The sequence below is a fragment of the Setaria viridis genome, chromosome 8, assembly GCF_005286985.2.
Source record: "Setaria viridis chromosome 8, Setaria_viridis_v4.0, whole genome shotgun sequence".
NCBI lineage: Eukaryota > Viridiplantae > Streptophyta > Magnoliopsida > Poales > Poaceae > Setaria > Setaria viridis.
In genome coordinates this window covers 38904413-39045837 of record NC_048270.2, presented here as the reverse complement: position 1 = coordinate 39045837, position 141425 = coordinate 38904413, and the positions used below count along the sequence as shown (strand labels likewise).

The 141425-nt window shown below is 44.0% G+C and overlaps 11 protein-coding genes, 2 long non-coding RNA genes, 2 other non-coding genes and 1 pseudogene across 20 annotated transcripts; 6 read left to right on the top strand and 10 right to left on the bottom strand.

The window, feature by feature from the left end:
• Positions 1 to 22627: 22627 nt before the first annotated feature.
• LOC117833779 (nicotinamidase 1) lies at positions 22628 to 24913 on the bottom strand. The gene is made up of 5 exons (XM_034713381.2): positions 24639 to 24913; positions 23945 to 24128; positions 23628 to 23761; positions 23360 to 23545; positions 22628 to 22839 (listed from the first exon to the last, which is right to left on the bottom strand). The coding sequence occupies exons 1-5, from the start codon at positions 24801 to 24803 to the stop codon at positions 22753 to 22755; spliced, it is 756 nt and encodes a 251-aa protein (XP_034569272.1). The 5' UTR covers positions 24804 to 24913; the 3' UTR covers positions 22628 to 22752.
• A 4928-nt stretch (positions 24914 to 29841) lies between these two features.
• LOC140220318 (uncharacterized) lies at positions 29842 to 30478 on the bottom strand. Its single transcript, XM_072290338.1, has one exon. It carries the CDS (start codon positions 30476 to 30478, stop codon positions 30017 to 30019), a length of 462 nt encoding a protein of 153 aa, XP_072146439.1. The 3' UTR covers positions 29842 to 30016.
• A 3933-nt stretch (positions 30479 to 34411) lies between these two features.
• Positions 34412 to 35428, bottom strand: LOC117866791 (uncharacterized). Its single transcript, XM_034751071.2, has 2 exons — positions 35197 to 35428; positions 34412 to 35130 (listed from the first exon to the last, which is right to left on the bottom strand). The coding sequence occupies exons 1-2, from the start codon at positions 35313 to 35315 to the stop codon at positions 34647 to 34649; spliced, it is 603 nt and encodes a 200-aa protein (XP_034606962.1). The 5' UTR covers positions 35316 to 35428; the 3' UTR covers positions 34412 to 34646.
• A 207-nt stretch (positions 35429 to 35635) lies between these two features.
• On the top strand, positions 35636 to 37137 carry LOC117866790 (uncharacterized). Its single transcript, XM_034751070.2, has 2 exons — positions 35636 to 36134; positions 36391 to 37137. The coding sequence occupies exons 1-2, from the start codon at positions 35853 to 35855 to the stop codon at positions 36856 to 36858; spliced, it is 750 nt and encodes a 249-aa protein (XP_034606961.1). The 5' UTR covers positions 35636 to 35852; the 3' UTR covers positions 36859 to 37137.
• Positions 37138 to 49650: 12513 nt separating this feature from the next.
• Positions 49651 to 56699, bottom strand: LOC117866242 (uncharacterized). Of its 3 annotated transcripts, XM_034750400.2 has the most exons (8): positions 56539 to 56699; positions 55259 to 55981; positions 54569 to 55089; positions 54402 to 54476; positions 54227 to 54259; positions 53937 to 54133; positions 53376 to 53803; positions 49651 to 50307 (listed from the first exon to the last, which is right to left on the bottom strand). In XM_034750400.2, the coding sequence occupies exons 1-8, from the start codon at positions 56649 to 56651 to the stop codon at positions 49884 to 49886; spliced, it is 2514 nt and encodes an 837-aa protein (XP_034606291.1). In that variant the 5' UTR covers positions 56652 to 56699; the 3' UTR covers positions 49651 to 49883. The 3 variants fall into 3 exon arrangements, with proteins under 3 accessions (XP_034606291.1, XP_034606290.1, XP_034606292.1); XM_034750399.2 differs by lacking the exon at positions 54227 to 54259 and having other exon boundaries at positions 53937 to 54226; XM_034750401.2 differs by lacking the exon at positions 54227 to 54259 and having other exon boundaries at positions 53937 to 54226; positions 54569 to 54963.
• A 299-nt stretch (positions 56700 to 56998) lies between these two features.
• LOC117866243 (retrovirus-related Pol polyprotein from transposon RE2) lies at positions 56999 to 60446 on the top strand. Its single transcript, XM_034750403.2, has 2 exons — positions 56999 to 57277; positions 59722 to 60446. The coding sequence occupies exons 1-2, from the start codon at positions 57141 to 57143 to the stop codon at positions 60230 to 60232; spliced, it is 648 nt and encodes a 215-aa protein (XP_034606294.1). The 5' UTR covers positions 56999 to 57140; the 3' UTR covers positions 60233 to 60446.
• Positions 60447 to 66692: 6246 nt separating this feature from the next.
• Positions 66693 to 69846, top strand: LOC117866883 (uncharacterized). Its single transcript, XM_034751179.2, has 2 exons — positions 66693 to 67103; positions 68369 to 69846. Exons 1-2 carry the CDS (start codon positions 66874 to 66876, stop codon positions 68865 to 68867), a joined length of 729 nt encoding a protein of 242 aa, XP_034607070.1. The 5' UTR covers positions 66693 to 66873; the 3' UTR covers positions 68868 to 69846.
• Positions 69847 to 74425: 4579 nt separating this feature from the next.
• LOC117866890 (uncharacterized) lies at positions 74426 to 75453 on the bottom strand. The gene is made up of 2 exons (XR_004643031.2): positions 74894 to 75453; positions 74426 to 74807 (listed from the first exon to the last, which is right to left on the bottom strand). It is a non-coding gene; the product is annotated as an uncharacterized lncRNA (long non-coding RNA).
• A 134-nt stretch (positions 75454 to 75587) lies between these two features.
• Positions 75588 to 78906, top strand: LOC117866889 (uncharacterized). 2 transcript variants are annotated; one of them, XR_011899088.1, is made up of 3 exons: positions 75850 to 75974; positions 76063 to 76227; positions 78041 to 78906. It is a non-coding gene; the product is annotated as an uncharacterized lncRNA (long non-coding RNA). The 2 variants fall into 2 exon arrangements; XR_011899087.1 differs by having other exon boundaries at positions 75588 to 76227.
• Positions 78907 to 88689: 9783 nt separating this feature from the next.
• On the top strand, positions 88690 to 92909 carry LOC117833619 (uncharacterized). The gene is made up of 6 exons (XM_034713189.2): positions 88690 to 88913; positions 89453 to 89549; positions 90333 to 90382; positions 90563 to 90722; positions 91920 to 91966; positions 92232 to 92909. The coding sequence occupies exons 1-6, from the start codon at positions 88786 to 88788 to the stop codon at positions 92659 to 92661; spliced, it is 912 nt and encodes a 303-aa protein (XP_034569080.1). The 5' UTR covers positions 88690 to 88785; the 3' UTR covers positions 92662 to 92909.
• A 5327-nt stretch (positions 92910 to 98236) lies between these two features.
• LOC140220317 (uncharacterized) lies at positions 98237 to 106243 on the bottom strand. The gene is made up of 3 exons (XM_072290337.1): positions 104484 to 106243; positions 98496 to 98723; positions 98237 to 98406 (listed from the first exon to the last, which is right to left on the bottom strand). The coding sequence occupies exons 1-3, from the start codon at positions 106153 to 106155 to the stop codon at positions 98237 to 98239; spliced, it is 2070 nt and encodes a 689-aa protein (XP_072146438.1). The 5' UTR covers positions 106156 to 106243.
• Positions 106244 to 111983: 5740 nt separating this feature from the next.
• LOC117833615 (uncharacterized) lies at positions 111984 to 120069 on the bottom strand. Of its 3 annotated transcripts, none has more exons than XM_034713183.2 (14): positions 119684 to 120069; positions 119268 to 119580; positions 117536 to 117965; positions 116784 to 117405; positions 116254 to 116294; positions 116099 to 116167; positions 115388 to 115488; positions 114267 to 114345; positions 113688 to 113786; positions 113554 to 113622; positions 113374 to 113423; positions 113200 to 113281; positions 112660 to 112754; positions 111984 to 112542 (listed from the first exon to the last, which is right to left on the bottom strand). In XM_034713183.2, exons 2-14 carry the CDS (start codon positions 119558 to 119560, stop codon positions 112395 to 112397), a joined length of 2178 nt encoding a protein of 725 aa, XP_034569074.1. In that variant the 5' UTR covers positions 119561 to 119580; positions 119684 to 120069; the 3' UTR covers positions 111984 to 112394. The 3 variants fall into 3 exon arrangements, with proteins under 3 accessions (XP_034569074.1, XP_034569078.1, XP_034569077.1); XM_034713187.2 differs by having other exon boundaries at positions 119268 to 119577; XM_034713186.2 differs by having other exon boundaries at positions 119268 to 120069.
• A 6038-nt stretch (positions 120070 to 126107) lies between these two features.
• LOC117834090 (uncharacterized) lies at positions 126108 to 128304 on the top strand. Its single transcript, XM_034713706.2, has 2 exons — positions 126108 to 127353; positions 127591 to 128304. The coding sequence occupies exons 1-2, from the start codon at positions 126148 to 126150 to the stop codon at positions 128125 to 128127; spliced, it is 1743 nt and encodes a 580-aa protein (XP_034569597.1). The 5' UTR covers positions 126108 to 126147; the 3' UTR covers positions 128128 to 128304.
• An 844-nt stretch (positions 128305 to 129148) lies between these two features.
• TRNAP-AGG (transfer RNA proline (anticodon AGG)) lies at positions 129149 to 129220 on the bottom strand. The gene has a single exon. It is a non-coding gene; the product is annotated as a tRNA-Pro (tRNA).
• Positions 129221 to 129679: 459 nt separating this feature from the next.
• TRNAP-UGG (transfer RNA proline (anticodon UGG)) lies at positions 129680 to 129751 on the bottom strand. Its single transcript has one exon. It is a non-coding gene; the product is annotated as a tRNA-Pro (tRNA).
• Positions 129752 to 138019: 8268 nt separating this feature from the next.
• Positions 138020 to 141207, bottom strand: LOC117866158 (eudesmanediol synthase-like; annotated as a pseudogene).
• Between the last annotated feature and the right edge of the window lie 218 nt (positions 141208 to 141425).

Genomic DNA, 141425 nt, shown 5'->3' with positions numbered 1-141425 from the left:
CCATCTCGATTTTCTTTGCTTCCACTAAGCTTTTGAGTGTTCCTAATCGTTACTAAGGTGAGCTTGTCACGGACTAGTGTCATCTTGACGATTAAAAGCGAGGTGCGTTTGGGGTGGCAATTGGGATATAGTCTTTATTCTCGGAGAGAATTTTTAAAGGCTTCCATCCATCCCCTCTGATCGCTCGTCTCGGTCCTTCAGAAGCATATTGTTGAGCTTGCTTGTGATGACCATCTCTTTGCAGTAGGCAACGGCTTCGACGTCTGGACTTCTCAGTGCAGTAGGGCTAGAATTCCCATTTATACAGACATCTTTGGCATGGTTTGGTGCAGCCGCATCATGCCTAACAAATAGCAACTTATACCTTTTTTTTTGTTTGAGATGAGCAACTTACCAATTTGTTGCTCCGGAGAATTCCAGTTCACCTATTTTATGGCGGCAGGTCCTAATAAGCTGTGGACCAGAAACTCAGGGTACCCCTTCTTTATTTTATTATGGCCCAGATTTTACTATACAATGGGTTGGCCCTGGCGTACGACCGGCACAGCCCAACTACGGCCCAGGATCGGCAGCAATTTTGGTTGTGAGAAAACCCTCCTAGCAACAATGTCCGAAACTGAAATATTTATTTACACCGAAAGACATAAAGCAACACAACCCGAATCAACTGAATTCGATATAAAAGCAGCTGCGAGTTCTCGCAAAAGTTCCATAATCTGACGATGATCTGGTCTGCTACTGATTTTTCAAATCCATGCACTCCGTGGCGCAATATTCATTCGGAATTCGATTGTGCTTTTAATCTCGAAACTCTGGATTCCGCCATGGCGTACCAGTCAACATAAGGTCCATTTAACCTCCAAAGTAGAACCTTGATGTACCTTTCAGCAAATTTCGAATTTGATTCTGTTATACTAGTCCATCGATCCATACTTCCGCACGGGCTATATTTTTCAAAAGTTATTGTGTTTGGAAATTAAAATCCTAACTAATGATCAAAATTTTTTACCTACTACTTCCTCTTTTTTAAATACTTCAATATAATACTTATATAGATGTTTACTTATCTTTATCTAGTTGTAATTGATTTTTAACTAGTAATTACTCTATATACTCTTTCATTCACATTCACACTTTTTTTTATTTTGTATCACACCTCCATACATTGCGTTTAGCATAAAAATCAATATTTTTTATCATTTCCTCCTATACATGTATAAATGGTCTTCGTGGTGACACTCATTATGCATATATAACTTAGCTTAGTATTTATATATTAATAATGACATAAATAGGTAATTTAGAAATATATATTACTTTACTTTTGAACATTTGTATGTGATACACATGAAGATAATTAGATTAATGTGTTTACCTTAGGTTATTCTTAATAACGATATACGTGGGTAACTTAGATACAAATTTATAATGATATTTTAATTAGGCTTTTATAATGACATGCATGAGTAAATTGGATGAAGAATATGTGGTTACTTTAGATCATTTTTTATAATGATAGAGCTCGATAATTTAGATATAGGTTTAAGATTGATTTAGGAATATTTTCAAAATGATAGTGGTGGGTAATGTTTTAGAAAATATGATAGACCAATGACTATGATTATTAGATCAGATTATATGATTGATGTTTGGTGTTTTTGATTTTCGTGAGAATTTTTAGGATTTGTCTTTTTTTCTAGTGTGTCTTGTGAGAACTAATATGGAGTCTCCAATGGAAACCATATTGCTACAAAACTATTACGTTGACCTACCTCTCATTTGTTAATACATATATAGATATATACTTATAATCTTCATCCGATTATGATAAGTTTTAGTTAGTAATTAGTCTATAATGTTTTCATCCACATTTATAATCTTTAAATTTTCACTTTGCATCGCAGATACACGCTTAAATGTATTTAATGGACCCCAAGTTTGAGCCATATTTTTAACATAGAAATCTATGTTCTCATCACTTCCACTATATTATTTTTGTAAATGGTGATGCACATCATGTGTATATACCTTAATTATTATATCATATACCAATAGTGTAGGAAATAGACGATTTAGAATTATATAGTTAAAGGTGATTTGCATTTAAATGGTTACCTCATGCTATTTTTAATAATGGCATATATATACGTGATTAATATAGATGCAAATTTCAGGATAAATTTAAGTTATTTTTTAAGTATTAGTGGTGGCAATTTAGTTGTAAATTTAAGGGGTTATTTTAAATATTATTTATAATGGTATAAGTGGAATTTTGTTGAAGATTAGAGGGTTACTTTAGTTTATTTTATATTTTATATAATGGCAGAGGTGGGCAATTTAGATATAGATTTAGGGGTTCCTTTAAACTATTTTCATATTTCTGTTTTTGTAACAGTCTCGCAGACGTAACAAACATGTACTCTTCGCTTTGTCTCGACATAGGTTCCTTTAAAAAAATCGAGGCTTAACAATTGATAAGCGCTTCGCCAACGACCTCTTTACATATTCGTGTCCTGAAACGCCATGTAACTCTGTTTGCTGTTAATAATTTGATTTGAGCACGACACGAAAACCATAATTTCGGCAGCTACACCGATGTTTTGGTCTTCTCCAATCTCTCAAACTTTTGTATTCCAAACTATTACTCAGGCTATAATTCTATACAAAGCCTGCTGATCTGCCTCGACCTTATATTAGATTCCTAAAGCATGATGACTGTCATACTATCCAGCTTTCTCATCTTCCAAATTGTATTAGAAATAATGAACTTTATGTTTCGTATCATGCGCAACTCAATTCTGGCGGAAAAAAAAAAATCTACATCTAGCATTGTTATCACAAACTTTCCAAAGTATCATCCACAGTAGAATTCCTGTAGCATAATGTGAACCATGCATACGGACTGACTAAATAAATATTTTAGATCATTACCATCCAACTGGCGCCACTCATAAGGCACACAACAACAGCAAGGGAACAACGAGTTAGTGGCGCAGTTGGTTAGCGCGTAGGTGTCTTGAGTTATCCCTGAGGTCAAGAGTTCGATCCCCTCTCACCCCAATTAAGTTTGGCTAAGCCATGATGAAATGCCCTGTGACACATGGGTCGTCACGATGTTGCATCTTCCGAGATTGATGCCGGGCACCTCTGAGCTTTTTTGTCATACCTTTTTTTTTAAACAAGGTCGCCGCAGGAACACAGCGAGGGCAGGTGAATCGGAGCAGGCAGGGCCGCCGCGGGATATCTCCAGCTTCGACGAAAGCGAGCTGTACCATGGGATTCGCCTTGGGTGGGAATGGAGAAAGGGGGAGGAGTAGAAGATGGGGCAGCGGAGGAGCGTGAGGTCGAGCTCCGCGCCATGGGAGGGCATCGGTCATTCCAGGAACTCGCCGCCACTGTTGCCTAAGGGTGGCCCTTGGATCAGTCGTTGCCCGTGGATTGCGAGGTGACGAAGCTGTGGGCGTGCTAACAAGGCGAGATGGATGAGGATGGTGAGGTTGTTGATTTTGTTCCAAAATTGTGCACCATTCTTGACGACCAGCTACTGCTGGAAAGCTAGCATCTGCGTGTAGCGCGCGTGGCACGGTGAGCTTGAGCGGTGGGGCATCGACGGTGAGTAGCTAGCTGAAGCAGGCAAGCAGGTAGCTGACAGGGAGGGCTGCAAACATCCATCTGAACCAGGCAACTTGTTTGATGAAATTTGCTCGAATTCAAATTGTAGACCATGATGAACCCTTACCAAAAGTTGGAGCTGATACAAAGGGCTACAGATTGGGTTTTTTTTTTTCTCAAAGCATCAAAATTTAAGATGCTTTCAAGCTATGAACGTAAGCAAAAATACAAGTTCACAGTGTATCCGTGTATCTCTGTTCAGAGATCTGAAACAGTGAAATGTTCAAACTTGAGTGCCTAAAACGAATACTCAAAAATGCAGAATACTAAACTTGAACTACCCTGTGATGTTCACCAACTATTGGGCTTCATTTCCACTAATGGCCAGTTGTAAAGTTCATGTACAAAATCTCGTGAAAATTATCTCTGAACTTGCATTGGATGGATGCAACGTGAAATGGAAATTAAGGACAACGTGACATTGAATTAAGTATCATACTTACTATGATTCAGACACTTATGAAACTTAACGTGCCTCAAAACAAGATCAACACGTTTTTTTCCGTGCTCTGTGTATCATGTTGAAAACTTTTTTATTGTCCGTAGCAACGCACATGCATAGATCTAGTTCATGTAAAGACAACTGTACACCAGAACTACATGCTTAAGCCAAATGTGCCCTTGTAGCTTAGAATTATTATTCCGATAATTCCTCTTCTTGTTCAGGTAATTGACAGAATAACCAGATGAACCCTTAAGACTTTCTCCTTCTTGCACATATGGCAATCATTTTCTCAATGCCCCACTTTTCAGACTGTGAGTTGTAATTAACAACCAAGGTCTCAAACTCTTTAGGCAAGGAGGTAAAGATCGGATGGACTACAAACTCATCTTTGAGCTCCATGTCCATAGGCTTGAGCTTGGAAGCCATATTGCGTATTCTCAATATATGCTCCCTTATTCCACCACCAGTATACTTTACAGTGAAAAGCATCTTAATAAGATTGCTTGCATATGCCGTTGAAGAGTTAGTAAACTAACTCTCCACCTTTCTCAAGTACTCCCTAGCGGTGGCACACTCTCCCCTCATTGCCTCCAAGATGGAGCTCTTAATCACCATCATGCACTTTCTGTTCGACTAGTCCCACTTCGCACGATCAAGATCGTATTGCATTCTAATTGGTGCATGATCACGCACCCGAGCGTTGAAATGACCTTCGCTCTCATCCTTGGCCCTCATGGGGTCCACAGGAGCTATGGGACAACGATCAGTCAGTGCTAGATTAATATCCAACAGCGCAAGCGCTATCTCTATCTTCTCTCGCCAAGAGCCGTAATTCCCTCTATTGAGGGGCTCTATAGACAAGATGTAGCTCAAAGGATTGCCTGGATTTGATTTCAGAGAAAAATGAGTTAATTCAATGTTGGTCAAATTAAAACATAAAACTTCTCAATATTAATTCTACATCACCGTTGGGCAGAAGTAGAATCAATATGAGAAGACAAAACTTATCAGTACAACAATTTTATCAACAACGTTCGTTAGTACATAAAATTATCATACTCAGAAAAAATTACTTATTTTCTAATCAAATTTTCCCGTTTGTTCCAATTTAATTAGAGAAATAGACTAAAAACTTCAACTTAATGCATAAAATTGGCAAAATGAAGCCAAACATTCAATTTAACTTAATCTTAATACAACATAATCGTAAATTCTTTGGGCTTGACCCGCACGACGGCCTGGTTCGTCTCGGCCCGTGCCTGGCAAAATGGCCCAGCGTGCACCACGTAAAAATAGCGGCCCAGCTGCGAACGCGGCCTAGCTGGCGCACACGCCGCGGCCCAGCCTGCTTGCGCTAACGCGCGCTCGTGGCTTCCCAGACCGCAACCTAGGCCTGGGCAGCCAAAGCATCGTCCTGCCTGGGCTCAATCTCGGGCTGACTGATCTGCGCTGTCAGATGGAGATCGATGGCTCTCCGGTTGTTTCGCTGGATCAAAACCAGCAGCGCGGCTGGTTCCCCAAACCCTAATCCTCATTCTGTCTTCCTCCACTGCAACGAGTGTGTGAGCTGAGCAAGAGCGACGGCACCGGTGTGCGGAGTGATGAGCGGCAGAGCACGCCGGCGGGCAGCAGAGCTATAGGAGTGGCGGAGTGTGGCACCGGAAGCGCTGACGAGCGGCGAGGCACCCAGCCCGAGGCTTCCCCTCGGCAGGCTCGTCTGTTGTGACACCCGGCCCAATTTGGTTGGCCCAGTGTGGCTCATGAGTGCAGGTGCGCATGTTTAGTACCACCCTGCTAGTTGAGCAAGGGTGGAGCCAACTTATAAGCCTTTGTCAACCAGCCATATCACCTTTGGGTTAACCCTTTTACACGAAGTGAGGACGAAAGTGTAAGTAGGGTGCTATGTGTACGCGTACCCACCCCTCGGAAGGGCTGGGTAGTGCGGCTTTGGAGGTCGGGGTGTTACATCCGTGGTGGGTGGGTGCGCCGCCGTTGAGCGGACTAGCGTCAGTGCCTCGAGCACCACGCTGCCGGTAGCTACCTTTCTTCTTCTCTTCCTGGAGCGGATCTGGTTTAGGGTTAGAGTTTTCTTTCTTTACATCTTGTTCTTCCCCTTCTTAGGTTTTGATCTAAACTTCTGATTTGCTCGAAATCATCTCCTTCGAAATGCTTCTAATTTCTGATTCATGGCAAAAACAACTTCACCAACTAGATCTACACACTAGAACAACTCTGGTACCATTGATAGATTCACAGGAACACTAGGAGCAAATCTAGCGGGTTTACAACTCATTCTTTAGGATATAAATAAGTCCTTAGACCTAAACAGAGATACATCCAGGGGGGAGAGTAGAGATGTCAACCATCAGGCTTGGTGCTTGAGGTTGCCATGGCGATGAAGGTGACGGTGTTAATGATGACAGCGGTAGCAAGATGGTGTAGGAGAAGGCTGTGGAGCTTCCCACCGCTAACAGCGCCTAGACTAGATCGGGTTTCTGTAGGTGGGTGAGTAGGGCACGCAACAAACTTGGCGTCCGTTCCCTAGCCCCCACCTCTCCTTTTATATGCGCTGCACGATGGGGGCTCGCAACCATGAGTTGGTTGTGCGCCCCGATCATGACGCGAGATAAGGGCTCCGACTCGGTTGTTGGACTGAGTCAGGGTAGAGATCACACTAATTAACAAAGATAATTGGGTGTTTTGGTTGCAACTTGCTACAGCACAAGTTTGTGTTTGCATGCCAATAGCTACGCGTTTTATTCATCGGAATTATATTGTGCACGCATGCAGAATGGAAGCACCAGCGTGTTATGCTCAAAATATCTCAAAAGGAAGCTGTGCTGCACTTGCCGCACGTTTGAAACCTTGAGTAAATACAGGGGAAAATGAAAAGAAACATGTTCCATATGCTAAATCGGACATATGCATATGTTGTAATCCGCACTTCCGCAGTCATCAGTGCTTCTTTCTCAACCACGTCTCATGCTTGTTTGTTCCTTCATAAAACAAGGAAAATAGTTGCATAACAAATGGTTGAGCAAGCAAAGAGGGTTCCCTTCCCTGTTATGAACAGAAAAAAGATATCGTGACATAAAAATGCTCTCGCCAACTTTCCGCCGTTAGAATTATGTAGAGTGAAAATGTTGAGTCCCTCAAACCAAATACCATTATGTTACAAATGAACTCAGAGCGATCTTGAAGCGATCGTATCCACTTATCATAATAACGAATACATTTGAAGCAATGCAAAGAGACTAAAGAATCCTATAAATAGAACAGTAAGAGTTCTATTGGTCCTGTTACAGACCAGGTATCCACTTGGAACTCATGTAGGAAATTTGTACAGTAAATGCAACCTCGGCCAGTCAATGCATATGGCTTGTAATGGGACCTATATCCTGTTTCCCTCCAACTTCTCAAACTCAGTGATAAAGGCATGCTCATTAGCTTGCTAAAACGTCCATACGCCTTTGTTGCAACATCGATCTAGTGAGCTCTAGATTTCAGTTTGAGCTAGCAGGCCGGGCGCTATATACACAGAAGAAAAGGACGAGAGTGCCACATGCGTGGCCTTTGCATGAAACTTTAACTTGAGGCATGCAGTCAGAGTGTGTGTGTGTGTGCATCCTTCAGTTCACGCCTAACGAATTACAACGTGATGATTTGCTCTGAATGGTCACAAGTTCACGCCCATTATTGTTCATGCAGATATCACCTTTGTTGCTGTAACCATTTACAAGTCTTGGTGTGCCTGTGTGGCAGGCTCCAACACGTCACTCGTCACCGTTAGGTTTTTTGCAGACTTTCAGGTCGACGAGAACGTAACTCGTCTGCTGTTCCTACGCGCCATACACCTGGAAGGCAAAATACAGTAATGTTAGGTTATGATTCAATTTTGACTGCTGTCTAAGAATTCCCGTCTTCCACAGTAAATTGGAAGAATTGCCGTCTCATAATTCCTAAAAAGCAAGCTTGATTGAAAATAAATGAAGATGAGATGCAATCAATTCTACGAGTTTGCTCACTTAACACAAAGTCCATTCTACTGATAGAGTTTCTAGGATCTTAGGTGTGAATCTAGCAGTTGTTTAACTTAGTCTTAGGATAAACAACGTGTTTCATGGGTAACTGAGAGTAATCGAGAGAGAGAGAGACAGATAGAGTGAGAGAGTCAATCGGGCTTGGAGGAAGAGCTCGCCATGGCGGTGACGGCGGTGTTGATGGCGAGTGTAGGCTACGGCAGCGCGACGGAGCTTCCCGCCGCTTCAGCACTAGGATGATCGGTCTAGGGTTTGTCGGTAGGTTTGGTGGGCATGGCAAACCTTGGCGTGCGTGCCCCCGGCCCACACCTTCTCTTTTTATAGCGCTGCGTGACAGAGACCCGCCAACCATCACTACGGGACACAGGCAAATTGCCGAGTGCCAGGGGCACTCGGCGAAGGGCAGAATACCCTCGACGAACCGTTTGCTGAGTGTAACACTCGGCAAACGGCACACGGCAAATACCGAGTCGGCGAACACGGATTTGCCGAGTGTTTTGTGTCGCGCACTCGGCAAAGTCTTTGCCGAGTGGCCACAAAACACTCGGCATCCAATTTTTGAAAAAAATAAAAAAAATCTGTTCGCCGCCGCCGCCACCACCGCCACCACCGCCAGCACCGGCCACCACCGCCAGCACCACCACCGGCCGCCACCACCGCCAGTTCCGCCACCACCGGCCGCCACCACCGCCAGCTCCGCCAGCACCACCACCACCACCGGCCGCCAGCTCCGCCAGCACCACCACCACCGGCCGCCACCACCACCACCGCCGCCACCACCGCCAGCTCCACCTCCCATGCGGATCTGGAGAGGGCCCCTCCCATGCGGATCCGGCGAGGGAAGGGCCGGCGCCGCCGGATCCGCCGGAGAGGGTGGGGGAGGGGCCGGGGTGCGCCGCCACCAGGCCCCCTCCCCTCGATCCGCGGCCGCCGCCCGGATCTGGCCGCCTCCGGAGCCCCCTCCCCTTGAGCCGTCCGGATCTGACCGGCGGCGGAGGGAGGGAGGGAGAAGGCCGCCCCGGCCGCCAGATCCCACTGGTGGGGCGCGGGGCCGGGAGGGGGCGCGGCCCGCCGGAGAGGGAGGGGAAGGGGCGCCGCCCGCCGGAGGATAGGGATGGGAGGGGCGCTGCCGCCGGAGGAGAGGGAGGGGAGGAGGCCGCCCGCCGGAGGAGAGGGAGGGGAAGGGGCGCCACCGCCGGTCGGGAGAGTGAGGGGAAGGGGGCGGCGCGTGGGTGACTTGGGGACGGGTGGGTGGGAGCGGGGGGGGGGGGGGGGTGGGGGGCGCGGCGGCGGCAGGAGGTGTGCAGCGGCGGCGGCGGCGGCAGGAGGCGTGCGGCGGCAGGAGGCGTGCGGCGGCGGCGGCGGCAGGAGGCAAGAGGCGTGCGGGGAAGAGAGGAGAGTGGGGGGAGGGGGCCGAGGGAGGGGGGGCTATTTGTTTTGTGGTGGGCCGTCTGTTTGCCGAGTGTCCTACGTGGACACTCGGTAAAGAGTTTCTTTGCCGAGTGTCCAACGTAGGACACTCGGCAAAAAAATTTTGAAAAAAATTTAAAAAATATCCAACAGTTTCAAAAAAATACCAAATTTTCACACGAACCAATATAGGTTCTCTACTGACTATACAAAAAGTTTTGTAGTCAAACCGAACTCGATCGTCACTTCGACTCTAAATTTTTTCGAATCCTTCTCAAAGTTACTATTCTTCTTCTGAGATGCTTCGGTTTGTAATCATCGTACATGATGAAATGTGCAAAACCTTCTCAATTTTTTTCCGCAGCCTCCACGTATTATATCATCACATCATGGCAAATCTCATAATTTTCAGACTTTGATTGTTTTTTTACAATTTAAAAATACTACTGCCACACGTTCATGGTCGTGTTTCCTGAACAAGATGTTCGAAATTTTTTTTCATTTCATGGGTTAGGTCTCAAATTGGTCCAAATAACATGAATATCATTTTTCTACTCATTTTATTCCATAATTTGAATTACTTGCAGTTCAAATTTGACTTATACCAAAAATTCCCTTGAAATGCAATTAATTAAATAAATATAGCAAATAAATTCAAAAATATACCAAATTTTAACATGGAGTACCACATGTTGTATGTAGGGAGTAGAAAAAATTTCATGGTGAAAAGAGAAAAAAAATTATTTTTTTGCCGAGTGTCAAAAAAAACACTAGGCAAACCCCCCTATTTGCCGAGTGTTTTTTTTGACACTCGGCAAACCCCCGTCTTTGCCGAGTGTTTTTTTTGACACTTGGCAAAGAGGGGGCTTTGCCGAGTGTTTTTTATTTGACACTCGGCAAAGCCCTGATTTGCCGAGTGTTTTTGGCTTGGCACTCGGCAAAGAGCTTGTTTGCCGAGTGTCCGAAAAAAAACACTCGGCAAAAAGAAAACACTCGGTAAATTTAAGATTTCCCGTAGTGCATGTTCGGTTGGTCGCCCCCGATCAGGGCGCGATCGAAGATTCCGACTCGGACGTTGGACCGAGTCGGATGATATCAAAACTAACATCCACAGCCTGCAAATAGTCAGGCTGATATTTTGTTTCACTCCAATTCCTCAAGATTGGTAGCTAGCAAACAGTTTGCCATTAGCTACCTACATCGTCGTCTATAATCAATATAATGTCTCTCCTCACATGGATTTGGCAATGTAAGGATTTCTCCCTAAGCTACCAATGGGCTTTATAGACGCACATAGACAAGGAGTTCCCTGGCCTTTGCATTGACATTATTTAGTTTGATGAGGCACGCGGTCAAAGTGTTTGTGCATCGTTCACTTCACGCCTAATGACTTAGTACAGCTTAACGATTTGCTCTTGGACGATCACAAGTACCATGCCCATTGCTCATGCTTATTACATACATGGCCACCTGTTTCCATGTACTATTCTTTGTTTGTAGTCTGATGCTAACAAGGATAATACAACATGTGTTCCTCCTTACCTCGTACTCTCCCGGCCCAGTCCCAAATTACTTTCAGATACATAGTAATTTAGGATTCGTATGTATTCAGAAAAATTAAAACGAATACTAATTTGGTACGGACGGAGTACATGGCAGGTCCTCCACGTTTGCCAATGCCATTACTTAAAGAAAGATCCTTTCTTGGTCAATTCAGCTGCTTGCAAATATCTCTGTCTATTTCTACTTGGTCATGGAGTCCTGTATATACTGTTCCAGAGATCAAACAGAAGTCTTGGTGTCTGTCCTGTGATGTCATGAGCTTGCGGTGGTATTCCTCTGAAACGACGCTCGGGTCCTGTCAGTCGCTCCACAATCAGCGGCAGCTCTATTTCTGGCTCACAGGTGGAAAAGGTTTCGTTTGTCGGAGCCAAAGTGTGTGGTAGAACTTCGTTGATGATAGTAACATTTGACTGGGAGATAGATCCGTCTTGACGAAGCTGCTAAAATGTGATACTCTTGTCTGCTCTGCCACAGTGTGTGTGTGTGTGTGTGTGTGTGTGTGGGTGTGTGTGTGTGTGTGTGTGTGTGAGAGAGAGAGAGAGAGAGAGAGAGAGAGAGAGAGAGAGAGAGAGAGAGAGATGTGAAGGATTAATCAACCGTGGGGAAATTGTAACATCTCCTCTGTTCAGCTGAAAATGCTGCAGAAATTTCAGTTGTTGAAGTTCATACCCTGCTCCTGTTATGATACCAAATTGGTCATGAATTGGGTATTTCGGGTACGAAATGCTGCATGCGAAAAATGTGAGTGTTTTATTGGGACAGCGCATGCATCCTAGGCAAACGTGCGTTTAATATTCTTGCTTCTGGGAAACAGGCATATACTTAAATATCTCAACCGTCAACCCCAAAAAGGAGGCTGCCTCCCTAGGAGTGTTGGGCACAATCGTGGCTGCCATTTTTGTACTTTCATTTTGTTTTTCTTTTCTATCGTCTAATAAAACTTGCAGCAAATCTTTTGCCGTCCTTTCGGAAAAAAAAGGAAGCTGCCTTGCAATTGCCGCTAATAGATTTTTTGGGAAATAGGAAAAGAAGAAGACATATTTTATATGAAAGATTAAGATCCTGTTTGGATCCACCCAACTAAAGTTTAGCAACGTACATTCTATAAAATAATAGTAAGCTTTTACAAAACTCATCTTTCTAAATTCACCTTGCATACGAGAGATGCTTTAGACTTAGAATTATATCCATTAACCTCTTCCTTATCCACATCCTAAAATGCATATAATTACTTAGTAGATATTGTGACTTGCTGAGTACCAACTATAAATGTACTTATCCTTGCTTTCATCTTGCAGGTTTAGATCTCCGGGTGTTTTGACCATTTTGGTAGTGGATGGGCACCTGCATTTCTCTTTGCTGCGCTAAGGTAAAAACATTTTCTTATTTAAATATACGTCTTTTATTGCTTGAAATATTGAACTGTGTTGATAACTGTATTAGCCTACAGTCTAAGTTGATCAGCTGGATTTCTGGAGGGAGGTTCCCATGCCATCTTTGTTAAGTAACTTAAACAACCATTTGCTGAGAATGCATTTATTTTTAATTTAGAGATTTGTTATTCCGAAACCCCTTGATTTTGGGATGACACAAGAGTATATCAGCTATGTTCTGTGACACTCAAAGTGAAGTGTTCAAAGCAGGTGAACTGCACTGAAAAAACAAAATGAAAGTTAAAATGTTAACAATGCAATCTCTCCATAATAGAGTGCATATATATCGATAGCCAATCCATCAATGTTGTTTTAGTTCGTTGGGGGCACCAATACAGAGCCGAGAGAGGCCATACATGCAACACACAGACACAAGCCAAACCTGACCCATGCAACCAGAAAACGATAATGTTGACAAGCAAATGGCGAAAACACCACAGCCATCAACGCTGCGCGCTTATTCAAATCACACATCACACTTGGTCAAGACAATGCGCTGATCTTTTCAGACGAGGTAGCGAGCCCTCACAGGCCAAGAGGAACCTTGATGAAGTCAAGAGCAAACAGCCCGTCTTCCCCAGCGCGTGCTGCGCCGACGACCACGCCGTCCTCGGCGCTCCTGACGTAGCACTGCTGGCCGCGGCCGAAGAATGCGACGCAGTAGTCGAGCTCCGCGAGCTGGCTCACTGACACCACGTTGGCTACGAGCCCGGGGACGTACCACACGTCGGGGAGCACCACGGCGTCGGTGACCACGTTGCCAGTGCCGACGACACGCATGGGCGCGGCTCCGGCGTCGCCCGTCTTGACGAAGAGATCACCCTGAACCGGTGCGAATCCTGACAGGAGGTCACGGTTCCCTGTCGCGTGGTGGGGAACAGCGGAAGCGATGAGCCAGGCCGTGGTTGGGTCTGTGTTTTTGAGGGCGACGCTGATGGCATGCTCGCCGGCGACGTCGGCACCGCAGCATCCACTGAGAAACAGTACCAGCAAACATTATGGCAAGAGTGACACGGGGAAACAAATGCGAGAAATCAGCCATGCAAATATTGAGATAATTTATTCTCCTTAGTTGACAACTTAACAAGTGTTGTCATGATTAGCAACACCTTTATAAGCCTACACATCAATATTCATGAGATGTTCTAGAACTAGCGTAAAGGCAAAAGCATCAGGTTATTTTTTCAAAAGTCTGATGCTTTATCAGCTGAGAGTTAAGAATTCGGCATAATGTGGTTACCGGTAGATATATAATTCCGTTCTCATTTTCTTTTTCTATGTATTTCAATGAAACAATATCAGATTCAGGGCTTGCAGTTGAAAGTGTAGACCGTGGCACTTAAAGATGTGAATGGAAAAAGGACTCAAGATGATCATCAGAAGGGATGTATAAAGAGAAGAACCTGTGGTCCTCTTGTTCTCCATGGTGACCTGCCCTCTTCTGCTGCGTTGTGCTATTGGCCCAAACGCTGTTGCGACGCTGCTGCCTGCGCTCTCCGTCATCGTTCATAAAGTGTTGTTCGTTCAGATATTCTTCTGCAGTCAAACCACTGATGATCTTGCAGTCAGTCTCACAGATCACACTGTCTGAATCAGCTCTATTTTCCCACAGATTCATAGGACCAGTCTCTATGTTTCCCATCCAAGGACGGAGAAAATCGGAGGCGGCTAATAAACGAGACATTCCAGCAGCACGAATGACTCCAATGAGCGCGTGCTTCTCCTGCGTTTTGATGTTCAAGCAGTCGCGGTAAAGCGACAAATCCCCCAAGCGGTCAAGTGCAGGCTTCCATTGGAAAACGTCGTCGGGCCACAAAAGACACGATGTACAAAAGACATCGGGGACAAAGCATTTACAACGTTCTTCAGGAAGAAACATTCTGCAGCCATTGAAATTCCCGCTCAGTCAAAATTCTTCTCCGTTGGGTGCGTAACAGGGCAAAATATATACACTCATGAAGCGACATGTATATATACACGAATCATGAGTGTAGAGGCGATCGACATTGAAGTAAATCTCTGAAAATGAGAAAGGGAAGAAAGGCATCATACCGTTCGACATCGACAACCGGATCGAGGGGTCCAAGAGCACCACAGGGTGCTGGCACTAGTTCCATGGCCATGGCCTCTTTCTGCCGGGAGTGAGACCAAAGGGAGGGGAAGAAGACAAGGAAAGGGATCGGGGTGAGATGATCCTAGGCAAAGCAGATGCTCCTTGCCGTCCTCTGAGAAACCAGAGTCCAGGACAGCGACGCTGAACAAGAAAAACCAAGAAATTTACCGGACTACCCTTCCAGCTACATTACCACGTTCAGTCCTGAGGATTTGGTGATTTTACATCTCAAACCGTACGTTGAATGACAACAGTATTCTTCATTCTGAGACCCAAGATCATTACATGGCTTGCCTCACTGCACGACACGAGCCAATCCTCTGAGGCGGACTTGGCAAAGCGTTTGCCAGATGCCATGCTTGATGACAAAAGTGTTAATATAATCCCCACTTGTTATATATTTACACAAGACTGGTTGTATGTACCAAACTTTGTGCAGGAGCTGGAACAAGAATCCATTTTTCTCGAAAATACATTACTCAAAAATTGAAACCTGGACAATTTCAAACTACTCGCTCCAATTTTTAAGGAAGGATCTTCTTTAACTAAACTTTATTGGGAGTTCTCCTGTTAAATTGATGAAGAAAATGTTTGGGAGGATCTTTTTTCTTCTGTAGGAAAAGGATCCTTATTACGGATGTACTTGGCATGTAAACAGATTTCAAACATCATCATTTATCTTCTCTACAGAGAAAACAGAATATATTGGGAGTTCTCCTGTTAAATTGAAAGTAGATAGACAAAGAAAATACAGATCTCATTTTGGCGAAGACAGATCATAGTTGTATAATAAGATATAATATTATAGCTACAACTTTTTCCCTGTTTATTCAGTTTAATAACTAATTTTCTCCTTATATAGATGGCATTTGTATTGCAAGATAGAATCTGAATTCATCAATTCACATCGGCATAGGCATTACAATTTGTAGAAATGATACAATTTCTTTCAATCATGTAATTAACTAGAAAAAGGATAACTTATGTTTTAAAAGGTAACCGCGTGCGTACATTGCTTGCTTTCCAGCTAGTTCCTCTGAAAGGATGCCTTTTCTTTTCTAATTAATCGACAAAATTTGAATATGAAATGAAACAGCCTGACGGCATGCCTTGGTAAAAAGGGGCAATGGAATACGTGTGTATCATATAGACAGATGAAGGAGTAACATGCATGATGCATGGATCATCTCTCCAAATGGGAGAACCCAAATGTTGTGGTCCGTGCTAACAATGCAAGAAGCTCAGCTGCGGGAGCAAACCGAATCAATCATGCAAGAAGTTCAGTCTGAGCGAGGAAGTTACATTTATTGATACAACGGCCACTTATACTCAAAACACGCGCGGGGCCTCCAGGAACTCAAGCTCAAACAGCCCATCGACAAGCCTTCCCTTGCCGACGATGCCGCCGGTTCCGGCATCCCGGATGAAGCAGCTGGTGCGAGTGAACTCGACGTTGTAGCCCAGTTCGCCGAGCTTCGACACGGACACAATGTTTTTGGTCAGCCCGGGGGCGTACAGGACGTCGTGCAGCGTGATGTTCTCACATCGCACGGTGCCGCGCCCATGTACCCGCAGAGCCGAATTGTTAGCAACGAGAAGGACCATGCTACTGGTGGTGCTTGTACCCGCCGGCGGCGGCATGGGGTTCAGGTGAGTCAAGAGGGCACCGTTGCCTGTGGCATGGTCAGTCGCGCCGGAGTCCACAATGAATGCGTCGTTGGCGCCGTTTTGCGCCGACGGCGGGTTGCTGCTTCTTCCTCCTGCACTGCCTTGCATCATGTGCACTTCCACAACATATGTAGCCGTTATATCTGTTGGCCTGGTCGATCAGTACGACCAACAGTTACGATACATGCAAATTATTGCGCAAATTATAACCTTAACCGCAAGTGTGCGCAAATTGTTGCTGTAAATGAAATAAAAAAGGAGGCAGAGATGGAAGAGATGGGCATCTCTGATAATCAAATGGAAAGAAACTAACTACAAAATTACAAGTGCTATATGGATGCTTGTAACTTATAGGCGGCTTAGCAATATCTATGTACAGCTAGCAATGTTCTTACACTGTTCATGTACAACTAAGATTAGAGTATTGTACTCATAAATGAGCTTATGGTTTAAATATATGGCTGCAACGGAGTTGTATGCTACTGGATGTGCCTGAATCCAGAACTTACAAACAACCTACAGCCTCACAGCAGGTCAGCATTATTGACTTACTGATTTGTCTTTAACAGAACTGAAAGGTGCATGGGAATGATGAAGCACATCCGTCCCTTCTGATTGATGTGGTTAGTTCCCTTTCTTTACTACACATCATCAACTTCCCCTGTCACTACTATAGTACTATGCATATGGAATATAGCTTAGTGATGTTTCAGTAGACGAAATGTGCAAAGGTATAGTACTTAGCACGTTTCAGTAGACGAACTACTATACTGTGCACCTTTACACATCAGCTTCCCATGTCACTAAGCTATAGTCGTATCTGCTGGATCATGGACTAGTATAGGTCAAGTCACGAGCTAGACGGACTTGGTGGTATGGTAACTCAGTTTATTTCAAAATAGAAATAAAGTACGAAATAAAAAACTGGATTTCATGCATGCTTTGTTTATTTCATCTATGCATGTAAGGAGAGGTCAGATCGAATAGTTTGCGTACTTGTCCATGTCGCCCAGGCCCCTCGCAGCCCGGCGATTGCCGAACGCCGGAGCAGGCGTCGCCGCCGGCAGGTTGGTGGCCGAATTCGGAGGAGACGACTCAGAAGGGTAGGCCTCCATTATTCTTGGCGACGTGCGCTCGTGTTTGTTTTCCAGGGATGAGCGGCGAGAGAGGAATGAAGCCAAGGGACTCAGACGCGGACTCAGACGCCTGGTTAGCAGCTTGATTGGTCGATGACACGCTCTGTTCTCTTCTTGGACAGAACGCGCGCCGGTCGGCGTGGGGGACACCGACCGAGGCGCCGGCCGGCGTGGGAGACACCGAGACTGGGAGGAGACGTTGCCGCTAATGCCCCTGTTGCATGCATTGGTTGTTTCGCGCGACCAGCCCGCAGCGTTTACGTTTTCCTTCATTTTTTTCACGTTTCGCGACCTGTTTTTCTGCGAAAACTTCAGTCAGACATCCTGTGGTTCTCATGCCGTCATGAACGAATGCCACTGGCAAAGGTTGCTCGATCGACGCATGCAGCAGATCAAGAGATTGACCGGGGACGCATGGGAGATCGATTGCCTACATATCACAGCAACCTAATAGCTTACTTGGACTAGTATTGTAGCACATAGATGCAAGCTATTTTATTTTTATTTTTTATTAATCCAATCTGTATTGCCAATCGTGTGTTATTGGACTATGTTTTTTTTTTCATCTATACATGTTTATCATTTTTTACACTTGATTCAACAATCAATAAAATATAACTACACGCATTGGATAAAGTAATTCTACATTTTACGTGTGAATGCTAAAACAATATATGCGGAATGTTGAATGTGTACATCTATAAATGTCAAAAAAGTACCTTCAGAGTGTTGAATTTCTAAAATAATTAAAATATACCCATATATGATCCCATTTTTATTCTAAACAATACGGGGTTCAAATGGAGTAGACAACGGACTAACAAATTTAATCAAATAGTGCAATATATCATGCACATGCATGGCTGGTTAACCTGTTCCCCCACCTCTGTGTCAACAATCCATTTATCATCATAACAATAACCCCAAGTACTAGAAGTCCAAATCTTGTGGAAGATGGACAAGTTACATCACCTGGGAGTATCCTCTGCGTAAGGACTTGCTTTTTTTTTAGGCTTTTGCTATTTAAAAAGTGGTTTACTGTAGGCTGTCGGTAAGAAACTATTTTAATGGGTTAAATTATTTTTTTATAACTTAAATGTATAAGGCGAAGCAATGCAAGGAGCCAATGCAGGTGAGAAAAGCAGCCTGGTACATCACAAACGCAAACAGTGAAAACGATGGGAAGGATCACTACGGGACACAGGAAAATTGCCGAGTGCCAGGGGTACTCGGCGAAGGCGAAGGGCAAAATACACTCGGCAAACCGTTTGCCGAGTGTTAAACGGCACACGGCAAATTTCGAGTCGGCAAACCTGGATTTGCCGAGTGTTTTGTGTCGCGCACTCGGCAAAGTCGTTGCCGAGTGGCCAGAAAACACTCGGCATCCAATTTTTGAAAAAAAAATCCTATTACACCGTCGCCGCCACCACCGGCCACCAGCTCCGCCACCACCAGCCGCCACCACCGCCAGCTCCGCCAACACCCAGAAGTTGTCGACGACATTCCAAAAGCTGTCCGCGTCGACCATCATGACGCCATCAGCGACCGAACCTAGCTCGGAGTAGTAGGGATACCTGTAACCCGTCAGCTTGCACCCGTCGCCGGCGGTGGTGGAAGTGGACGAACTATCCTGCCTCGTCAACGCCGCCGACGCGCTCCAGCCGCCGAGACCCACGGCCGCAGCAGCAGCCACGGTCTTATGGGAGTAGCAAGCTTGCGGATCCGGCGAGGGAAGGGCCGGCGCCGCCGGATCCGCCGGAGAGGGGTGGGGGAGGGGCAGGGGCGCGCCGCCGCCAGGCCCCCTCCCCTCGATCCGCAGCCGCCGCCCGGATCTGGCCCCCTCCGGAGCCCCCTCCCCTCGAGCCGCCTGGATCTGACCGGCGGCGGAGGGAGGGAGGGAGGAGGCCGCCCCGGCCGCCAGATCTACCGGTGGGGATTGGGGTCGGGAGGGGGCGCCGCCCGCCGGAGAGCGAGGGGAAGGGGTGCCGCTCGGCCAGGAGAGGAAGGGCCGGAGGAGTTGCGCCGCCCGCCGGAGGAGAGGGAGGGGAGGCGGCGTCCGGCGGGAGGGAAGGGGCGGCGGGAGGGGAGGAGGCGGGGGGGCGGCGTGAGGGGGAGGCGCGGGGGGGGGGGGGGTGCGTGCAGTGAGGGCAGGCGCGGGGTGGGGGGTGGGGGGCAGAGCATGAACTTGGACCAAAATGTCCCTACGTGGGTAGTTATCTTAGTTGTAGCTATAGGGGTAGTATAGTCTTTCGTCGGATGAGGGGCTGGTTATTTCAGCACCTCTTTGCTTAGCAACTCATTATCTTTTGGCTTAGAGGCTAGTCATGTGCTTAAAGTGAGAGGAGAGAGGGAGATTAGAGAGTGATTACTCTTTTCTCTTGATTTCTTCATCTTTAGTGGGTGGATGAAGGGAGGAGGCTAGTCCTCATTTTGTATAGAAGATGTTCTTGTGATTTAGCTTTGTTTGTTGTCTCAAATCGTGCTAAATCTTTGATTCCCGAGCATTTTTCTTTTTCCGTATTTTTGGAGCTATTTTTGGGGAATTTTCGTTCATCATGTTTGAGCTCGAATCTCGGAGATTGGTTGACGGGAATTGTTGCTAGGATTTTAGGGAGCATCTTTGATATGATCCCCTCCAAATCCCTCACGAATCCGGCTTGATTTTTGAGTTTTCTCAAAACGTGTTCTTCGTGTAGGGTTTCGGTTTTCTCCAAGATTTGCGATGAATACTTGAGCTTTTTAAGATTTGTCTTATGGATCTATTTTCCCTTGGGGTATTGCATCCTTGTCTCAAGTTTCATCTCAATTCATGAATATTTGAGAGAGTATTTTTAGTTTGAAGTTTGAGTGGTGTTCTTGATGTTCTTGGAGTTCTTGTTTCTCTGTGTCTGTTCGTCCGTAGGAAGAAGCGCAGCAGCAATCGATCGCACAGGCACGCGGGGCGCACGTGCAAGCTGCAGCAGCAAGCGGGCCGTCAGCTGCTAGGCGGACCAGCCCAGCACGCTACTCCCAGCGGTCCAGTCCAGCACGAGCCAGAGCAAGTGCAGCTAGCACAGGAGCTTGCGGCCTAGCAGTTCACGCAGCCCAAGCACAGGCCGGCCCAAGATTCTAGGCAGGCCAACGCAACAGGAGAGCAGGTCCAGGTTCCTTAAACAAAGCAACGTGAGCTCGCTTTTTGTTCTAATTAGTTCCTGCATAGTTCCTGTTACTTGTTCTAACGACTTGTTTAATCACTCACTTGTAATCCTGTCTAGTGATTATTTAACTAGTTATTTGTCTCTCTAATCATGCTTATTTTACTTAATTAATTGCTAATCATTCCATGCCTAGTGTAGTAAGTGATCGGTAGAGTTTTTGCTTTGTCTCTTTTGTGCAAACTTGATGCAGACCATTTATGCTATGTTTCCGCTGTGATTTGAGCGTTCTCTTATCGTTCCTAGGGTGAGCTTATCATGAGTTGACTTGCGTCATCTTGACGATACAACGCTCAGTGTGATTTGGGGTTGCGTTTGGGAGATAGATCTTGTTCTCGTTGAGAATTTTTATAGGCTCCCATTCACCCCCCTCTTGTCGCCCTCTCGATCCTTCAGCATCACACGTATTGGAAGAACGTACCACCGTACTATACTCCCAGTGACAATGGTAACGCGGAAAACACACTCCAAAGTAGAAACGGCATCCATCATGTAGTCGTACCATTGGAATTACCGCAGGCATGCACACGTAAACCATACAATACACTATGTCTTTCAGTAGCAATGCAAATAGGAACATGATCTGAGGAAGATGGCCACGGTGCGGAGACCATCACGGGTATCATTAAGCCACCTTCAGGAAATCGAGCACGAACAGGTAGCCGTCGGCGAAACGCGCGCTGCCGACCAGAGCGTCGTCGCCCATGGTTATGCGACATCCGCCGGGGCCGAGGGTGATGGCGCATCCCAGCCTTGCGAGCTGGCCGGTAGAACAGGGGCTTCGTGCTGGACTCTCGATCTTACTACCATGCCACAGGAGACAAGAACCTCCTTGCATTGTATCAGGCGAGCCTTGCCCTCGGCCGGCACGGGACCATCACCGTCGGCGACGGCTCTGTGCTGTAAGTTTCTGGCCATGGCTCCATCAACCGCCACGATCTCACGCTGGCCTGTGTCGTCCTGTACGTGCCGGGGCTCGTAGTGAACGTCGTGTCGGTGCGCCAGCTCCAGCTCACAGAGCTGGACTACCAGGTCCAGTTCATCGGCGACGAGTTCTTCGTGCGGGAGATCTGCACCTACGCCATGGTCGGGCGAGGCCGGCTCGGCGGCGGCATGTACCAGGTAGACTCCCTGAAAGTTCCACTCGACCGAGGATGCTGCCTCAACTGTCTTATCCTTGGCCACCTCTATGATCAATCGTAGCTTTATTTTCACGCTGTCTGTGTTCCTTGTTTCTGTATATATATGTTGACAGGGTAATAGTGTACCATGAATTGTTTTAAATTTTTTGTTTTGTATTGAAACAATGTAAGACTTTGGTATATCATACATTGATTATATTGTTTTGTGTGTCAATTTCTTTTTTCTTATTTTTTCAAAACACAGTTCATGTGTGAGCATCAATTGGCACTAGCTACATTGTGCATTTGTGCTTCAGCTCTCCGGCCCCTTCAGACCTTCACCATCACAGTCACCAATGTGCACTTTTGGATCTCACGGTCATGGCTTCCATGGCTTTCAGACCATAGACCTTTGCTTTGGCAAGCCTGATCCTATCTTCACATTGGTGACTGTAGAATCTGTTTCCAGGCGAAGCAATGTACAAAGTAATTTTTCCTATCCATCTTGATATTTTAAGTAAAATTTGGGTTTGGATGTTAGGGATATAAAGAAAATCACACAGAAAAAGATTCTGAAGACTCTAACCAGATCAGCTAATTTGTTGGCACACAATGGACAGTGTTAAATTATTATTAAATACAGAACCAGGAAAAGGAGAACTGACACCCATTGAGTTAAAAATTATGAATATCCAAATGGCTTATGGTTGGCAGAATGCATAAACACAAGGGGAATCTTTTTAGTTTGCTAACAGGTAATTTGGATGAATTGCCCAGGCATGAAAAAGAGAGAAACACGAAGGAAATCTTAAGGGTGCCTGTACAACCAAAATACCAAATTCATTCTTCTTCACTATAGATTATGTGCTAAGACACATATTCAGTTATTACGCACAAAAACAGCAAGGAGAAAAAGGATAAAAATATGCAATATGGCAACAAGGACAAGTTCTTGCATCAAGCCGAAGGTTCAAGGACTACCCTGTCAACTACCTTTGCACCCCTTCCTTTGGCCATATAAAGTCCAATATGATGCATAAGGTCCTGCAATATATACAAGGGTAAGTTTACTGATTGTTAAGTTCTTAATCCTTCCTTTAGACAGAAAGTAGCATTTTTGTCTACTAGTGTGTCGACTGGTTTCAATATATATGGAATTAGATGTCACACAAACAAAAATGTTTCCTACACTTTCTACTGATCCACATTTTGCTGAAAGGGAAAATAACTGAACTACAACATTTAGAGATTCATAAAAAATAGCATTCTCTGCATTTGATGCCATGAAAACATTAATACAAAATTTAATGTTCGGAAAAATGAGTTCCCAGTTTCATCTTGAAATTTTATAGCTCTTCTTAGCACTTCAAGAAGTACACATCTATGATTTTTCTTTGTCAAAACATTTTTGGAACATTGCAGGTGCTCAAATTTTTTTGTAACCGATAGGGGCAAAATACCTGAAGATTTTAAAAGTGCATTTTTCGTTCATTTAACGCAAGTTTATATCCCGTTCAGTTTATGAGTATGGGATTTGAGATGTACAGCTATGGTGATTCAATACCTGTGGATGGGCCACAGCTCCTTTCACATCCATAGCAACCTCGACAGGAAGGTTGTATGTAGCACACCCCTCTGAATAAACCACAACGTCTTGTAATGGAGGTACTCGACCAATATTTCTAGCAGCAAGAGCTGAGCTTGCAAAATCCAAGACGCAGATGTCTGTGCATATTCCTAGCACCAAGATCTGCATCGGGCCCAGTTGCACGAGTCATACACAATAGGTAGATATATTTCTATAAAATCCTTGGGTGAAAGCGCAAGCTCACCGTTTTGATCTGATGTTTCCCAACCCAATCAGCAAAGATACTGGATCCATCCTTCTCTATGGAGCTGATGTAACCATCGATGCAATGCTTCCGCTTTATAACCACATTTGGCTCATTTTCCAACCACTCCAGAGCTGCACATCGAATTGAAATTTGTGAAACACTACTACTAGAAGTAAACAATGTTTCAGATTTCACCATTTCCTGTATTATTGTCATAGTAAATTGTTCACTGAAAATCTGAATCTAATAGAAAAATCAGATGACTGGGCACAAAAGCTGACCAAGCACTTCCTGATTGAGAGTTTAGCACCAACCTGGGACAAAGTTCTCCTCTCCGCTACCAATGATACAATGAGGTGGAAATGGCGGCTCCGGCTTATCTGGAAAATGGCAATCAAGGAATGCAAATATTGGCCAGCTTCTCTCACAGAAGAGCCTAGCGAGCCTAGCTGCCTCTCCCACCATCTTTTCTATCTGTTTGTTTGGTGCAGCAGGAGCCTGCAATTGAAAGGCACAAACTGTTCGGTCACTAGAATCTAAAACAGAACAACTCTGTCAGACTGATAAGCAACAGTAACTACATACTACCACACGGTATACGAAGAAAGTTGGGAGATTTTACTCGTAACTACTTCGAACATCACTGGGAATGAACCCGGACACTGCATGGCTAATCGGTTTGGATATGCAGATGCAGGATTGTTGCTGCAGGAACATATTAATGTTCTTGTTCAAATTAGTTTGTAATTACTAAACCTGAGAATTTGGATTCCGGATTAATTTGTAACAAAAGGAAAAGAAAGGAGAAGCAACATGACAGAAGATGAGAAGAAATACAAAACAAGGAGAAGCTAGAGAACAAGAGAAAATATAGCGGTAAAACCAAGGAGACAGACGGCATCCCTTTCAGTTCCGTCCCTTTCCCAGAAGCAGATCAGTCGACACACTTCCAGAGCTCACGCTACGTTGCCATGGACAGAGAGGTATTAGAAGGAGGAGGATGCTCACGAGGTTCCCGGCGCCGACGGTGCAGAAGCCGTTGCTGACGTCGACGAGGACGAGCCCAACGCCGCCACCATCGCGCGGCGGCAGGACGAGCTCGCCGTCGCTCTGGAACGGGATCTGCGACCGGAGCAGCTGGTCCACCTCAGCGGCGGAGGCCTCTGACCCCATCGGCGGCGCGCGACGTCGAGAAGTCCGGTGCGGCGGGGTTCCCGTTGACCTCTTCACGGCGAGGCCGGTTTGATGGATCGAGGAGAAAGGAAGCGCGCTACTAAAATATTTCGCGATCGCGCGACTAAGCATCATCCACAAGGTCTTTCTTTTTTAGAGAGGCCGCAACAGGCCTGTCGGCCCAATAGAGAGGTTGATGGCCCACTAACCATCGCAGAATGGCTCCAAAGGCTTGTGTTTGAACAGTCATTAGTGTTTAGAGATAATTCTTTATTTGACACCAGACAAATCACCCGTTCCTTTCTTGGCTCCTAAAATTTTTTCCTTCCTTATTTGACACTGACTTCAACTTTCGTTTTCAAATTGACACTCCATTCGATTTTCTATCCGACCACCGTTAAATTTCATGTGAAAGGACTATTTTATCCCTATCTCCTTCCTCCCACTGCTGCTTCTCACCTTCTCACCCCAAACAAATTTGTTTAAGCCATGATGAACCACCCTGTGACACATGGGTCGTCACGATGTTGCATCTTCCGAGATGATGCCGGGCACCTCTGAGCTTTTTTGTCATACCTTTTTTTTAACAAGGTCGCCGGGAAGGTGTTCAGGATTGGCCATCTCGGCAACCTCAACGAGCTGCAACTGCTGGGGTCCCTTAAAAAAAACAACAACTGCAAGGGAACATTGGTCAGGGTACCACAGGTGGCCATGTCCCATGGCCGAGGATGGGAATATGGCTGGGGCTACCGCATGATCATGTCTTTGCAAATATGAGATGTCGTACTGGTGATGTGATAACGTACTTGTCATCTCCTATATGAAATCTGCGAGTTCCTGCATAAGTTCGATAATCTAATGATGATCTGGTCTGCTGATTTGTCAAATCCATGAACTCTGCGGCGCAATATTTATTCTGAATCCGATGGTGCTTTCGAAACTATGGATTCTGTCATGATGATCTCAAAAGTAGCTAAACATTGATGTACCTTTCAGCAAATTTCAAATTTTATTCTGTTCTGATAAAGTTAAGAAATCCCGATGTCGTAAGAATCATATGTATAATCACTCTTACATTTTTCATCTAATGTTTAACCTAACAGGATTGGTACAACTTTTTTTGAGAAGAGGATTGGTACAACTTAAACCACATCTCTGTGTTAACAGTCTCACAGTCCTAACAAATGCCATGTACTCTTTAGCTTCTTGTCTTGACATAGCTGCATTATTATAAACGAGCCCCCAAAGTAGGGGAACTTAACACCCATTGAGGAGACAAATTATAATGAATATTCAAATGGATTACTGTGGCATAAATCATAAACACTTGGGGAATCTTTTTTGGTAATGAATCAGAAGCAGAGCTACCTCTACTATATTAATTAAGACAAATCACACAGACATGCATATGTAACTATCTTACTATTATTAATTGGAGGCTCCTTTTGAAGTCTCCAGATGAAGCCACCTAGGATTCCTAGGTGGACACTCTAGAAAAAGAAAGAAATCCTAAAAATTCCTACAAAAAAGCAAAACATCCGACCATTAATCGACAGATTCAAATCATCATAGCCATTGGATCTATTATGTTTTCTAAAAAATTACTCACCTATGCCATTATGAAAATAGCCTAAAGTAACTCCCTAAATCTATATATAAATTACCCACCTTTACCATTATATAAAGTAAACTAAAGTAACCCCTGATCTTCATCAAAAGAGAATAAAAAGATGGAAGAACACAAGGGAAATCTTAAGAGACATCGTACAACAAAAATATAATATGAATCCTTCTTAGTTCTTACACACTATAAGTTGCATATTCAGTTATTACTACATACAGAGATAACAAGGAGAAAAGGAAAAAATATGCAACAAGGATAAGTTCTTGAGTCAGTCAGAAGGTTCAAGCACTACCCTGTCAACTACCTTTGCACCCCTTCCTTTCGCCATGTAAAGTCCAATATGATGCATAAGGTCCTGCGACATTACGAAATGGCGGCTCGGGCTTATCTGGAAAATGGCAATCAAGGAATGCAAATATTGGCCAGCTTCTCTCACAGAACAGCCTAGCCAGCCTAGCTGCCTCTCGCACCATCTTTTCTATCTGTTTGTTTGGTGCAGCAGGAGCCTGCAATTGAAAGTCACAAACTGTTCGGTCACTAGAATCTAAAACAGAACAGATCTGTCAGACTGATAAGCAACAGTAACTATTAATGTTCTGTGATTGTTGCTAACTGATTTGGATAGGAGCAGCAGTGCAGTGTTCTAGAGGATAGATACAGATAACAAGATATATAGCATCCCAGTGAACAGATGAGCATGAACCAAAGCCAATAAGAACTAACTTAACCCAGCGAGAGCCATAGATAAGGTTATCCGACAAATCAAATAGTAGGGACTCTAATAAGTTCTCATCAGCGCAAGTTTTAACACGTGAATCAAGCACGTACACGTGCATACATAACAATAATAATAACGCCACAGCCCAAAAACAGCACAACCTTAGACGATGGAGGATCTGAGTTTGTTTATTTATTAGTCCAGCCGCAACCGGACAGCCGGACAGGCCACACACACGTCAGGGCTCAGGTTGGTGCTCATGCTTGCACACAGTACCTTTCCCTGTATGGTATTTGAATTTGTCTTCTTCCAATTTCTCACCTAATCTAATAATATACTAGCTGTCGGCACTGAGCAGCAAGCACAATAGCACATATTGCAAGACAAAGATGGAGCATATGAGCTTTCCAGCAGATCAATAATGAGATGATTATATAATAAGCTTCAGTACTCCAAGCAGTTTGAGTGTATGAACAACAAAGGAAAATCGAAATGTCATGCGTAAGTCATGGTATCAGTGCATCAATACCATGTGTTTCCTCACGTTCTTCGTATTGGATCCTCAATAATTTTTCTTTGAGAGATGAAAATAATTCGTTTACGAGGAATCAGTCAACTCTATAAAAGATTTGCTTTTCAATCTAGTTTGTGTGTGCGCATGCATGCGAGAAGACCCAACCCAACTACAGAGACACATGAAAATTCCATATTTTTTTCTACTTTAAATTAATAATCAAAAAGATATATTCCTCTTATGCTTTCAGGTATAGCAGACCAGGCTAGGCCAAAAATTAGGGTCATATTATACCTTACCCTGTAGGAAGACGAGGAACCTACTAAGGCCCAGATGTTCAAGAAATACAAATGCTACATGCCTAATGAATTTCGCCATTTTTTAAGGAATATGTGCATTTTACTCCGCAAAAATTTACTTGTTCAGAATTTTAGATTACTTCAAATCAGTTTATAACCTATTTTAACCTTTGATGAACTAAGCTGGATGACTTCACACCTTAATAATAACTTTCGGTTTTCACTAGACACGTTGCTTTTCAAATTTAAGATTTTCGAGATGATAATAACTTCAAACCTTTGGAATTATTTATTTGTGATATTGAATATATGTTATACACTAATGATGATGTCGTTGTATGTGTGAAACTTGATCCTGCAAATACATGGTGGTCACTTGGTTTAATTATTCTTAAAACCAGGTGTGGTTCAAACTATCCTTGGATTCTTCTTTCTTCGTTTCTCCCATCTACAAAACCATCCCAAAGATCAAGTCAAGTAACACTGTCAAAGAGCCATGTAGCAAACACTCTACAAACAACATACATTTTGGTGTTTGGGGCGTTTTCTTAACCCTGCAGACGGAAGAAAACTTCTTTGTAATGCAATGCTTCTGGGAGGTATTTCCCCAAGGGGTCAAGTTTTTGACATGCATTCCCTAATATTAATCAAAGTTCTGCAACAACCAATTGATTTGTCAAGAGGCTCATTATGGGTCCCAGTAATAGTTAAACAAACGACAGTTGGCAGGGAGCACCACTCATCCATGATCTCTCAGCACGGAGAAACACAGTTGAACCTTTGCATTTGTGCCTTTTCAAGGAAGATACTGGCAGAAACCCTATCTTACTTTTTGTAAGAAAGAATCTTCAACCATGTAAGAGCCAAGGATACACTCATACACAGCTCGGGGGCCGCACAAACACACAACATGAGCTTACATTTACAGGGCAACGGGGACTCTGAAAACATCCACCTCAAACTGCCTTCATCTCAACTGTGCATCGAAAAGATGACTATTGCAATACCAGTGTCATTCGATCGCGCAATGCATTCTTTATCTTAAGACAGATGGAACACACTATACAAATCTTAATAATATCTAGCATCGTGCTATTGAAGAGACCACTCTGCTCTTGATCTCTAAAGCTAGCCAAGACTCTTAAAACTGTCACTGGATTCAGCTCTCGGCAGCTTTAGTAAGTGCAATATGTTGGAAAACACTGATGCGAATCGCTGTTGCCATGAAACACAATATCAGTTTTAGTAGGGCTAATTTTGGTAAACCTCAGCTTTGGTTTCTGGAGATTCCCACACAGGTTGGTCGACTGTCGTTGCAATGTTTTGGTGTCCTCCAATCTCTCACGTTTGAATTTCCATTTGGAGATAGGAGGAGATACTTCTCTTCAGAAGCTATGATACATTGCCTCTGTGTCCCCACCTCTCAGAGCCTCCAAATTTATAAAAGGTGCCAACCAAATTTCCCTTGCACGCAGGGCCAAAATTAGTCTATCCTACTATGATTTTCATGCATCACAGCTTCCTCATCATTTCGTTTGCATGATTAATAAGTAGTAGGATTTCATTTCTTTCTCACCTTCCTTACATACCTCTGTCGTCGTTTCCCTCAAATCGGTCGAATCCTGGCGGCAAAGTGCAAACCCATCTTAGTGCATCAGCATTGCATTTCCTGCTATCTGCACTCAACTGTGTGTGAGCCGCTTGAGTGGATGCTGATCAGCTAAATTCTGTGACTGGCAGAAGGAAAATTCACAGCACTATCATGCTAAATAAAAGCAGAGCGTGCTCAATGCAGAACAACCCCACACGAAAAACGAAAGAAATCAACAATTATGTAGTCACACACGACCGACAAATTTACATATCTGTCGGTAAATAATTCATCAAAATAGTTTCGTGATCTGTCTGATGAGCAGCAAGCACCACTTAGCACAGAAACAAGCCCAAACAGAACCGTTCGAAGATGACGACGATACAATTTCGGGAGCGTCCGCTCCCTACGAAGCCGCAGCGAGTGTATTTTATTCCATATACATCCCAAGAACACGCAGAGCAATCTCAGATGCCAAGTTGAACTTTGAGGAAATCCACCTCAAACAGCCCTCCTTCCCCGGTGATGCGCGCCTCGCCGACGATGGCGCCATCGGCGGCGCTCCGTACGTACCATGCGGTGCGGCCGAAGCCGACGCTGTGGTCGAGCTCCGAAAGCTGGCTGACGGAGACGAGGTTGGTCGTGAGCCCGGGGACGTACCAAACGTCGGGGAGCACCACGTCGTCGGTGACCACGTCGCCGCACCCGAGGACCGGCATCGGAGCCCCGTCGGCCTCGTGCACGAAGATGTCGTCTTGATGAGGAGTGAGGCCGGTGATGAGGGTGGGGTTCCCAGTTGCGTGGTGCGGAGCAGCGGTTGCGATGACCCATGTAGCTGATGGCGCCTCTGCATCCTCTGTTCCGCCGGTGGCACGATCAGCAGCGACGGTGTCATCAGCAACGCTGGCCACAGTCGCAGCAATCGTCATGCTATTACCAGTTGTTGCAATGAAATATACTCAAATTCACGGAGAGTATTCACGTATAAAAACACGTTGTTAGGGTAATTTACATCTTTTTTTAAAAAAATTGTATTGTGTAGTACTACGATTTTAGGCTAATTAGTCGTGATGATTAACAAATATATTGGAACTAAGATACAAGGGGAAAATTAATGTGATCAAAGGCATTAAAAGGGATATAAAACCACCTGTGATGTTTCAGTTGAGATTCACACCAAGCTCGTGTACCGTGGGAACAGGAGCTGTCTCTGCTGAGGAATTAGTGGCTGCTGAAGTTCCATTAGAATGCGTATTGTTGCTCTGATCATCTCCTGGGGCATTCACAATTAGTTGTTTAATTCTTTGTGGATACGTCAAACAACACTGGTAATGATGGCTCGCTATTCCTGGAAACGCTTTCAGCATGGTTGAATTCAGAGGCTGCTTCAGGATTATTCGGCCTCATAAGCACTTGGGGAATCAGAGGAACGTGATTTCTCAAACATGTTGACCATGGTTTTCGGCGCCAGGGATTTTGGACAGCGAAATTGGTCCAATTTAATTCCATCTCAGCAAACAACAACATTTGGACAAGAGGGTGTTGTGCACTAGTAACAGAGAAGAATCATTTTAGTTGATGCAATCGAAAGTAGTAGTAGTAAACAAGCTCAATATATAAAAACCATAAGAAAATCGAGATACTCTTTGCAAGAGATCGATCCCTAGCTACTTCCAATGAGCGTAAAAATATTTTGCGAGGACACCGCATCAGAGCAGAAGAGTTATCTCATACATCCATGCAATGCTTGGTGATCGGGGAGAAAGAACATTGAACGGAAGAGCACCACTTACAATCAACACAAATACATGGACATTACACTCTTCCCCTATACTTACAGTGGTATTTTGGTTTCTTCCAATTTCTCACCTAATCTAATAATATACTGTCGGCACTGAGCAGCAAGCACAATAGCACATATTGCAAGACAAAGATGGAGCATATGAGCTTTCCAGCAGATCAATAATGAGATGTTTTATATAATAAGCTACAGTACGATCCAAGCAGTTAGTTTGAGTGTATGAGCAGCAAAGGACAATCGAAATGTCATGCGTAAGTGATGGTATCAGTGCATGAATAGCATGTTGTTTCCTCACGTTCTTCGTACTGGATCGTCAATAATTTTTCTTTGAGAGATGCAAATAATTCGTTTACGAGGAATAATCAGTCAACTCTATAAAAGATTTTCTTTTCAATCTAGTTTGTGTGGGCGCATGCATGCGAGAAGACCCAACCCAACTACACACATGAAATTTACTTGTTCAGAATTTTAGATTACTTCAAATCAGTTTATAACCTATTTTAACCTTTGATGTACTAAGGGTGCCTTTGATTGGACTTTCCAACCTACTTTTGCTTTTGCAAAAGTCAAAAGCTAATCAAACGGCCTAAAAGTCACAGGTGATTTAGGACAAAAAGCTACTTTTGCTCTAGTTCAAAATCAAAAGCACCTTCCTCCCTGCTTTTAACTGCTTTTGGGGCAAAAAAATTACCCACCTACCACCGATTATGTGGATACCCATTCCCATTCTATTTCTCTTCTGCCGCAGAGGCGCCTCCTCCCTAGGGCAGCCTGCCGCCGCTACCCCCCACCTATCCCATCCCCTACACCACCCTGTGTAACACCCCGTCCTCCAAAGCCGCACCGCCCAACCCTTCCGAGGGGCGGGCACGCGTACACATAGCACCCTGCTTACACTTTCGTCCTCGCTTCGTGTAAAAGGGTTAACCCGAAGGTGCTATGGCTGGTTGACGAAGGCTTATAAGTTGCCTCCACCCTTGCTAAACTAGCAATGTGGTACTAAACATGCGCACCTGCGCTAATGGGCCACACTGGGCCAACCAAATTGGGCCGGGTGTCACATTCCTACTCCTGATCCCCTGGATGCTATGGAAGCACAGAAATGAGGTTGTGTTCCAACGTGCTGCCCCATCAAGACAACGTTTCTGGATAGCGTGCAAGGAAGAAGCCCGCCTGTGGCGCGAACGCTTCCGAACGGCTGACCGCTGCGTGTCTGAAGCCTGGTGCTCAGTGTTCTGCCATGTAAAACACCTACTGTAAACCATAACACCCCCCCCCGTTTGTACAGCTGAAAATGACTTGTAAAGATGTTTGGCCTGACCAAGGCCTCAATGAATGAAAGTTTCAGGTGGGGTGCTCCCCCCGCCCCTCGACCGTCAAAAAAAATCTCCATTGCTTGAAAATCTTTATTGTGGAAAACTAATGTTCTGATGTTTCTAAAATACTAATCTTGTGCTTTTGTAAATGCTTGCCAGTGTTGTGAAAATGAGAGTTGATCCTTTTTCTTTTTTGAACATTCATGCTCTTAGATCCCTTTCTAGTGCTCTTGGAGGCTTGGATGGAATGGTCACTTTTGTTTAACAGTTCCTGAGAGTTGATCTAAAAAAGGTGTTTTTTTCACTATTGAAGATGAGAGGCCATTTGAGGTCTGATAACAAGTATGAGGTAGACTTCCTAAAAATCCAGCTGAACTAAGGTGCCTTGTTAGTTGTTACGCAATGTTTTCAGATGCATATAGAGGGGGGGTGATAGTGATGGTAGTGCTGAATGGGAAGTGGTTAACGTTCTATATATTTTTTTCCTTGTTGAATTGAGGTTAACATCTTCTATGGGTTTTAGGAGTTTTCTATGTACCTTTAGCTGTTACATTTGGATTATATGAGAAGTACTGGATGAGCCTGTTGGCTCTTAAGTATCTTTGCAACTTGTTCTGCCTTTTTTTATTGAAGTTGGTAGTGGCGTCTGTCTGCAACCTGTTAGTCTCTTTATTGTTGAACCTGTGGTACATAAATATCAGCACAATATCTTGCAGCCTGCTGGACGATCCAAAACTAAAACAGAGCCTACAACGATGTTCGCTGTCCGGTAGCATTCGATCTACCGTGTTCTCCGCTTAGTTTGAGTACTCTGCTTCTGACTTTCAAAAAACTTTCTTCTTGTTAGTTGTAACTTGTAACTCTACATATATCCCTTGCTTTAGCTGTGCCCTTTTAGTGCCCATTTGTTGGTTGGTACTGCCAATCTATTCAGTGAAGTAATCTGAAGACACACCTTACTCTCCAACTATAGTTGAAAATGCAAGTGGCACAATCTGAATGAAGCTGCTCTTCTATAAATAAGCCTAGTGGTTCTGAAACTCTGCCCCTATGGTGAAATGTACTCTAAAATATTTTGTAAGCCCTCAATCTCAAGCTTTCAAATGCAGTTATCTCCAGGGAAGAAGGCGATGCTAATTTGAGCACTTGGTTACCAACTCAAGTGATGCAACTTTCTGCCTGTCAGCGCTTAGTAGAAAATTAAGAAACCCCGTTCATTTTTTCTTGATCAGGCAGGTAGTAACCCTGTTATCTTGAAGCTAATGCTTTAGCTTGTAAATAGGTAGATCAGGCCATTTCATACTTTGATGTGAACTTTGAACTCGGATGACATTTAAAGGAAGCAGCTTTTGACTGAGACTGTTGAAAATGCAACACCTCTTAAACATTATCTGACTGAAGATTACCACCAATTTTTAAGTTCAAATGTTTCTATTTTTCAGTAAAAATAGCTACCACCTCATAAGTAAATGAGCTAGGGATAGACCAGATAATGTATGCTTTGCTCCAAATGCACTTAAATATACATACTTCTTTTCCTTTTCTAAGAAAAAACATATAAATCTCTTCAGGCAGGGTACAAACCAAAAACATCTTTAACAAACCTAATAATCACTAAAAGATCCATGTAAACGTCTTACAATAATATGATTTACAGATGACCAGACAAGAGAAGTTCAGAATCAGCACAAAAAAGCAGAGCATCCTACACGCTGGCTCCCCTGCATCTGCATTACTGGAGATCGTGTTGCAAAGCTTATGTAAAGAATGATCATTACCAAAGTTTCATCAAGCACACAAAGCTGACTATAAGATACTAGTATAATTGTAGATGTCAAGGACACCGAGCGACAAATTATAGGCAACATACAGCATATATAGGACAATGCTGCCGAAAATACTGAACATACATGTCATCTCAATTTTACTTGTAATAAATCTGGTGCTTGCGATAGCATGGAGGGATGGCAGTGTAGAGCGTCATGGAGCCGTGGTGTCCGTTGTGTCGGGCGGGATCTTGAGGAACTCGAGGTGGTACAGGCCATCTTGGCTGTGCAACCGGCCGTTCCCCACCATGTTACCGGTGCTCTGGTCCTTGACATGGCACCGGCCGCCACCGAACATGACGAGGTAGCCGCGTTCCGCTAGCTGCAGCACGGAGACCAGAGCTACTCCGGCGCGGAGATCAGGGACGTACAGGACGTCGGAGAGCTGGAAGCTGCCCCGGGAAATGGTGCCGGTCCCGGCGACAACTAGCTGCCTACCGTCGCGCGCCCGGTAAGAGGTGGCGGCGGCGGTGATCTTCCTGAACGACGACAGGAGAGAGAAATTGCCAACCGCGTGGACGGAGGCTCCCGAATCCAAGATAAACTTAGTTTCGTCCACTTTTGCATCTTGCTCTAATCCGGCACCACGGGTTTTCGCAACTTGCTGCTGAATCCCTTCACTTGGGCTGTTCTTACGTCTACCAAAACAATTTGGAGAATCTAGTAAGCAGCAATCAAGGAAATGGCGGCGTTGGCTTGCATACCTCTTATGATGCAGGAAGTTGTCAACGTTGCGCAGTAGTCCAGCAACGAACTCTATCAAGAGCCTCAACAAGGAGGAGGTGAAGCGGACGGAACCGGAACGAGCAGGTGGCGATGCCATGGCGAGCTCAAGAGCTTGGTTTGTGCCCCGTGCCTGCTGCCTGCAGGAAGAAGAGGGAAAGGTAACACCCCAAGGAATGGTTGGGTGGTCCCGTCCGTCCTTGTCACTAGGTCATCGACGACTCCGCCGGCCATCCATACAATAGCATTTGTGGCGTGCCGGCCCTTCCTTGTCCACTTTGTTCATTGGCGATTAGAGTTTACTATCGTAATTCGTAGCCGCCATGGACGACTATGTGCTAAAAGACGAGAAAGATGACGTGCGTCTACTAACTCCGGATGGTAACCCAAACGAGAAATATGGATGGAGGCAAATTCCTCAAACGCCATTTTTAACAACTCCAATCCCAAGTCTGCCACCGGTAAAACCGATATCTCCCCGTCCGTCCATTTTGCGACTATATGCTAGCTTTTGTTTCTCTCCCTGCCATCGTCGACAGGCTCGCCGGCCGGCCTGTAGCCGTGTAGGAAGGAGTAGGAGCTCATAGACAGACACTCACACAGCGAGCAGTGGTGCTCGCGTGGCGACAAGGCCGTCATGGCAGAAGAGGGAGAGAGTGAACCCCTGCTCCCCTCTCAGTCCCGCGCAGCGGCGGACACTGGCGGAGTCCTCGGCGGCAGCGGCAGCTTCACTTGGCTGACGGTTCTGGGGTTTGGCTTCCTCACCTTCAACTCGGCCGTGGCCATCTACCGGTCTAACGGCGACAAGGGTTCAATCGCCTTTGTGGTGGCCTCGTACCTGGACCTCGCCGCCCTTTTCGTCTGCCTGCGCCTGTTCGAGAGAGCGCTGCCAGGGTTCGTCACCAGAAAGAAACTCAAGGTGTGTGCAATACAAACAGCTGCCGTGTTCTCCTCGTAGTTGTCGTGCTCTTGTGCATCATATCTTTCGAGCAGCTTGTTAGTTTCCTTTGTGAGCCCTTCTGGCCCGTTTTCTAATTTGTTACAAATAGAATGGTTGTGTTCAAGACCGGATCCGATTGTCGATCTGATGCTTAAATGCTGTGTTCCTTGTGATACATATAATCTAGTACAAATCAAGATCCAAGTTATTAACCGTAGATTTTTTTGTCCCACAGGGTTTTGTGTTGGCTACCTTAAGATCGCCTTTGCCAGAAACGACGGCAGGTGGAGGGAGCTCTGCCCAGGATCCGCGCGACACTGCATGGTCCAGAGCACGTTTGATCGTGGACTCCGGCGCCACCGGCCACGCCGTCGGCAACATCTTGCTACTGGAGGGCTTCCAGCCCTACCATCCCCCCAAGGAGGGGCGGGTGGCCGATGGGAGCCGTGTGCGCATCTTGGGCATCGGGCGCATACAGAGGGGCAACTTCAGCATCCCCAATGTTTTTCTTGTCGAGGGGGTGCAGGATGTCCTGATCTCCACACCCCAGCTCGACGCTGACCATGGCCTGATTACCTGTATGGGCAACGGGATATGCAAAATCATGGAGGCCGACGGCACGGAGGTCGGGGGCGCCATCCGTGAGGTGGACCGTTCCTACGTACTCCGCTATCTGGAGGTCCCAGGTACAGCTCAGGTGTAAGAGGAGGAGATATCAAAGCCATCTGTGATTGAGCATGTATGGCTGTTGGCGCTGGCCAAGAAGGCCAATATGCTCTCCATGGTATGGTGCGTCTGCTAGGTAGTTTCAGGGCCGGTCCTAAGATTTGGGAGGTCCGGGGCGAAAGTAAAATTTGGAGCCTTTTAATATAAATATAATATAAATATATATAAAATATTACTAATACATAATTAAATGTATCTAAAAGCAATATTCATATCAAATTATTTATACGTATTACCTTAAAAGTTTCTTCTAACATTCCTCGATGCAAAGTCACTTATGATAGAGTTTATGTCAATCTCATCCAATAATTTCTTCTCGATGCATAATGTTGCCAAACCATTTAACCTCTCCTGAGTCATTGTTGACCTCAAATAGTTCCTCAATAACTTCAACTTTGAAAAGCTTCTTTCAGCCGATGCGACAGTCACAGGCACAGTAAATAAGAGTTGGTAAGCAATTGAGATATTAGGATAACAATCCACATCTCTGACATGCTCAAAAATCTCCATAGCAGACATTACGTCATCTGGCAAAGTGAATTTCATAATCTTCAATTCAGAAATAAGATCATATACCTCAACATCAGATGAACCATCAAAAGAAAATGTTTCTGCAAATTTAATGCAACATTCTTCAAGTTCATTATCATTTAATGACTTCAAAGTGCTTAAGCTCATCAAAAATCCAAATATATCTTTAAACATCATGAGTTCTTCAAATCTGTTCTTCAAAGAAGCGATTGCCATATCAACCAAAACAAAAAAATATTCAACTTCAAAAGCCTTCTCAGCTTCAAGAATTTCTTCTTGGCAATTACTTTCATCAAATTGTTTCTTCCTCGTAGCACGACGTTTTTCAGGAAATGATGCCTCCACACCCATGTCTGTTGCAATACCTTTGGCGATGATCAGACTAGAAGAAAACCCCTCATTTCTGTAATTCTCAAAGTATTGCATTATACCTTGTATTTGCTTCAAAGTAGAGTCAATGCACATGGCTGGTGATTGCAACTTCTTGCTCACTTTATTTACAGCAAATAAAATATCATGCCAGATAACCATACCAATTAGAAACTCAAAGCTGCCAAGTGCATCAAATAAATTTTTTGCATCACTTCTATCCTTAGGTTCAACGTCAGAATCATGATGTAACTCAGACAAAGCAGATCTTAACTCAGTAGCTTGATATCTTATTGCTGTAACACTTTTGATTCGACTCTCCCAACGAGTATTGGATAATGATTTTACAGTTAGACTAGGAACATGTTTAAGCAAAACATTCCATCTTTTCGTAGAACCAGCAAATAAAACATATATGCGTTGAACAATTTCAAAAAATGAAACAGCTTTCCCACTAGATTTTGCCATATCACAAAGAGTAAGATTTAGACTATGGCACACACATGGCATATACAATGCTCTTGGATTGATATCAAGTAACCGTGTTTTTACCCCTTTGTATTTTCCTTTCATATTAGAACCATTGTCATATCCTTGACCCCTTATATCACTAATATTTAGGCCAAAGGACTCCATAGATTCAAGCAATACATTAAAAAGCCCCATACCAGATGTGTCATCCACCTTCAAGAACCCCAAAAAGTACTCCTCAATTTTTATCTTGCCATCAGACAAATTAACACATCGAACTAATAAAGTCATTTGTTCTTGATGACTGACATCAGGGGTACAATCTAGGATAACAGAGAAATACTTGGCCTCTTTAACAACCTTTATGATATAACTTGTGATATCAGAAGCCAAAAGAGAGATCAACTCATTCTGAATTTTGTGACTAAGATAATGATAATGAATTTCTTTGTTCTGAATACGTCTAAGGTGGTCTTGCATTACCAAGTCAAATTCTGCAATCATCTCAACACAAGCTAAGAAATTACCATTACTATCATTATAAAGCTGCTCACTGCTTCCTCTGAAAGCCAAATTGTGTTTACCAAGAAATTTCACAATGGCTATTATTCTTAACAAAACTTGCCTCAACCGTTCTTTCTCCTTTGTGATTTGCTGCTACAATTCTTTGTCAATTGTTTCCTTTTTCCGCAGTCTAGCTCTTAATTAATTTCAACTATTCATGTTACTAATATGCTCAACACTATTTTCATGTTCTTTAAGCTTCTCACTGATATGCTTCCAATTTCTTAACCCATCACCTGCTAAGGAACTAGGACTCTTGCTAGTGCTAGACTTGAAGATCTTACAGCAGAAACAAAAAACTTTGTCAACATGCTTTGAATAAACTAACCATTTTCTATCATGTACCTCTCCATTGCTTAATTTTCTAGAATAATGAGCATATGAAAAATGTCTTGAGGCAGCATCTAGAGGAAATTTGATATTTTCTTCTCTTATAGGCCCTTTCTCGACTAATATGTCTCTTGCTTTATTATCAAGATTATCCTAATTTCTTGGATCATAAATATCTGAAGTGTAAATTGGTTCCTCATCAACATTAGCAGACTGTGCATGTGCACCTGATGCATTTACTGTGGTCTGAGAGTCACTTACATTGTTATCATCGACGTTGATGTTAACATTTTCTTCCTGATTCCCATTAGTTGGTTCATCCGCAACAACTATTGCCAACTCATCTGGGTTCGTCGAGGCGCCCGTATTACTCTTAGAGCCATGATAACTCTTGCAAAATTTATCCATAGCTCCTCTCTGTGATTCTATCAACTCATCCACACGTCTTTTCTTTTTCCTTTTCTCGCAGCCTGATTCATATTTTCTAGACGACATGATATCCCAATTCCCACGGTGCTGAAATTATTATAAATATACAATAGTTATAAATCAGTTGAAATTAAATAACTTGTGAATTAATAATTAATGATATGGAGAATTGTGGAATTGGTAATCGAGCAGCGTACCTGTGTGCTGACGCAGTCGAACAGGAACAACACGCGCACGACGGCACGAGTCACGACGAGGATCGCGCATGCATGCGCTGGGAGCGCGGGCGCAGGCGCGCAGCACGCGTGCGGTAGTGCGGCGTGCCGCGTGCGGCGGCGGCGCTGCGAGGCTCTAATTGCGTGCCGCGTGCGATCTGCTGCTGCGTGCGATCTGCTGCCCACAGGCTAATTACGTCGCCCGGCCGGCAGTCCCGTACGTGTACGTGATGTACACCTGGGCAGGCCTGCACCTGGGGTGGGGCCCCTGGGATTTGGGGGCCCAGGGCAGCCGCCCCCCCCCCCCCCCCGCCCCCCCAAGGGCCGGCCCTGGGTAGTTTTGTTCAGTTTTCTTTCAGTACACTAGGATCGTGCACGTGCGTTGCTACGGGCAACAAAATATTTATATTGCAATCCACAGAGTATTCAACGAAATAATGATTATGTGAAAACAAGCATTAATACTAAAAAATATTTAATTGTGCTCATATCAAATGCAGTACTCCGAAGACTGAATGGTAAACAAAAGAGACATGAAAGTCTAAAGCGCACATTGATCATGTACTCATTCACAGTATTGCATCTTCGAGTTAGCACTTAGCAGACCATTCCATCAGCACATAGCTTCACTCCACCTCCAAGAAATGTCACAAGCAAACTAAAACTTGGTTGAATCAGCTCCTTTCTGAGGCTCTGGCCATCTCTGGCCATCCCATTTTCGTGAAACTTGGTTCTCCATAATACCTTAGTCAAAACATTATAGACAGTAGGAAATAACATAAACAAAAACTAACAAGCTATCTAAGTTTTGAATAGAATGCAGGAGCAGGATTGTTGTGACAGTGTAGCAGAAAAATACAGAATGTTATATGTATACAAATCAAAGTTATTTGATTCAAAAAGAACTATGTATGAGAGGAAACACGCCAATGTCATAAGCTCCAAATAAAAACTAAATCCTAAGGTTACTGAAACAGTAAACACGTGGGGCACGAGCAGTGCTAGTGACAAGGTCGTTGATGAACACCTTTTGAGGCGGCAAAATTGGCAGCAGCTCTTGGCCAACAAGATACAAGTGGAGTAGGAGTAGGATTGTTGTTGCAGGTGCACCCAAAATTATTTTCTGCTTCAGTAACAAATATGCAGAGCAAATAAAGAAATTAAAGATTTCAGCGTAAGGAGACTTATACAGAATCCGATAGAACGGGATCTCTTATTGAGTTCTCAATCTAGTCAAGAAATTAAATTGGGGTCAGAAATACTAAGAGCACATAAGATCCAAATCTCACATATGGATAGCAGCTCCCTGAATTGCATGGTGGCCTCCAACTGCACATTGAGGTCATTGGAGAGCACAAACAGATGAGGCGAAAATCCCGCGGAACTGCACACACATTCAAGTTAAGAAAATACCAAATCTAGACTTTGCTACGTGACTATGATGTGGTGTCAAGCTTATAAGGTATTGAATAATATAATAAATGAAACAAGACTGTCTCCCATGTCAACTTTGATAAAGTTAATATGCAAAAAGACAGATTATATGGATATGCACCTATCTTACAATAAAAAATCCTAGGAACTTTTCACCTTGCTGAAAGAGCAAGAGAAGAGAACATATCCCACATTTCTTTGAATACTTAATATCCAATTAAATCCAGACTTTAATCAGTACAGTACTCTATATATTAAATAACACGATGCAGGGAAAATATTACACAATTTAAATAAGTTAGACCATTGATATAAGTAGATTAGTGAAAATCAATGAAATAGCAACGCTAATTTATGACCTTTGATATAAGTGGTCTTTCTAGGCAATGCTCCTCCATACTTTTTCCTTAATTGCTTCCTCCTGCACCTCAGACAAGTAACAGTGAGCAAGTTAGAACACAAATCACACAAGCACCCTTTGATATTAGTAGCTGCAGGAACAGCATTGTCAAATATCAATATCAGAACAAGTAAATTCCTCAAGAGACAACTACAACTGAAAAGAGCTACTTGTCGAAAAGGTGATAATATGCTTTATGATAGTGACTTACCTCACAGCATTCATGCTTCCCCCCACCAGCTGCATAATGCAACGGCGTGCTGCCAGCTGTTCCTCCACCAGTGCATTGTTAAAACCTCATTTGAGTTAAGAAAAATAGCCGTTGTTTGTTGCACGCCGTTTGAGCTAAGAACCAATTCTTGCCTATCAAATTTGTAGTAGTGCCATAGGGGAATGCGACGGCTGAGACATTAGCACCCAAGTCAATCAACAAGTGCATGCAATCTAAGTGACCATTCAATGCCACCATATGAAGTGCTGTTACACTGCCATCAGCAGGCTTGTTGATGTACCTCACAGGAGCACTAAAACAAGCAAGGTGTTAATGGCTAGTTCTTTCAAACGGTAAGCTGTGATTCATCGGAAATACATACAGTTCATTAAACTTATGCCCCAACGAAGAATTGGGACTGCTCCCATTATTCGTCTAGCAATCACCACCATCTACCACTGAAGAGGCAATCCTCCAAGGCGACAGTTGGGACAAAGTCTGCAAGCAAAAGCCCTTACACATCGAACAAATCCATCATGTGCAGCAAAACGCAATGCTGTTCGGCCACTCAAGTAATCTGCTCTGGTAACCTGAAGCAACCAAAAAAGAGCAATGATCAGCAACCACCTTGTGCTAAGGCAGAAAAGAAGCATTTGAACAACCACCCAGTGCCCATGCCGACATGCGTGGATCAAGGCATAGTATTTATCCATCCACCCAAACAAATGAAACTTCCAGCCCTTCCGAGGGGCGGGCACGCATACAACATGGCACCCTACTTACACTTTCATCCTCACTTCGTGTAAAAGGGTTAACCCGAAGGTGCTATGGCTGATTGACAAAGGCTTATAAGTTGGCTCCACCCTTACTCGACTAGCAAGGTGGTACTAAACATGCGCACCTGCGCTCATGGGCCACACTGGACCAACCAAATTGGGCCGGGTGTCACAAAATGCAATGCCTATGCCACGTGCAGGAGCACCAGAAACTCAGAAAGAACAACAAAATCTAATCAAATCTTCATTCGGCTTTGAAGCATAAGCGATATGTATATATAGCCTTCTGATGCAATCGCTGATCAGTACATAAGTAATCCCTAAAAAATGAGTCTCCAAATCACCATCTATTTGCACGGCACAAGAGTTGCCAAATTCATCACTTGTACGCGACAGATCTTACATTGGTTCAGTCTGCCATCACAAAGATAGTAGAAGAAAAAGGATCAAAATCTTAACCCAGAAAGCGCACAAAGATCTACCTGGCTGCAGTAGTTGCGCACGTTAACGTCATCACATTTCTCCAGCAACATTGTGATAATCTGCACGGGAAACCGCAATTCGTGATCCAAATTGAGTGAGAGGCATCCAAAAGACGGAAGAATTCGCATGAACGTGGAGGTGGCCCTTGGTGGCGGCGAAGTGGAGTGGGGTGTTGAGGCCGCTGAAGGTGTAGAGTGCGACTGAGCTCCAGCAGCATCCGTGCCTCGATGGCATCCCCATGGCACGCCGCCGACATGAGCTGCTCACCGAAGGCCGAGCACCCCCAGCGAGCTGCCCATCTCCAGAGCCGGCGAGGAGCGCCTTCCGCAACCACCCGGCGTGCCGACAGGGGGCGGAATCCGTCGGGGAGACGCACGCACCCATGACTGCTCCGTGGGGGGGGGAGGAGACCATCGGCGGCGTGGGAGGAGGGGCAGGTGGCGTTGAAGAAGGCCTTCCTTTGTGCCGCCATCATGCTGAAGCACGTGGGGAACCCGAAGAGGATCCCATCGGCCTCCGCGAGCTCCTGCGGCGTGATGATTGGCACATCTGTCTTTGGGGGCGCGCCCATCTTGCCGAGCACCTCCACTTGGACCAAGCCGCCACCGAGGCCCACTCCGCTGATTCATCCACAGATTGCCAAAATGGGGAGCTGCCGCATCGGGGAAGAGGAGGAGGGCCCAAGGTTAGGGTTTGGGTGGAGAAGGGGAGGCAGCAGGCGTGAGGGTGGTAGGGCGTGCGGCGCGTGATGTGGGAGGAGGGAGCAAACGGTGGTGCGAGGCGGCGCGTGATGCGGGAGGAGTGAGCGGACAGTGGTGCGAGGCGGCACGTGATGCGGGAGGGAGCGTGCAGTGGAGGAGGAAAATCCACGGCTTCTGCGTGGAAGACCTGGAAGCGACGATAGAGAAAGGCCATCGCGAGGAAGCCAGACGACGTAAAACGGCCAAAACTCAAAAATATCATTTTTCAAGATTACCTCCTTGACCACAACCCAATTTGAGTATGGAAAGCAAGCTGCAAGTGATGCATCAAATATCTTGGACAAGGTAAACGGCCAAAACCCAAAAATATCATTTTTCGAGATTACCTCCTTGACCACAACCCAATTTGAGTATGGAAAATATTTCGTTGAAGATTTAGAAGGATTATCAGTGCACTTTCATGAAAAACAAGACCTGGAGGCAATAATCAGCGCACGGAATAAATTGAAGGAAATAGAGCCCAGAGGGGGCTAGGCCGATTGGCCTGGACACCCCAGGCCAACTGGCCTGGGTGATTCTTCGCTTTGTCGCCTCTGAAATTTCGCGTGGAAGTCCCTCCAGAAGAAAAGAATAAATTTTACAGAAGACCAATGGATTTTGTGCCTACAACAGCAGTCCATCATTTTCCCTCTTGCATGCTCGAGGACAAGCATCGTCTAAGCATGGGGGAGAGTCATCTCATCGTCTCTGACTACTGCTGAGTAAGTATTGTGTTGCAAGAAGTTCTGAGAAGCAAAAAGAAAGAAAAAAAGGAAAGGAGAAAAAGGAAAGGAAAAGAAAGAAAAAAGGAAGGAAGGAAAGAAAGAAACATAAATAAAAGGAAAAAGGGAGAAAGAATAAAATGCTCCTCAGTTCTTTAAGCTTCATGAAAATTCCTAGTGCCATCAAGATTTATCCATACTCAATCTTCCAACAATGTGAAATCCAATTACGAGAACTTTATTTGTACCTCGCGATCACCCCTTTACCCTTACGTGTCCACCATCTAAATGTGTGCTCCCACTCCATAAGCATTATTTTCCATGGTCTTTTTGAAAAGTCTCAGTAAATCCATCAGAAATATTTCTTGTTTGGATAAATCTTGATTATAATATTTTTGCTAGTACTAACCTTCCCAAGCTCTAGATAAAGCCTTACACATATTTTATGAGTGATGGCAAGTTGAGAGTTCTAGCACAGGTTTGAGAGACTTGATGAGCTGAGAGTTCAATGGGCAGTTGCAATAAAGTTTAAATTGTTGATCTCGGTTTGGTTTCCTTTTGAAAAGTTTTATTGAAAATCTTCTAAGATTTGTTTAAAATTGAGAGCTTAAGAATTAATTCGTTGTGGGATGTTCTTTAATAATATCTACCCTCCATATTAGATAAGGCTAGTTACAACTTGAATATTAATTGAAAAATCTTATCAGAGCATTATGTTTTCTTGCGTATGATCAAGTGCGGGATTAAACACTAAAGGGCAATGCTGATTTCTATTGATGACTTACTCGAGGACGAGCAAGGTTTAAGCATGGGGCAATTGTTGACACTCGTTATTGACATAATTTTACCCCTATTTATCTTCAATAATGACATAAATTTGATACCTAAACTGTTGATCATACCCAATAAATTGGTCATTTTCACTTTGCCACATATTTTGGAGCACATTCTATTTTTGCATTAAATTGAGCTAAATTAGCATAAATTGGATAAAAGCATTGGACGAGCAATGAACTAGAGGAAGATGAAGACCAGGAGGCACAAAAAGGGCCCAAGTGGATCGGCCTGGTGTTCCTCAGGCCGATCGGTCTAGGGTCTTTTGACCCCCTCTCATGCTTGTTTTTGGTAGGTAAACCTCCAAGATTGCTTAGGGGATAAGTTTGCAAGGATATGGAAAGAGGAGCTCAGGATCAAAGAGGATCACGTGAAGGATCAAGCGGAGAATTGGAAAGACATCAAGGATCAACCTGAATCCAAAGCTATTGACATGCCAGACCCACATGCAAGTGAAAAGAAGACTCCAGAACACCCGAGGAGACTTGGGGATGAAGCAGGATGCGAGGGGCTAAATGAAAGGCCCAGGCCGGTCGGCCTGGGGGTTTGCTTTGTCCCCTCGCCTTCCAATTTTTTCCACAACCTCTCTGTACTATAAATACCCCCTTTTTCCATCGTGCTACGGGGATTGAGGTTGACATATTTGTGGAGAAGTTGAAGGAGCTCGAGGCACACCAATTTGAAGAACCGAGGGCCGTGCAGTTGTCTAGGGATTAGTGTAGCCAATCCCTAGCCGATGTGGGAATCTTGCGAGGAAGATCCACGTTAGAGTTCTTGAGCTAGGATCATCGAGATCAAGGTAGGAACCTGGTGGAGATCTGATGATGTACAATCATACATGGTGAAGTAATAGATGTATTCTTGTTCTTAGTGATCTAAGTGCCTCCTTCTATGGTTTTATGCTTTATCGAGTTTGCTTGCTTTTCAATATATGATCGATGATAGATTGCATAGGGTGTTCTTGTAGTCGTGGTGACTAGATTTGTATATTTGATCTACCGATGAGTATAACATGTTCTTATGACCGTGCCCTTAGACTACCTACGCTGATAGAGGTGATCGTGATAGGATGTGTCTTGTATAAGGTGGGGATTTTTGGGTGCCGGATCGGATGTGTAGATTTAAAGAGGCTTAAGATCATATTTGTGTTGCTTTGCTACCTTTTCTTGAAATTACAACATATGCATAGTCTAGGTTGCTCTAGATTGGTTACCTCTCCTTATCCATTTGTATATGCTAGATTAGATTTGAATCACCATCAACATAGAGTTCATACTAAAGATGCTAGTTAAAGTAGATCTTGTGTTATAAGTTCTTTGGAGTGATAAACCTTGGGGGAATACTCTGAGAGAAGAGCTACAACTGATCCATGCGCTTGCAGTTCACAATTAGTGTGCTAACAGCCATCAACATAGTGGTGGCGGGGTTCGACAGTGGAGGCGGGGCTAGCGAGGAGTGGCTGGCTTGGGCACCGCTGCAACACGGGGAGAGGGTGGCTAGGGGCCGCACGACGCTCTCGACTTCGACCTGGCCCGGCTCTAGGGGATAGAGCACGGCGACGGGTGGAGGTGGCATGGCACCGGTCCTATTCTGGTTAGAGGGAGTTTGGGATGGAGGAGTGGCGAGGAGGCAGGAAGGGGTGGGTGAGGCTATTTGTAGGTAGGTGGAGCAACGGCGAGGTCGGATAAGCTCAGGAGGATGAGCTCTCTCAAGTTTATCGGACCAAGAGGGGCGTTAATGGTGCTACGGCTATGGCGACGCATGTCGTGGGTGGATGAGGATGGGGAGGACCAGGGGAGGCATTCTATCGGGGGAGTTCTAGTGTGCTGGACGTAGTGGATAGCGGAGGTATAGGCGATGGTAGCGTGGAGTGGGGCGGGCGGGGGGGGGGGGGGATGGCTAGAGGGGTGAGCTCATGGGGCAGGGGGGACGAACAAGAGGAGGACGAGGATGGCGTGCAGGCTGTGAGAGCTGGGTCAACTTCTGGGCCTCGTGCACGTGCGTGCGTAAGTGGGAGGAGGCAAGGATAGGCCAAGCCGGTGGAGGTAGTGGGGTGGGAGTGAGGGACGACTTCGTCCCGGTTGGGGTTTAAGGGCTTTTCCACTTGTTCAAATTTGAGTAGGATTTGATGTATGTGCTTGAGATGAGTATAAGGATAGAATATTTTTGAAGTATAACTAGATGGTTAGCTCAAACATATGCATATGTACTTGTGGTCATTTATTTTTATGCATGATTTGAAATGCAAGGCTCTATGTTTAAATTTTCTTTGCAAATTTTAGTAAAATTTTTGGATGTCACAGGTGCTAACCCAAACTCACCCCTCCTGTGTGAATGTGGCAGCAAGTTCCACCTTGATGAGCTTCGGCACCCGCTGCTAGGAAAGGAAGGTCCTGAAACATGGTACCTGATATTAACCCTAACCCTTTTATGCGAATTGAGTGTAGCTCACCTGGTAAGCTAGGTTTCTTGTGGTGGAACCATCCCATCATGGTTCGAGTCCTCTACTCGGCACTGGTGATTGCATTTTTGTGGATTTTATTCCAAAATTTAACTGGTGCTATTCTTTTAGTGGTAGGCGACACGCCCGTCGACAGTGAGGCACAAATGGTGACTTTGTCAACCTCGATGATCTGCTAGCCAGTCTCTAAGATGTGCTCATAGGGTTTTTGTTGCGTGTGTGCATTCATAGGGTTGAGTGTGCGTACGTGTATTTGAGCGTCTGCATCTGTACTGTGTTTCGCAACTATTATTATTTTTATTGACAAAGTAGCATTATATTTTTAGGAGTTGTCGGTGAGCCAGCACTTTAAGTTCCTTTTTGTTATAGCTCCAGGTTTAAGATCCATTTTGGATCTGTAGCTTGTAGACGAAATCACATTGGTTTAAGTTTTCCCTTAGTATAAATTATAAACATAATGGTTCATCTAAAACTATCCACAGCTCCAAATTTGCAGTTTTTCGAACTACAAATACCTTAATTACATTACATGCTCTCAGCCATTGAGGCGGGCCTATACATAGACCTTGTTGGATTTGGTGGGTGCATTGCAATCCGACTAATAATCAAACCTGTGCAGCACTAATTATATAACTTTATTTATTTCTCCGTTGAGTTTTAAGCAACTGGCCCATTTAATATATCTCCAATTGTGTACCCTTTTGTTTGCGTTTGGCGGGTTGGGCTGCTCATGGCCAGCAGCGCTTGGCGTAGTGTTGTGGCTAGCTATGCCAAGGAAGCCAGGCACACAGTCCGTGGTGGTGGCCGCGATGATCGGGTTCGGCCCTCAAAGCGACGGGATATGATGTACGCGCGGTCGAGGGTAGCGGTCGTCTGGCACGCATATTGGCGTCTCCCTAGCTAACACGCTTCTTTGAAACGTAACGCTGAGCTCTCCGTGCATACGATTGCAGGTGTTTGCGGCCAGGTGCTTTTGGTCGAGTGTCCTTGTCGAGCTTTGCATGGAAAGCATGCATGAATGGACTGATGGAGTCCTGTGAAGTTGTTGGATCGTACGTGAGTTAATATTTGCATGTAGATGCATCAGTATAGGCATTACCCTATAGCTTGTTGTCTGGTTCTTGCAGCCAGATGAGCACGTAGCAGAACGGCGAGGTAGACGCCGACTAGCTATATCATCTAATTGAATAACTTAGTTATTCCAAGTTCTTGGCAATAATAACGCACGTAATCACTCTTGATTCTTCATACCACCTGAAGCCTGCAGGTGCATCAACATTATTAACTGGTGTACGTGCATGAATTGGGGAGCAGCGTAGCGCAGTTTGCAAAAGCTCAAAGGGCCGTAAATCAGGTGTACATGATCGACCTCAATCTATACCCAACCAGAAAAGTTTACAGAGCCAAGTTCAGTATATGCAAGACAAATAGCTTTATTCATACTTTTACTTGGCAAGTTTTACGTCGGTATCACGAATCAAAAGACGAGAACGAAGGACCTCACTTTGTAACTTGTATAAAAGAAGGATCTTTGAAGACATTGCAGATTCAAGCTTCTATTATGCATGTTTATTCCAAAGTTTTGCTCAGGGTAGCAGAATCAACAAAACCCTGCCGCAAAAATAGGATAATGGCGATAAAAAAAATCAGCCAAAAGTACATCTTATGGCATCAATATTACATGCCCCCCTACACATTCCATCATCTTGTTTTTACATCTGGCAGGAGATGATTTCACATTTACAAAGGCTAAAACCGAGTGCTCAATCAAACCTCAAGGAAGTTAAGGCACAGGAACAGAAGTAAATATCGCACTCCAGCAATACCATATATAATATTATAACCAGTTCCTAGAACATGGTTTGATGCATAGTTCCGTGGAGGCAAAGGAATCAGCTCAAGAACTTCTGTAGATGTCACATACAAATATAATGAAACCAAATATTGTGCATGCATGGGTTGCATTTATTTCATATGACTTGTTACATTGCACTAACTTTTCTCAAGTGTGCGTACTCATGCATAACTCACTTCATGGCATGCCAAGTGGGACTCTGAGGAAATCCACCTCATACAGCCCGTCGCCTCTGGCGTGCGCTCTACCGACGACCGTGCCCGCAGCGCTACTGATGACACAGGCGCCACGGCCGAACCCGACGCAGTAATCGAGCCCGGCAAGTTGCCCGACGGAGACAAGGTTGGTGCAAAGGCGGGGAACGTAATACACGTCAGGAAGGACCACGTCATCCGTTACCACGTCGCCGCGGCCGCAGACGGGCATGGGCGTCCCATCTGCCGCATGAACACAGAGGCCATCGTTCTCGACATCCACCAGGTTGCTGAATAGATCGCGTTTCCAAGTCGCGTGATGTGCTGCGCCGGTTGCGACGAACCATTCACCTGATCTCTTTTCCTCCTCAATGGTATCACGTTCGGCGACGCAGGAATTCGGGTCACTGGCAATAGACCATAACAGCAGCAAATGAGTTATCTGTTAGCATGATCCTCCCCGGCTACAACCATGGCTAACTTTATTTTTTGATTTTATACCAATACTCTAAGATATTGAAACTAGGGGCAAGTGTAACCCCTCGCTCTCCAAAACCAAATTATTACCTACCCCTTTCTCGTACACAAAGCACCACATTTTATACTTTCACCTTCGCTTCATATAAAAAAAGTTAATGCAAATATACGGTGGTTAGAGGATAAAGGCTTATAAGTTTGATCTCCACTTACTCAATTAGCAATGTGGTACTACATATGTGTGCATATTTGAATTGAACGAGGTGTCATAGTGACAATGGGTTCCTGCACGGACAACCCACATGTCACATCCTGAAATCCATTAAAAAAATAATTAAATAATGATTTTCTCATAATTTTTAATTTTTTCCAACAGTTATTTCCTTTACAGGAAATTTAGTATAGGAAAATAATTGTTTATTTTTTAAATTAAATAAAGTTGTTTTTTATGTGCATTCGTGCCGATGCATTTTGGTGTTTCATGAGTGCAAATGTTTTAAAAATGTGTCTAGATAACGATTAGGTTATTCCGAGAATATACCAAAAATTTCCAATTTTTTGGAGGCTCTAGAATCCTTTTCACAAGCTCTAAGTATTTTATATGGACTCCTCGCATCCCAAACTATCTCTAGGATTTTTGGGATTTTTGAAGTATTTTTTATGAATTAAATGAATTATCTGGATTTCTGATTTTTTCTTTCACGGGAATTATTTCTGAAAAAAAGAAAATCTAAATCTTTTGCTACCGGGCCGAGCCCATGGGGCTGACCCACTCCAACCAGCCTAGCTAGGGCCATTCGGGCCTAGCGGCCGCTGCATGTTCCAAGCCGAGCGCGGCACGCCTCAGCCCGCACGCCTATAAGTAGTGCCGCCCGAGCCCCTACAGTCTCCGCTGCTGCCGTCGCCTCCTTGCCTTGTACCCTCGCCGCCAACCGCGCATCAGCGCCAGCCGTGGCTGCTTCCGCGCAACCTACTGCACGCCACCTTCACCAGCCGCTGTCGCCGCCCACACAGCATACTAGCCGAGCCGCCGCCGCAGCCATCCTACACCGCTGCCCTGGCCTGTCCACTACCCTTCTTCGGGTACAATATATGCTATCCTCTCCCAACAAATATGATCGCCGATACAAAATAAATAGCTCAACAACCTCAAGATCTAAATGTTATATATGTGCATTACTATAAAATCACTGGCTCATTAACGCATGAAAACTCCTGCACAGTCTAGCAATTTTAAGTGACAATCACTAAAAATCATGGATAAATATGGGGGCATGTAGATAATGAAATTTCTTAATTATTTGCACTGTCTCTCCCTCTAATTTATTTTATATTCTAACACCACAGATAGTTTTTCTCCGTGTCTTTAGTTTAGTTATCAGTCACTTTATATACTTTTCCATCCTTACAGTTTTTTCCTTTGGCATTGCACCTTTATGTGTATTTGGCATGCGTTTAATTGAAGCCTTACCTTGATCTATGTGTTTAACGTGCAAATATCAGGGAAAGCGCCTTCAGTACCGGTTGCTAACCCCCTTAATATTAGTTGTGCAACCGGTACTACTATTTCGGTACTAAAGGTCAAATAACCGTTACTAAAGAGGTATTAAAATATAAAAAAATCCCACCGGCCCGAGCCACACTCCACCGGCCCGACCACCCGAGCCGCACCCCGCCGCCACCCCATCCGCACAGCCCCACATCCCGCCAACTACTAGCGAGCCCGGTTCTCACAACTGCTGCTCCATCCACCAGATCCCGCCGCCGCTGCCGGATCCCGCCGTGCCAAGCCTGCTAGCCACCGCCGCTCCGTCGCCACTGCCACCCCCAGATCTCGTCACCACCGCCACCCCCGGATCTCGTCGCTATCGTTGTCGGATCTTGTTGCCGCCGCTCCATCCGCCGAATCCGGCCGCTGCCGCCCTATCATGCTGAGCCCGCTAGCCGCCGCCGCTCCTCGCCTTAGGCACGAGGTGATGGGCGAGCGGAGGTGGGAGGAGAGGGGAGGCTGGGGAGGGAGGGAGGGAGGAAGAGCCAGTGCAGATGTGGTTTGCACGGGGGAGGGTCGAGAATAAGGCTACCCCTTTAGTACCGGGTGGAGGCTTCACCCGGTACCGGGTGAAGCCTTCACCTGGTACTAAAGGTCATAGGCACACTAGTACTAATGTGTGACCTTTAGTACCGGGTGAAACCTCCACCCTGTACTAAAGTGGGTCACGGGGGCTCCTCGGGGACTAGCCGTTAGGCCCAGTACCAGACCAAAATGCAACCGGTATACCGAACCTCGGGACCAATGCTGAGTGTTGCAGTAGTTTATATATGTTCAATACTTTCTACATATATGTATACTGGGTATGCATGTGAACACTCATGCATACGTAGTTAGCTTTTTCTATGTTCACAGCTGGTAGAAGTGGCTAATTCAGAAACATATATAGAACAATACTTTTGAATAGTTTACTTCACAGAGGTAGACAATTTTGATGCGTATTTAGATGTTGTTTTAAGTTATTTTTAGTAATGGTATATGTTGGTAATCTATATATGTGAAGATTATAGGATTACTTCAAATTATTTTATAACAATACTTATGGTAATTTATTTAGAGAGTTACTCTAAATAATTTATAATGACACGAGTGAGGGATTTAAAAAAATATAAAATAGACCCAACAGGTATTATTCTCAACTATAATTAGATTCAACCAAACTGATGTCCGGATGCTTCTTAATTATCCTATAAGAATTTCTAGACCTATCATTTCATTTTAAATGCTTGTCGTGAGGATTAACATGGAGGCTTAAAAGGAGTCTCCAACTAGTAAGGGCAAGATATAGAAAAACTGGTAGTTCATTAGCACAAGGTGTTTTGTTCATTAGCAGAAGATTACCAGTAAGTTCTACTTTGAAATGACTTTGCATTGTATACCTTTTGATTGGAGTCCAAACGCTGGGGAACGGATGGAAAAGGTTGAAATGTGTAATAAAAAAACACCTACCTTTGATTTTCGGCTTCATCGTCGGTAAGCATATTTGCCATTGGAGCGCGCGTTGTCGCTTCTGACGAATTCGTTGCTGCGGCCCTATAAGAGCGTGGTTTGTCACTTTGTTCATCTGTCAGGTTATGTTGATGCACAGATAGTGCTGCAGCCAACGTAAGGCCATTGAAATCAAGCACAAGGTCCACTGAATCCATGTTCGGAGCAGTAATATCATAAGCCAGCAAAGGTTTCATTTCAGTGATGATGCTGATGGCAGCCAGGATGAGGATATCATGCACAGCTCGTTGTGTTGATGAAACAGTACTGCTCGTAGCCTTGGTGGATTTGCCGGTTTCCAGACAGCTTAAAACTATTTGATTCAATCTCTTTATTTGTTTAGAAGATGACTCAAACTTCCACGTGGTCCACCACTCTTGACATATGACCTATCAAATTAAAGCATGAAGTATGGTATATATTGGGAAAATTATAGTATTACTGTATTAGTTGTCAAGATTGTCAAGTGATCCATAACGATATGATTTTGTCTAAAATGATAAGGACAGAGAATTTTCTTACAATCTCATAGAATTCTTCGGGAGACATTTCAGATATTTTGGAGCAGACCGCTTCTACCATCAGTAGCAACATGAGGTGTGCCAGACCCGTGCTTCTTCCTTCTTTCTTGGTTTCTTCCACAAATTTGATGCCACCATCACCATCATCCCCAAAACCACAGCTTCTCATCTTTCGTGCTTGTTGTCCTTGTTCTCCCTCTGCGATTTTTGGCACCATATTGGCAGGTTTAAAATCAATATGACAAAACCCCTCATGGAGGTATGTCAGACCCGTGTAAATCCCCTTATTACCTATATTGAAGCGTGTCTGCAAGTCAAGTTTATCTGTGTTGCAACAAAAAGATAATAATTATCTCAATATGTGGATTTCAAGTATGACTCCTAACTTTATAGATAGTTTTTTTGAAACAACTTCATAGCTAGTTATTCTACATGCTGGAAACCATAACTCCAGGAAGATACTTACAAAGATTTGCCTTCTGCATATACTCAAAGCAGAGTAAGGTATCCATCTTGTCAAGTGCAACCTCCACCTTTCCCCCTACCATAACGCAATAACAAAAAGGATAAGGCCTATTTGTTCCATTGTACTGCATAATTTTTTTTTTCGAATTGACAAAGATGGATCCATACTCTTTTTAACGGTTCCCGTGCGAATGAATTCAGGGCCCTTTACTGCAGGAACCGAAGCTGTGGGAGAAAGTGAAACGTTCAGATATTCCTGTGGAGCCGGGGCAGGCAGAGCCACCGCAACGGAGAACCTGTCACGGCAGTCAGCCACCTCCTGGAGTCGCTTCTTCATGTCCTTGATGGCGACGGCGATGGTGTGGCGCGCCTTGCTCTTTTTGAGCAAGTCGGCAATATTCTTGTGGAGACGTTTCAGCAGGCCATCCTTCTTCTCAACTGGGTCAGCCACCTCGATGAGGCAGGTGTCGAGAATGTCCTCCATGTCGTAGGATGCCTCCCAGACCTCGCTAGCCCAGAGCCGGACTTGTGGATCCAGCTGCTCTGGCGGCACCTCGCCCACCCTGCTGGCTACATCTCGATTGTGAGTAGTTGTGATTACTCTACTTCTAGTGTCATTGTTAACCAAAGCTGATTTGATTATGTTCCAAGTTGTTATGTCCCATACATCGTCAATAACGATGAAGTCCCTAGCAACATGACAATATAGATCAATACCCAAAGTTGATAAACCGTTGACCATGTACAAAAGAAAAGTAGAGTGACAAAGTATAGAATAAAATCTTAAGGAGGTACTAATTTGATGTGATATGCTTGTCATCTAGCTAAGAGCATTAGTGGCTACTAATGAATGCATACCTCTTGTTTTGGAGGAATTTTTGGAGTTCTCCAATGAGCAGGAATTGGTCCTTTAAGTTGAGGATGGGAGAGTATTCTTTTTTGTCGAGAAGGTACAATATGTTGCTGAAAACTTGCGGTGTCCGACCAATGGGAACAAAGGCTCCACAATCATATTGCGATTGAAGCTCATGGTAAACCGCCTTGGCAAGAGTCGTCTTGCCCAGTCCCCCAACTCCAACAACAGAAACTATCTTCATCTCTCTGCTGCTGCTGCCAGAGACGTCAGAATCTGCATCGCCGTGAGACGCCGGCAGAAGCATGGCTTTTCTTTTCTTTTCTTTTCTTTCGAGATCAGGCTGAAGCATGGCTATGAGCTCCGCTCTCGCATTGTCGATGCCGATGAGCTGCGCCGCTTCTTTGTGCATGTCCGCAAGGCGAGGATCCGGCTTCGTCGCCGGGGCAGGCAGAGCCACCGCAACGGAGAACCTGTCACGGCGGTCAGCCACCTCCTGGAGTCGCTTCTTCGTGTCCTCGCTGGCGACGGCGATGGTGTGAAGCGCCTTCCTCTTTTTATTGAGCAAGTCGGCAATATTCTTCTGGAGACGTTTCAGCAGGCCATCCTTCTTTTCAGCTGGGTCAGCCACCTCGATGAGGCAGGTGTCGAGGATGTCCTCCTCCCTTGTCTTCTTCTCCATGAACACCGCCTTCAATATATACTTCCAGGTTTCAGCATCTTCAAAGCTGTGGGAGAAAATGAAACATTCAGATGTTCTCCATATCAAAGGGAAAAGAAGCCACCGACAGGTCTTCACATCATTCACTTCACTTAGCACCGCGGATATCTTGAGTACATCTAACGTACGACATCAGAATCTCTATGAAATCAGAGCAGCGTGCTGGCTGCTGAGTCGCCAGTTAGCACACCTGTTGAGATGAGCTGATAATACAGCTATAACTACCGATCCCCTTTATTTCTCTGCTCTGACGGCTGCTTTGGCTCTCGAGTGATTATATTTTCAGCAAATATTTTGTTTTCAACAAATAAATCCGGTTCAACTGTAGTTAAATTTTACCATCGAGGCTTAAAACTGATGAATAATCTCTACTTTTCTTAGGACTAATGAATAATCTCTAGGACGCCTTATGTATCCCAAGACCGAAGCTAATCCCACAGTATATGCAGATGGCTGTGATGCGCGTTTGCCTTCTTTGCAAAACAGACATATTTCGCATGGATCTAACTCTGCAAATGGAAGAAATTAAGCTGCAAAAGGGAGAGCAAGGCAGAGATATCGTACCGTTTGAGAGAAGCTTCAACAGGGGGATCAATTAACCACGCGGCGGCGTCCATGGCACTGATCTGGCTTGGAAACTCTGGCTGATGATACGCGGGCTTAATAGCGACTTCCATGGCTTCCTTTGGGCGTGGTGCAAGGGGAAAGTGTTCGGAAGGCACAACCGTGGGGTTGTTGACTTGCCAGGTGAACAGGCCTAATTACCATATTACCCATGTACACTTTCAGACCCTTGGAGTTTGGCATTTTTTGCATCTCAGACCAACGAAACGCGAAAACTTTCTTCCTCCGATCGATCGAGGGGCTTTTCGTTAAGTAACAGAACCACTAGGGGTCATGTGCATGCAATGTGTGCAGCCTTCGCAGTTCACTAGGCGCTTTTTCGTTTGCACATGCAGGACGAGGGGAGCAAGATGTAATTAGAAGAGATAATGGAGTGCTTAACCCACCATTTGGTAGAGAAAAGGGTATAGGAGTAGTTGCGGTGGTATGGGGTCAAGCCGTCTTCCAAGACGAATTGAGCTTGCGCTCATCCTCCTCAGCTCCAAGCACTAGGGTAACCTCCGCACCGTCTCCGATCTGATTCCCACAGCCGCCGCGCGAGCATGGCTACTTCGGTTCATCGCCCGGCCGGTGTCATGGATGCTGCCGTCGTTGCACAGGGAGATGTGACACCGTCCCCTAAGGTTGCGTTCTTCATGGTGAATGCTCCACACGACGCCATGGGCGTGATCCAGACAGGGTATGAGCCGAATCCCTTCCCTTGCTCGATTAATTTTGACTAAGTCTCATATATATGGACAGCGGACACTCATGTGGTAAAGCGCACGTCGTTACCCTAAGCAGCTTGCTGCCTACTCCTTCCTAGTCAGTGACAAGGCAATCTGTAATGCGTCCGTTCACCTGGTACTACCATTTCCAATGTAAAATCCAGCATCCTTGCAGTTCAGCCAGTTATTAACAACCACTCTAATTGTGAATTTGAAGTTCCCCTTCGGGTGCTCCGAAATTAGACAAGTTCTGTAAGAGCCAGGGATGCATTGTTTCGGCAAATTCAGTTACTAGTATATCTAGATTTCCCTTTTTTAGAAATTAGTCAAGTTCTGTAGGAGCCAGGGATGCATTTTTGTTGTCATTGAGAACTTGGTGCTTCAAACTACCAATGCATCTCGGGAATTAAACTCTATATTTGCTTCGCACAAGCTTTAATAGATAGAACTAGGGTATTAGGATCAAAAGGGTTTACTCTCCTCTGCCAGGTTTGTTTGACTTAATGTCTACTACATACATGATTTGTTTGACAATTGTTTTCTGAAATATTACTACATGGTGAATTTGCTAGTCGGGAATCAAAACCCCAACCCGAGATATGAAATTCAAACTTCTTTAGGAATTTAGTTTCTATTGCCATCTTGTTGTGTACCCATCTTTTTCCAAGCAAAACATGCAAAACCGACAACCATCCCTGGTTTCACCCAGGTTTTACCTACTATTATTGGATTTGAAACATTGCGGAACACCCAATTTATATATCCAAGATTTAAGAAAGAGATCTGTTACAATGATTGTTAAGTACAAGTGGGTACTTCCAGGTACTTTTTTCTTTAAATTTTTTATGACCATTGATCTGAGGAATGTAATTAAAAACCAAATTAATTACTACAGCTCCCACTGTTTTTGGTACTTCTTGGTACTTTTCTTTAGGTATAGTACCTCTCGATATTTCCTATCTTTCTACCACATGATTTCTCTGGATGGATGGCTCTCATTTTTTTCCAATCATTGTAAAAATTCTCTTAAGGAAAATCAATAATTGACTTAATTAGAGTGGTCCTTCTGTCATAAAACTTGTTTTAATCAAAACCACATGAAATGATTACACATTTTACTAGGGTCCACACAAGCTCCGAGTCCTAATGCATTTAGATACATTGTGTAGCAAAAAAAAAAGAAGGAAAACTCGCAAAAGTTTTACTTGCACCCCTTTTGTTTCAATTAGTGCAAATTAACCTCTTCACTAAATAAATCAGTGCACTAATCACCCACATCTCGGCTTAACAATGGTTCAATGCCATTTGATAGTGGTTTAGGCTACACAATCTTTAGACTAATCACTACATAATATAGAAACCTCAAATGTTGAGGTGGGGACGATTACAACATCACTTTAGTTAATTAAGGGGTTGATTTGCACTAATCATTTGTAACTCAAAATGAATTCAACAAGCAAAAGAAAATGAATTCAAATGCATATTCCTTTGGGGTCTTACTGTATTTGGTATAATGTTACTTGGTACACCCCTATTTCTTCTAAATGGTCAAAGTTAGCATAAATGTTCCTTCTTCCAGATGAAAATGTACGTTTTTGTTTTGTTCTAAGAAAAATTTCTCTAAATTTGACCATCTCTATAGAGAAACAGATCGACACCTACAATAACAGCTAAATAATGCATTAATGAAACCTACTTCAAGATGGATTTAGTGAAAATAGTGACGCTATAGATGCTGTATTCCTCTATAAATTTGCTGAAGTTAGAAAGGTTTGACTTATAGAAAATAATAAAAATGTCCTACATTTGCGATGGAGGGAGCACTTGGTAAACATGGAATGCGTTAAAGTTTCAATTAAGCATATTTTGGTGCAACACATGAAAATCACAAGTATTTATGGAGAGGTATGGCACAAAGTCAAGTCTCATAGAATACATTGCTTTGCTCCAAAAGTCACATATGGACATTTTCTTGTAGGACTGTGTTCATAAAATGTTCCTTGCTTTTTTCCCCTCCGCACGGGGACTTTAGCACCTATCACATTAGATGTTTGGATATTAATTAAGAGTATTAAACATAGTCTAATTACAAAACTAATTGCACAAATGGAGTCTAATTCGTGAGACGAATCTATTAAGCCTAATTAGTCCATGATTTGACAATATGGTGTTACAGTAACGATTTGCTAATGATGGATTAACTTGCCTTAATATATTTGTCTCGCGAATTAGACTCCATCTGTGTAATTAGTTTTGTAATTAGCTCATGTTAGTCCTCCTAATTAGCATCCGAACATCCGATATGACCCTGCTAAAGTTTAGCACCTCATATCCAAATACCCCTTAGTGGTTGTTTTGCTTCCCGCTTGTTCCCCCACAATAATATAACCGATCGTGTGTTAATTACTTTGTGCAGAGGATATGATTTAGCCACTGAGGATGGTAACCGGCCGGTGCATATCGTCAGACTGTTCCAGATTTTCATGATCAGTGACGCCGCAGGTGCTACTACTGAGCCGAGGATAGCTGATCATCCCGTCTTCTCCACCAAGTTCATTCTCGACTCGGGAGCTACTACTCATGCCACCGGAAACAGGGACCTGTTTCCCTGGCTGTTCCCAGTACAAGAGGGTGGTGAGATTGTTGCCGCCAATGGGCACGGGCTAGCAGTTCGCGGCTTTGGGCCCGTGGTCATGGAGAACTTCAGGGTGAATGGTGTCCTCTACGTCCCCGGCCTCTCCTGCAACGTCATCTCCCTGTCGAAGCTCATCGAGCTTGACTACGGCGTGGCGTTCTCCCGCGCTGGGTGCCTGATCAAGGACCTCAGGACCGGCGAGATAGTTGGGAACGCCAGCCTCGTTCGGGGGTTATACCATTTCGATCGGTTAGAGATTCCACTGGACAGGGCCCCAGCAATGGCGCCATAGGAGCCTCTGACAGGCAGATATGAGCATAGTTAGTTCATAACTGGATGTTGATCGAGTGCTGTGATTTCTGCCTGTCGTTTATCTGTGTGTGCATGTGCTGTATCTGTGATGCTATTGGTTGCATCCTCGTCAATGGTAACCGAACCCGGGACATACTTATGGGCGTCGCAAGTGTGTCATATCTGAAATAAAAGTAACGGATGGTTAACAGAAATGGCATCAATTTCTCTTACCGCCAGCGCCAATGATGCTGTCAGAATTATTGTCAGGAGTTGCGAGGCTCCATCTCCTCTCCCATGATTTTCTTTTCTTTCCTTTTTTAATTCGCGATTTCCACTCCCGTTTATTTGAGATGCCGTCTGTATAAGCAATGTATTTATATATGTAACAAGTAAAAGGCAAATTTCATGTGAAACAAGTGCTGGTATGTGTATACCTCCCCATACAATAACATGGATGTCTCACTAGAATAGCCTCCTATGGTGTGATCAAGTAATTATCAAGTGCTGCTATGCATATAATCCAGCTATGGTGTGATCAAGTAATTTTTAGGTTATACATATATGTCACATATCTAAATATTTGCAAACTGAGAGTAGATCAGCTGGAACATGCCTAGCTAGCAAGGTTTAAGACCTTGAAACAGCACATGCTCTCATATTGTCCTCGTATTTTTTCTAGATTTATTCTAGGAATAAATGATCTAGATTTATTCTAGGAATAAATGATTCTATTTTTTTATTGTAAAATTTAATCTCTTTAATCCTATTCAGGGTTAAATTTGTTTGCACACTCAGGGATGCATTCTATTCGACTTTTCAGTTAAAAAAGCAGAAACACATGAAATAATGAGTAAATATACACTCTTAGAATTTAGCCGGAGCACCCAAACTTGATTTTTTGCTTACATGTAAAGTAACAAATTGGGGCGTGAACTTTCAATGACGGAGTGCACGCCTGTGGATCTTGGGAATCAATCTAGCTGCAGCTTTCAACTCCCAAGGTGGACCTAGTGTAGATTATTGGCAAAGACAGCTTAATTGCTTACATTATTGTTTGGTTAGCTTGGCGGGGCCTGGCCGTGTCTGATTCTAATTGGATCACAGATCCTAGTGGCCGGCATATGGTCAGTTTAGTTGGAGTCTTGCTTTTTGTTTGCACCTTTCCGGCAGTGTCTAGGATTTGGATGCATGTATCCACACGCATGAACCGTGACGAAATAGTAATCTAATGAAGAGGGACTGCTCTTCTTCGACTACAAGTTCCTTACATCTTTCTTTCTTTTGTTTGCCACATCGGATACCACTCCCGATTGCTGAGGGAATTATTTGTTATAACGGTCCATGTGATATACTAATTAATGTACTGGTTTCAACAGGGAAATAGCTATAATAAATACATAGCTGATGGTATAAGGAGTGGTTGCTTGCTTTTGAAGTGATGTTTTTGACTTATTTCTTTTCTCTCAGACCCAATAACCAAACTCTAGTCCACTGTATAAAAATGAGTCCTACTCTCCACTTCTTTATCTCACGGTGGATGCCTCTTTCACTCTCCTCACCTTCTCACCATTCTTCTCTTTCAAACTTCAGATGCTCTGCTCTAAGAACTTGGAGATTGTATAAGTTATCACTACTACAAAAAATGGTTTTCAGGGGCACTTAAAACAGCATTTGCAGGGGCGGGTGCGCTACCTGCTCCTGCTTTTCATAGCTACAAATAGCTTTTTGCAGGAGTGGGTAGCTGTTCGCCCCTGTAAAGCTGTTTCCATGGGCGGGTGATGCCATGACCTGCCCATGGAAACATATTTCTTCAGGAGCAGGTGACATCATGACCCGCCCCTGTAAATTATTTTCTAGGAGTGGGTGATGGCATGACCCGCCCCTGGAAATGTTGTTCCCGCCAAAAGTACCATTTTCATGCCAAATTTTTAACATGTGGTTCTCCCATGTATCAACCTATTTAAATTCAAGTCTCACAAGTATCAACCCATTTAGATCCAGCACTCACGTAACATTATATATGCAATGAAATATATACAACCAGTCTCACAAGTTCCTAGATCAATATTTAAGGCCTTAGAGAGAACAAGTTCAAATCCATATGAAAAGGGTAAGGGTACCTCCATGCTACATATTTCATATTCCACTTCCTTCCTTAGATATACAAAATAGTTTATGTCTCCAATCCTAAAGCCTAGAACTTTAGCAATATAAACTAGAGCATAAATTAGTGCACTCTCTATCTCTTCGCATGGACGGTCACATGCACTTCCATAAATCTTGAACAACGGAGAGGTAAACTCATATGTCATGTAGAAAGTGAGATAAGCATGGAGCTTGAAATCTCTGGTGCGTATTGGGTTTCCATCGGTGTAACTATAATTCAACACATCCAAGACTTGAGCCAGAATCGCATGAAAGCTCATTTCCGCAATGGTTTGACCAAAGATATCCTAATAGATGAGAATAACATGGTGAATATTAAAAATGTAACATAACTAAAGATAAAAGAATGATTAGATGTGTTCCATACCATGTCATGTTCGTTTAGCTGACAAAGCCTCTCAGTAGTCATAGTCACATTGCTTTCTTCCTCCCCGAGCGCCTTTATTCGAAAATATGAGAAGTTTGGCCCAAAGTATCCAAGATCCTTAAACTGTTGTAGGCAATCCTCCATGGCGGACTTTTCAAAAGTCAACCTAGTTGGTGCTTCTTGACCCCATGTGGCAATTGATACCATCGGGATGGCTTGTCCTGGTCGCATTGAGCTAGACTCCTCAAATAGGTACTTGAAAAGAGATCTTTACTCTTGTAAAATTTCTAGCACCAACAACCTCGTTTTGCACTAAAGGAGAAGTACCACCTAGAGCTTCGACAACATCTTTGAGCCATCTTATATTGTTGATAAGCTACATTGTATGTAAGTAAATTTAGAATTATTCATGTGTAGTAAAAAAAACCAATTACAAGAAGGAAAGGATATTACTATGTTGGGTTTTGCTCCATGGCTTTGATCACCGGTAGGCAAGTCAATGACGTGATTAGGGAAGAAAATTCCTAGAGGTTGAGCCAATGGTAGCTCCTCCTCCACCATGGTGGACCAAGCACGGCCACCACCACCACGGCCGCCACCACCACGACGAAAAGAACGACCACTTGCCATAGTTAGCCCAAATATCCAATCAAAATTGCAATAGAATTCAATAATAATTACACCTTAAAACATCATAATTCATGAAATTATAAAAAATTCACTTTAATGCATTGAAATCAAAATTATCAAAATTAAAAAGAAAAACTAACCATCGGCTGGTGATGAGGAGGCCCAGCGGTGGAGGTGCAGCAGGCGAAGCCCGTGGGGCAGGGGCTCATGGTGCTGGATCCGGTGGGGGCGCGGCGCTGGAGGGTAGGCGGCGCGGTGGTCACATCCCGGAGCCTATTACAAAACCACACTTACATTCTTGGGAAATGTAATTCATTCATGACGATGTGTTGGCATTTTGTTCTACAAAATTTTATCAAATACACAACAAAATTATTAGAGCATCGCATACAGTATTTTGGAGACATATATGGACATGGATACAGATAATTTCATTTAAATTTCAAAGCTAAGATGAGTGCATCAGAATAATGCCTTCTCCTGCAAGATGACAAAAATCGATTTGGAGAGTATATGCAATGATTATTTTAGTGCTTTACTACCTTCCCAATCGACCTCTGTCATCATGCAATAGGAACAGTAGGCCAATTCATCATCATCTACATATTTCTCACTCGCCGGCTAGCTAGCTAGCGCCTACACGTCACACGGCCGGAGATGGCTAGCTGTCTCGTGCGCGGCTGTGGGCAGCTAGCCTGCAGTTGCGGGCGAACCACGGTGGCCTAGCACTGTCCTCTGTGGCCGTAGGTGGCCAGCCACACCTGCGCCTGGATATGCCTGGCAGAGGAGGATAAGATACAGAGAATTTCCAAGGGCGGGTCACCCCGTGACCCGCCCCTAGCAAAGCATTTGCAGGGGCGGGCCATGGAGCAACCCGCCCCTGGAAATAGGGCCATTTCTAGGGGGTAATGCTGTAACCGGCCCCTGGAAAGTGTATTTTCAGGGGTCACCCGTCCCTGAAAATAGCCCCCATTTCCATGGATGGGTTGCCCCGTGGCTCACCCCTGCAAGTGCTTCTCCAGGGGCGAGCCAGATGCTACAGTAACCCCTCTCGTTTTGTAGGAGCAGGTGACCTTTTCACCCGCCTTTAAAAAAATTGGGGCGCTCCTACAAATTTTTTTTGTAGTAGTGTATGCATGGCATGGAGAAGAACCTATAGATGTGAAACTTGAAGAGATGAGCGAGGAAATCAAGAAGTAAGATGCTGGAGAAGGGATGTCACATATAGGGGTGTTGATGGTGGCATCAAGTACCTTCTCTCTTTCCATCGTGTGGTTTTCCATTTGGATTCAAGTCAGTGTGTTTGCAATCTAGAGCCAATCCTACTAAACGAGCTTATCAATCTACTCCAGCAAATTGAAGGCATAAAAGTTGCAAGAATGTTAGTGAAAACATAAGGAGATGAGACATAGTAGCTTAAACTCAACGCGATGATTTATCATGTGGTATCAATCACCAAATCACTACTCCGTTCCATATTGGAGGTCCACCAAGGATATGATCACGATTAACAAGCTTCCTCTAGTTGCTGCTGTAACACATTAACCCATTAGTGTTTCGGTTTCATCCTATTGTGGCCCATGAATATAAGTAGGTCTAGGTGAGCTTACAAGTTTTGTGTTTCAAACATGCACATCTAGGTTAATCCTTTTTACTCCAAGAAAGGATGAAAGTGAAAGAGAGAGGTACTATGTTTATGCAAGCTGACTACAAAATTTGATTTTAATGTGTGGTGTTGCTAATGCTCTGCACGTGGACAAAATTCTTTACATTTGTTTTAGGTTTAGAATCTCTAAGCATGTCCTTGGTTAGGGAACGAGGTAGGTTGCGATGGCCCCATTCCGCCTGTTTTCAAGGCTCGTCCTAGTTTTCTGTTTTGTTTGTGGGATTGGGAAGGATTGGATGGATGGAGTTTACTATTGCGCTATTAGCCACCATTAGACATGGGGTCCACATGTTGGCCACATTGCGTTCACGTCGTTTGATGGCCCATATGTTGTTCAAGCCATCTTCCCTAGTGATGATGATTTGCTGAACAAGCCCATGAGCAGATAATAAGGAAGAAAGGACTCATTGGAGCCGGAGGGAATCGTGCTGCAAGTAGCCTACTGCCCTGCTCTGCCAGCTGGAGTGTTGATCTCTTATCGTAATGGCTTAACTGAATCACGTAAGCCCAGTTTGCTCAGCAGCTTCGGCCCAAGTCAGCCATCACGCACATTCAGGGCCACGCCGCCTCCTCTGGTCAGCCGTTCTTGCTGCCACTCTTTCGCCACAAATATATACATACATACATACATACATACATACATACATACATACATACATACATACATACATATATATATAGTGTGTGTGTGTGTGTGTTTGAAGCTGAACCTTAACTGGTTTCAGAAGTCTCCAAGCAAGCAGATCTTAGTTAGCCCCTTCTGTGGGTTTAGAGCGTCATGATATGCTATTATCACATAATCACATATAGACTTCCACCTTGAGTACTTCACCAGCAGACTACTCTTTTAGACGGCTGTCAATGATACATCGTAATTGCTGTAGATTTTGCTTACCACATGTGATAAACCGGCACCTTATGTGGCATTATTCTATCTAGTGAGGCTACAACTTTTTTGTTTCGAGTACAAGTTGGAAACGAGCATGTGCACATTGCACGTGAATTAGGGTCTATGATGCGCAAACAAAAAGGACTAAGGGTTCTTAAAACTAAGGCTCAACTTTGCACATAAAAAAACAATTTTTAATTTAGATGTCCATTAAGGTTTTCTATGCTACCGCACAAACGTTTTGCACTACCCCAATTAGGTTTTAATCCTATGAACTACACAAGACAATTCTAGAATAGATAAATGAGCAAATTAAAGTGCAAGTTTTAGTACATAAAGTAATGGGATAGAGAATGTAAACTCGTATGTGGCCTTTTTTCAATTAAGCATCCCAAATTAAAGCTCTTCGGTTCTCCTAGTTCTGATTGGATCCGCTCAAAGGTTAAGCTAGCTCCATGCATATTGCAGTTCTTACAACTAAATATGCATATGATAGAAGGCATATGATAGTGGGCGATAGTACTTACCAAGATGCTTGGCCACATATCATCTTGGGCAACGGTAGAGAGGTACATCTGCATCCAATGCACGCGTGCCACCTTTGCCTTGCACAGGAAAAACAAATAAGAAATTCGAACTAGTTGTCTGAATTAAGTATGGTTCGCGTCCAACTAGTGTGGTTGTTGAGTCTATCAGCAGCCCAAATTCCCCCAAATCTCTCTCTCTCTCTCTCTCTCTCTCTCTCTCTCTCTCCCTCCCTCCCTCCCTCCCTCCCTCTCTGGTCTGCATCCTCTCCCTCTCGCTGCAGCCCACCTCGTCTGCCATCGACCGCTTGACGCACCTCGCACAAGCGCCTGTGCGTGTTTGCAGCCGCCATCAACAGGCGACCCCAGCCTCCACCACCATCACTCGGCTCACGCCATGCCGGGCGACACGGCCATCATCTCGGCCAAGACGAACCTGATGCTCCCCAAGGACCTGGCTATCCAGCGGCAGGGCAGTTGGCAGATCAGCACGCCGTGGGTGGACTGCTCGGAGGCGGTGACACAGTTCTCGATCCAGGAGGACAAAACTGCTCAAGGACACCATGGAGGGGGCGTTCTCATCTGCCCTTTAGTTCCAACACCTATTATTTTATTTGAAGAGACAAGGTAACTGCTGATTTACTCTATTTTAGATTTCTCAAAATTGTAAATAGGTTTTGCACCTCGATTGCATACTATGCGTTGTCAGGGAAAATCTACGGCACAGATCACATGTGCTCTCTTAGGTAGAGTAGCAATTATTCTTATCCAATTGAGACTTAAAAGTGTCATACATGAACTGAAAATTGTTGTCAAGACACAAATGGCGTCATACATTTAAGCTTGAAATTAAGTAAATTAATATGTTGATAGAAGGATTTGGTCCAAATGCTAGATATGGTGCCATCTTCCTGGATCATGATTCAAAGCATGTAGCGTAATTCTAGAGAATCGATGTACGTAGCGCAGTTCTGAAATCCCAAAGTCAGATCAGGTGGCGTCTGAATGGGCAATAATATCGTTACAAGTGCGGCAACCAACTATTTTCTAACTAAATACAGTTTTGCTATTTTTTCAAGTGCTTGGAATCAACCTAAACCTAAATAAGTTCATTTTACTATACCAGACAATTCCTAGTGGTGAACATATGGTCGAATTAGTCAGCATAACAAACAAGCAATAGCCAGCAGCTAGCCTCACTTAACATACTAATTGGGTCCATCTTTCTGTTTGCATCGTTGCAGTCAGTATTATTGGCAACTTGAAGTGTGAACCTGTACTCTTTTTTATGCATAAAATAAGATAAAGTTTGCTTGAAATGTCTTATGTCAATCGATTGTGATGACGCCCAGTTTCTGGGGACTCGGATCCCCCAGTGCTCATACATTTGCTAGGTTTGGTTAGATCTTCCTTGTAGTCTGCTCAATGTTTTAAATAGCCAGCTATAGCTGTTGTGAAGGAACAACGCTAGGATATGGTCCTTTTAGCGCTAAGTGACACAATCCGCTAATAGCCGGATTTAGCCTGCTAAATCGGCTAAATGAGAGTGCTTTAGCGCTGCTAAAACAGGCTATCGCTTAGTCGGGTCGAAATTAATATAGGTCACACAAATGCCCAAAATGACCTTATACAAGACCTTTTGTGCAATAAAGACGTGAAGGTCTTTTGTGTTTGTGACATGTATATATCTTTGTTTGATTTGATGTGCTGACTATCCAAAGTTCTGAACACATTTTGCAAACTGCTACATGTGTTAGCTACGGCTATAGCCCGCTATAGCCTTTCCTTAGCCTATGAAATACCAACTGCTAAAGGTCTTTGCCTGCTATTTAAAACCTTTGAGTCTGATGCATCCATCTAATCATTAACTGGCCAGTTTATCACTTGCGCAGGGAAAATCTTGATGTGCCAGCTGAAGAAGACGGTGCCCAGCAAGTCGCCTCGCCGGTGCGTGGCAGCATCCTTATGTTTGTTCATGGAAGAGGACCCAATGACTTTCAGTTCATCCTCGACAGCGGAGCAGCTGTGCATGCCACACCACGGTACTACTTGCTGAAAGACCTGGTGGCTGTAGCAGCCGGCCAGTCTGTTCGTGCAGCCAATGGAAAGGATGTTCAGGTCCGCGGCCGCGGACGTGTGTCCCTGGAAAACTTCATTACTCTTGACGACGTCGACTACATCCCTGGCCTCATCTCCAACATCGTCTCCGTTGCCAAGCTGACGGAGCTTGACTACATTGTGCAGTTCACAGGCGATGGGTGCTTCGTCACGGACACCAGGGCTGGTGGTTCTCTGGTCGGGCGTGGCCGCCTAGTCGGCGGGGTGTTCGTGCTCGAATACCTCTTGATCCCCCGTGGTAGGGCAGCTGCCGCGCCACAGGGGCCAGCATAAGAGCACTGATGATGATGAAGAGCGGACTACTGACTTCTCAGAATAAATAGGGCGGGGTTACATGATTGTCATATGAAACATCTGTTATCTCCTCAGAAAGATAGGTCCAAGAGAACTGCAGACTATTTTTTTTGAAGAAACAGGAGGGTGACCCCAACTGATTATATAAAATAGGTAAAACAAGTACAAAGCGAAATCAAAGCAAAAAAGAGCAAAAGACTAAAACAGAGAAAGGAGGGGGAGAAAAAAGGAGTTCAACCAGCAAGTTACAAAGCGTCTACCCAGTCTAACATCAGGGGCTGCAAATGGGTCCTAGCCCTATGAAGAGCTACCTGACGAAATTCTGAAACAAATTTCCTTGTGACGTCCCTGATCGTCGGAGCCACATTATTGAAAGTCCAATCATTTCTGGTTGTCCAAATACTCCAAGTCATGAGAATTATGATTTCCATAGAGAAAGGTAAAAGTAGCTGTCTTCGAATACTATTGAAGATGGAGGTGGCCGATCTGGTGGAGGGGTAAGAGATGCCAACCGAGCGCCAACAGGCCTTGGCAAAATTGCATCGCAGGAAGAGATGTGTTGTTGTCTCACGTTTTTTAGGATGCACATTTCACAAGTTGTGGATTCCAAAACCATGGACCTCCTGCTGAGGACATCTTTGGTATTAACTCTGTCTTTTATAAGTAGCCAAAAGAAAACTTTGTGCTTGTTTTGACATTTTGATCTCCATAGCCAACTGTGGATCGGCTGAGCTCCTCTTTCTCCGATGAGGGTTTTGTATGTCTTGGAAGCTGAGAAGATAGGATTACCCCAGCTGTAAACCCATATATCTTGAGGCTGTGGATTGTCTATCTGTTGTAAGATTTCTTGTAATTGTGCGAACTGGCCATGTGCCTCTGCTGACAAAGGGAGATGCACTGTATTAAGCAAATGGCCTTGTAAAACCTCCTTGAGTGTGATTCTTTCATCTTTTGCAAAGGAAGCTAGCTGTGGAAGATCACGGGATAGGAGATGATTGTTCCAAGTATCCTTCCAGAACAAAACTGTACTACCATCCGAAACTCTAGCAGAAGCTATCCCCTTGTATAAGTCAATGAGTTTCACTATGTCTCGCCACCAGAAGGAACCTTTCCTACGCCCTCCAGGGAGGTTACCATGTTGATAATAGCTTTCCCAGAGAAGATGTACCCAGGGAGTATCCACTTTGGAGAAAAATTTATGCAGGAATTTGAGCAGGAGGGCTTCATATAACTCTTTCTCTAGCTGGCAGACTATTATTCATCTCCAACATCTCTCGGCTGCAGACTATTATTCGGTTCACAATGTGCGAACCGTTGCCTGTGTGGCAAACCTGGCAGCTACTTGACTTACCAATAACTCTTTCTCGTGATCAGCACTACATGTCTAGAGGTACAAACCACGATACCACAACAAAAGAGGAAAAAAAGACCTATAGCAAACATTGTTGCAAGGGTAACCACTGCCGGCTCTTGATTTTTTTTGTTGAGTTACCGAAGCGCTCATCGACGTCTTTGTGCTTCGTGTATTGTTTTTCTTTTAAATACGTAGGAGACACTCCCAGTATAATGTTGACTGTACCAAAGGGACAGAAATAGTTAATCCAGTTGTTTCATCCATTATTGTTATTAAAACTTTTTAATGTAAATATTATATTATTGTTTTCTTTGCTATATGGATTAACTGCTTGCCATTACTACAGCTAGTTCGAAATCCAATAAATCGAATACCTCCTTGAAAGATTCCATGTTTTGCAAGCTTAACTAAAATTTTCATGACTTGCACAAAATAGCCCGTGCTGAAGCCAGCTAAAACAATCAGTTTAACCAAAATGACTTAGGAAGGAAATAGTGTAGGAATCATTTGCTAACATAATTAACCAGGATTATATATGATTGGAATTCTCCAGCACCATGTCCTCCTAGTCCCTTTGAGCAAAGCGCCATGAAAGAGTTTGGAAGGGGAAACCTGGCATAGCCCCGGCCCTGCTATCCAGTCACATGCGACTCCCAGATTTGTCGAGGAGGGAGGAGATGTCGGCTACTAGCTCGTTCCATAACAAAACCTCACGGAGACGCAAGTGGTCATATTATGCTCGCTGTTCTCTAGCTCCGAGAGATGTATGCCATGCCACATCATTTTATCATTCTGTTCCTCGCTAACTTGAACCGCGTGGGTCCCACGAAGGCGTGGCCCCATGACCAAAGTGACGGATATACTACAAAAACATATGGTACCAAAAGCATTGCCTGATCGAGTGTCATTAGTCCGTTGCAAATAAAAAACAACCATTTCTTCCCATCAACTTCTTCCTCGATCGTGTTGTTCGCGGCCCACGGATTCCACATGACACTCAGTTTTATTTGAATTGCTTCTTTAATTTCACTTGTTGCCTAGTGCCTCCCGCTCCCTGTCCACTGTCGAACTGGCCAGCCACGGTCCCGCATGCATGTAGTATTTGAGGCTTTTAGAGAGATCGATGCACCTGAAAAATTTTATCTTGTATGAAAGAAGACATTTCTTTTAGGGATTTGCATACAAGTTGTACTATAAACATAATCTTACAGTTTATGTAATCAGAATACTGTTTTAAACAATCGATTTTACTACAAGCATACATCAAGATTATTGTGACAATGTTTTTTAAGGTATTGTGACAATGTTTTTAGAGTTCTTCTAGCTAGAGACACATATAAGCCCCAGCCTGTTGTGCATTGCATCGGGACCAAAGAAATCGTTGAGCTCACAAGAAATGAAAGTTCAGATTAACACATTTGTGATATTTTATCCCGCTGAAAGTAATATGCATTTTGAGTTGCCGTGTGATTGTATTATTTTCCTTAAATTTGCAGCGTACAAAACATCACGACATCACATGATTGTTGTTTGAATTTGTGGACGAATCGGCGGTCACATCAGGCAAGTCTAGTCATAAAGCAAAAAAGGTAGTGGTCCTTGACTGATTCTCAGCCTCAGCTGTCAACTGTCTCGAGAGGCGAGACCTTGACTTTGCCTAGTGTTATGAACCACAGGAATCCCTTCATGACACCATGGATGAATTCTCACCATTGTTACTGCTCCTACAAGTTGTAGCTAGCTGCTTATTGTCATTGCCAAATCCGTCTGGAAAAGTAGGTCGTTTTCACACGATTTGGGTTGGTACGGCATACGTGGTCATGTGATTTACTGGTGATAACTAACTGCAATAGGTCATATTACTCCAAGGTAAGAAATTCAGTGTTGATGTTCTAGAACTGGAAGTTTTATCCGGGTTTGATTAGTTGATGCTTAGGGCACATCTCCAACAATTCACCTCATCAGTTAGCTACATACTCCGTATAATCATAGTAGTTTGATTAATTAGCTCATTTGCCTACGCGCGGATTTGGAGAAGAGAAGAAGAGATGAGAGACAAGAGCTACTAATTAGCAATTAAATATCTAGTCAGCTCCAAAGAGACAAACCAATTAATGTAATTTTTAACTCCTCATCACATGTTGACTAATATTAAATTTGTGGAGCATGTTATACTTCTAGCTAATAATTCACTAGGTAGGTTTTCTGTTGTACTATCTATATAGATACTACATCGAAAACTATTATAGGATACAGTTGCTACATTATTTGACATTCCCTGTAAGCAGTTATTATTCTCAAGTAAAAGAAATTAGTACTGCATTAAACTAAGCTCATCTAGTGGCATGCTACTGTGAATAAGATTCATCTGTTTGTGTTTTATGCGCAGCAATATAATATTGGTACTTACCTAGCTGAACTGTTGAAAGTTCAATCTGGTTAATTAACAACGTTGCCAACATTTGTCTGAGTATCATTAAAATTCGCATGTAACCAAGAAATATGTAATATACCAATTAATGGCGAATATGCATTTACGCAAACGCTACACATGTACAAATGGAGCTTGACTCACCAGGCTGATGCAGCGACACCGTGTCCATGCATGCCTTGCCGTGCCGTGCAGCACCTACTGATCGTGGACCTTTGGGTCACTGGCCACACTCATCTGGAGTGGCTAGTTCCATTCCATCACCCTTCTCAACATTAAAATATACATGCTAGATAGGGGCCGGGATGAGGATCCAGTGCCGTACTTTGAGAACTGTGATATGAAAACAGATGTTTCTCGCAAATCAGCAGAATGATAAAAATAATGAAATGGTGCCTGATGATGCAACCTGATCGGAGGTATTGATCGATCGAATGCAGCTGAGACCATATTGATTGAATAATCCCTATATACTTTGAACAAATTCATGGCCGGCTGGTACACCTTCTGTACGGTTCTTCCATGAGGTAACAGTTGCATAAAATGACCAGAAATACGATATCAAAAATGAAAATGAATTGCCCCAATTTTCTCCACTGGGACTTGATGTGGCAGCCTGGATCTCGCTCCCCGCCTCTGATTCGTGGTATATTCCCTCGTCTGGCCGCCATCTCTGAACCATTCCATGGTCCCCATCCATTTGTCTAACCAAAAGCATAGCTGAGCTTCGAAGTGTCATTGAGAGAGCAAAATCAGCTTGTTGGCTATACCGTGATAAAATACAATGGAATCTTCCAGTTAGCAGATGGGACAAAGACCAAATGCTTAGCGGAGAAGAAAAAAGGCCATCTACTTGGCACACTGCAAATACCTGCCAGATAACTATGGCACGTATCCAGTTCAGATAAATAAATCAATCGATGGCATGCATGTCCAATAGTTATCATGACTCATGACACATGAGCATTTGGCCCACCGTGCCGCGAGATCCTTCCAGGAAATTGGCTGAGAACTGCTAAATCTCATCCGATGGCTGGTGGTGAAGGACGCTACCCCGGCAACACTCGAACTTTTTCGTCAGCTTTTGCACAAGAAGATGAATGGCCAAAGAAAAAACAGTCGCACAATCTTCTGGTCCTGGGGTTTCTCTGTTTTCTCAGGGTTTATATAATAAGCTTTTTCATGTTACTGTACCGAATGTACACTGGGCATGGGAACCGCATTTAATTTGAAGATCTGGTTTCCATGATGTTTAGTATTTCCAAAACTCTTAGATACAACTTTGTTTAAACCAGTGATTTTTAACAAATTTTGATGTGGCCTTTTGGAAAGACATTTTTGGAACCTGACATCTGCTTTAAATCATTTCTGATGTTCCTCAGATAAGAATATATGATTGTTGTGGACCATCTATTACTATACATTGCACGACTTTTGGGGTAAATGACATGAACAAATTGAACCCTTTATTGACAGCACGGCAATATAGGATATCAGTTTGGTGTACTACTCGTGCCGTGCTGTGCAGGATGCCCAATGCAATGGAAAATGCATTGGGTGCATCATCAGATAACTGACGGCATGCATGCTTCTGGTTTATCTCCCTCGGGCACAGCTTGCTTTGAATGGAGCATCCACACCCTTGCTGGGGATGGACCTAAGAATTTGCATGATTCTTTAAGCCCTGTTTGTTTCCCTAGAATTGAAACTCATTCCATGAATCATATTCTAGCAATTAGATTCTATAGAAAATGAATTCCGTAGAATTTGATTCAATTGAATTTTCTTATTTGAATGTACCAAGAAAGTATATATGCATGCAATGTCAGTACAAATACAAGCATCCTGAAAGCAACTTTATCAGATATCCTCCGCGTGCCTTAGCGAGGAACAAGGCCGGCGAAACGGCGTAGTGGAAGAGGTAGAGGCCGCCGCCGTGCAAGAAGCAGTCGAGGCAGGACATGACGACTCCGTCGTCAGGTGGCCACATCACTGGCACTGGCAGGGAGGATCCCTGCCGCCGCCGACGAGGTGGAGGAGCTGAAGAGGAAGGAATCCAAGAAGGTGCCCGTGCCAATCTTGTGGCCGGCAGCTCTGGTGAAATGGATGACCATCTCGTCCCCAACTTAGATCCCTGGTGGTGGAGGATTGGCCGGAACACCATCAGATCCCTCAAGCAGTAGCAGCAGAGGCGATTGGAAAGGAGGCAGGCATGATTACCGTAGTGGGCGTAGAGGTAGGCGGCCCACCATGAGTAGATGTGATCCCCAGCGGCGAGGTCCTCCCGATCCACACGGTTGGACAGTAAGAGGAGGCCCTCCCCTCCGATGCGTGCAGGAGGGAGAAAAGAGGACACTTGCTTGGATGGAGAAGAGGGAGCGTGTCCGCCGCGGCTGCGTCAGCAGCGCACGGTGTCGCGCTCGCCGCTCTCCAGATGCGCTACCGGTAGCAGCGGCGCCGTCGGGGATAGGGCTAGCGTCTATGCCAATGTCGCCCTGCCGCTGCCGCGTCTAGCTCCCGGGCTCCCTTCCTCCCGCACTAGCAGCGGTGCCGCCGCTGTCGGCGCCCTATCCCCGACGGCGGAGGAGGGGGCCATGGCGCGAGAGGTGGCGGCGCTGGAGGAGGCAGCAGGAAGAGGAAGAGGGGATCCGCTCATGGAGTCGGGGTACGGCGGCACAGGGAGAGGCGAGTCGGAAGAAACGATTTCTATTTTTTTGGGTCGGAATGTTGGGCAGGCTAAAGATTCGGATGGTGGGAACCCGAGGAAAGATTGTTTCCAATTTCGAGTGGAGCCAAACATGCCAATCTTGAAAACTAATTCCAATTCCACCCAATTCCAACGAAACAAACGGACCCTAATAGATTGGTTTTTGATATTACAATAAAGAGCTTGATGCTGATCTAGCTCTATTTTGCTACTCTCACCAGCCTATCTCATCTTTTAGACAAGAAGTATTACCTAGCTCTTTGGACAAGCAAAAATGATGGCCACTGAGAAAACATTTAACTTAACCTTGCTAACATCATTTACATGGTTGTTGGGTTTTTAGACATGAAGATCTTTCAAGAGGAGGCCCGAGACCAAAGATGGGCGTTTTTTAGGCAGAAAGAAAATGAAAAGAAATGTTACCAGCGAACTGACAGGCGGGGTCACCAAATAGCGTGTAAACCCTTCCCAACACCAATTTTTTTAGCATTCGCCGCATTCTCTTCTTCCTCCTCTCCTCTCAACCACCACTACCTCAGACCAATCATCCCCTCCCATCCAGAGCTCGTGTCCTTCCAGTAGCTTCCACAACAGGCAAGTTAGAAGATAGATTGCAGCAGCAAGTCTGATGAGAGCTTCAACTTCCCTCCATTGACAGCTCTCTTGATCCGATCTTCACCAGGGGCCGTGCGATCCAGAAGATGGCAGCACCTAACACATGAAACACCCGTTGGTTGATGTTCATGGCGTCCTGCTGACCCAAAACGCGTCGCGGTTTCAAGAGGCCAGCAGCTCCAGGCACAGAGGAAGAGACCACTGGCCCTTGATCCACAGCACAGGCCACCAGGTAAACAAGAGCCACCAACAAATCTTCCCTCCTCACTGGTTTGTCTTAGCTTCGCTCCTCTTGTGCTTTCTTCCATGGAGAATTAATCCCCTTACTACTGCTATGATAGGCCCAGTGGAAATTCCACCTAGTTTGCTAGACTTTGCTTAAATTTAATTAGTGAGTGAATTTTGCATACGGATTTACTCCAGTGTATTCCAGACCATGGATCTACCTTCTGATCCTCCTACTCCTGTGCATCTCATAGGAAAGGATTCGATCTATTATATAATATTGTGATATGCAGTGGACATTTATTATTTCTCACTTTGTGAAAGAAAGGGATAATTATATTCAATATTTGATTGTCTTCGCGAGATTACAATATGATTGCGCTCTTTGTCAATGGCCAGTTGGTGGTCAAAAGTAAAAGTAGGTCACTATACATGTCAATTGACTAATATGAATTGATGCTAAACTGATCAAGTATCAGTATGTTTGCTGTTTCCTATACAGTTTCATATGGAGTTCATAGTGGATCGAAGGGCATAAAACTATTTCTATTGTTGCTCTTCTAGGTTGCTTGGCTCATGTTCTTGCAGGATCACTGATCATAAGGATTTGTTGGTTGGGCTGCAAAGCATGTCCTATGTCCTGGGTTGGTTTCAATATTACACCCAGAAAAATGGTTCCGTAGTTGAACATTGTTGATTTGGCCGCTGTTTTCTATTGTTGCGGAAACTAATTAAGCAAATTCTGTTACACTGCTGTCAAGTGCTTCTCAATTGAGCATTTAGGTTTCCATCTGTTTACCTATTTGCAATTTGTTTTCTTCTCCAAGCGATAGGCCTGACAAAACCGACCCAGTACAGCTGGATCATGCTGTAGTGAGTGATTTGTGCATGCAAATTTATATATGAGTGTATACTGGCCAGACCATGGATCTATACATCCTGATCCTCCTACTGGTGCATGCATCTCCTAGAAAAGAGCAATCTAAGCAACATCTACTTGTACTGAAATGCTTTGATGCTATCAAATGTAAAATATTTTACTTGTACAGAAATGCTTTGATGCTATGAGATGTAAACTATTTCTTATTTTGTGAAAGGAAGAATCAACTTTTGTTTAATATGTGACTGTTTCTTGTGAAATTAGAATATGACTACACTCTTTGTCGACACCCAGTGGTTAATGGTAAACTGATCATATAGTATCTTAGAATTTTCGTTAGACAGTTTCATAGTAAAGTGCTTTATAAAACTGTTATCCTTGTTGCCGTTTGGGCTACATGGCCGTAGGATATCTGATCCATGCTTGTTAGTTTGGGTTGGTTTCAAGATTATCCTCAAAATTGGTTCCCTAGTCAATTTGCAACATTGCTGATTTAACTGCTAGCTGTCTCTAACTTTCTATTTGCACTGCTGCTAACTAAGCTCTTGGGTTTCCATCTGTTTACCTAAATACTTCCGCTTACCTTGATCTGTATTATGTCAGAAATAACTTTCGATCCTTAACAAACATCTCAAACTAAATTGGACCCGAAACTAAAGAGGCTTTAGTCCCGAGTCTAAATTTCGTAGTCCGTGGTGATCCTTTAGTCCCTATTGGTGTTACAAACCTGGACTAAAGGCTTTAGTCCCCGGGTGAGAGAACCGGGACTAAAGACTAAAGACCGGGACCTTTAGTCCCGATTCGTTAGTCCTGGTTGGATTTTCGAGCCCTATGCGGCTCTCCAACGGTTTTTCTACCAGTGTGTGCATCTTGTGTTGAACAAGTACTACTACATGTTGTCAGAGTACTGATCAGTTAATGCTTGTTCTTGTGTGCACAGTGCAGAGCCCTTGCTGCCACAATGCAGATCAATGCTAGTACTAGTAATCTGATGGCGACAAGCACACCCTACTATCCAAAAGATGCTTTCAGCATCAACTCGGGAGCTTCTCATCATCTGACCGGGAACGTGCAGCTCTTTGACCAAGGAAGCCTCGTCAATTTCAACGACACCCTCAAGGTGGGCAACGCTTATGATATGAATATAGTGGCACGTGGATCCATAAGCCACCGCCGCAATCTCACTCTCCCAGACGTCCGGTATGTGCCCGGTCTCGGTGTGAACGTCGTGTCTGTTGCACTGCTTGATGCCATGGATTACGACGTCCTGTTTTCCATGCACGGGTGCTTGGTGAAGGAGAGGCTCGGTGGCGAGGTGGTCGGCAAAGCCACTCTTTTGGATGGATTGTACATGGTGGACTACCTGCGGATTCCTCTTGACCGCAGCTGCTTACCCGACTACGAAACAGTTGAGGCAGCACTCAGGTTGTGGTAGCATGCTTGCCCTGCTACCCCTGAGCTCTTCACCGCGACAACAACACGGGTTATTATGAGCAATATAACCCATATACCTTGCAATGCAGGCGCAACAATGAGTATGTTGCAGCAGAGAAACTTTTTTACCTTAATATACTACGCATTTGTGGGCCTTTTTGGAAGAGGGAGATCTATATCGCCTTGAAATTGCCATGTTTTGGTTCCAGTTTGTATTAAATACTCTTGGGGATTTGCAAATTAATGCCTCTTTTCCAACTAGGCCCTTGCTTCAATTGGTCTAGTAGTTTATGTATGGTATACTTGTACGAAAGGGCTGAAAACATGGACCCTTTATATATCAATAATAATGCCAGTTTATTGGTCAGAAAATATTCTGTGAGCACTCATTGTCAGCAGTCAGATCAGCGATGGAGAGCTAAGATTGATCGCGGTCTGGTTCCTAAACCTGTTTAGCTGACCAATAAACTCAGCTTGGTTCCTAAGGAAAACAGCTTCCTAAAATCATCCTGAGAATCAAAATTGATTTTTCCCCGTTCAGGCACCACGTTAATTAGCTTTGCTGTTTGCTTGAAGAGAGATGCCTGAGATAAAGAAACGGTCTTTCAAAAAGAATGGCTTTTCAGACAACAAAGGTTACCGCCAAAATACGTGGATTTTTACTGCGCAACTGAACTCGTCAGCCATGAGCGCTCCACTGAGCTAGGCCGCGGCGAGGTACGCTCATTATTAACACATTTTTAGTGCCATTTGAATAATATTTTCATGCATATTCTTATACTAACTTGCCACTTAACATCTAAAATAACCCCATATTCATATGTGTTTTGTATTTTGGATCATATTGCAAAATGACACGAAATACAACAAAATTGGATGATTTGCACAAAGCCTAACTAGAGGCACAAGCTTAAAGGAATCGAGCCTAGTTGAGGAAGCCCATGGATATCCTAATGGGCCATTTGTGCTTTCATAGCCTAACCCATGATCCTTAGGTATCCACATTCAATGAATGTCGGGCTAAGGAGACTTAAGCATGAAGAAATTGGAGTTTTGGAAAGTTATCCACGAGATCAAGTCAACCCTAGAGATATTATCATAGCCCAAAACAGCTTGATCTTTCGATGCAGATTCGGAGAAATAAATGATCTTTAATGAAGAAAGTTTAACTACCAAAGTTGTAGCCACCATCGAGGGCTTCAATTTTAATATACGGAAAGTATAATTTTGATTATGGAGCTAGAAGATATGGCCCCAAAAATATATACTGCGTAGAGAAGTCCAAAATCAGATAGATTATCTTGCGATGCTATTTTGGAGACCTTAGTTTCATTTTCAGGGAAAGCAATAAATACAAATGTTGGAGATATTTTCGTGCTACATAATTTAGGTACTGGATTTGTCCTATTTGGAGTCCGTACATGGGAGATATGACATTAGGAAGGAAAGGCTATGTAAAAGGAAATTCTGGGCAAGTCAGATTTTATGGAAATCAAGTTTGCTTAACTCCCAAGCAAGGAGCTCGTGCAAGGGAAAGTGGAGCACTCCCCAAGGCTCCCCAAGGGTATAAATACGACTCCCTAGGTTCCCTCAATGGAGAATCAATCCATCAAAACTTGACGAAACCTAGGGTATTCACTAGAGGGAGCTGACGGCCGCCACAAGTCTTCGAAGTTGTCTAGGAGATGGCTTAGGCCGACCCTAGCCGCCATGGCCTCCCTATGCGGTTGTGCCATGGTGGAGTTCAGGAGCTAGTTGTGATCATCAATGGTATGTACTTGGAGATGATCATCTAAATACATCTATTATATGAGCATTGTTCTTCATATCATCCGATCTGTTAGAGACTCGATGCCTCTTTTTATGCTCTTCTATCTATCATGAATATGCTTATTCCTTATTCTAATACATGTTTAGACTACATAGCATGCTTTATGTAATCATGGCAATTACATCTAGTATGTAGATCCTTCTTGATAGCTAGACATGTTCACCAGTGTTCGTGCCCTTAAACTGCCTACGCCAATAGGGGGGATCGTGACAGGGTCTACCTTCATGTAAGGTGGGGGTTTCCGGGAGGTTGACCGGAGGGAGTAGTTTAAAGATTGCTTTGGATGAGATGCATAATGTGCTTGCTTATTAGCTAGAACTACAACTAGAAGATGATAGGTTCTTTGTGCCCCTGGTGGTGTTATCTTATCTGTGGATGCGATTAACCTATGTTCTCATGATTTATCTTGACATAAAGGTTGCCCTTCATATGCAATCTATGCTTCATGTTAGAACTAGATCCATTGAGTTAGATAGAAAACCCTAGTTAGTTTGCTGCCGATCTACTGATTGATAAATATTGGATGGAATACTCTAAGAAAAAAACTACAATGATCCGTGCGCTTGCAGTTAACAAATTGGCGCGTTAATTGCCATCAACATGGGGTTGCGGAGACCACCAATACGAATTCTCTAGGAGGTGGAGAACATCACTAAAGGATCAATTTGAAGGGTAATGCAAGGATTTTGTGATGAATCTCATTGATTGGCGGAACTGCATGGAACAGCAAAAAATGGTTTCAGATGGAGCAAGCAGGGGTGCTTGGCCGGAAGAAACCTACTGTAAATGCTTCCTGCAGATCCGGTGCAGCCGCCGTAAGCGAGAGAGCTTCTGAAGGGGTGGCAAGCGCCAGGAGAGAAGATTGTGAGAGAGAAGTGGGAGGAGCCTGACTCAAAGGAAGAGCGGAAATACTGTAATCCTCCCAATCGATGGCCAAGGGTTATGAGCCCAACTATATTTTTTTTACATGCAAACAATACAATCTAGTTGTCCTGGCCCTTTTTGTTTTTACGTTTAAAAATGTGGGGGAGTTCCCCATAGCATTTCATTCCAAAAGGGATATGTACAAAGTTGGAAACACTTACAGAAAAAGGGGGTATAGGGGAAGGGGGAATCTAAATTACAAATGTGATTCTAGCCATTGTGAAACTGTTGTTCTGAGGTCCAAAGTCCAATTGTTGTCCTTGCACTGTCAAAATTTTTGCCATTTCTCAGATTCCGTAGATCACATATTGCAATTATGAAGATATCAAAAATATGTACAATGTTGTCCTGGCCCTTGTTGTTCGTTGGCTCTAAATGTATTTTCTTTCACTTGTACAACCAGTTCAATAAGTCTGCTCACAGTTGTACAATTTTTTCTTTTATTCTCTGAGTTTGCATCATTTATTCTAGGTAACAACGTTTTATTCTAGTGAATAATTTTTTGTTCTAGTTGAACCTGTAGCATTTTCCTTTTAAAACAATTCTCACTTTTTTGTCGAAATAATTTTATCTTAAACCTGAAACAATTTCCCGTGAAATAGAAACATATGTTTTCATATTTAAAAAATGATCCCCATTGTAAATAAATGTTCTTTCAAAAATATCATCTTAAATTACTCAAGGGTATTTTTTAAGGATTTCATCATGAGAACCACTGTGGTATAATCGGAATTTAATTTGTAGGTTACATTTAATGCATTTATTTTGCATTTCAATGTCATCATCCGTTTATTTCCACGTGCCTTGCTTGCAGTGGGAGAAATACTTTAGAGGAAAATCTCCTTGGTTGCAGCCAAACAGTTCTGTATATTGACCATTGTATCATGGGCCTCTCCAAAGCAGAATACCTCGCTCTTATGGAAATTTATTTTAAACCCCGATAGTTGCTCGAATAGCTTCATGGGCCTCCCCAATACCTTCATGTTATGAGCTTTCTCTAGGTCGTGGTCCATAAAAGGTATTGTGTCATCAACATATTGTAAAATAGATAAACCATCATCTCCATTGATTTGAGCATCTACTTTGTCCCTTTTTGTTAAGATGTCTAGTATAACCTAGTCCACAAAACTTAAGATTAAACAAGGATCAATGACACATAATTAAGTCCACATAACCTAAGATTAGGTGAGGATTCAACAACACATATAAACAAGTTCGAAACATAAGATTAATCAAGTGCACAAAAACAAGTCCAGATAATCTAAAATCAATCAATTCCACATAAGAGCCTACTTATTTAGCAGAATGATGAGTCTATGGGGACAAAGAGAAATTCGTTCATAACTATGCCAGCGCTTACGTCAGAGAAGAATGTGAGCAGTGCTGGAGTCACCGAAATGGCCCTAGCCGCACCTTCATCGCTGCTTCCCTAGCGATCCAGGCCATTCTAGAAAGGGGTGGTGTGCTAGGAGGTTGCTCTCCAAGATGGCGCGAGTCTGAGCCTTGTCCGCTGCTTTGCTCGCTTCCTGTGCAGCCGCATGGGCCTAGGCCTCAAAAGAAGACGGTGGCCACCATCATATGTTTTCCTACTGTATTCAAAATCCCAACGTGGTCAAAACCTTCAAATTTATGCCTGCACAATAAAGATCCGTCAAAGACAATTGAGTATATGTGTTGTCCACTAAGTATGAGTACTGGTTGTCTAGATGGTCTAGATGGGGGGGGGGGGGGGGGGGGGGGGGGGGGGGGGGGGGGGGCTCAAGGGCCTGGCCCCTGCGTGTGTGCACGGTGCCTGTGATTCGAACCCACGACCTGAAGTCTCGCACGATCCTTCCTTATCATCTCACCTACACAGTACATTTGACTGAGTAGGGGGATGCTATCCTTTTGTAGTTACCCCATGGGGGGCCCTTTAGACCCAGTTTGTAACACCAATCGGGACTAAAGGTGGCCCTTTAGTCTCGGGACTAAATGGGTATCCACATACTACAAAATTTAGACCTGGGATTAAGCCTCTTTAGTCTTAGCGGGTCCAATTTATTCCGAGATTTTTGTTAAGGATCGAAAGTCAGTTTTCTACTTGTGCCATAAAATTACCTGCTAATCACATACTTAAGCAACCAACGATGCACTTATAAAGGCCTAAGCTGAGAATAAGCCCAGCCCAAGTGGCAAAGTCCAACCAAAACAAAGCTTTTGTCCATCGTTAATTGAAGAAAAGTAAGCCGTCCAAGCTCTCTCTGGCCACCACCGTCCACTTTGGCATTGCTCCTCTAATCTCGTAGGAACAAAATGGGAGATGGCTTTCTACTAAATTACATTATGTTTTATATTAAAAATAAACTGACAGCAAAGACAAGTTCTGACGAAAACCATCAAATCTTATAATTTAAGTTGTCCCTCTTAAGCTAAATTCACGTTAATAGAGATGTAATTCTTTTGTGTTTGCAAACATATAATATCTTATTTTATTCTCCTACTTTTGGAGCTAATTAGTAAACAATTAACCTTTTTTTGTTTGGCAAAATACATGTTGATTACTTTGTTATATGTCCTCTAGCCGAGTCGTATATATTTCTATAGCCGAGTCGTATATGTTTCTATATGCCATTGTGTATAATTGTTGTGGGCCTTACCAAACTTGCGCCCCCCCTCCCTACCCCTAATCATCGTAGACCCACATTCTTAGGCGTAAGGTACGTTTAAGATGGGAGAGGTTACTAGCCGTTTGTGATGAACCCTTTCAGAGTGCAATTTAGGACTAGAATATAATATTCTTAATAAATCCAAAGAAATGGTATAGGATAAGAGGTAAAACAAGTGTTAGAGTTTCAGGTTAACATGTGGTGGAACAAAATATTGATGCAAATTGTATCAGATGGGGTTGAAATTGTGAACCCAATTTTTGGATTCATCATTTCAGCACAAACAGGCGGCAACAAGAGTTGGCGTAGCTAGCTAATGCAAAAATGGAGAACTATGAATATGCTAGGAGCTGATAGAGTGATCCATAACCGAAGTCAGTCACAACCGGGTAAAAATCAGATATTATCCATATGGATCGATGGACTAGCTTATTATACACACAATGCTTAGTATACGCACAGTAGTGTAATTTCATATATTTTTCCATCTTTATTTAATTTACCAGTCAAAGAAAACTGCGAACGTGTCTCTGCTCCTCAATAGGTGGCTAATTCCGGTTTCTCGAGAACCTTTTCTGTCAGCATGGAGTCGTCCACATCTCATCTTCCCTCAAATTCCGATAAGCTTCTCATGGAAGGCCATCTGGAAACTTGAAAACGACAGGGGCAAATGGCACTAGCAGGGTTTGAGTCCCGAGAATAGAAAAGGTGAGCCCGCTTGGGGTGTGTGCAGCATAGCACTAGTAGGATGGTACTTCGAGAGCCGTCCGTTTTTATAATTATCTGTTCCGAACCCTAACAACTTCTTCCGGCCGCTCCCAAATTCTCAGAAGATGGCGGCGCCTTTCCCCGTCTCGCCAGCGACTTCAGCGTACTGTGCACTCTCACCCCATTTAACTATTTGTGCTCCTCTGAATTTAGTTCATGCGTGCCTTAAAGAAAATTAGTTCGTGTGTATGCTTAGACCAGGGATCTATCCTCAGTGTCTTACTCAGTGTCTGTACATCTGAGCATATAAAGCTTCAGTATATGCTCTTGTTTATGAGCTACAACAAGCTTTGAGCATTGTTCTTCCAAAGTATCTTGGTTGCTTCAACACAGTACTCACTTGCTATTGCTTGTTGATGTTGTTTGTCTTCAGAGAACCTAATCCTTGCAACGCATCCGAAGGGGGCGGCGACAGCAGCTTAGAAAACGCAGGAAGATCTACTTGGTTCATCGCGACTGCTGCTTGCCATCACATGACAAACAACCGGAGCCTCATCCCTGATCTGAGCCCAGTAAGCAATAAAGTTGTTCATTCTGGGAATGGCTTGCCGATGCAGGTGTGTGGCAGAGGATCTGTGGAGACAGCAAAGGTCGTTCTCCCTGATGTGTGGTATGTACCGGAGCTTACTGAAAACTTGGTTTCAGTGGGCCAACTCACCGAACTGAATCTTAGCATTGTGTTTGGGGGCGGCGAGTGTAGCATCAGTAAAATCAGTGATGGGTCTGTTGTCGGCAAAGCTCGTATGGGATCTGATGGCATGTATGCAGTAGACTTCCTGAAAGTTCAGCTGAATTAGCACCTCAGTGTATGTTGTAGCAGAAGTATGTGTCTCTTTGGATGCATACTCAGGAGACAACATCTTTGCTTGCAAGCATTTTGGGCCCTGCTTGTTCCATGGTTATTTCCCGTGAGAAGGTAAGTGGCAGTGACGAGTGAAAAATGGGCTGGGACAGGGGAGCTTCTCCTATATGTGCAATCCAAATTAACAGCTTTCACTGGAATCAGGCTAGTATTTGAGTGCTACCTATGTATTTTAAGTTGTTATGTTTTGAGTATCTGAGAACTACTGGATGGGAATTTGATCTCTTAAGCATTTACTTTGATCACATCTCATTTCCGATCCCTCTGATGGTTCTGATATAGCTACTGAGGACGCAAGTGGAACGCATCTAGTTTCAGCTGTATGCCTGTATGTACTACTACTGAATTTGTGTGTGATGTTCCTGTGCAAACGTAATGCTCGGCTATGATTGAACAGGAGCAACATAGTTTCTCAGTCACATGGGAAATAGATATAAACCTTTTTTATGATTGCTTTGCTAGCTCTGCTTCCAACTCTGTAATGCAACATTCAGACCATGAGTGGTAGCCTTTGGCAGTAAATGTCATGTGAGCACCCACAAAAATGTTAGGGTGTACAAGTGTCTTCTTTTGGACCTTGTATAATGTGCATGAAAAATTAACGGTGATTAGGGATCTGCTTCTTTCTTAAACTCCTTTGAAGCTTTTTTGCCCCGATAAACCTTTCAAAGCCACAAAAGGATCAAAATGGATGGCCTAGCATGCTAAGAAAATAAGAGTCCTGGTGACGGAGATTTGAGGCTGCTGTCAAAACAATTTGAATAATCCTTTAAGTATGGCATGGTGAATGACTATGCAAGTCATGTTTGTGATTTATGCACCCACAGCACCAAAGATCAACGGAAAAGTCTCCGTTCGACAGTTTCTAGTGTATTTGTTTAACTACCTACAAAACTGTGGGTACTGAATTTGTGGGGGTTGTATTAGTAGCAATTTGCCAAAATTGTTCGGAAAGATAGAAAATATATTAATAAAATGTTGACAGCTCTACTAAAAACAATACTGGGTATTAATAACGTAGGCCACATATAAAAAACTGTTGAGAAAGATGGAAACTCTTGTAGAATGCTAACAACTTCATCTGAATCTTTGTGCCACAGAACAAGAAGTTTGCTGGCTTCCAATGAATTATTAGTTGATATCAAATCGAAACTGCAAGATTCTTCAATTACCAATAGAACATAATAAAGGCGTTCCCAACATTGGTGGCACATAAAAGACAGCAATGAAAACCCATCCTTACCGTTGAAATTGTATAAGGATATTTTTAACAAATAAAATTTATTTATAAAAAATACATCAACAACTATATTTGGCAAGGTTTATGAAAAAAGCACTCTGTCTATTCCAAATTGCAGTTCATCTTAATTTTGTCCGAAGTAAAAGTTATTTAACTTTGACCATGTTTATAGAAAAATATATGTCCAACACCAAACTAGTTCATTAGATAAACCATAAATATATCTTAATAATGTGTTTATTTTATATTGTAGTAATTAATATATTTTTCTATAAACTTCAATAGGATTAAATAAATTTGACTTGGGACAAAACAAAAACAACTTACAATTTGGAATAGAAGGAATACAATTTTCTGCACAAAGTGTAGTTAATATATTTTTCTATAAACTTCAATAGAATTAAATAAATTTGACTTGGGACAAAACTAAAACAACTTACAATTTGAAATAGAAGGAATACAATTTTCTGCACAAAGTGTAAAGATAGGGAAATCCTTCATCTTAAAGGTACGGTGAGAGGCAACACCTTGGTAGTTAAAATCAAAGATTTTTTTTCAAGTGCTGTGCAAATTCAAACGCTCATGTATACACGTGTGCACGCATACTCACCCGTATGAACGCATACACATTCTACCTTATGAGCATCTTCTAGGGATTGGCCCGGGCCATCCCTGGGGGCGTGCAAGCTGTGTGCACTTGTACACAGGCCCCCCAAATATTCAGGGCCTCTTAATCATAGTACTTAGCATGTAATCATTATTTGCTTTGGACAGAAATCAATATTGCATAGAGAGAAACGTTACATGTAAAGAGAAATGTGCTTGGCATCTAGGTACTTGTAATAGACTATCAACAAGGCTTAAGATGTTACCTTAATGTATTATTATAACAGCCAACCTTAAGAAACTAGCTTAAAGTAAAGGTTTTTTTAATAAGCTTGATGTAAAAGTGAAAGAGAACAAATTTTTTAACACGACATTCTCAAATGGAATGCTCAAACTGTTTTCTCCTAATTTCAATTTTTAACTGCTAGTTGTTATGCACTTACAATGTTCATCACAACTTCAAAGCACATTTTCACTCTTTTTCTTTGTCTTGGCTATGCTAAAATACACCTTAATCATAGAAATGATCGTACCAGTCATAGAGTTATACGGAATGGTGGATAATGGAGTCACTATAGCATCCACCATAATTTTGTGCACAAGTCCAAGGTTGATTGTCACTATTTGTCAAGAGTAAACTTAAACTTTTGTGGTCTAATTATGCATGTTATTCTGCTACCATTCAACCAAACGTATGGATTCTTCTTGAAAGAATATATAAGCATCATTGACTTGATAAATGTTTCATTAGGGTTTAAATTTGTCCATGGAATAGGGCCTCTCATATGCTCGGGATGGACCTGATTGGCCTAGCATATCATAAGATTAACTTTTACATGTGCGAACAGGCTTCAGCACAAGAAACCTAAACAACTTAGCTCCACTGTCAAAGTTGACTCTATGCATGCCAAAAAAATAGTAATATTTTTATCCTTGCTGTTGGAATGCAATATGTTTTCAAACGTGCCACTACAGATTTCAAAATTGTAAATACACTGTTAGAAAAAATTGGACCAATTTGCCCTTGTCTTCTTCCTTGTTCCCCTTATGCACGGTGAAATGGGGGGCCGTTTGGTCAAAAGTGAAGACATATTGTTGGGTCTTCAAAAATCATAGTGCCATATCTAAAAATCATTGTGTGTAATTAACAATCTAGGATCCATAGAAGTGTAATCTCACGACAGTTTGCATACATGCTTTTGTAAAAGTTGTTAAGCTTTGCTTATTTTATGCATGGACAATGAACTCAGCAACCTTAAGCTAATAATCAAGGCGATAAATAAACACGCTTATAGGCTTCTGCTGGGATTCCGCCGCTTCCGCTGCTTATCTCCCCAATAACAACAACACTTTCCCCACCCACCCGTCGGCGAGCATGGCGGCGGCGCTCGCGCTGGACTTCTCGCAACGCAAGATACCGGTGTATGTCAACGCCTACGAGAAGGAGTCGGTGCGCAATCTCGCCCAGCACACACTCCATTCGCGGATTCCTTCTGATGCAGGGTAAGGTGCTCGCATCAATCATCTGGATTTTGCTGATATGGTTTCCTTCCTTTGAGATGCTGCGTAGTATGCATCAGATGCTCCTCCTCCTCCTTCTCCTCCTCCTCCTCCTCCTCCATCTTTTATGAGATGCAGAGTATCCATGTGATGCTTGGCGCAACAAACTGGGACGATTGGTGTGTTGATTTGATAGATCAGTCCAAATATGGATCAGCCGTTTGTTTCCCAAACTGCTTGCTGTACTTTAGAGCAACGGAACCCAAAAAGAGAACAGAATCTTCACTGGCATGGCACTACAAAAAAGTGAAACAGAATCTTGGGAGCGATTGAATGTTTTGGGGATCATATTTCTTCAAGAATTTATATTGCCTAGTCGAATTTGGAATATTTAAATATCACCAAATAAACGTACGTTGTTTTGTGGTTACTGACAACATATTTTCTCACAGACCACCCTCTTAAGGGAAATTGCTTCGGTTTTGGACAGGCGTACAAATTCAACGGCCTTTTTGTTAACACTGTGTTCTTCCAAATGACAGGCCTGCAATTGTGGTCGTTGGCAAGTCAAGTTCAAGGATCATTGGCACATCCCTCTCCATTGAGAGCAGTGACTTCACTGAGCAGCTCGAGAAACTGGTACATATTCCTCTATAGCACTCATATGTTTCACACGATTATGAGCAAGGTTTACATCTAAACATTTTTTCCAAATTCTTTTCTGGAAATAGTTTCTTCTAGCGTTTAAGGTTATTATCATCCAAACTTCCAAAGTAAGGTAAAGTTAGAACATTTGGATACTCTTCGTGTTGTGTGCTTCATTGGTATCAGTGGTGGCTGAGGTTGCTGTTGTCATTGTTGGGTACTGAGGATTGGTAATAAGCCACCACAGACCATGAAGAAGGTGTTAGGTGCCAAATGAGACCATGGATGGAGGGTATCCAACCCCAATCCAACAGGATGAGAACTTATTGTGCCATGAAAATGTTTACAACATCAGCTCCAGGAAGGGGATGGGTGCAATTTATAAGTCTTGGGTTACCTAGTTTAACAGCCCAAAGAGTGCGGTCAGAATGCTCATTCAACGGAACGACCTAAAACTGTACACTCATATGGCAGTATGAAGATTCGTGTGAGTTGTTTTGGGTTGCTCTCAACAAATACAAAATAAATGTGTCATCCATTTGATTTGTACGAGAAATGTACCACTCTCTTTGTTCGATCTCTTCTTAGGCACAAGATAACTACCAACACTGTTTTGTCCCATGTGAACATTATGCTGTACATTTATTGCTTATCAAATGATCTTTTTTAGTAGCTTATCACATGATTTGTAGCATAATTGTCACAAATTCTTGTATTGTATTGGTGTGCACCTGGAAAGATGGTTGTGCTGATTTTTTCCTACCTTATTTTTAATAGCCAACTGTGCTAGTTGATGCTGATCCAATCATCGAAATGATAGAGGAAAGGTAAATTACTTAACCCTGGGATATGTAACTTTTGCAAAATTCAAATCTCATGGTTCCAGGTCGATCTTCGCCTTCTGGTTATCGGCTCTTTCTTGTTTTGATTTTGAAGTGGCAACGTGAATTTTACACTACTATTATTCGGACATTTGTATTGATCTGCTGCATTGACTGATCCCACAGGGTGAAGGCAGCACAGAAGACACTGATGGTCCATACCCTGCCTTTGGTGATAGTTTGTCCCCCTTTCGAGACTGGCAACAAGTTTTTGGTCCCTATGGTTGATGTTTGGACCGGTCCAGAAGAGTTGGAACTGGCATGGGGTCAAGTTAACAACTTTGAGGTATTCATATATATTACAAATCACTTTTGTGATTGAAATGGTTTGTTCAGTTCTTTTTTTTCCCCTTCAATTATTCCTTCTCTGAAATAAGGCAGATATCCCATGTTTGGCAATCTGGGTTATCAGGGTTAAGGTTAGAGGGAGCTTTAGAGTTGAATAGAGACAAATGGCAACAAGAAATAAGCTTATATTGGTACCCTCTTCATCTATTGTCAGTTACAAATGAAGGAAGATAGAATCACGAAACCTAACTGTTGGATAGTATTTACCTGAGTCTTGGATGGCACAAAGTAAAGGTAACCTGGAGCACGAACCATTCTACTATAGATATGGAAGGAATACAATCCCTAGCCTATTATTTTCTATCTCTAACAGTATTAACATACAAGTCAATAATATGCTCTAATACCAACTTGTCATGGCATTCTTATTCCAAATGAAAGATCTCACTTTGTTAGCAAAGCATTGTTGTGATGGAAATACATTGGTTATGGGAAGCATAGTGAGCACGTGTGAGTGTGCATTCTCAGTTGCTCAATATGTCTCTCACTGATTCCCAATGACCTAATTCTTGTTGTCATTGGTGTAAAACTAACATGTCTAGTAAGACAATGATTGAACTAGAATGGAGTCTCATTTCATGGTTAGGAATACACGAGGCACAGTGAGTTGCAAAACGAAAAAACAAGATAGGTGCATAAATCCCTATTAGATCTTTTTTTGACAAAAGAGTCTAAAACATTAGACATGTACAAGAAAGGTATTGTTAAGTTTGATTGTGAGGCGCTACCACTACTTAAAAACTGAGCATTTGTCCTGAGGTTCAGTACCGGTTGCATTTTGTCCCGATACTAATGTGAGCATTAGTACCGGGTCTAACGGATAGTCCTCGAGAACCCCGTGACCCCCTTTAGTACCAGGTGGAGCTCTAAAGGTCCCCCTTTAGTACCCTTTTAGTACCCTTTAGGTCCCCCTTAGTACCGGGTGGAGGCTCCACCCGATACTAAAGGCGCTAAGGCCCCCCTTAAGTACCGAACTACAAGTACTGGTTTTGTGCAAAACCGGTACTAAGGGGATTAACCCTATGACCATGATGTGCTCATTTTTCATGTCGTACTGCATTCTTAAAAAGTATTACAGTATTGGTGCTCACAAGAAAAAGCTTCTCTGCTAACCTGCCTTCATTATTTTTGACAGTTCATTGTGATGGACATCAGGAAAACTACTTCTCCAAAGTCGTCAAAGTAAGGATTTAACAAGACATGCATTTGCTTGCCCAGTTGATTCCAACTGATTTCTGTTTGTGTCCCAAATAAATCAAATGTAGTAGTAGAAAATTAACAACTCCAGTTCCCCGACTGCATTTCTTTTTTTTAATGTGCATATATATATTGCATTATACAACTACTCAAAAACATCAAATATATATGTCTAGATGAGGTAGACATGTAGTATCTAGGCATTACTTGACAGTCACCCAAACTTATTACTGCATGTGTCATCCTACAGGGTGGAGGTGCCATTAGTGACCTTGCTTGGCCATTATCCGCTGACAGGCAGTGACAGCAGGGGTGATATCAATGTTGACTCCACTGCACGGGGTCACATTATCAGCAATGAGGAACTCCTTGAAGATTTTCAGGAGTATCCCACTCCCAGGATGGCTAGGCTTGGCGATGGCACCAATGTGCCAATTGTTGGGTTTGGCAAGATGAGGACAGAGGCTTTCAACATCCCTCACGTTGAGTTCGCCCCAGATCTGAAGCTGAATTTTGTTTCTGTGAACCAGCTGGATCGCGACCACCGCCTTTCTTGCTGCTTTCGCAACAAGGATTTCGAGATCAGAAAGGATGACGGAACTGTTGTCGGTGCTGGCGTCCGGGAGGACAATGGAGTTTACGTGCTCCAGAATCTTCATGTGCCTGAGCCAGAAATGTAGAAGCATCGATCCCAGCACGTTTCAAGAATGGAACAAGCTTCGCAACTGGGAGTTATGCCTTATGTGGAGGCATGGCTATTATTAGGGCAAATCTAGGTTTGCTATTTTGTCTTGAACTGAGTTATTGATGGATGATCCACTGATGAGTTTGTGTGGTGATGGCGCGCGCCGCACACTGGAAAGATGGAGTTCGTTAGTTGTCCCTGGGTGACCGGATATTGGAAATAAAAGGTTGGTCCCTTGTTGAATTTGTTTTCTCATTTTGCATGGTTATTTTGTGTTTCCACGTGGTATGGTTATTTCAAGGTTGGCTCCTGGAGGAGGACGATGTGCAGAGATCGATTTCTAGAGCAGCTTATGAGTTCGGGAAAGAGCCAAACTCCATCGAGAAGCTAACACACCTTCCCGGAGCCCCGCCGCCGGCGAGAGCGCCACCCACATGGCAGAGCCCTTCTTCAGCTCGGTCCATGAAATTTGCTGTCCACTCTTGGGGTCACGCGTGGTTAACCTTTAGTGCCCTATTAAATAAAAACTAAACGCTGGAATACTGGATATTGACCCCGCCTGTCAGTTACACCCCGCAGACCAAAGACCAGTCATCCGTGGGCGTAAACTAGTGCATGTCAGGCGTTTGACCTGTGTCCATGGGTTCTGACCCCATGGATCAATATCTATTTCCAAAAATGTCATTTAGTAATAACTTCGAAATTATATATTTGGATGTTTTGTGGTGATGCTGCGTGTTTTTCTTTCGAAAGTGATGCTCTATACACTCTGCAATATTGTCGTCAGTGACATTTTGACATAAAAAAAACAAACAGATCAACACTCGAGAGGCATACCTAAGCAGACAATGCAAAAGAACATTTCAAGGGTAGTAACCAGACGGAAGAAAATAGCATCACAAAGTTGGAAGCGGAGTGCTAAAGTTAAGCACTAAGGATGACGCCAGGCTAAGCCTGGGTGCAACTACACCCTTTTAGAAAGTGCACTTCCAAAATGCGTGGGGAATATGCAACAGCACAGTACATCAGAACTATAGCCATTCATCAAACAAACATTTCCTGCCTTAAACAGAGCAAATCAAAATGGTCCCACGATACACCCATAGTCGGACCACTAGGATGCAGACAGACATCACACACAAATTCAGTAGAAGTGCATATATAGCAAAGCCAGAATCATCAAAGGGCCACAAGATACCGACAACTTGCACAAAGTGAACACTTTATTAGACATATCACATGATTCACATCCAGACCTTGTCATATACTTGAAATGCACCAGCTATGGAAAAAGAATTTCCAATCATGTACCAATTTCCCAAGAAGCATATCCATTTGAAGCAAGTCAGTATGTGATACTGCCCCTATGCATCAACTCTGCTAAACAAGGCACCTAGTTCTGCTGAATTCTCAAGAAGTCTACCTCATACTTGTTGTCAGGCCTCAGATGTGCACTACCAACAAGTGATCCATCACTCATCTTCGTGACATTGCACCCAGTGCCAGCAATCGCAATGATCAGATTGGGGTCAGCGGTGAGCTGGTCCACCGAGACCAGGTTCATACTAAGCCCAAGCCCGGGCACAAACCACACGTCAGGGAGCACAACAGCTTCTTTGTTCACAGACCCAATGCCACCAACCTGCATTCCCTTGCCAATCCCTGCATCAACAAACGTGTTGCTCACATGTATTAGGTCGGTGAGAAGGCTCGGGTTGCCAGTCATGTGACGGGGAGCAGTCGAATCGATGAACCAAGCGGCCAATTCCATGTCTTCGGCACTAGCGTCCCAGACGACGAGATGAGAATCCAGCTCACTGGGCACAGCAGCAAGACGAAATTGCAAGTCAGGACCGCATGTATGAGTTACTGAAGCATCCAACAGGGTTACAGCTACATCAATTCACCAAAGTTATGAGTGACAGCGATGTACTAGGCTATCAAGAGGGTTAAATATACATTCTAGATTAATTCACATCAATCGCCACTTGTGAAACCCCGCAAGAATTTTTTTTAAAAAAAAAGACAACTCAGCAGATGGTATCCCACAAAAATTCGATGGTGTTCGTGAAATTTCATCCTCCCATGGAAAGTTGGAAAGACATGTGGAGCATCATCAGTTTTTTCCTACACATTTGCCTGTGAAATCATCAATCTTTCGCGTCCAGATCTACAGATACTCGTCCCCAACACAAAAACATGACAGAAAACTGAAGCGCAACAGACCACACGAACTACCTATTCCTATTAGCATCTACCACCACAGATCGATTCGAGAAACCATCATGTAAAAAAAAATCCATCCTAAATTCCAACCCAAAGCATAAACCCCGAACCCCGGTAAGATTTGGGGGGTGGGAGGAGGGCGCGGCGGAGGGAGCGAGTACCTGGCTGCCGGCGGGGAGGCGGTGGATGCCATCGGATCGGATGATGGGGATGGGCGACGAGGCGGCGGCGGAGGAGGAAGAAAACAGCAAGCTAGCTGCAAGCGTCTAAACCTGTGGTGTGGTGGGGGCGGGATGCGTGCGGCCGTGCGTGTCCGTTTCATATGAAAAAAAGGTGCCTGAGAAAGGACACGATTGTGATTGTTGTTTCAGTTCCACGTACCGACCAATCTGGAGCTCTGGGCATCATGTCGTCTCACCTGTTCATATATATTTCAGTTTCAGTATATTCTAAAGTTTGAAGCTGATAATTTTTCTCGCTGCAAGCAATTTTTTTGTCCAGTTTGATTCCTATTGGTTCATGAGTCGGGTGTTCTGTAACTTGAAATTCTAAAAATCAATATTTGTTTTGAATGTTTTGTTACTTTTCAAATACTTGTGGAAATTCTGTTAGTTCGTTTCGAGTTCATTTCCAGATTTGCAATGCTACCAGTCATGAAGAGAGAACAAAATCTAAGATCACCTTGTGTTTCGGTCAGTCTCTACTACTAGTTTTATCACTATGATTGTCAAATACGCAAATGCGACATATACAACTTATAAACAATTCCTTTTTGTGCATATCTAATTGGGCGTTGATACAAAAACAGTGCCGCAAACCACTGCCAGTCTCAATTCATAAGTGCCCTAAAATTACTGCACTTCGAATAAGCTTCAGGCTTGAGATCCGGGAAACCATGCGCCACTCTTCTGCTGCAACTCAACTTAGCAGCCGACGAGGAAGATGCGTTGAGCCTTTAAGCTGCCCTTCCCACAACAGCCATTTCCATTTTGAGTCGTTGGAGTTCCCCAATCTTGAACCACCTCTGAGCAGAGCATCCCTAGATGCGTTGCACTGTATCTGAGGCTGCAGGCTCAACCGTTTTTAATGGATTTCTTACGTGGAATACTAATGGATAGGACCTCGTTGCTAAGTGCTACAATATCTAGCGCACTGGAACTCGTGGTTATGGACCCGAATCCTTTAGTATGGAACATTGTCCTTTCCAAGTAAAAACCTTTCATAATGAAAATATGCTTTCATTCTTGTGGAATGAGAAGTCCTCGTACCTTAATGAAAGGAAAATAGGAATTTTTCGTTAGGTATTTGACAAATAGGATCTATTCTAGTATAATAGAAAGGGCAATTATAGTAATTTAGAATTTCTATTCTACTAGAAGTGGCGAGTAAAAAGAAAGTTCTATACATAAGAAAATTAAACTTTCTTACACAAAGCTATTCACAACATATCGCACATTTTCCATTTATACTATTTTCTTATTCTTAGAAAAAATTTTATGTTCTTTTTTTTTGAAAGATCTCGATTGAAACATCTCGCGCCATTTTTAAGCATGAAAGATTCGTAGATTTTTTCCTTTTACTTTTTTTCTTTTACTATAGTCTATTCGCGTATTATTTTTCTCCCCCTCCATGGATTCTTTCAATGAAAAATTGTCTTCGAATTTTTTGATTTTGACTTGATTGAAATTAAGTGGATGCAGTGAAAAAAAGCAGTTGAATTAGACTACTATTTCAATCTACTAATTGATTCTATGTAGATTCAAGATAATATAATAGAGAGTGGATCCATAGTCCTGTACGTCCAGGAGCTCTAGGAATGAAGGGGCGTTCCTGTGGGAGTGTGGGTCGCTACTCAAAGAAAGGGCACTTACAGAGATGCAGTATCCCTTGCCAATGACCAGAATGAAACATAAACTCAACAATTAGTACATAGTTGTTTCGTACGAAAAATAGTATGCTTACCTATCCCAGCAACTCTCGATCCTGGATGCCCATGAGGATATGTATCGCTTTAAATGTACCTCTGACCCAATGAAACCCACAGCTCAACTATTGCAAGGGTGGGGGTGGATGTCCCTGGTAAGCCGTAAGGTGAAGTTTTCAGTATCCACAGATTTTCCTAAGAGAAAGAGTGAGAGAAAAGGATACTGTTAACTCAATGCCATTTTTCCTAGAATCTGGAGAAACTGCGAGCTGTAGAGAGTACAACAATTAAAGAACCTTTTTCTTAGAAATCATAACCAAATAATTATACTCTGAAAAAGCAAAACTATGCACCGATAAGAGCACTTGAGGGTTGATTGTGCAGGCAGACCAATAGGTCAGTGCAGATATACAAGAAAAGGTCATTTATCATTGTTTGTGCCTAGTTGGTTGTTCTTCCAAACAAAACTGGCTGACCAATTCTGCCCAGTAATGCGAAAAATGCATGAAACAATATGATAGAAAGTCCATGTACGAATGCTTAAGAGAATAACAAACAAACGCATAGCTAAATGTACCTTATCCCAGGGTATCTTCCGAGTAACAACTTCCAGCAAAGTAACCCCCATAGCTGTACACGCAAGACCAGAATATATTTATAAAGAACAAAAGGGCAAGTAACTGTAAATCCTAAGAATAGGAGGCGCATCTATGTTCAATAATGTCTTTATTGAACTTACTTTTCATCTCTGAAGGTTCATTACACAACACCTGGTATCAACTGTGTCTGTAAACAAAAGCTAATTATCAAATTTTTAGCAAATAAGCAGAAAAAGGTTATAGACCAAAGTTTATGACAATTTCAGTATTTTAGGAGTGAAACTTGTTCAAACTTACAGTTCATTTTCCTGTTCTTAGAAACATTCGTGGCTTAGATGTGAAAAAACAAAGTTTGCGACCTGATTGAACATAGCAAATTAACTAGGTAAATACAGTGATTGGAGAAACTGAATTTCAGAGTTACCTTTACCGTTCAGTTCTTGCCAGCCAATAAAATTGATGATTTTAAATCACGGTGAACAATAGGAGGGTTATAATAGTGAGATAATTCATGCCCCTTGCCTGCAAAAATAGAAACAAAGTGTTCTAAAACCAACATGACGAGACAAGCTTGTACACATCCAAAGTATTACTCATCTGTACAAACTACCAAGGCGTTTTTTTCCCCTTTTTGTATCCAGTGGTTCGTGGGCCCAGTAGAAGTATGGATGAAAAATAGGATGAATTTGGACGGACCAACAATATTTCAGAGCAAAATCACTTTAATTGAGTTACTGACTTATGAAAATTGAATAGCACAACATGTGAAGTATAACACAATATACACTGTTACATGTTTTCAAAGTAACTGATATATGTGGCTAGTTGATTTTCCTGGATGGCGTCTGGGATCCGCTGGGGGTGCCGTTGGAAGTGCCGGCGGGTGGGGCGCCGCTGGATGGCGTCTGGGATCCGCCGGGGGCGCCGTTGCCGCCGCGCTTGCTGCGGCGGCTCTTGGACCTTGGGGGCTTGCTGGAGGTGCCCCCGGAGCCTGGGCCGCCAAAGGAAGATGAAGACGGGATGGACAGGCGCTGCTCGCTAGGCGCGCTCGGCTTCGCCCCGGTGAGAAGGGCGGTGGACGGCACAGCGCCATGGTGAGCTCCTCTACGAGCAGTTCGGAGCGGGCGACCAGGATGGTGGGGAAAGGCCGCCCGTGCCGGATGTGCTTCCCGATGTCGAGGAAGCGGTCGTGGAGGCCGCAGATGATGTTGAGGACGAGGGTGCGGTCGGAGACTGGCTCGCCCAAGTCGCCGAGCGCGTCCACCATGCTTTTGAAGCGACGGCAGTAGTCGGCGATGGAGAGGTCGCCTTGGATGAAGTTGCGGAAAGCGCGGGCTTGTCACGTTCCATCACGATCTCGGCAAGGTCGGGGGTGTCACACCCGATTTTAAGGACAAAATCGAGTGCATTAAATACATGTGCGCCAGGATCAAGTTACGCACATGTACGACAATAGTGAATAGCAAAGACAGTGCTAAATCGAATAAAGAGAGTATTAACCATTATTTCATGACCGAAAGTCTCACATAAACCACAAAGTCTAATTATTACGCAGCGGAACTCCAAAGATGACGACGACTCCACAGGCAGCTGACTGAAGAAACGTACGCCTAGAACTCCTCGAAGTCGTGGAAGTACTCCTCTTCCCAATTGACTTGGTCTGAACAGCGGTTTTGCAAGGGTGAGTACACTTATGGTTGGTACTCAACAAGTCGCGGGGAATAGTGTAGTGTAAGGCTAATTCAAGGTATGGCTAAGGCATAATTAGCATTCACTTTTAATTAAGTTGGTCAAGTCTTATTAGCAATTAACTAAGTATAAGTTTATACCACCCGAAATTAGACATGAACATAAAGTAAGCAACAAATGCATGAAATGATAACAAATTAAGTCCATCTTCCGATAATATTATCATGTGAGGGTCCAGGCCGCTCTTAACCGTGAGCACGGCTGATCGATCAGTTTAACACTCTGCAGAGGTGGCACATCTTTACCCACAAGTCGCGTAAAAGCTCAAAAGAACTTTGGACCCAACCATGCGATGCTAGCTAGGCACCATACCACACTTCCGAGGTGTGATTGCATAGGGACGCTACGAGGCCTTTACAAAGATTCGCTAGCATTGTGGTAACCCGCTAAGGTTTCAGGTCGAAGCGAAACATAGCAGTCCCCTAGAGGGCATAGTGTCTTAGCCAAGCCCACTTCCCAAGAGAGCGAGTGCTATATCCCATCAACGCCTCCCCTCTTGCCCTTCCGGTAAGGTAACCCCAAGCTAGAGTTTCTAATTAATCAGCCAAGACCAGAGCCATTTAGTCTTGTGGTAGCACTGTTTTCCTGGGTGGTTCTCCATGTTCCGATTAACAAATAATGATCTTGTCTTAATGAAAGGTATAACAGAAGTAAATCAAGATTAAGCATTGCGTGTAGTTAAACCACCATGTACCAAGTAAGCACTAAGCATGAGCTACCCAACATAAAGTAAACCGGTTGGTCAAGGCAAAGGTAAATCAATCTAGGCGAACCTTAATTGGGACCCATCAACTTAATATTAATATGTGCATAGCGTAATGTTGAGTACGAGAAAGTAAAGGTGTATAGGACAACAAGATAGTGATCAAGGACACGACTTGCCTTCTTGGCCTTGCTCCTGCTGTTCGTACTCCTCGAAGGCTTGATCGGCAACTCCCTCGAACTGCGGGGCGTCTACACGCGTCACACGAGCACATACAAGCAAACATGGGCAAAAAGTAAGAAAACAGTACACCAAACATAGTCAAACAGAGAAAACAAGCTTGAAAGGATGATCTACGCTTTAAAACGAACACGTGGATATAAAGAATGCGAAAAACGGAGTTAAGATGCAAAAGATATGATTAAAACAAGATCCAGGGACTTTTCTGTGAGAAAAACAAAACTTTCAGGGCCTATTCGCGAAAACCGAGGGCTTATACATAATTATGCGTATAAACCGAGGGTCTGACGCGTAAAAACAACAAACCCGGACGGCGGGTTGATTTCTGGAAAGTTCAAGGGCTAAACCGAAAGATGCGAGGGCAGATCTGGAATTATTTTCAACGCGATCTGGACCGCGGGTTGATTTGCGAAAAAGACAGGGGCTCAAGTGCAAAAGCGGCGCGGCGCGGCTCGGTTGACCGGTACGCGATCTTGATTGACTCGCGTCCGACCGTCGGATCGAGATCGGACGGCCACGGTCGTCCACGACTCGCGACGGCGGCGGGGAAACAGAGCGGCGGCGGCGGGGAGCGGCGGCGTGCGACGGCGAGCGGCGGCGGGTCGCCGGAGTTGGCCGAAACGGCGCTCCGGGGCACCATTTGAAGCGCGGGTTGCACCAGAAGAGAGAGGAGGGTGCGGCGATCCCGTTTTGGGGGTTCTCGTCGACCGGAGCTCACCGACGGCGGCGATCGACGGCGGGGAAGAGGCGGCGGCGCTGGAGCTCGTGGCGGCTAGGGTTCGGGTGAGCTGCGGCGCTGGCGTTTGGGCGGAGGAGACCGGGAGGGGGCGGCGGCTTTTATAGGCGCTAGGGGATAGAGCGGCGCGGGTTTAAACTCCCCCGAAGGAGTCGGAGCGGAGGCGGACGGCTGCGGATCCGGCGGCGGCCGTTGCGGAGTCGGAGCGGAGTCCGGCCGGAGGAAGGAGAAGGCGGGTGGCGGGCCGGCGCGACTTCGTGGGCCGGCGCGCGTTCGCGGGCTGCGCGGCGTCGGGTGAGCGGCAGGCCGGGGCGGCTACGCGGGCCGGCACGCGCGCGTGGGCCGCGGCAGAGGAAGCGGCGACGCGGCCGAGCGAGAGAAGGTGGAGCGGGGTCCTGGACCGTGGAAGGAGCGACGGGCCGAGCGGCTGGTGGAGCAGGCCGGCAGGGGAGAAAAAGGAGGAGGCCGGCGAGCTGCGTCGCGGGCCGGTGAGGAGATGCGGCCGGGCCGAAAGGAAAGAAAAGAAGGGAGGAGAGGGAAGTTTCGGCCCAGGGAAAGAAGAAGAAGAAGAAAAAGAAAGAGAAAGAGAAAATGGTTTGGAATTTGAATTTAAATTTGAAATTTCAAAATTTAAATCAAACTCAAGCAATCAAAATTAATGCACCAGCATGAATGCACAAATAATTCCTATGATGAATTAATTGAATTAAGGAAAATGAAATCAAATGCCTAGAAATTAAATAACACCCTAATTTGAGCATATTTTAATTAATTTGAATTATTCAAAATTTTGGGTGTTACAAATCCTACCCCCCTTAAGAAGAATCTCGTCCTCGAGATTCGGAAGATCCTGCAAAGAGATGGGGAAATTCCTTCTGTAACTCGTCCTCTCTTTCCCAAGTTGCCTCGTCCTCTGTATGGTGACTCCACTGAACCTTGCACATTCTGATCGTCCGGTTCCTTGTAACCCTTTCCAAAGTATCCAAAATCTTAATGGGGTATTCCGTGTAAGTAAGATCATCCTGAACATTCAATTCCTCCATTGGCAACTGTTCCTCGGGAACTCTGAGGCACTTCTTAAGCTGTGAGATATGGAACACATCGTGTACATCCGACAACTGGTTAGGCAACTCCAATCGATAGGCTACTTGTCCCACTCGCTCAAGAATCTTGAACGGACCGATGAATCGAGGTGATAGCTTCCCTTTGACCTTGAATCTGCGCATACCCCTGATGGGCGATACCTTGAGATACACATAATCACCTACATCAAAGGTCAATTCTCTTCTCCTGGTGTCAGCATAACTCTTCTGTCGAGACTGAGCAGTCCTCAAGTTTTCTCGGATGATCTGGACCTGTTTTTTTGCCTCTTGTATAATTTCTGGCCCGAATAGCTGACTCTCTCCTGTTTCACTCCAATAAAGGGGTGTTCGGCACTTTCTACCATACAAAGCCTCAAATGGTGACATTTTGAGACTGGCTTGATAACTGTTATTATAGGAGAACTCTGCATAAGGTAAACTCTTGTCCCAACTACCTCCATGCTTCAGTGCACATGCTCTTAACATATCCTCCAATATTTGATTTGTCCTCTCGGTCTGCCCATCTGTCTGAGGGTGGCAGGCGGAACTGAAATTCAACTTTGTGCCTAGAGATTCATGCAATTTCTGCCAGAAGCGTGACGTGAACTGAGTACCTCGGTCAAACACAATCTTCTTAGGCACACCATGTAAACACACAATCCTTGCCATATACAACTCTGCTAGCTTGGATCCGGTGTAAGTAGTCCTTACCGGTATGAAGTGAGCTACTTTGGTCAATCGATCCACGATGACCCATATAGAGTCATACCCATCTCGGGTGCGAGGCAAACCCACAATGAAATCCATCCCAATTTCTTCCCACTTCCATTCCGGCACCTTCAATGGCTGAAGTAACCCAGCTGGCCTCTGATGTTCAGCCTTGACTTTTTGACATATGTCGCAAATGGCTACATGTGCAGCTACATCTTTCTTCATTCCGGGCCACCAGTACTTCTACTTAAGATCTTGATACATCTTAGTACTGCCGGGGTGGATAGAATAAGCAGAATCGTGAGCTTCTTTCAAGATCGTCTCTCGGAGATTTCCCACATCGGGTACCCAAATCCTTCCTTTGACCCATAAGGTTCCCTGAGAGTCTTCCGTGAAGTCAGTGGCTCTTCCTTCCTTTACCATCTCCTTAGTTTCCCTGACCTTGGCATCCTCAAGCTGTCCTTCCCGTATCTCTTGCTCTAGAGTCGACTCCACTTCCATCGTTGCTCCCTCAGTATGTGCAATAACACTCAAATTGAGCCTCTCAAATTCTTTCATCAACTCGTCAGGTAGCTGGAATGCTAAGGCTAAGTTAACATGACCCTTCCGACTCAAAGCGTCTGCAACCAGATTAGCCTTACCCGGATGATAGTGAATCTCCAGATCATAGTCATTGATCAGCTCTAACCATCGTCGCTGTCTCAGATTAAGGTCCTTCTGAGTGAAGATATACTTGAGACTCTTGTGATCAGTATAGATCTGACACTTAGTCCCCAGAATGTAGTGTCTCCAAATCTTCAAGGCATGAACCACTGCGGCTAACTCCAAATCATGAGTCGGGTAATTCTGCTCATGTTTCCTCAATTGCCTGGAAGCATAGGCGATCACATGACCTTCCTGCATCAGAACACAGCCTAAACCCTGTCGAGATGCATCACAATATATGTCGAACCCCTTATGTAGATCTGGCATTACCAATACTGGAGCTGTGGTCAACCTCTTCTTCAGTTCCTCAAAACTTGCCTGACATGCCTCTGTCCATTTGAATTCCCTTCCTTTTTCTAGTAGCGTAGTGAGGGGCTTTACTATCTTGGAGAATCCTTCAATGAATCTACGGTAATAGCCTGCAAGTCCGAGAAAACTCCTGATCTCAGTTACTGTCTGCGGCGGATTCCACTTCAAGACATCCCTAACCTTGCCTGGATCCACTGAAATTCCACCATCGGAGATGATATGACCAAGGAAAGAGACTTCCTTTATCCAGAACTCACACTTGCTGAATTTAGCATACAACTGATGTTCCCTCAATTTCTGAAGCACTAACCTCAAGTGTTCCTCATGTTCTTCCTCACTCTTGGAGTAAATCATGATGTCATCAATGAACACCACAACGAACTTATCCAGGTACTCCATAAACACCTTATTCATCAGATACATGAAGTAAGCTGGAGCATTGGTCAACCCGAACGACATTACCGTGTACTCGAAGAGACCATATCTGGAAGTAAAAGCGGTCTTGGGTATGTCAGACGGCCTGATCTTCATCTGATGATATCCCGATCGCAAATCAATCTTGGAGAATACCTTGGCTCCTCTCATCTGATCGAACAAATCCTCAATGCGAGGCAATGGGTACTTGTTCTTGACGGTCACCTCGTTTAGTGCTCGATAATCCACACACATCCTCTGAGTACCGTCCTTCTTCGGCACAAAGATAACCGGTGCTCCCCATGGTGATGAACTAGGCCGAATAAACTGTTTTGCTGATAATTCCTCTAGTTGTTGTTTCAATTCTTTTAATTGTTCAACCGACATTCTATAAGGACGTTTGGAGATAGGTGCAGTACCAGGTAAAAGATCAATAGCAAATTCAATGTCGCGGTCAGGTGGCATACCTGGTAAATCGTCGGGGAACACATCCGGGTAGTCACACACCACTTTGATATCTTCCAAGGATTTTCCAGCCAACTGATTAACTGCACAATCTGCTGCTGAAGGTATAGTAGCCACAAATTCAATCCTTTCCCCTGCTGGGCTTGTGAGAAGAACCGACCTTTTTGCACACTGTATCACTGCATCGAACTTGCTCAACCATCCCATTCCGAGTATCACATCAATTCCACTTGATTCCAATACTATAAGGTTAGCCGGGAAATCTCTGCCGATTATCTTGAGGTTCACTTGGTTACATCGATATGATGCTTTCATGTTTCCCCCTGGTGAACTGACTAGCATGTGGCGTGGCATGGTACTTATGGGTATGTTATGCTTAGCTACGTACTGTGCAGTAATGAAAGAATGGGATGCTCCAGAATCAAATAATACTGAGGCGGGTGCTGAGTTGACAAGAAACATACCGAGCACAACGTCTGGGGCCTCCTGAGCGGTATCCACATCCACGTGGTTTATCTTGCCACGCACAAAGTTCTGCTGTCCTTGCGCGCGCTGCGGGGTCTGGTTCACGTTCCTCGACTGCTGCGCCTGCGGGTTCTGCCGAGGGGTGTTGTTATTCTGCACAGGGGTAGAAGGCACACTCCTCTTGGGACAAGCGTTGGCATAGTGGCCAACTTCACCACACTTGTAGCAAGTGTTACCCCCAGGAGCATTAGGCCTCACTGGAGCGCCTGCAGGAGTCATCTGGCGGCTCTGCGGAAAGCTAGGGCGCGGAGTCTGCATAGTCTGCATCCCTGGACGCTGGAACTGCGGGCTGGGGCGCTGGAATGACTGCTGAGCGGGGCGCTGGAATGACTGCTGCCCATAATTCCCACTCGGACCCCCTGCGCGGAACGGCGTCCCTTGCTGTGGAGCAAAGCGAGGGCGAGTGTTGCTTCCTGAAGACGACTGGGAATTAAATTTCCTCTTCATCTCCCCGAGCTCGTTCCTCTTGTGTTCCAGGCCAATTGCCTTGTCTAGCATCTTCTGGAAACTGGGGAAGGTGTGCGACATAAGCTGGTATTGGAGCGGTCCAATCAACCCATCCAAGAACAGCTCCTGCTTCTGCTCATCATCAGCAACGTCCTCGGGAGCATATCGGGACAACTGGACAAACTTGTCCCTGTACTCTGCCACTGTCATGTTCCCCTGCTTAAGAGCAAGGAACTCCTTCTTTTTAAGCTTCATTAACCCCGAAGGAATATGATGACTTCTGAAGCTAGTCCGGAATTCATCCCAGGTAATGCCATTAGCATTGGCATGTGCGGCGGTGTAAGCATCCCACCAATCGGCAGCTGGCCCTTCCAGGCGTCCTGAAGCATACAGGACCTTCTCCCTGTCATTACACTGGGCGATATTCAGCATCTTCTCCACTGTTTTCAGCCAATCATCAGCATCTAACGGATCCGGAGAATGTGAAAACGTCGGGGGCTTGTGGCTCATGAACTCCCTGTGCCTGTCCCTTGGTGGCGGCTGCGGCTGGTTGTTGTTGTTGTTGTTATTATTATTCAGCTGAGCTTGTAAAGCTGCCACGGTGTTGGTCAGCCCGGCGAGAAGCTGAGTCTGAGCTACTAGAAACTGCTCCATCCCTGCAGGTGCTTGCTGGTTCTGTTGCGGAGCGGTGTTGAGATTGCTGCTGTTGTCCCTGAGGCGAGGCACTGCGGGACGGTCAACTCCTGATCCGGACCTGGTGTTTACCATCTGAGCGTTAGAGACAATCGATTTAGATAGATGTGTGAAAGAATAACTAAGAAAGATAAAGCGACCAGATGTAAAAGTAAAACAGATTCCGTTAGCTCCATTTAATTAGGTGTGGCCGTCAGAAGAAGTGTCCATAAATTCTGAAAAATTACCAAGTCGTAACTTATTAAATTTGTAAACCAACCCTACTGGAATCATCTCAATCGGACTTCTGGATCTCGAGTTACCAAATTAACAAGCTGACAGTGTCTGTCGACAGTTTCAGATTCTGAGTGCTTTACTATTTTGCATACATCTCCCAGACAGATAATCCAAAAATTCTGATAATTTTACAGAAATTACTCCACGAAGTTATGAAACTAACCCCACTGGTTTCATGTCATTTGGACTTCCGTAGCTCGAGTTATAAATAAAACAGTACTGGCGTGTCAGATAATGTCGAGAACAGAATTGTATGTCGCTTAGCTTGCATGATAGATAGATTTAGACAGATGGTAGATCATGATTAAGGAAGATTAAATACTGATTTAGAACAGAAATAAAACCCAACTAAGCACTTTATTTATTAAGACCAGTATCGTGTGGCAATTGCCCCACATACCGCACTCATTACAAAATCCAACTCAAACATGTAGCACAAAACCAAACAGCTAAGCACACTTTAACTAACACACTCGAACGACGTCTAACGATTACAAGAATTTAAACTAAGACACTCCTAATTTCCTAGAGGTCTTCTACTGCGGCGCCGGGCGAGTCGTAGCGGGGACGCTTAGGCGACGGCGACGAAGCGGGATGAACAGCAAACTCCTGCGGCGGCGGTGCTCCCGTCGCGGCAGCCATATTTGCATCCCTCTCCCACCGGAGTTCCTGAACCTCCTGCTGAAGCTCCTGGATGTGGTTGTTTGCTTCATTCAGTGCGGTGAGAGCTGCCGACGTGTATTTGCGGAGGAAGTCTGTAGCCATGTCAACCCCGTCATTAGTAGCGATGAAGGTTCTTGCTTCCCCACTAGCTCGGTAAGGAAGGAACCGATGGTAAGTGTGCTGCAGTCGCGGCCGTTCCTTGTGGGAGACGACCTCAAGTGCCCTCCTGGCGGCCTCGGCAATGCCGGATTCCATGGTCCTCCTTACGGTCACATCATGGTGAATAGCCTTCACCTCCCATCCTCCTTCGTGCTCCTCACGAAGGACAACCTTCACCTCCCAAAAAGTGGGATAGCGAGGGTGGGTGAACCGAGAGCACTTGTAGAGTGGCCTCATGCCGTACCCCAAGCGGTGACAAGTCCACCTGAGTATGTCGGCCATGTGCACTCCTTGGCCATAATCTTCCTTCACCCATTTGATCCATGTCTCAGGCTCGGGATCTGCTTCAGGCTCATCATCCGTCAAGTCGACGACCGGTACGGGCGTCGGGGCTGGTGCAGGAGCGGGCGCCGGTGCTGGCGACGGTGCTGGTGACGGCGTGGTCTCCTGCTCCATGGTCATGGCGTCCTCGTCAGAGTCATCCCCCGGATGCTGGAAGATCTCTTCCTCTTCTTCCTCGTCCCAAGGATCCACGGGGGCGTGCGACGGCGCGATGCCATGACGCGGCGGACGGGTGCTCTTGCGTGCGGTCAACCGGGTGCGAGCCATCTAACAGAAAGAAAGAAGAAATTTTTTTTTTTTAGAATAAAATTTTGAACAAAGCTAGATAATAAAATAGCAATAAGGATGAGACAAACCAAGTTTAACAATAATTAAGTAGATTTAAATTAAGAAAGGTGCGAATGGCTACTAGATTATTATAATCCTTAAATACGACCATTTTCTAACTAGGCTAACGTCCTACAGTCAACACGGCTCTGATACCACTTTTGTCACACCCGATTTTAAGGACAAAATCGAGTGCATTAAATACATGTGCGCCAGGATCAAGTTACGCACATGTACGACAATAGTGAATAGCAAAGACAGTGCTAAATCGAATAAAGAGAGTATTAACCATTATTACATGACCGAAAGTCTCACATAAACCACAAAGTCTAATTATTACGCAGCGGAACTCCAAAGATGACGACGACTCCACAGGCAGCTGACTGAAGAAACGTACGCCTAGAACTCCTCGAAGTCGTGGAAGTACTCCTCTTCCCAATTGACTTGGTCTGAACAGCGGTTTTGCAAGGGTGAGTACACTTATGGTTGGTACTCAACAAGTCGCGGGGAATAGTGTAGTGTAAGGCTAATTCAAGGTATGGCTAAGGCATAATTAGCATTCGCTTTTAATTAAGTTGGTCAAGTCTTATTAGCAATTAACTAAGTATAAGTTTATACCACCCGAAATTAGACATGAACATAAAGTAAGCAACAAATGCATGAAATGATAACAAATTAAGTCCATCTTCCGATAATATTATCATGTGAGGGTCCAGGCCGCTCTTAACCGTGAGCACGGCTGATCGATCAGTTTAACACTCTGCAGAGGTGGCACATCTTTACCCACAAGTCGCGTAAAAGCTCAAAAGAACTTTGGACCCAACCATGCGATGCTAGCTAGGCACCATACCACACTTCCGAGGTGTGATTGCATAGGGACGCTACGAGGCCTTTACAAAGATTCGCTAGCATTGTGGTAACCCGCTAAGGTTTCAGGTCGAAGCGAAACATAGCAGTCCCCTAGAGGGCATAGTGTCTTAGCCAAGCCCACTTCCCAAGAGAGTGAGTGCTATATCCCATCAACGCCTCCCCTCTTGCCCTTCCGGTAAGGTAACCCCAAGCTAGAGTTTCTAATTAATCAGCCAAGACCAGAGCCATTTAGTCTTGTGGTAGCACTGTTTTCCTGGGTGGTTCTCCATGTTCCGATTAACAAATAATGATCTTGTCTTAATGAAAGGTATAACAGAAGTAAATCAAGATTAAGCATTGCGTGTAGTTAAACCACCATGTACCAAGTAAGCACTAAGCATGAGCTACCCAACATAAAGTAAACCGGTTGGTCAAGGCAAAGGTAAATCAATCTAGGCGAACCTTAATTGGGACCCATCAACTTAATATTAATATGTGCATAGCGTAATGTTGAGTACGAGAAAGTAAAGGTGTATAGGACAACAAGATAGTGATCAAGGACACGACTTGCCTTCTTGGCCTTGCTCCTGCTGTTCGTACTCCTCGAAGGCTTGATCGGCAACTCCCTCGAACTGCGGGGCGTCTACACGCGTCACACGAGCACATACAAGCAAACATGGGCAAAAAGTAAGAAAACAGTACACCAAACATAGTCAAACAGAGAAAACAAGCTTGAAAGGATGATCTACGCTTTAAAACGAACACGTGGATATAAAGAATGCGAAAAACGGAGTTAAGATGCAAAAGATATGATTAAAACAAGATCCAGGGACTTTTCTGTGAGAAAAACAAAACTTTCAGGGCCTATTCGCGAAAACCGAGGGCTTATACATAATTATGCGTATAAACCGAGGGTCTGACGCGTAAAAACAACAAACCCGGACGGCGGGTTGATTTCTGGAAAGTTCAAGGGCTAAACCGAAAGATGCGAGGGCAGATCTGGAATTATTTTCAACGCGATCTGGACCGCGGGTTGATTTGCGAAAAAGACAGGGGCTCAAGTGCAAAAGCGGCGCGGCGCGGCTCGGTTGACCGGTACGCGATCTTGATTGACTCGCGTCCGACCGTCGGATCGAGATCGGACGGCCACGGTCGTCCACGACTCGCGACGGCGGCGGGGAAACAGAGCGGCGGCGGCGGGGAGCGGCGGCGTGCGACGGCGAGCGGCGGCGGGTCGCCGGAGTTGGCCGAAACGGCGCTCCGGGGCACCATTTGAAGCGCGGGTTGCACCAGAAGAGAGAGGAGGGTGCGGCGATCCCGTTTTGGGGGTTCTCGTCGACCGGAGCTCACCGACGGCGGCGATCGACGGCGGGGAAGAGGCGGCGGCGCTGGAGCTCGTGGCGGCTAGGGTTCGGGTGAGCTGCGGCGCTGGCGTTTGGGCGGAGGAGACCGGGAGGGGGCGGCGGCTTTTATAGGCGCTAGGGGATAGAGCGGCGCGGGTTTAAACTCCCCCGAAGGAGTCGGAGCGGAGGCGGACGGCTGCGGATCCGGCGGCGGCCGTTGCGGAGTCGGAGCGGAGTCCGGCCGGAGGAAGGAGAAGGCGGGTGGCGGGCCGGCGCGACTTCGTGGGCCGGCGCGCGTTCGCGGGCTGCGCGGCGTCGGGTGAGCGGCAGGCCGGGGCGGCTACGCGGGCCGGCACGCGCGCGTGGGCCGCGGCAGAGGAAGCGGCGACGCGGCCGAGCGAGAGAAGGTGGAGTGGGGTCCTGGACCGTGGAAGGAGCGACGGGCCGAGCGGCTGGTGGAGCAGGCCGGCAGGGGAGAAAAAGGAGGAGGCCGGCGAGCTGCGTCGCGGGCCGGTGAGGAGATGCGGCCGGGCCGAAAGGAAAGAAAAGAAGGGAGGAGAGGGAAGTTTCGGCCCAGGGAAAGAAGAAGAAGAAGAAAAAGAAAGAGAAAGAGAAAATGGTTTGGAATTTGAATTTAAATTTGAAATTTCAAAATTTAAATCAAACTCAAGCAATCAAAATTAATGCACCAGCATGAATGCACAAATAATTCCTATGATGAATTAATTGAATTAAGGAAAATGAAATCAAATGCCTAGAAATTAAATAACACCCTAATTTGAGCATATTTTAATTAATTTGAATTATTCAAAATTTTGGGTGTTACAGGGGGAGACCGTGCCGTAAATCCAGGACTTGACGACGCAGTCCATGCGCATCCAGTCCGGGAGAATGATGGCCAGGGCGTCGCAAAGAACATGGTCTGAAGGGAGTATTCGCCGACGGTGAGAAGAAACTAATCACGCCAGCGCGCGTGTAGTTAGCCTGTTGGATCGCGTCATGCTCCGCCGGCCTGTTGGTGATCCCGCGTGGGCACCTGACAGTGAACTCGGCCGCCAGCCTGACGGTGATGTGGTGATCCGGCCCGCAGTGCTCCGTATGCACCTGATTCGTATTGGATCGCTGGAGGAGGATTCGAGAGGAGGGAGTGGGCTCACACCTGGGCCGCCGCCGCTGATGGATGGAGAGGGGACGACCGCCGCAGACGCTGAATAAGGAGCAGCACGGTTGGGGACGGGACTCGGGGGTCGAAGGCGAACTGGCGAAGTCGTCCTCACCGATCTAGCGGAGGACCGGTGACGGAGCTCGTTGACCCAGACGTCGTCGTCCCGCCTTTAGGCTCCAGCCTCCTCGTCGGCTCCTTGCCACTGGCTCCTCTTTTTTTTTAATTAGAGTCTAAGAACTTTTGTAAGTGGATATAATAAGCCGGATTTTACCCTTTATCTAAAAAATATTGTCCGTGATTTATTTAAGTTTCAGGTATATTCTAAAGTCTAAACTGATAATTTTGTATACTTAGTAATACTTTTTATTCAGTTCCAATTTTATTAGTTCAGGAGTTAGGACCATTCTCTATTCACCTAATCACCTGATGTCACATCCGTACCTTTGGTGAAATTTGCATAGGGTCCAGTTGGAATTCATTTACGGATTTGTGTGAAGAAGCCAAGCATCCGTATTCAGTATTCACGTTTAAACAGTTGCATTATCTCTTCTCCATCCTACTCGCAACACATCCATGCTTTCAAAATAAAAAAAATCTCAGAACAGTTCCCTGGCTTTGTTCTATTTTCTAGTTGTTTGGGCTATTTGACAGGACAAACTCGTTGATTTAGGTTAGTTTGCTATTTTTATTATTATATTTATAGGTTATGCACACAACAATGTTATCAAAACCGACTATCCAACTTATGAATAACTCCCTATTTTTTTGCCTTGACGAATTGGGCGTAATACAAAAAACAGTGCCACAAACCACTGCCATTCTCATTTCAGCCGCAGTGTGGCCTTGGCCCAAGATTTCTACATTTTGAAACTTCAGGCCTTGAGACCGGGGAAGGGATGCACCACTTTCCTGGTGCAACCTCCAACTCTGAGCTTAGCCCCTCTTCCAGGAGCGGCCGAGGAAGATGCACGAAGCTTGCCTTCCAGATTGGCGTGCTACGCTGTTAATGAATGAACCACCATGTTTGCTCTGTGGTTGTCGACAATGTCCACTGCCATGTGCCATTCGATTTGGAGCTAGCAATCTTCAGCTCTCATCTTTGCACCACCTTTCAGCAGAGCATCCGCAGACGCGCGTTGCATCTGAGCCTGCAGGCTGTACTGCTTCTGCAGATCCCTAAGCCTGTCTAGGAGCTCTAGGAATGAAGGGCGCTTCCGTGGGTCGCTGCTCAAAGAAAGGACACTTGTGAGAGGGACTGCATCTTTCACTATTTATCAGAATAAAATTACAATTTTCTCGAAGAAGAGACTTAATTTAGTTGCACACTAATCATATGCATACCTATCCCAACAACTCTCGATCATTGATGCCCACTGAGGATCTGTATCGCTTGGAATGTCCAACCTCTGATCCATGAAACCGACAGCTCCAATAACCTGCAGCATGGGGGGTCAAATTTGCTTGTATGAGCAAGCACAAGGCTGTGTAAACTCAAGACAAAACTATTAAAAAGATTTCCTTAGAAATCATAGTTGAATAATCGTACACAAAACCATGCGCTGATAAGAGCAAGTGGGTGTTGATCTTGCAGTCGGACATAAAGGATAGTGCTGATAAGAAGCAAACAACATTAAATTTTTTATTTGTAACTATTTATACCCAGTAAAATTTGTAACTGCTGGCTGTTCTCCCCCAATAAAATTGACTGCCTGATTCTACCCAGTTAAGAGAAAATGCACCAAACAATATGATAGAAAGTAGGTGTATGCATGATTAAAAGACGAATAGAAAAAAACATAGCAAAAATGCACCTGCATTGTATTGAGATTATCCCATGCATGATAAAAAGACGAATAGAAAAACGCATAGAAAAAAATGCACCTGCATCGTATTGAGATTATCCCAGGGTATCTTCTGTGTAACAAGTTCCCACAGAACAACGCCGTAACTGTATACATCAGACCTAATTTAACAAGAACAAAAAGGTCAGAAACAATCAATCCTAGAATGGATAGGAGGAACATCCATCTGCAATAATGTCTTTATTGAACATACTTTTCATCTGAAGGTTCATTACGTAACACCTCCGGAGCCATCCATTGTGGCTGTATACAAAAGGTAATTATCAGATTTTTAGTGGATAGGCAGAAAAGGTTGTGCATCTATGTTTATGATAATCTCACTCTTCTGGAGAGTATCTACCATATTCATCAAGTAAATTTCGTTCGTGCTTACCGTTCCTTTCCCAGTTTTTGTTCGCAAAAATGTTTCGAGCTTCAGACGAGAAAGACCAAAGTCTGCAACCTGATTGAACAACATAAATGAGAACAGAAAACACAGTGATTGGAGAAATTGAATTCCAGTGTTACCTTTACAGTCCAGTTCTTGTCAACCAACAAATTTGACGATTTTAAGTCGCGGTGAACAATAGGAGGGCTACAGTGGTGAAGATAATTCATGCCCCTTGCCTGCAAAAAATAGAAACAAGGTTTTTTAAAACCAACATGGCAACATAATCTTGTATCCAGCCAAGAATATTACTCATTTTTTGTATCCAGCGGATCAGAGACCCTGTAAGCATGGATCAAAAATAGGTTGAACTTGGACCAACAATATTTCACATAAAAATCACTTTAATTGAGTGACTAGCTTTTGAAAATTGCTTAGCACAGTGTTAAACACAACACTATATACCATGTTACATGCTTTCATACACTGAAGCTAACTGATGTAGCAAGTTTAAGTACAAGTTAGATACTCTGCTACATGCTTTTCAACAATTAATGATATTGTAATGCTTCTCTGTTTATTAGTTATGCTTCTGGATATGCACAACCAAGGAATGTTTATCTATTTCTCCGTTAATTCAACGTGTTAATGCCAAAAATTGCAGTGTTTTATCGACCTGCAATTTCCCAGAAATTTCTGGAAAGATAAAAGGCACTCACAATATCTATAGCCATGTGAACTCGACGTCTTGGGTCCAGCTTTCCGGTGTTCTTTTGAAGTAAGCGGAACAGACTCCCTCTGCGACACAGAGACAGTAAAGCTTAGGGCTCTTTTGTGCTTGTAAACAACTGTAAAAGCTTGTTAAAACTCATTTTCATAATACCGTAAAAGCTAGTTCAGTTAGTGCAAAAATAACATTGGACACTTAGCAGCTATCATGAAAGTGGTGTACGAATAATAATGACAGCTTAAGAGTAGTGATCTAACACTGAAAAAGATTGTTCTGGTAAACTTTTACTGAATTACCAGAATCAATCTTCTGAAAAGAACGAATCAAAGTAACTGACTGAAACCCATATATTCTTCCTAATGTGCAAAGAACAATGAAAATACTAGTGTATTGGGCCCATATTTTATTTCTTTTTTTGTTTGTGCATAAATAAATCGTTTAAATTAAGGATTTCCCTAATGATCAGGTCCTCTAAATCCACGGGCAGTAGAATAATGGCAATGTAAGCCAAGGGTCTTACAGTAGATCAAGGTTTATGGCCCATTGGTCTATGATTGAAGTTAGGATAGTTGATTGCTGCAGACTAATCCTCTTTATATGGAACCATGTTAAGTTGAAGTGAGGGACATTGGAAGCGTCAGATTGACAAACCATTTCTGTCATCATTGGTAGATACTCTATGGTTTGGTATCTCCATTTATTTTCTAGGTGACATGTGTGAAACTTTACACCAGAAATTATTAAACAGAATATGTCCTTAGAATCCCAGCCCAGTTCAGAAAACCAGGTGATTACCATTAAAATTTCACAACTTGACGTTGGCCACTAAAATCTCCTCAGTGCAGACATTGCTGTAGCCCACATTGGGTACCGGGCGTGGTTGTGAGCCAACAAGGGTTTGATTCTCACCTTCTATATATTAATGCTAGGGTGGACGTCTCTCCCCCTAGTTGAATTTTTTTTTTTTTGAAGAAAGCTGTATATCTAAATCGAACAAGACAAGTTACTCCTATTAGACCAACAGAAGAGTAACACAGAAGAATATGCACATGGTTCTTGAGTTTTAACTTGGTGTTCTGACACTTCTAGTTGGAAGAGATTACAACGCACCGTGGAAGAAATTCCGTAACTATACAAAGTCGTTCTGGAGATGCAACTGCACCCATGAAGAGTATAATATTTGGATGGCGTAGTTTCTTCATCAGTGATACCTGTGCATACGAAGGATATGGATTTAGACAGTTAACAAACATAATGCATATGGCTATAGCCTAGATCCTATAGAAACACAATCAACGAAAGATAGAGTGATGAATTGTCAACATTGTGTCATATCACGTCTTTTATTTCTAAACGTTTTATCAAGGAAAGACATACTAGCACATGCATGCCAAGTATATCCCACTCAGTTATCTGGTGACTGTAGAACAGGGCACCATCAGGTTATGTCATGAACTAACACATTATTATTTTAGGATGCTTCCAGCACTCACACTTTACCCCTTAAATTTGTGAGTGCATAAAAAATGGGAATTACTGTAAAATCCTGATTGGTTTCTGTGACATAGTGATAAACCTAACTAGTGTCAGTATTCTTTGTTGTGAGACCTGGTCTATAGTGACCAAGTAATCTAAGAATGCTGTGCTTGCTGCACGACTCAATACACTGAAATATAAGCACCGCACTCGGATTAGCGAAATGCCAAGAAAGCGATATTACAACATCCTGCACAAATGTCTACCTCGATAATACAATAGAGTTCCTTCAATCCAAAAAAAAAAGCATGCAACTTCATATGCCTACGTGACATAGATGTCTACCTCTTGTCTGAAGGTATCTATCATTTCTTCTGAATACTCTTGCTTGGAGAATACTTTAACCGCCACATCCTACAAAGGCATAAAATAGGTATTCTAGAATCAACTGCTAAGAATAAAATTTCTCCATGCATATTCATGCGACAGAAGTTACATACCGAGGCATACCACTGAGCATGATACACTGTTCCGCAAGAACCTGCCAATCATGTAAATGGCAAGAGAGAAATATATCTATTAGAAAATAGGATGAGCAGGTAAAAAAAAGATTTACTGCTGTTCATATTGTCTGATTATACACATGATCATACGGAGGCAAAATACCATCACTGCACGATATGCAAGACATTGAAAAGTTGAAATGTAACATTATCATCATATCAGGTACAAATTCATGTTATCAGTTCTGTTGTGAATCATGGAATTAATTTAAGTGCTTTGAAGGACATAGGAAGCACAGCTATATGGATTCTGCCAAAGAGACACATGAAGTAAGATTATTAAGAAATTGTAAAATTCGTATCCAGGGATTCTGGTATCCCATTTAGGCCATTAACAAATTTAGCATGTTGCTCGAGTAAGGCCTTATGCATGTATAAATCTTTCGAAGCATGAGTGAACAAGAGAGGTGTGTGTTTCTACATTTGCAGACAAATAGAAGCATTTGCAGAGAGAGAGAAGTGAATACCATGACCTACTTGTTCTCCAAGTACAAGGTCTTCCCACAGAATCTCATAATCTAGGCAATCTGCTTCATGGTCTACTCTCTCAATAGCACTGCTATTAGTACTTATACTGCTGTCCATACTACTCAAGCTGTCGTTATTGAAACACCACCAGGAACCTGTTACTTCATATTTGCTTTCCTGGGCACACTCAGAATCTTGGTAATCTGGAATTACAATTGACTCTGGACCGGCCTGATGCATCTGCTCATTCTCTTGCTTATCATGAAACTGTGATGGGTTCATGTAACTCTTGCCAGTACCATTATGTTCATGCCCTTTCCAAGGCCATGATATCCCCTTCTTGGCCAATAATTCCTCTGCCTTTGAAGTAATCTTGTAAAGCCTTTCATTTCCTTCTCCTGGCTCATCACTACTCGTTTTGCTCGACTTACCAGGGGAATTCTCTCCTTTAACAAAACCATCATGCACTACATCCCCTCTTGGGGTGTCTGTTCCACTAGACGTCAGTTCTTCCTTATAATCATCTTCAGAGTATTGACTCTCAGAGCCGCCGCTTTGCTGTTCATTGCAGTTCTGACCTGTCTTGATCCGAGAACGAACTCTACTTGTAACCTTGGTAGCCTGTGTTGTTATTCTAAAAATCAAGAAAACAGTACACTAGGACATAAATAAAGAAGAAATGCCAGAAAAGAAACTTTCTACTGCAACTGAACAGTTGTCTTTTCTTTGACTATTCAGAGGTACAACATACCAAAGTTGTTATCTTGGAGGCGATAGAAGATTGGAGAGGTTGCTGAGAGTCAACAGAACTTTTGTTTAACAAACTGCATTTAGGCCGATTGTTGACTTGAAAACGGAGCTTTGCTGGATGTGAATACGATTTCATTGAAGTTGAAGGACCCATTATGTCCTCCAATGTCTGTGTATCAACTGAGAGACAAATGAGGCCCACCAAGCTACCATCATCATCATACAAAGGAGTGTTATTGGCCACAATGAAAAACCGTTCTCCTGACTTCTTTTTAACAGGAAACTTCCCTCTCCAACATTTCCCCATAAATATATTTTGGATGATATTGTTTGCTGCATTGACATCATCAGGATGAACCAATAATTCAACAGCATCATGACCAACCGCTTCTGATGCAGAATAGCCAAACATCTGCTCGGCATAACGGTTCCTAGAATACAAATAAGATTCGAGCCTTTTGTAAATTAGGTAGTAGCTATAGGATTAAACAGCGAGGAGTTATACTTGAAATTTCATATAACATTAATAATTTAACATGCTTCCTGAGCCAACTAAGCAACAATCTGGATGAAGGGATCTACTGTAATTACATGTATCGAGCTATACCATGTGTTTAGATCTCGATGTACTAAGACAAGAAAGACCAACATTTTCTCTACATATTCTGTTAATCCCATACCATACATTCAAGCTGTTTTCCACAATTCTGTGCAATTTTGCATGCAATCTTGTAAGTATTTTTGAAACATAAATAGAATAAATATTGCATCATTTATGTATAACATACAACAAAATTAGATATTTTGATAACATCCATAGCTAAGTCATAAAAGCCACCTCATAAATCTTCACCATTATCACCCAGTTTGACCAGATAAGCAGCATAGAACTTTCCCTTATGATGTTCCAATTAATCAGAAACTTATAGCCACCAAAAAAACGTGATGCTTTCATGTTGAACTACTTCTACCATATAAAACAATTTATGCAATTAACCAACAGCAAGCTGCAAGTGATGCATCAAATATCTTGGACAAGGTAAACGGCCAAATGTATATGAACAAACCAAGGCAATTAGCCACAAAGACTTAAAGTGGTACGCCAAATGTATATTTTTGACAAGGTCCTGACTCCAATTTTGTCACATAGATATTAGGGAAAAAAGCCTACCTAACCTGAGTTACTCTACTTCCATCATGATGAAGTTAACAGAGTTCCAATACCCCCATTAGTTTGATTCCAAAAGTCACAGGTCATATAATGAAACATTGCGGCATGATCACTGACACTAGCTAAGTGACATAACTTCCATTCCAATATCAAATCATTGCTTAATGCTGCAACAGATTTCCTCCCACTACCACTGCAATTTCCTGTACATCAGATGGCTAATGTATGCAAAGCCAGTTGATACAGCCCAAGGAGAAAATACTAGAAAACCTGGCTGCTTACTCAAATCCATGCCCACACCGCTCACTGTTGTCAAAAACATATTGGTACCTCCACTATTTGTTCACTACATTAGTAGGAGTGGTTTAGCATCAAAACATATTTGAACTTTTGATCACTACATTGGTACCTCCACTATTTGTTCACACCGCTCACTTTTGTCAAAAATTGTCGAACTATTCCCATATTTTACACTTAAACCTCTGCATACCGCTTGTCTGACATTTCGTCAAACACTCCATGTGCAGAAACAATCAAACCCAGGAAATGCAAGAGACCTCACCAGTACAGGAGCTTCCCGCCGGGGGCAATGATATACACGGACTGGCCCAGCGCGTGCAGGGCCCTGATGTGCTGCCTGTCGGTGAGCCCGACGCGGCCCACGCGCTGCAGCCGCGACGACGAGGAAGGGAGCACGGCGAGGGCGCGCCGCGCCGGCGACGGCTGCAGCGGGCGGCGCGACGAGTTGGGATGCTCGCCCTGCCGCTCCGGCACGAGCTTGGAAATCTCCCGCTTGAGCTCGGCCTGGCCCTCCTCCAGCTCCCGCATCTTCCTCAGGAGCTCCTCCGCTGCCATCGCCGGCGGCGCTGTCGCTGCTGTATCAAATGGCAAGCATCAGCGCCCTCCCCAGAGCTCGCAAGGTGGCAAAAATGGCGCCTTTGGAGGCTCCCGTGATAAAAGGAGTCCCCAAAAAGGCACCTTTTATCGATTTCTTGAAGATTCCTCCGATCCAAGAGCGCAAAGCGGCGCCTTTTGTTCGTTTCCAGGCAATCTGGCGAGCAAATTTGGCTCAACTCTGCTTCCTAGTCTTTCTGAGCTGGCATTCAGAGCTACGCCGGCTCCTAAGAAACAGAGCAAAAATTCAGAAATGTGAGGAAGAACCAGAGGCTTCCCCCAGCAGGAGTTCTTTGATCCCCTGCTGGCCCCAAGTCTGGGCTTCTTCCAAGTTCCAACTGCAGCCTTCTTTCTTGCTTAAAGATGCAGCAATGAGGGAGGGAGTGAGGGAATCTGTCAATCCCAATCTCTCTTGGCATTTGCTTTGGTTTTGGCTATCGCCTTGCCTTTATTCCCCCAGCCACAAGCCCACAACTTGTTTATATATTTTTTTTCCTTTTATAGCAAATTGGATTCTGATGCCGGGGATGATCTCTACAGCGACGGGTTCTGTCTCTGTCGACCCAACTGTGGCGAGGATGCAAAAAAGTCTCCTCCATCATCTCGGGAAATGCAGCTTTGTTTCTTTATGACAATCCTGATTGTGTGGCCCTGCCATGCTCTCGACTCTCAATGCTCCCTCGGTCTCAAAATAAAATAGCTCTCACTAATCAATATTAGTGAGAAATTATATATATTCTTATAAAAATGTAATTATTGCAAGAGAATGTAGGAAAAATAACTAAAGTTAGATGGTCTTGTTGCTAGATGTGCGCTTATTTGAGGATAAATTTTGAACTCGATAAATGCATTTACTATGGGAGTAGGCAGTGCAGTAGTACGTAGGCATGTGTGTCTTGGGAACTACTGCTGTGCTGGTGTTGTGTTGTTGCCTCGACATCTAGCGCTTGTTTGCTTCCTAGCTAGCAAGAGCATTTTTGTGTAACCTGAAAAAGGAACCGGCATTTTCGTCTTGTGCACAAGCGCAACTGGTAATTTGTCCTTACCGAAACTTTTGGGCTGAGGGGACCGCGTTGAGATTTTAGAAGAAAAAAATATCCACCGTGGATAATAATGCATAGAGAATTTTACTGTGTATTTTGCCGAATGCCTCAAATAGTATTGCAGTGACAAATATTTGGAACAGAGTGAGTGCCTTTTTTCTTCCCTCACATGGAGTGAATATTTGAAGCAAGAAGATACTCTTTTCTCTGAATGGAGAGCGAGCTAGCTTTGCTAGCTAGTCAACGTAAGTTTCAAGATCGTCGTAGCTGAAAACGACGTGACCATTTTCTGTGAAATTAAATAAGACTAGGATTATTCGATCGTGCAAGCCTGAACGCGTTACGTGTACGTTTGTGGCATACGGCAACAGTGCAAGTGGAGTGGGACTGACAGGACGAGACGGCATGGCGTTGGCATGGAAGCGTATGCGTGTCGGGCTTGCAGCGACGCAACAGGATTATTGCATGCATTGCCTCCTCTTCGGGAACCCAACCGGCCCAAAATTCCCAACCAAAACTGCTCGTCTGGCCTCCTCTTAGGCCTTGTTTAGTTGCCTAAAGTTTGGAAGTGCAAAATTACTGTTATAGCACTGTAGCACACTGTAGCGTTTTGTTTGTATTTGTGAATTATTATCCAAATATTGACTAATTAGGCTCAAAAGATTCGTCTCGCAAAGTACAACAAAACTGTGCAATTAATTTTTAATTTCGTCTACATTTAGTACTCCATGCATGTACCACAAGTTTGATGTGATGGAGAATCTTCTTTTTGCATAGTGTCAAAGTTGGAAATTTTGAGGGAGATCTTAAGCTCCCATGCATTGCGTCCGGCTTTTCTGGACGGTTTCTCCGTCTCATTCCCCGTTTCCGTCTCCGTGACCCCGTTCCAAATCACCCCCATCGTTTTTTCGGAGTCAAATTAGACTGCTTGTCCTCCTCCAGTTGCATTTTTGTTGGGATTCCGTTTTACAGTTTTTTGTTGTTTTTTTTTCACAATACATGCGTCGGGGTGATCATGTTCTCCGTTTCGCATCCAAGTCTTGTCAAACAAGTATAACTAAAATCCCCCATCTTGTCCTCCCCCACATGCATTCATACTTGAGATTATTCCTTTATCTTTTCTTCTGATAATTAAAAAGGATAACAGCTCAAAAGAAAAACGATAACCGAAACGGGAAGCAACATGCGAGAGAGGAGAAACCAACTTGCTTATATGAGAGGGACCCGTGCCTATCTTCCAGCCCACTTGCTGGCACCATATTTGACTGCCTGGCCCTGCTTATTTGCTTGCCAGCTCTTTATTTCTTTATGGCAGAAAATGAAAAGGAAACCTTTAATTTAATTCAAAAAAAGGCAGCATTGTTCCAATCCATCCTCTGAATCGTCGATGATATATACGTACGTATCTGAACATCGGATTTCTAGTATGCATCCGATTCCTTTGCTGTTTTGCTTTAAACGTATATACAGCTTACAACCACTACTTTTAATTTGAGTTCTATGAACAAACGTAGGAGAATTTCATGAACAAATTATTATTATAAATAGTTTTTTGATCTTATACATACTACTAAGTACTAAATTCAACTGCTGGAATCAACTGCAGTTTCGCTAGCTTTACGTCTGAATACACTATGCACTCGGCAGCAGCCACCTTTTTGTTTTCAATTGCATACGTCCGAATCCCAAGTCATTTTCTTTGAACAGTTATTAGATGTTCCGTGTCCTTTCTCCTGTGCACAAGTCTTCGAACCACCCAAACAGTTATTAGTTGACACTGTAATGTCTTGTGAATAAAAATTTTCTTTAGTCAACAGAAGAAGCAACAACCAAACCCGCGGCTGGCCTGGTTTACGCTTTCCCAGTGGAAAAGCGCAACGAATCCACACGTGCACTGCAGAAAAAAGGCGGAAAAAAAAGAGAAAAAAATTATTTTACTCACATCACCTATCCACTTTGTCCACTTGACCCTCTAAGCAAAATTTAGGCTCACCCTACTCCCCCGAACTAATTCATTTGTACCAAACTACCCCTAATTAGATTTCTCTTTTTTTTTCTTCACGTACAAGTTGAGGTTTAATTTCAAATTGAGTTAAATGTGTCATTAGTACATAAACTTGGTGAGTGGGTGCATTTAGGTACATCATTTTTCAAATTGATTATTTGGGAACAACAACTTGACAAGTCGGTGCGGATGGGTCACCGGTATGACACATAGGAAAAAACGTGCCATGTAGATAGCTTATGCGTACAATTGGCGTTTACGTGTAAATAAAACGTAGGCAATACTATTGCAAATTAGCTCTTTGTTTATTTGCTCTTTTTATAATTGAGCTTACTAGATGTTCGCACATAGGTTGCTTGTACTGCAGAAGAAGTTTGGCACACCACGTGATGGGATCAAGACGGAGAAAACCTGGAAACCTAGCTCCAAATTATGGTGAATTTCATCGATTCCCTCCATCCACCGCTATCTGTTTTGCGCCTTTTTGCGAATTTCTCTTAGTATTGATAATTAAGAAAGGTTTGGTTTAGGGCTAGTGTACGAGTTCAGGGTCTAATACCCCATGCCACAGATGAGCGTAGGAATCATACCTCTTCTCTTTCAACTTCATCAGCCGTGACATAACGCTAGATTTGATGAAAGTTTGCTATTTTTTTTCTATGAAAGTTGAAGTCTAATACTAGATTGAATATTTGTATTTTATTGGATTGTAGGCGATACGTCACTTTTCAGTGTAGAAGTAAATCATGAGGGATTTTTCTGTGGCCTTGCAAGGAACATGATTTATATTGATGGTAAGGTCGACTGGTTTGATGGTTGTGATGCTGAGGAATGGTCGCTAGAGGTAGTGGTAGTCATGGTGGCCAGTGGTGCAGCTGGAGCTTCGATGCTGAAATCCCGTCGTAGGGGAGCTTGGCTGCGGCGAAGGAGGACCGGCGCGGCTATAGGGGAAGGTGGAGAAGGTTTGTGCAGCAGCAATTTGATTTTGCTTGAGGGAAGCAGCATGAATCTTGGCTAGAGGTGCAGTGGCTTTGCTTGTTTCAGTCCGAGGAAGAAGAAATGAGGATCGGGGAGGGAGATGAGAAGGAGACCGGCCAGCTTGAGGAGGAGATGGCATGGTAGAATTAGCATGGAGTGAAGGACTTTTTTAAAAAACATTGTCTAACATGTAAGCTGCCTGCGTGGCATTTTTTTTCTACGTATCACCCCGATAACCCATCTACACCCACCTATCAAGTTATTGTTCCTAAATGAACAATTTGAGAGATGATGTACCTAAGTGCACCCACTCGCCAAGTTTAGGTACTAACGACGCATTTAAATCTTTCAAATTTTGGCCATTGACTTATAACATGATGTTATACGTTAGACAAAATACATTAGCAATTTCTCATGATTACTTTTTTATAGTTTTGTATATCTAAGATCAATTTCGTATTAAATATTACTAACATATGAAAATAACTATGAAAAATTCTTAGTATAATTTTTTAACATAAGGCATCATGTTTTGTATCTGCTCACAAAATTTGAACTCAAAATTCAACTTATTCATGGAGAAACAAAAAAGAGAAATCTAATTAGAGAGTAGATTGGACCAAATGAAATAGTTCAGTGGAGTAAAGTGAGTCTAATTTTTATTAGGAGGTTAAGTGAACAAAGTGGATAGGTGAGGGGAGTAAAATATTTTTTTTAAAAAAAATATACATCGGTATATGTAAGTTCACATCCATGACCATCGTAAATTTAGCCGTTGGGTAGTAGACGACCGAGGACTATGAAACATGGGCCACGAAACACCCAAGTTGTTGCAAGCTGGCGTGTTTGGGTGCTCCTCTACGACTGCTGAGTGAGTGAGCAGGGAGGTGAACACATCGCCAGCTTGAGAGCCACATGTCCTTGGCCAGTTCTCAGTTGACTGGTCTCCTGCAGGGGCTCCAAAGTCTTGGGCAGCTAGCTTGGTAGCCAACCATATTTTTCTAATCTACGCAGCATCAGTGTGACTGCTGGTGGTAGTGGTTTAGAACCAACTGTTTGTGGCCTAGCGTGCCTGATGCTCTGGATGATGATGATGATCAGAGAGAGAGAGAGCAAAGTTGACATGAATCATGCATGATTATTTAAAATAAAGATTAAAAAGGTTTGCATGATCGTGTCGCATCAGGGATTCACGGACGCAGAGCCGAACAAAAAGAGGACGATGGGATATGGAAAGCAACCGGCCGGACGAATTATTGGACGGAAAAGGGTTGGAAGAAAAAAAAGAAGAAAGGAAAAAAGGTGAACAGGTACCTGTAGCTGCCTAGTCGATCTGATCTTGAGAGCATGTCGGCAGCTACTTTTTCTTGCTTGGTCGAGATGTGCACATGTCAGCGTCGACTCACTGACCCATTACCCATATGGGTCGATGGAGAGAGCTTGCCAGGCAGGTGTTCGTTATGATACGGAGTAGCAATACCGTCCAAATCAACAGTCAGCCAACTGCACAGTTCTCCTTTTGTTTTGTTTTGTTTTGTTTTGTTTTTGTTTTTTCAGGGAAAATCCTCCCCTTGTGTTTGAGTGGAACAAGAGTCACCTCTTCCTCCTTAAATAAAAAAAAATTAAACACAGGAACAGGAGGTACATGGGCCGCCTTTGAAGAAAAGAAGAGGTAGATGGGCCAAGTGTTTACATGGAGGTACGTGGTTACAAGGCCGCCGGGTGGGCGGGGTTGTTGGATGCAATCTGCGCTTGGGCCGCCCGTGGTCCACTGCGCTTCCTTGGGCCTGGGTCCACCATGTCCCCGACTCGGCGGGGCGATAGACCTCGATGGGCCGGCCCGCCGATTCGACGCTCGGGCTTGTTATGTTGACGAGTGGAATCCGACGACCGTGCGCAATAGTCCGAGTCCGAATCCGACAACGGTACAAAACAACCGCAACGACTACTCAGCTAAAGCGTACCTGCAACAAATGCTGTGAATAGCTGAATGGACAAGTTGTTGCGCTTTGCATTACCTGCAGATCCAACCAGACCAAGAACCCAGCAGGGGCGAAGCTAACGCTGAATTGACTATGGTGCACTATTTAAGAGACCGGTAAATTTTACTAGGATTATATGATAATTTTGAGTCTAATTAGTGGTAAATAAAAATTTTACCTGGTGCATGTGCATGCACCAGGGAGGGACAACGTGGCTTCGCCCCTCCTGTCCAGCTCCTCCATGCATCATTTTCTTGGCTTGGGGCCACATGTCAGTTGACAGCTCGTTTGCTACCTAGCTAAAAACGGAAAATTAAAACAGGAGCCTATTTTCGTATATATGTCCTGTCGTTATCTCTTCTATTCTCACGGTAAACGCATGATTTTACAGACGTGTGTTAGTTACAGGTTAGCGGCTGCCTACCCTTCTCTCGTTTCTTTCGCGCCAAATGCGGCCAATCGTTCCCTTTCCCTCGCAGATTCAAATATCCCTCCTCGCCTCCAACCTCCCTTCCAAACTTTTTGACCACCGTCTCCACCATGTCTCCTAGGGCCACCATGAGGCTGCACCTCCTAAGCCTCGGCCTGCTCCTGGCCATCGTGGCCACCGTGCCCCTAGTCTCGGCGATATGCATCTCGCTGCATGAGAAGCCTGAAAGCAAGAGCGAAGCTGCGGCTGCCGCCGCCACCGGAAGCTCTGTCAAGACATTGTCCCTCGATGAATATGGATTGCCTAAGAAGGTTGCCGAGAAGCCCAAGGTGAAGAATCCCTACGAGGAAGCCACTTCAGCTAAAGCCTCCACCGCCTATGAGAAACCAGTTGAAGAAGATGAGAAACCCGACAAATATGAGGAATCTTCAGCTCCAAAGAAGGTAAAGAAGGAAAAATCCGATGATTTTGATGCTTTTGGGAATCTTAAGAAGAAAAAGGAGAACTCCGATGATTCTGCTAAGAAGGAGAAATCTGATGATTCTGATGTATCCGAGTTTCTCAAGAAAAAGAAGAAGAAGGAGAAGTACGACGATGCCGACGAATCCTCATCTTTTAAGAAGGAAAAGAAGGAGAAGTCTGACAGTTCCCATGAGCATGTATCCCCTAATAAGAAGGAAAAGAAGGAGAAGTCTGACGGTTCCGATGAGTATGTATCACCTAATAAGAAGGAAAAGAAGAAGAAGTCTGACGATTCCGATGAGTATGTATCCCCTGGTAAGAAGGAAAAGAAGGAGAAGTCCGAGGACTCGGATAAAGATGTGTCTTCCAATAAGAAGGAAAAGAAGGAGGAAGCTAAGAAAAAGGAGAAATCCAATGATTATTTTGACGAGGACAAGGAGGAGAAATCTGACGAGGATCCCACGCCCGTCGATGTCTCCACCACCGGCGAATATGTTCCACCCAAGGAGAAGTCCGACGAGGATGCCACACCGGTCGACGTCTCCGCCGCCGGCCAATACGTACCTTCTGCACCGGCCAAGAAGGAGACGTCCAAGAGCTCCACAACCACCCTCGACGCGTACGCCGACGCCAGCCAGCAGCCCATGGGCGGCGCTCCCGACGAGCCTCTGCCGGCGGCCAAGCAGAGCTCCGCCGGCACCCCCGACGCGTACGCATCTCCGACGGCGCAGGGCGCCAGCCAGCAGCAGCCGATGGGTGGCGCTCCCGACGAGCCTCTGCCGGCGGCCAAGAGCTCGGACCCGTACGCCGCTAGCAGCCAGCCGATGGGCGGCGCTCCCGACGAGCCTCTGCCGGCGGCCAAGAGCTCCGACCCGTACGCCGCCAGCAGCCAGCAGCCGATGGGCGGCGCTCCCGACGAACCTCTGCCGGCGGCCAAGAGCTCCGACCCGTACGCCGCCAGCAGCCAGCAGCCGATGGGTGGCGCTCCCGACGAGCCTCTGCCAGCGGCCAAGAGCTCCGACCAGTACGCCGCCAGCGGCCAGCAGCCGATGGGCGGCGCTCCCGACGAGCCTCTGCCGGCGGCGAAGAAGCCGAAGCTGTCGATGGAGACCTTCGGGGGCATGATCCGGAAGCCGATCGCGAAGATGCTGAACCCGGTGGTGAAGCGCGTGTGCGCCAACACGCAGTACCCGGAGGACTGCGAGGCCTCGATCGCGGGGCTCCCCGGCAGCGTGCCTGCGGCGCAGACGGCGGCGGCGGACGCCATCGGCGTGCTGCGGCTGGCGATGGAGGCGGTGCGGGAGAAGGTGGTCGAGGCGATGAACGCGGCGACGGACCGGATGAACGCGCCGGGGACGGACGCGACGGTGAAGGAGGCGCTGGACGACTGCACGTCGTCGTACAGCGACATCAAGTCGAACCTGGAGACGGTGGACGACGCGCTGAAGCGCGGCGACCTCGCCACGGCGCGCACCAACCTCGACTCGGTGGAGACGGACGTGACCACCTGCGACGACGGCTTCAACGAGCGCGGGACGCCGTCGGTGATGACGGACCACGACCAGGAGCTCCAGAAGCTCGCCAGCGACCTCATCGCCATCGGAGCCAACTCCATCCACCACGCCTGAATGCGATCTCCGATCCTACTGCAAATGAAGAGTGAAATGATGCGAACCTGCAGCTCGTCTTAACATCCAGCTGCACTGATTGTATGATGTATGATAAGTACATGATGTGTGAATCTATCGGAAACAAAACAAAACAAAAAAAAGAAAGAGTATATGATTCTGAATTGTGAGTGATGTTTGTAGCCTTCATCTCTATTTAATGTTTATCCAATCTAAAAGTCTGCATAACTTGATTGTTTCAGTAATTGTGACGTGGGAGAGTGTCTTAACATTCAGCTCAATGTACAAAATAGCGGGTTATGGGATTTAGCGTAGAACTATGCTCAACCGCTATAGCTCGCTATTTCGTTCATTGATTCAGCTGCATAATTGTGATATTTCGTTTATTGATTCAGCTGCATAATTGTAATTTTTCAGTAATTTAAAAAAAGAATTATAAAAAATAAGGGGCATTCCGAGAATTGGACTCGGGATCTCTCACACCCGAAGCGAGAATCATACAATTAGACCAAATGCCCTTTGTTTTTTAATTTTATTTTCTTCAGAAATTAGTTCTTTTAAATATAGGTATTTTTTCCCAACCTCATGAACATGCACCATCGGAAACTTGCACTTTGCCGAGTGTTTTTATGTTTGCGAATGCATTACCTCGGGCACTCCGCAAATAACCTTTTTGCCGAGTGCTATAAAAAAACACTCGGCAAAATAATTACACTCAGCAAAATAACTTGATTGTTTCAGTAATCGTGATGTGGGAAAGTGTCTTAACCTTCAGCTCAATGTACAAAATAACGGGCTATGGGATTTAGCGTAAAGCTGTGTTCAACTGCTATAGTTAGCCTGCTAATTAGTACAATGTTGTTGTAGCGGCAGCTAGCATCAACCGCTATAACTCGCTATTTCGTTCGTTGATTCAGCTGCATGCATAATTGTAATTTTTTGAGGAATTAAAAAAAAAGAGAATATAATAAAATAAGGGGAATGTTTTTTGAGGAATTAAAAAAGAGAATATAATAAATAAGGGGCATTCCAAGAATTGAACTCGGGACCTCTCGCACCCTAAGCGAGAATCATACCACTAGACCAAATGCCCTTTGTTGTTTAATTTTATTTTTTTTTAGAAATTACTTCTTTTAAATATAGGTATTTTTGTAACCGCACCAGTTATCATGCAGGTCCTGATCACTACCAATATTCTGGTATGTATAGTTCAAGTTGTCTCATCTCTGTGCATGGATAGCATTGTTGATGTGTGGCTGCCTCACTCCCAATTTTTGGGAACAGTTCAAGTTGTTTCATCTCTAGTGCATGCATAGCATTGGTGATGTGATTTTTAAAATTAATTTTGTGATTTCATTGGTAAATGGCACTGCTCATGCCAAATGCATAGATTAGAAATATGAACTTCTGCAAAAGTGTAATTTTTAAATTCAAGAAGTAGTGTGGTCTTTATTTGGCTTCAAAAATCCGTGCTTCTCTCTTTGTCGTCGAAAGCATTTGATTTCAGTTATAAGCATTAAGTGCATGGAAAAATAAAAAAAAGCCAAAATTCGGGGCATTCCAAGAATTGAACTTGGGACCTCTCACACCCAAGGCGAAAATCATACCACTAGACCAAATGCCTTTTTTTTATTTTAAGGAAAAACTAAATTATTGAAATTCTTCGAAAAAAAATTCAAATAACCATCCTTTAAACACACCATTCTTATGAACATGGCAGTCTTACTTTTCATGACAAGTCATGCTTTATGGATCAGCAACGAGAAATTTTCATCTATAAATCGGCACCTTTCTAAATTAAATTTGAGCAACTAGTAGTATTTTTTATCACAGATCACTATAGTAGTAATTGAGAGGTTGAAGAAAACCAGAGAGTAGATAAATTTGCACACGTAGACTTTCAATGCGCCTCCTTTTAATCCTGGTTTAATATAGGCTCGAGAGAAAAGGGAGTGCGCGAGCTTTTCTTCCGATTGGTATTTGCAACCGGAACTAAAGGAGTCTGTTTCTCCCAGGTCAAAAATCAGCCACCCGTGGGGGATCCTTTAGTCCCGGGTGAAAAAATCAGCTACCTGTGAGGGACCTTTTAGTCCCGGGTGGTAAGACCAATCGGGACTAAAAGTCACCATTTTAATCCTGGTTGGTGTTACCACTCAGGACTAAAGCTCATGACACCAACTGGGATAAAAGGGTCCCCACGTGTAGGTAAAAAAGATTAAAGCCCCCGAACACTTTTTATCATGGTTTGTAATACCAACCGGGATAAAAGGAAGTTTTTAATCCCGGGTGGTGTTTCAAATCGGGATAAAAGAGTTCCCCACGGGTGGCTAAAAAAGAACTAAATTTCTCGAAACTTTTTATCTTGATTTGTAATACCAACTGGGATAACAGGGGTCTTTTATCCCGGTTGGTATTACAAACTGGGATAAAAGGGTCTTCCGAGATTTAGTACAAAAGGATTGCATCCCCTATATATTCAGATATGGTGTGTTAGTGGGATGGTAAGAAAGCTACGCGTGAGGCTTGAGGTCGTGGGTTTGAATCCTACGGAACGTGTATATTTCGCATGACTTGCGACGTGCATATTATTTTTTTCATTTTTTTTGCAAAACCATTTAACTTTCCAAACAATTTTAGGTGAGGCTACTATTTTCTTAATCAAGAAGGCAAACACCTTATGTTCCAAGATAATATTCCATCAGATTCCTTACAGGAGTTTGTATGTTTGGACCAACATGATAGGGAAGGAGAGGCATGACAAGAATCTTGAAAGAGATTTTCATTTCCCGCACGGGGAGCCCCTCTAGTACTGGTTGTACACTAAAATCGGCACTAGAGGCCCACCTTCTAGTACTAGAGGATCTCTAGTGCCGGATTTTAATTGGAACCGGCACTAGAGGGTCACTGACATAAGACACGCTCAGTGCTCCAGACCAGCAAACACTTCGCCATTTCCGCTTCGTCTTCCTCACGCGCACGAATCTCCCAGCCCCGACTGGCTGCCAAGAACCTCCATCGCCACCCCCATCCGCCGCATCTGTCACCTCCGTCACCAACCTCGACACCGCCGCCTCCCCTCCCCTCCCCCCGGCCGGCCGTGCCTCCAATGGTGCCATCCCAGCCAGGTTCGACGCCGTCCCGCCCCGGACTACCCCGCCCGCCGCCACAGCCCCAACGTATGTGGGGCATCGCCGCCCCGACGCTGCCGCGCCACCGCCAGCGCGCCCTCGCCTCCCCATCCATGCCCCGGCCCCGACATTGCCGTGCCAAATGCCGGTCCTCCGCGCTGGCCCCAACGCCTCCCTCCACACCGGCCCAAACGCCACAGCCTGCCCCTCGCCGCCAACGACGCCCCTCCATGCCGGCCTTGCTAACCGACCGCACCCCCGACGCCGGCCGCCCAGCCCGACTCCTGCAGACTCATGACAGCCATGGGACGCGCTAACATAAGCCCGCGACCGTCATGATGTCATTATTATTAATATTTTGATTTATGCATTAGTAGAGAATAGTTAGAAAATTATAGAAAAATGTTGGAGTAGATAAAAATTATAGAAAATTGAAATACTTAGTAATCATGCCTTTTATTTTTTAGGATTAATTTTTCCCATGAAATGAAATACTTAGAAATTAGTTATAAAATTGTATAAAATCCGTACTAGTTGAACTTGCAGACCGTGTTCATCTTAGCTAGCATGTTCTCTACCGAGCGGTAATAGACGTCAAGAAGGAGCTTTGATTCTACGAGGGAGAGTGGCAACGGTCGTGGAAGACCGTGTCCCCTTCCTCGTAGAATTGAAGCTCTTCCATGGCAAAGTACGGTGCCGCCCGGTGGAGAAATGCTCGCCGAGATGATCATGTCTGCAAGGTCAACTAGTACGGATGGTTATTTATTTAAACTTGTTTTTGAGTTGGAATTTGATGGATATTTGGTAACTTTAGACCTACAAATGTCATCTACAAATATTACTATCCTCGAGGTGGCACGCCCTACAGGAGTTCATTTCCCTACTCCCAGTATCGTCATGCCAAAAGGCGATCGAAGCGACGGAACAGTTCCCACCATAGTAATGTTATTTTCTTCTTCCAATTGATTTTGAACTACACATGAACAATTCCTAATTCTACTTACAAACAATGTAGGTTATCAACATGATTACATGGCTTAAACGAGTTGTCATAGATGTAGGTGGTACCACTCCTAGAGTGCGACGAGATGTAGTTGGTCCAGTTATAAGACTACACATCTCTTTTCAAATACCCATTCGAGAAGCACCACCAGGGCAACCTAAGTTGATGGTTGAAATTGACGCATCGGGTGCACCCGGAGAAAGTAAGACAGGTTCTGAAAGGAACGTTGTGGAGGCATGCCTGGAAAAGCTAAAGGAGCATGTGTACTTTGTACCAGACCACTTGTATTTTAAAATAAAGGCGCTTCTGGAGGGAAGGAGTAGTGTGATTATGACTACTGAGAAGCTTTGTATTTGGAATCAACATGACATGGTATGGATCTAATCATCCTTTTATATTCAATTATGTTACATATTTTAAATTTTATAGTAATGATATTCTCTTCTTTTAGGATATCTATGGCCAAACCTGGGCGCCCATAAGCTTTCAAGCGATTCTGGAGCAAGTCGTGAAAAGATTGGAATATATTTTTAGCGTTCGACACCTGACGTGTACTAGAGATTTCACGCTCCAGGCTAACATATCTTTCTACAATGCATCTTAAGTGACGGACCCGCCATTGTTTGAGATTTATGGTTGTCTAACTTTAACTTATTCTCAGTCGATAGAGAGTACACTGGTTCATGCTCTAACTTATATTGATGACGATCTAGACTTTAAGATTGCATATGTGAATTATGTTTTATATCTTTATAAGGTATTCGGGCTAATCCCGTAGTATGCATGGATGTAATATTTGTCTTATGTATTTGAACTTCTCTCTAAGACAAGTAGTGCTGTATCAACTTAAGTTTAAGTACGTACTTATTTTTCCTGGGTATTTGAATTATTATCAAAAGTGGTTCTCTCTGAGATCGGAAATGTAACATTACAGATATATAGAAATTTCCATATATGAGCATATTAGAACTAGTATAGGTAAAGGAACAAATATAAAATACAAATATAAAATACAAATATAGACTAAAGGATCAGAAATAAGAAAAGAAAAATGAAAAACAATTAGTACCGGGTTGGTATACCAACCGGTACTAATGATGCCACCTGCCTGCGTGGGGTGAAAGACCTTTAGTACCGGTTGGTATCCCCAACCCGTACTAATGGACCCCCTCTACTACCAGATTGCCAGTATTGGTTCCAAAACTGGCATTAGAGGAGAGTTACTGACCGGTACTAGGAAAAAAAAGAAAACAAACAACTTGCAAGCCTACAGTGTTATATTCTATTATTACACGAGGGCCGGGCCGGGACGATGCAGGATCGGATGGTTTGTTCAGGCGGCGATCGGAGCGCTAGCAGCAGCAACAGTCTCAGAGGTGCATCTGACTGTGCACATGCACTTGAAAGCGGAACATTCGCCGGAACTATTGTCGCTGCTTTCGCCTAAGCATACACGGTTGCAGGCTTTGTCGTTGATCAATGCAATGCACGGTCCTTTATAATTGGCACTCGGGTGAACCTTGCAAGGAAAAAGATGATAGTCCCCAACCGACCCCGACTCTGCTCCATGGATCCGACCTGTGCAGGACAACTTTATAATTAGAACGTTCATTTATGCAACAGAACAACTTTTTGATTAAAGAATTGAAAGATTGATCAAACGACATCGATCGCGGCTTAATTTGCATCACTTCTTAACAGAAGAAAACATCACTACCCGACCTGTGCAGGCATGAACGTTCATTTATGCAACAGAACAACTTTTAGCTTAAAGAAAGATTGATGAAACGACATCGATCGCGGCTTTACAACATGTACGTAGTTGATGCAAGTGCACGTGTGTACGTACCCCCAACGGCGGCTATGGCGACGAGCAGGAGGACGGCAGAGAGATTCTTTCCAGCTGAATGCGCCATTACAGTGCTTGTTTTCTGGTGGAAGTTGGTACGTTGATCGAACAAGATTGAGCGAGCAGATTTGTTGACGATCGAGTTTGGAGCGAGGAGTCTCTTCTTATAACATAAGAAAACATCACTACCCGACGGGCGGATCCATCGGACTTTACAAGAACGTTGATCCTCGTCAAGGGCAACGGGCATCTTTTTCTATTAGGGAATAATAACTAATTAAAGCACGGGTCTCCTAGTGTTTTCCATAGGTGAGGCATCTATTTCCCAAAACAAAGGTGATGAGGTCACGACTGATGAGAGCTCCTACAGGTGAGGCCGTCCGTGCTGCCATGAAGGCCAAATACTGTGCCCGTTGGCTCTGCTGCGCGTTTCATCTATGTGCAATGGTCATAGATTGAGTTTCCACATTTTGTATATTCTATAACACGAATATTTCATAAATTATGTTTTTCCACTAAAATGTTTGAGACAAGAGAAATAGAATAATTTATGTGGATACCACGTCTGTGAGCACATTTACCATTTCATGAAGGACAAGGTGCTATCGGATGATATGAAAGTACGTAAAATAAAACTATTATGCATACGCTATCATGATATATATATATATATATATATATATATATATATATATATATATATATATATATATATATATATATATATATGATATGCATATATACAAGATGAATGTATACGTGTAAGTAGTGCATGCGATGGATGTATACGTACGCATGCGTGTCTGTGTAAGTGAAACAATAATTAGCATTAAAAGTAAAAAAGAATTCAAAAAATAAGCATTTAGTTAGTATTACCAACGGGACAAAGGTCCCTTTTGTTCCAGGTGAAAGAACCAGGATTATGCAGGCATGAGCGTTCATTTATGCAACAGAACAACTTTTAGCTTAAAGAAAGATTGATGATCCAACGACATCGATCGCGGCTTAATTTGCAACATGTAAGTAGTTGATGCATGTGCACGCGTGTACGTACCCCCAACAACGGCGGCTATGGTGACGAGCAGGAGGACGGCAAATAGAGTCTTTCCAGCTGAATGCGCCATTAGTACACTGCTTGTTTTCCGGTGGAAGTTGCTACGTTGATCGAACAAGATTGGACGAGCAGATTTGTTGACGATCAAGTTTGGAGCGAGGAGTCTCTTCTTATAACAGAAGAAAACATCACTACCCGACGGGCGGATCCATCGGACTTTCCAAGAATGTTGCAGAGAGGGTCTTTCCACTGAATGCGCCATTATATTGCTTGTTTTCTGGTGGTAGTATCGGACAAGATTGAACGAGCAGATTTGCTGACGATCGAGTTTGGAGCGAGGAGTCTCTTCTTAACAGAAGAAAACATGACGATCCGACGGGCGGATCATCGGACTTCAAAGAATGTTGATTCTCCTCAAGGGCACCAGGCATCTATTTCTGTTAGGGAATAATAATTAATTAAAACACGCACTATGTCAGAATCGACTTGTGGTGGCACATGCAAATTACTGTGCTAGCGGGCAGCACCCACCAACACAGAGGTTCTTGGTGCCGGTAGGGGAGCACCCACCAGCACAATGACCACTGTGTTGGCCGGTCACATAAGCACCCACCAGCAGAGTGCTCCCTATTTGTGTTGCCGGGCGCTTATGTGGCCCACCAACACAGTAAAATGGAATGAAATTGTATAATTTGTCTAGTTACTTTACCCCTTAATAAGATAATTTAACAACCAGCACAGTTTAAATTATGCTAGATGAGATTAGACATCCGTTGGCGCAAAAACCGGACGGCTCGTCCGATCCTCGCATCGGACACACGATCCGGGAGAATCTGCTTAGCTCATGTTCGGGTTTCGCCCTAGTGCGGTTCGCGCGGCGTGCTAGTCAATCTAACTTGTTGATTGACAAGGAAAGAATGCGTGTCAGATGCCAAGAGCCGATCGGCTGGGTTTCCGATCTGCTCCGGTGACGTATCGGCCGAGCGATTCGCCGATGGCAGGTGAAAGGTGACCGGCAGGAGCCCGATGATGACCGTGTAGCAATGTAAAGGAAATTAAGAGAATAACCGATACAAGGCTACGTGACAACACTCGAAACAGATCCGATCGGCCGTATGGCGATGACAGATAACAGAGCAGGGTGGATGGCCGATAGCACGTGTTCCTAGATCAATAACATTTCAATTCACCCGGAACTGAAGTTGTCTCTGCAAGGATGCTGGAGAATGCAAGTGCCATGCATTCCTGGTGCTCCTTTGCACTTGTGCGCTGCTGCAAGCATTTTCTGTGGCTCCTGCATATATACAAGAGGTAAGAGAACTAGCATATCTTGGCCATTGCTTAATTAATCAAAGGTTACGTTAGTGAAAGAGAAGGATAGTTTGCTCCATCTGATTAAAGCCAAAAACGACAAATGCCCAGTTTTGTATATATTGTGTCTTCTATAGTTGTCCTTGGAATTTCAATTTGGTATGGCTACAATGCAGTGAAAGCAATTCTTTTTGAATATAAGGCCCCCCCAGATTGTCCTGGAGCGTGTTGAAGACATTGTTGCCATGCATCTTACTCGAACTCCGCCTGAAGGTTACGGCCGCGCAGTGGGCCATTGCGGCATCTGCGCCGACCTCTTCATCGTTCTGGCCGTCGTCGTCACCGGCTCCGGGCGCTATGTTATTTCAGCCAGAAAAAATGTTTTGTTTAATGGAGACGATGTGCTGCGCACAAATACCTGTTTTCGCAATGTCTCATAGACTAAATTGATGAGTGAGATGTGCTGCTCACAAAATCACACTATGGTCATTTGGCATGCTGTGGTGCGGACAAAAAATCCCTTAATATATTGCCTCTGCGATGAAGTATAATATTCTTTTTTTTTTCGATTAACATGGAAATTTCTAGACTCTCTCAGTGCTAATAGCGCGGCCAATATGGTTTCAGCTATCATACTAATTGGTAATAAGTAATAACAACTTGCAACTTATTCTCTCTAGACATTTGTCTTATTTTTCTCATAGTGATGAAGTACATGTGTAGTAGGGTTTTTTTTTGAGCTGTTCTTCTCCTGTTATCTTCCTGAGCAACTACATCATTGTACCATCTTCTTTCTTGTGCCTTGAGCAAACCAATTTTCTCTTTGATGATCAAGATCTTGGTGCACATCTGATCCATGGACCTATGCTATTTGATATCATAGTGGTCACTTTTTACTGTGTTTAGCTCAGAATCTAAAGCCTATGGACATCTTGAACGGACCGACTTGATGCTCTCCTACTAAATTTTTTATCAGCTACAATCCAGTTTTTGTGTAGGTTTTTTGCTTTGATATACTCCCACTGTAATTCTCAGCAACTACACTAATTATTGCACCATCATACCTTGTAGTAGTGTCTTATTTTGTGCTTTCCGCCTCACCTTAGGCTTCAGCATGTCATTATTCTTGCCTTATTGTTATGGTTCCTCTCTATGGCATGCACCTGCTCCCTAACATTATCATTGCGAGCTTTGCCTGCATATCCATTCTATTGTTCATGTCCTTTTGCAGCATCTTGATCTGACCAGTAGGCATGTCCTTGAGAAATCGTTTGGCCAGTTCAGCTCAAATATTGTTTTCATGCTCTAATCATGTTTTTAGTTTAAATTAAGTATATTTTATATAATCTCTTTATTTGGGTATTTTAGGGTAGTGTGCATTTCATAGATGCTACGGCATCCCTAGTATGACATCTCATAAACTTGCTATCTTTTTTTTTGTTATCATAAATCTTTTGGTTAATATTTGTCTTTCAAACTGAGTAGTATGTGTTGAAAATAAAATAAATAAAATACAAATAAGAGAAAATAAATTACTTACCCTTAAAATGTATCCATTTGTTTTTATTATATGGCACCATTTTTTTATTTTTCTCGACACAAGCATATATATGCAGTACAGTATATATATGTTGTACTGATGCAAGTAACAAACTTAGACATGGACGTCCTTGAGAAAGAGGAAGGTGATGAGCTCCTTGAGGTCACGGCCATAGGTGAGGCCGTCCCGTCCATGAAGGTAGTAGGCTTCTAGCACCCTCGTCGTGTTCAGCAAACATCTCACTACCGGCTCTACTGCAGGTTTCACCTCTATGCAAGCTTTGTTTATCCTCCTCCACGCATGTTCCACCATCCCGGCGATCGCTGCCACCGCCTCTTCCCTGGTCGTGCCGTGTTCCCTCATGTAGCACTCCACAGTGCTGGCCACATCCTTCTCGCACTTCCCTTGCTGCGCGCAAAGATACGTGTATTTGTGATGTTAGGTGTGTGCATATGCAGTAACATAGAGATCCATCCGGCACTACTAGAAATATGACCTTCTATCCCTATCATTAGTACCGGTCCCATTTGAACCCGGTACTAGAGGGGCATTAGTACCACATTCAAGTTTGGGATTCCGCAGAGGTCCTCTAGTATAGGTTGGTGGCTCCAACCGGTACTTAGAGGTGACCCTCCAGTACCGGGTGAAGCCTCCACCCGGTATTAAATCCTTTAATTAGTACTCTTTATGATGTCATATTTTTCCAATGCAATACAAGCAAGTAGTAGGTTTTTTGCTGTTTGTGATGTCAAAGTGGTTTGGAATGTACTGCATGTCTGTCCATTGTTTTTCTAATTATTTGTTATCAATAAAAATAACAACAGTGGTCTTATAAATACCTCCATGATCCAAATACATTCTAAGGTGATTATTGAATTAATTCATTAAGTAAAGCGAAATAATTAAGCTACACTAGACCTCTCATCAAAAGTGCTCTAATTTAATCGTACATCATATGTTTATGTTTATGTTTATAAAATAGATGAATAGTCAAAAGAATGAAAAGGTAATGGTGTCAAATATTTAAAAATAGATAGACTATTATTTGAACTCGATATATTACCTTGTAAGAAGCAATGTCATTGAGGAAGCGACCCACTCTTCTATATTGGCATAAAACATGTCAGGCATGTCAAGTGCCCACTCAAATGCCTCGTTGTTTATCGCTTGGCCTGCACGCATTAGAGCTGTGAAGAACAACAACGGCAAACCCGTCGCCATAAGTGACACGTCTAGATGTTCTTTGAAGCTGGGCGTGCAGTTTTCATTGAACCATTTAGCCTGTTGGATGGAACTTTTTGATTGCAATTGGTACTGCACAATAAAAAAAACATTGTACACAAATAAGGTGGGATTAATAAAATTGGGAGGAGATCTAAACCACAGTTTATGTTTGTTATGTTTCTATAAAGTTTCATAGCTGTTAGTTGACTATTTGACTATAAGATAACAAGGTACCTCTTTTTTGACATAAGCCATGCGGTACTTCTCGTACGGTTCCAAAGTATCCTCCATTTCATTGAAGTTACTCAATGTTTTGATGTAGAACATGCGTAGGTATTCTGATATAAGAGAAACCATGCTCTCATCCCATCTACATATTATTATGAGTGAGCTATATATACGATAAAACTTGATTGTTCATTTACAAAAAGCATATAATTAATAGAGGTATTATCCTACCTTTGTAAGGCATCATCTAACATTTGGGACTCCTCAAAGGTGGCGCGCACATCAAATGTGTCATCAATCAGGACCAACAACCCAAACACCTTGGTAAGTATGATCCGCGCAGCAGAGCTTTCCTCCCCATGGAACACTCCAAAGCTGTGGAAGTGCTTCACACTGTCATAGAGATCCCTCCACCATCTTCCCATGGAATTAGTTAGTTGACCCACCTTGTTAGTGAAGACAATGAACAATGAACAAATAGGGTGAAAGAACTAATATATGTATCAACTTACAGTGAGAGGTCCTTAAGCTCCTTGAGGTGGACACTCCTAAGAAGGTTGAGGTTAATCTTTGCAAGCTCGAGCATCATGATGTCGTGTGGCTCTTCTTTCTCATACTCAGTGATATGATGCATGGTCTCTAGTTGCCGCATAAAACGAGGGAGCGGAATCTCAAGGGCACGCGAAACTTGTTCCTTTATAGGAGATGTAAGCTTGCCTTTTGCAGCCTCAAGATGGCGCCTAGTGAAGGCGATAACATCATCTAAGATCGTCTCACCAGGTACCGCCATGTGAGCAGCATTGTACAAGCTAAGTAGGCCCCTCGGGTCATTGCTTAGATTTATGTTGAAACTACCGGTGTCGTCATCTCTGAATTTGTCGAATACATCTGTATGCACATATGTATATATTCAAATTAAATCTTAACAAAAAAAACTGTATGATAAACAGTTTTCAACGTATATAGGTTATAGGGTGGCAACAAGAAAAAAAGGAGAAAAACAGAGGAACATGTGAAAGAATAGTGATCGATCATAACTGATCAGCTTTTGGTAGCTTTTGATTTCTATTACCTGCAGATACCCAAAAGCCATGTTGCCAAAGAAGACGAAACCGGAGGGCAACAACATCCAAGTCATTGGAGCTGCCAAAGTCCAGCTCCTCATCGTGAACACGGTCTAAGGCCTCCTCAACCTCCTTGACGAAATGGTTATCTATACCAAGGCGTTCGAGCGTGTCCACCAACCTCACCGTGTCGGCCACGCTCATGGCTTTTCCAGCCTCAAACTTCCGGCACACTTCCCCTTTGAGTTGCTCCCTCCTCTCTCTCATCCACTCCTCCGACCCCTGCTTGTTATACAATACAATGTAACTAAAGAGCTAAATATTATATATAATATGCTGTCAACTACAATAAAATCATAGATTCATGCCTGTGATGAGGTAGAAGTGTAATTCACAAAGAAGTCGCCCCATAAACAAGGTTCAAAGGCGCCGCATGTCTCCTTGTTAGCCTTGCTTGCAGCCATCCTACACGCTGGATGTTAGTTTGCTAATAACTGGCTGCAATGCTTAGTTAACGACTTGTGGTCTATTCCGGTATTGATCTCCTTTTATAGAGGTTGCTGCAAGTGAAGCGAGTGGGCTAGCTAACAATGGATCAACTCGTGTAATGGTCCATCTTGGCTGCGTCAACTGGACTGCATCTTCCTGGACACGTTAGTGTTGCACAGGACACGTCATTGTTGGCTCCATTCCTGCTAGGTTGGTTTCTGCACTATAATCACGTCGGACATTTTAATTTCTTCCACTCGTGCACACCATAACACAGCCGATTATTGATTAATTCCACGTGGACTACTGCTACTCCGAATGGATCGTCCCACATGCCTTGATTCACTCTCGCCAACTCGTGCATGTGAAAAACAAGAACTCGACACAAGAACTGTGCTTCGAAAGATG

Excerpts from the sequence above, each read along its gene's own strand:
- LOC117866883 (XM_034751179.2), top strand. The coding sequence starts at position 66,874 with ATGCCGGGCGACACGGCCATCATCTCGGCCAAGACGAACCTGATGCTC. Across the intron at positions 67,104-68,368 it reads ATTTTATTTGAAGAGACAAG|GGAAAATCTTGATGTGCCAG; the intron begins GTAACTGCTGAT and ends TCACTTGCGCAG.
- LOC117834090 (XM_034713706.2), top strand. The coding sequence starts at position 126,148 with ATGTCTCCTAGGGCCACCATGAGGCTGCACCTCCTAAGCCTCGGCCTG. Across the intron at positions 127,354-127,590 it reads CTCCCGACGAGCCTCTGCCG|CCGAAGCTGTCGATGGAGAC; the intron begins GCGGCCAAGAGC and ends GCGGCGAAGAAG.
- LOC117866790 (XM_034751070.2), top strand. The coding sequence starts at position 35,853 with ATGGCAGAAGAGGGAGAGAGTGAACCCCTGCTCCCCTCTCAGTCCCGC. Across the intron at positions 36,135-36,390 it reads TCACCAGAAAGAAACTCAAG|GGTTTTGTGTTGGCTACCTT; the intron begins GTGTGTGCAATA and ends TTTGTCCCACAG.
- LOC140220318 (XM_072290338.1), bottom strand. The coding sequence starts at position 30,478 with ATGACGATTGCTGCGACTGTGGCCAGCGTTGCTGATGACACCGTCGCT.
- LOC117833779 (XM_034713381.2), bottom strand. The coding sequence starts at position 24,803 with ATGGGGTCAGAGGCCTCCGCCGCTGAGGTGGACCAGCTGCTCCGGTCG. Across the intron at positions 24,129-24,638 it reads CCGTCGGCGCCGGGAACCTC|GCTCCTGCTGCACCAAACAA; the intron begins GTGAGCATCCTC and ends TTTCAATTGCAG. Across the intron at positions 23,546-23,627 it reads GGAAACATCAGATCAAAACG|ATCTTGGTGCTAGGAATATG; the intron begins GTGAGCTTGCGC and ends GGCCCGATGCAG.
- LOC117833615 (XM_034713186.2), bottom strand. The coding sequence starts at position 119,560 with ATGGCAGCGGAGGAGCTCCTGAGGAAGATGCGGGAGCTGGAGGAGGGC. Across the intron at positions 116,168-116,253 it reads ATGCTCAGTGGTATGCCTCG|GATGTGGCGGTTAAAGTATT; the intron begins GTATGTAACTTC and ends ATGCCTTTGTAG. Across the intron at positions 114,346-115,387 it reads GTTACGGAATTTCTTCCACG|AGGGAGTCTGTTCCGCTTAC; the intron begins GTGCGTTGTAAT and ends TCTGTGTCGCAG.
- LOC117866242 (XM_034750399.2), bottom strand. The coding sequence starts at position 56,651 with ATGGAAGTCGCTATTAAGCCCGCGTATCATCAGCCAGAGTTTCCAAGC. Across the intron at positions 55,982-56,538 it reads GTTGAAGCTTCTCTCAAACG|CTTTGAAGATGCTGAAACCT; the intron begins GTACGATATCTC and ends TTTCTCCCACAG. Across the intron at positions 55,090-55,258 it reads AAATTCCTCCAAAACAAGAG|GGACTTCATCGTTATTGACG; the intron begins GTATGCATTCAT and ends TCATGTTGCTAG.
- LOC117833619 (XM_034713189.2), top strand. The coding sequence starts at position 88,786 with ATGGCGGCGGCGCTCGCGCTGGACTTCTCGCAACGCAAGATACCGGTG. Across the intron at positions 88,914-89,452 it reads CGGATTCCTTCTGATGCAGG|GCCTGCAATTGTGGTCGTTG; the intron begins GTAAGGTGCTCG and ends TCCAAATGACAG. Across the intron at positions 91,967-92,231 it reads ACTTCTCCAAAGTCGTCAAA|GGTGGAGGTGCCATTAGTGA; the intron begins GTAAGGATTTAA and ends GTCATCCTACAG.
- LOC140220317 (XM_072290337.1), bottom strand. The coding sequence starts at position 106,155 with ATGGAGCAGTTTCTAGTAGCTCAGACTCAGCTTCTCGCCGGGCTGACC. Across the intron at positions 98,724-104,483 it reads TGCTATTGATCTTTTACCTG|GCGACCTCTCCATCGCCGAC; the intron begins GTACTGCACCTA and ends ACTTCATCCAAG. Across the intron at positions 98,407-98,495 it reads GCTCACCATGGCGCTGTGCC|GCTCCGGGGGCACCTCCAGC; the intron begins GTCCACCGCCCT and ends TTGGCGGCCCAG.
- LOC117866791 (XM_034751071.2), bottom strand. The coding sequence starts at position 35,315 with ATGGCATCGCCACCTGCTCGTTCCGGTTCCGTCCGCTTCACCTCCTCC. Across the intron at positions 35,131-35,196 it reads AACTTCCTGCATCATAAGAG|ACGTAAGAACAGCCCAAGTG; the intron begins GTATGCAAGCCA and ends TTGTTTTGGTAG.
- LOC117866243 (XM_034750403.2), top strand. The coding sequence starts at position 57,141 with ATGGCTACTTCGGTTCATCGCCCGGCCGGTGTCATGGATGCTGCCGTC. Across the intron at positions 57,278-59,721 it reads ATGGGCGTGATCCAGACAGG|AGGATATGATTTAGCCACTG; the intron begins GTATGAGCCGAA and ends TACTTTGTGCAG.